This window comes from Stegostoma tigrinum, chromosome 3, assembly GCF_030684315.1.
Source record: "Stegostoma tigrinum isolate sSteTig4 chromosome 3, sSteTig4.hap1, whole genome shotgun sequence".
NCBI lineage: Eukaryota > Metazoa > Chordata > Chondrichthyes > Orectolobiformes > Stegostomatidae > Stegostoma > Stegostoma tigrinum.
Window position 1 is genome coordinate 121,166,715 of NC_081356.1, and position 121,896 is coordinate 121,288,610.

At 42.6% G+C, this 121,896-nt stretch overlaps 2 protein-coding genes across 4 annotated transcripts; one reads left to right on the forward strand and one right to left on the reverse strand.

Annotated features, from left to right (window-relative positions):
• Positions 1 to 14,576: 14,576 nt before the first annotated feature.
• Positions 14,577 to 41,627, reverse strand: spcs3 (signal peptidase complex subunit 3). The gene is made up of 5 exons (XM_059644859.1): positions 41,344 to 41,627; positions 26,929 to 27,004; positions 24,859 to 24,933; positions 21,235 to 21,350; positions 14,577 to 15,630 (listed from the first exon to the last, which is right to left on the reverse strand). Exons 1-5 carry the CDS (start codon positions 41,484 to 41,486, stop codon positions 15,498 to 15,500), a joined length of 543 nt encoding a protein of 180 aa, XP_059500842.1. The 5' UTR covers positions 41,487 to 41,627; the 3' UTR covers positions 14,577 to 15,497.
• Positions 41,628 to 64,972: 23,345 nt separating this feature from the next.
• On the forward strand, positions 64,973 to 121,051 carry asb5b (ankyrin repeat and SOCS box containing 5b). 3 transcript variants are annotated; one of them, XM_048527520.2, is made up of 7 exons: positions 64,973 to 65,260; positions 99,531 to 99,610; positions 104,077 to 104,184; positions 108,812 to 108,962; positions 110,115 to 110,249; positions 113,125 to 113,316; positions 115,761 to 121,051. In XM_048527520.2, exons 1-7 carry the CDS (start codon positions 65,068 to 65,070, stop codon positions 115,901 to 115,903), a joined length of 1,002 nt encoding a protein of 333 aa, XP_048383477.1. In that variant the 5' UTR covers positions 64,973 to 65,067; the 3' UTR covers positions 115,904 to 121,051. The 3 variants fall into 3 exon arrangements, with proteins under 3 accessions (XP_048383477.1, XP_048383479.1, XP_048383478.1); XM_048527522.2 differs by lacking the exon at positions 64,973 to 65,260 and adding an exon at positions 82,462 to 82,628; XM_048527521.2 differs by lacking the exon at positions 64,973 to 65,260 and adding an exon at positions 89,520 to 89,738.
• The last annotated feature ends 845 nt before the right edge of the window (positions 121,052 to 121,896 follow it).

Consider the following 121,896-nt stretch of genomic DNA (forward strand, 5'->3'; position numbering starts at 1 on the left):
TTTACAAAGTCTCTTTCTATGGTAGCTGAAGCATGAAAATTCTAAGCTTTTCTGGAAAATGTCTGCATCTTTTTAATCATGATCTTCTATCCTACACAAAATGGTGATTGCATCCTGTCCACCCTCCCTTCCCAATTGGTCAGGGGGCTCACAGGTGGGTTGCAGTCCGACAAAGAGCAACCACTGGGAAGATAGTGGTGTGGAGTATATGTCACAGGACTAAAAACCAAGAGACTCAGTCTAATATTCTGGGATCCCACCAAGTGCAGATGATAGAACTTAGATTCACTTGGTATGGAATTGAAAGCTAGTCTCATTAATAGATGAAACAAGGATGTACCAGTTCACTGCACTCATGATAAAAAGGATGGTGATAGCTACCTTTAAGTGTAGGAGCCTGCATGACCAAGTGTGCTACAGGAAAAATGCTTTTGGGTCTAACTAGAAGAATCTCTTGAAGTCAGCAGATATAGTTTAGTGCCTATTAGCAACCTGTTACAGATTACATTGATATGATAGGCATTGTTGCAGAGATTTTGAGGAGGATAAGTTAGGTCTCACTCTTTTCTAAGCTGCTCTGCAAACAAATTCACCTGATCTCCTTGTGGAGGGTGGAGCTTCTGGCACTCCTCAGCATCGACCATTTTAGACTCATACAACAACAGTTACCATCTCTAATAGAACTAGGGGACACAGTTTAAAAATGAGGGGACACCTATGTTACAGAAAGGAGGGGGTTTTTGTTTCTGTGGAACTCCAAGAACAGTGAAAGCAGGGTCGTTCAGCATCTTTATGGCCAAGGTAGAAAGACTCTTGGTTGATAATAGAATGAAAAGGTGTTGGGGGGGTAAGCAGCAAAGTAGAGGTCAGCTCACTGCTAGATCAACCATGATCTTATCCAATGGCAGAGCTGACTCAAGGAGCCATTGGACTACACTAACTCTTCATTCAAATGTTTGAAAATTGAGCACAGAACAGTTATAATCCTGCTAATACTCAAACTGCCAGCTAAGGTAGTAAGATTCCAGTTCCAGTTCATGAATAAATTGTATACACTTTCCCAGTTGTACACTCACGGAAGTGGCTGGGATTGTTAAAGGATCTTTATGAATTGGTCATTATTAGGCAATAGAGAGGCTAATACAACTTTGGCAGCTTGCAAAGGTGAAATCATTTAAAATAGTGACAATGCCAGACTCCGGGATTGCCTTTCACTCCATCACTGTGGCGCATCAAGCTCCTCAAATTTACCTTGTTAGCTTCTTACTGGAAAAGAGTGTCAATTCAAGCGGAAATTCATTGTGGATCTTTGTTGATGACTAAAAACAGCAATATGACGAGTTCATTGATTCAATCCTCAACCTCAAAATGGATCTGAGGGGAACTACCATGATAAACTTGGTCTGGATTTGATTTAAATGGTGATTTGGGAATTGAAAGAGGGTTCCCTTGGAACAATGCTCCACCAACGTACCCAGCTGGGAATGATCTTGTCCAGGTTTCCAACAATGAACTGCTGCACAATAAGCTAATGTAGGCACCTCTCAAAATACTCCTTTATGACATAGTGAACTGTGGGACTTTGAATCTGATCACTGCGTCTTACAGAAGGGAGTATATTAATCCAGTGAATAAACTTGGGAACAACAAATTACCTTGGCAAAGCTGCAGTCAATGTTCTCCTTCAAACTCGTTTTACTATCACAACCCACCTCCATCTCCTACCTACTAACCTCATCCCACCTCCTTGGCCTGTCCGTCTTCCCTGGACTGACCTATCCCCTCCCTACCTCCCCACCTATACTCTCCTCTCCACCTATCTTCTTTTCTCTCCATCTTCAGTCCGCCTCCCCCTCTCTCCCTATTTATTCCAAAATCCTCACCCCATCCCCCTCTCTGAAGAAGGGTCTAGGCCCGAAACGTCAGCTTTTGTGCTCCTGAGATGCTGCTGAGCCTGCTGTGTTCATCCAGCCTCACATTTCATTATCTTACTATCACAACATGTACTTTTATCAGTCTCATGGCTTGACAGAGCAGTCAAAGGCTGAACATGCTATTATTGAAACTATAACCACACCATCTGTTGTGTAAATGACAAACACTAAACAAAAGTCGCTGGTGTATTTTTAACAGGTCATCTAGGGAATGTGCCTTTTGGACCTTGAAAGGTTAAACAATGTGAAAACCAGCTGCCAGACAGCAATGGGCCTCTCCAAATGCCTGAATTAATCAAAAATAGTAAAGAGCTGTTATAAATATCATCTCGAAGTGCGTATGTTTGTGGAGTGGTTTCTCTTTCTTAGGGAAAAGGAAATTAAAGGGGCATTTTCAATCGTCAAAGACAACTTTGATCACTAAACTTTAAGATATGAACATTGAAACTTGTGCATAGCATGATCCTAAAAAAGGCAATTTGTCTATAATTATGCTAATGATTGAGAGATAAATGTAGGATGCGTAATCAGTAAGCTCACAGATGACGTGGAATTGGTGGTGTTGTAAATAACCTCAGACAATAGACCTCTCTCTCTTAGCCTTGTCCTAACAGTGAAAAATGGCATTTAACCTAAAAAATGTGAGCTGATGTATCTTGAGAGGAATAGCAAAATGTGAGAGTATTAAATTTAATTGTAACATATGCACTAGTAGGGGCTATAAACCCTACAACAAAATCAACCCCATGTTCAACACAGCCAATGGAATGGTAGGCAAAACATCTTTCTCTCTTGCCCTGAGAATCCCTGTCGAAGGGGAAGAGACCAAAGGCAATGTGGAGCGATCGCCAGACTTTTTCTGGAACTTCTAACAAATCAGGAACTTTTTATGCTGCAGTTAAAGAGGAAGGGAAAAAAAAAACTGTTATATTGCATGCAGCACACGATAAATGTTACCAGTGATGAGGGGTTTTGATTAATGGACACAAAGAGAAATGTCCACTGGCAGGAGATTCAGCAACCTGAGAACATAGATATAAAAAAGGTCATGGGCACAAAAAGGGAAGGTATAAACAGAGATAATGGGAACTGCAGATGCTGGAGAATTCCAAGATAATAAAATGTGAGGCTGGATGAACACAGCAGGCCAAGCAGCATCTCAGGAGCACAAAAGCTGACGTTTCGGGCCTAGACCCTTCATCAGAGAGGGGGATGGGGGGAGGGAACTGGAATAAATAGGGAGAGAGGGGGAGGCGGACCGAAGATGGAGAGTAAAGAAGATAGGTGGAGAGAGTGTAGGTGGGGAGGTAGGGAGGGGATAGGTCAGTCCAGGGAAGACGGACAGGTCAAGGAGGTGGGATGAGGTTAGTAGGTAGCTGGGGGTGCGGCTTGGGGTGGGAGGAAGGGATGGGTGAGAGGAAGAACCGGTTAGGGAGGCAGAGACAGGTTAGACTGGTTTTGGGATGCAGTGGGTGGGGGGGGGGGAAGAGCTGGGCTGGTTGTGTGGTGCAGTGGGGGGAGGGGACGAACTGGGCTGGTTTAGGGATGCAGTAGGAGAAGGGGAGATTTTGAAACTGGTGAAGTCCACATTGATACCATATGGCTGCAGGGTTCCCAGGCGGAATATGAGTTGCTGTTCCTGCAACCTTCGGGTGGCATCATTGTGGCACTGCAGGAGGCCCATGATGGACATGTCATCTAGAGAATGGGAGGGGGAGTGGAAATGGTTTGCGACTGGGAGGTGCAGTTGTTTGTTGCGGACTGAGCGGAGGTGTTCTGCAAAGCGGTCCCCAAGCCTCCGCTTGGTTTCCCCAATGTAGAGGAAGCCGCACCGGGTACAGTGGATGCAGTATACCATATTGGCAGATGTGCAGGTGAACCTCTGCTTAATGTGGAATGTCATCTTGGGGCCTGGGATGGGGGTGAGGGAGGAGGTGTGGGGACAAGTGTAGCATTTCCTGCGGTTGCAGGGGAAGGTGCCGGGTGTGGTGGGGTTGGAGGGCAGTGTGGAGCGAACAAGGGAGTCACGGAGAGAGTGGTCTCTCCGGAAAGCTGACAGGGGAGGGGATGGAAAAATGTCTTGGGTGGTGGGGTCGGATTGTAAATGGCGGAAGTGTCGGAGGATAATGCGTTGTATCCGGAGGTTGGTAGGGTGGTGTGTGAGAACAAGGGGGATCCTCTTGGGGCGGTTGTGGCGGGGGCGGGGTGTGAGGGATGTGTTGCGGGAAATACGGGAGACGCGGTCAAGGGCGTTCTCGATCACTGTGGGGGGAAAGTTGCGGTCCTTGAAGAACTTGGACATGTGGGATGTGCGGGAGTGGAATATCTTATCGTGGGAGCAGATGCGGCGGAGGCGGAGGAATTGGGAATAGGGGATGGAATTTTTGCAGGAGGGTGGGTGGGAGGAGGTGTATTCCAGGTAGCTGTGGGAGTCGGTGGGCTTGAAATGGACATCAGTTACAAGCTGGTTGCCTGAGATGGAGACAGAGGTCCAGGAAGGTGAGGGATGTGCTGGAGATGGCCCAGGTGAACTGAAGGTTGGGGTGGAAGGTGTTGGTGAAGTGGATGAACTGTTCGAGCTCCTCTGGGGAGCAAGAGGCGGCGCCGATACAGTCATCAATGTACCAGAGGAAGAGGTGGGGTTTGGGGCCTGTGTAGGTGCGGAAGAGGGACTGTTCCACGTAACCTACAAAGAGGCAGGCATAGCTGGGGCCCATGCATTTTTTTGACATCTGGGATGTGTGGGAGGTTGCAGGAACAGCAACTCATATTCCGCCTGGGAACCCTGCAGCCATATGGTATCAATGTGGACTTCACCAGTTTCAAAATCTCCCCTTCTCCTACTGCATCCCTAAACCAGCCCAGTTCGTCCCCTCCCCCCACTGCACCACACAACCAGCCCAGCTCTTCCCCCCCCCCACCCACTGCATCCCAAAACCAGTCTAACCTGTCTCTGCCTCCCTAACCGGTTCTTCCTCTCACCCATCCCTTCCTCCCACCCCAAGCCGCACCCCCAGCTACCTACTAACCTCATCCCACCTCCTTGACCTGTCCGTCTTCCCTGGACTGACCTATCCCCTCCCTACCTCCCCACCTCCACTCTCTCCACCTATCTTCTTTACTCTCCATCTTCAGTCCGCCTCCCCCTCTCTCCCTATTTATTCCAGTTCCCTCCCCCCATCCCCCTCTCTGATGAAGGGTCTAGGCCCGAAACGTCAGCTTTTGTGCTCCTGAGATGCTGCTTGGCCTGCTGTGTTCATCCAGCCTCACATTTTATTATCAAGGTATGAACAGAATTTGTTTTGGACAAGAGGTGTTCTGACTACACATACTTTCCTAAATGGTGATTTCAAAGAGATGGAGTAATATCTTTAGGAAGGTATTGGATGTGTAGATATATACAATATATAGATCGACCACATCCCAAGTATGGCCCCTCCATCTTACTATAGTTGCAGAGGGATAAACTAAATTGTTAAGCTTCCAGGTAAGGAGGGAATAACTAGTTCCCCTTCTTCATTCACTCACCAACCTCAGTTGGTCACAACAAGATATTCATAAAGAATCCCTCCTTTGTTTGGATACCTTTATCTTAGGCCAAACACATTTATATTTTAAAAGGAGTGAATGTAACCAAGTGCTTTTGAGTTAACAAGAGAGGGAGTTTATTTGATAATAAGTGCAAGTAAAAACTAATAATGCAATACATTCACACACAGATTGAGAAGGGACTCCAAAAAAGGCAAACTTTAAAAGATATATGGATCAGTCTGTCTGGTTTATTCATGAGGAATAAATAGTAAAACACTGATATTTGAACTGTTGATCTCAGGATTCTTAGATTTTGAAAGCTAGTTGAAAGCCTAAGTTAATGCTATTTTGCTGGCACCGCTCAGAGTGACAGAGTCCTGTTCCGTTTCCTTTAGACTGTCTTATTAGCTAGCTGGCCTCTAGCACTCAAAATTTAAGACTCCCCTTACCTGCCATGAAGGAGTTACTAATGGATGGTTTTCAAGTGTGACCTTCACCACACACTAACATCCAAACCCAGGCTAAGGCAGACCGGTGCCTCAGTTCACATCATTCCACCAAACACACACAGATCAGGTTTGCAGTTGGTTTGTAACTCCCATGTTGTACGTTCCTCAAAGGGTGAAAGAGAAAAAAGGTGCCTGAAAGACACGGCTTTCTGCTGAGACTGTGGACATTGTCAACCCCTTTTCTTATTTCTACCTCTTTCTCTGTTTTCCTGACACTCGATGGGCAATGTTTCGTAGACCCCGACACAGCTATCAAACAGCGCTGAATCAACACTCTTTTTGCATGTAGGAGCTCTCCTCATAAAAGATATTTTGGAAGTAAAAGTGAAAAGCACCCATTGTACTTTGGGGTTCTGATCAGTCATCATAACAATACTTGAAAATTAATAAATTTGTAGGACTATAGAGAAAGAACAGGGGTTTCTGACAACTTGATCTCTTTGAGAGAGTCAGCACAATGGAGTAAACTGTCTCCTTCTCTGCTGGCTAGTTGCAGGAGTCTGAAAAGCCATAAGCTGTCCCAAAAAAACTGACCAGGATGTTAAAGTTGACTCAAGGAACATTAGTTGCTGTGGTAAAATCTATTGTGTTGTCCAGAATCAATGACAGTAATGGTAGAGACGACCACATTCTTTCCATCAAACAGCTGACCTGGTAACTCTCCTGCATCAGAGATAATGGGAACTGCAGATGCTGGAGAATACAAGATAACAAAGTGTGGAGCTGGATGAACACAGCAGGCCAAGCAGCATCTTAGGAGCACAGACACTGCTTGGCCTGTTGAGTTCATCCAGCTCCACACTCTCCTGCGTCTTTGGCTTACATTGAAGGAAATGCATATTTGCAATCAACCTGTTTGGCTGTATCACAAATGCAACTTCCTTCACCATCAAATCCTACAGTCAAACTTGAACCTGGAGCTTCTATCTCAGATGCAGGATTTGAAACGCATCAATTCCATGCAGTACTGTCAGGTACACACATCAAATCAGTCACTGAAATACAGCACTGAGGCAGCAATCTGACGTTTTGAAGGTAGTCAATTACGAAACAATTCGCAAAATTTCATGACAGAAGTTGGCTTCAGTTAACTCAGAGGACGAAGGAAAAATAAAAAAAATGCCTAGCTCAATACTTCAAAATCAATAAAAACACAGGCATTCCTCTGCAAATTTCAGCATGCAGCAAATTTATGCTAACTGATTAACTTATAATGATGAAAGATCAATTTATAAAGCTGACAGATAAATGACTGCTTTCTATTGATATGTTCAACATACCTCAAACAAGTTTGTGCTTCCTGTTCAAAAATACAATGCACTGGTTGTGCTGAGGGCAGTCGTGACTTGTTGGCAAATACGCTGTATTTTTTGTGTTTACATCTTCAGGGGAATTTTCAAGTCCTTAGGCAAAACAGTGAAGATTAATGTTTTTTCTACATTAATGAAGATTTGAAATAGTCACTTTAAGGCAGAAAGATTTGACAGTGATAATGAACTGACCCCTTTTAAATACTATCAACACTTCCAGCATGAAACCTATGCATCATAATGCACATCCATGGTAGAACAAGATGGTGCATGACTGATACTGTATCAACCACTGCTCCGCACTGACAGCCACAGGGGTGAATTTCTGACTACATTTCAGAGCTAAATCTGGAATTCTTATGAAATTTTGCAAATTGGGGTGCCCCATGTGTCAGGACACTAAACAACTCAAAAACAGAAATAGAAATTGCTGAAAAGTTCAGCAGGCAGCATTTGTGGAGAGAAATCAGAGTGACCCTTCCTCAGATGCTGCCAGGCCTGCTGAGCTTTTCCAGCAGGGTCTGTTTTTGTTCACGATTTAGAGCATCCGCAGTTTTGACTCTGTCATCAGCTCACCCTTCCAGAACAATCCCCCACTTTCCATCGTAGGACTGCTCCCTCATTGGAGAGGCAACTGATGGTTGATTAACTCGGGGGGGGGGGGGGGGGGGGGGGCGGGAAGAGAGAGAGAGAGGGGGCACCACACCTCAGATGAAGTCAAGAAAGCAGCATCTTCATGGTGACATCAGCCATTGTGGGAATTGAACCCATGTTATTGGTATCACTCTACATTGTAAAGTAGCCAACCAGTCAACTTAGCTAACTTCACCCTGATAGCAGATGGCTAGAATGGTGCTGTTTAAAGCAACAGTCTGAAACAGTTAATGTAGTTGTATTGAGCTCCATCCACTCCAAATGCTGCACAGACTTTAGATGAAGACATTTAATACAATTCCCCATTGGCAAGTCATCTCCAGCTCCTGACAGGTTTTGGTTATTATGCCTAACTAGTTAATGCAACCGCCGCCTACAATCATCATACATTTGGTTATGTAAGACAAGTGCCTCCTATTGAGACTTTCTACGGGCCCATCCTGTGCCATTAATAATTAGGTAGGCTCTAAACTCGAGCAGGTGATCATTACAACCTCAACATGGGGTAACGTTCACATCCATGTCTTCTTTAAGCAGTATGCAAAAGGAGTTGGCAAACAAGTAGAAATCCAAGATCAAGGAGGAGGTGCTCAAATTGGAGACATGTCTCAGTCAAGCCAACTGGGACACTGTCCTGCAGAAGGTGAGCAAACAGAAGCACATACGGAGGAACCTGAAATTTGCCCATTCTCAAGGTGTCTACGTGCGGTCACAGGTCCAGTTCCTGCAAGGCACCCACCACCCTCACCCCTTTCTTGCTGGAGAATGGCATAGGATCTATCAACAGCTGCTGGCTGATCACATGCTTTTTCAGTAAATAGTCACAAAAGCAAATAGAATGTTACATTTTAACTTTGATGGGAAATGTCTGCAAGAGTAGGGAGGTTGTGCTTCAGTCATATAGGGCACTGGTGAGACTGTATCTGCAGGGCTGTGTACCATACTGGTCACCATGCTTACAGAGGAATGTTAATACACCGGAAGCAGTTCAGACAAGGTTTACGAGGTTAATACCTGGAATGAGTGGATTGCCTTACAAAGAAAGGCTACATAGGCTAGTCCTGCATCCTGTGGAATTTGGATGAGTTAGAGGTGACCTAATTGAAACGTGGGGTGCTTGTTGAACATGGAAAGGATGTTTTCTCTTGTGAAAGAATCTAGAACTTGGGATCATGGTTTAAAAATCAGGGTGCTCCCATTAAAGTCAGTTAGAAAAACAAATTCCGAAGGCACTCTCTCTTTGGAATTCCCCAACACAGTGATTCAGAATCTTTACATTTTTAAAGGTAGAAGTAGATGGATTCTTGACAAATCAAAAGGATGAAAGATTATGAGGGATATGTAGAAACTGAATTGAATATCAAAAAATTAGATTAGCCACAATCCTGCTGAATGGCTCAGCAGGCTCAAAAAGGGTCAAGTGGCCTACTCTTGTTTGTATGTTATCCCAGAGTCAGTGTGTATCAGGTCTCACTAGCCGATTGCATCGAGGCGACTGACCTGAAAAAAATAACCCTCTTTCTCTCTGCTGACACTTACCAGAGTTTTGTTCCTACCTTTGGACTACCGACCCAGAGATGTGACAAAAATGTTGTTGTCTCAACAGTACATATGGAGTTTTGTTGTTATCTGAACTCTTTACATACACAACAATTTCAACCACCCACAGCTCTTCACAGGCAGACAGTTTTGACCATCCGAACCAGAGGGTAGGAATTGATTACCCAAACAGCATTGGTTGGCAGGAAGGCAGGTGCAATGATATTCCAAACTGGTAGGCTTTGAGCTCTGAATGAAGAAGCTACGCAGCGAGGTGGAAAAATAAATTAATTGCTTTGCAGATGAAGCCGTCAGACCCACGGATTACAGATTATCCCCTTCTTGGTGGTGGTGGTGGTGGTGGTGGGGTGGGGGAGGGGGCTTCGGTGCATCAGCAGTTTGGGAGTCTCTGGCTTTGAAGAACCTCCAGAATGCCACAGGGAAACCACCTTCATTTAAAAAAAAGCAGCTTCTTCAGGTGATGGTCATCACGGATGGTGCAACTCAGCTACTGGCAAAAACACCAGCAAGGAAAATAGCTCCAGGATGACAGATTGCTTTATAATCACCTCTTCCAACATCAACCTTATGCTCATTGTCGTCATTTTTTTTTAAAAAAAAGAATGCCTAATGCCAAAAGGTACAACATCGATGCAAATTATTGGTGCAATGATTTGATTACTAAATCAAACATTGGTAACATCTGTTGGAAGCACATGTATAGTTTCAGTACTTGCCAATAAATTTAACTGCATAATTAAAAGGTTAATTTTATTAGGAACGGGTAGTATTAAGAGATACCAGTTTCTTGTTATAGTCCCACAGTTCAAACCTTTAGGCTGAATCATCAGAAATCTCACGTATCCCTTTCCCTTTTGGGATGTCCTTAGTAAGTACTGCAGGATGCAGGTAACACCCAGACTTCACAACACCACAGATGAGGGAAAGTCTTCATTAATAGGTATAATGTTAGTACATACCTTTGACCAGCAATTTAATGAATTAGACCTCGGAACAAAAGGATGACAAGACCCAACGAGTACAAAAATAGCACTTATGATGAAAGATTATACAAACGCACAGGAAATATATAGCTGTGATGTCAATCAACTCTTACTGTAGTTTGGCTGTTAAAACCACGTAGTGTGATTAAGGCAGAATCCCTACCCTAGTTAAGTATTTAATGAATCCCACAACGTTTGTAATTATGCTGCAAAACATCCTCCAAATTATACTACACACCAGTGATCACCAGCAACCATTCTTGACATGTTGGATATCAAAGTAATCTAAGTACTGATATATTTTGGTGCATTTGATGGTAAAATGACAACAATACACAGTAAACAAGTGATTATACTCATTGTGCATACTCGGCTCGAATGATAGAAGGTGCTGCTTACATTGATATACATAAAGTACATTTACCTGCACTGTGTATGTTCTGTTTTCAACTGAAATGGTATTGCATAGTGCTTCAAGATGAGGGATAAATTGCCTCCATTCTAGGTTAGCAGGAGATACAGACACCACCACATGCAGAACCAGTAGTGGGTGCAGGGTCAGATAGATGACTTGTTGGAAATAGTGAAGAAACTTCCCAATCTAATGACTGTGGTCTCTTGACACTTTCTCAAACAAATTCTCTCTATTTTGGTTGGGTTGCAAACCAGATACTCCCTTACAAGTTGACAGGAATATTTGATCTTTTCAGGCATGCTTTGAGGACATCTCTAACCATCCCCATTGCCCTCCTGGGGAGGATCCTGCTACATCCGAGTTCGGAGTAGATAAAGCAGTTGCTTCAGGAGTCCGATGTCAAGCAGTCAAATAACATATCACACAGAGTTTCAACAGTTTCTGCTGGACACTTTGTATCGAACTGCAGCTTTTGTAATGATTCTTGCTGAATGTGAACTAGAGCAATATCAAATGCAATGACTCAATTTTGAAAATTCTTGACAAAATTAACAATTCTCTGGCATTGCATCAAAATCAGAAAATATCACTGAACCATTTCACACTGTTGTACAGACTATTAAGATTTATTTTTGATTCTTCCTGCCCAAAATGGACAATTTCACAATTTTCATCCATACCCATGTGTCAGATTATTGTCCACTTCCCTTTTGTAATCTCCCTATGCCCTCTTAACTGCTTACTTTCCTAAATTTGTGCCATTAGCAAATTCAGCAACTAAACCCTTGGTTCCTTCATCCAAGTCTTAGAAGTGAAGTAGTTGAGGTGTTGGTTATGGCATTGCCATTTCTCTAGATTTTGGTACGGTAAATACCAACCGCAACAAGAGCAGGAACAGAAAGCCAGAAAGATAAAAGTAGTTGGTGTAACGAATGCCACTCACCTCATTACCTTTGGGACCTATTCAAATCAAAGCCAGCTGGCTATATATCAGGCACATGACATTCATGATATATCATACTTGAGGTTATCAACACCATTTGTGTCAGTTTGAGCACGCAGCACAAAATGGCACCCCTACTTGCACAGGGAAATGGAAGGAAAAAATTCCAGTTACGTGGAGGGCCCTTCCTCTTGGCCCAGGACAAGAACAAAATCACTTGTATTTAACCTATGCCAAAGACAATTGAGTTTAATTGAAGTTGATACGGCACAGTTCAAAGTGCAGATCTTAAGAAGGAAAAACATTATGCATACAAACTGACACAAATGCATCAGACAATAAAATAGAAGAAAACAAAGGTTTTAAATGTGCATTTCAGAGTATTTCCAAAGTTGCATGTGACCAACAAGCCCATTAATATTGCCGGGTGCTGAGAGACTTTGGCTTTCTGCTGAAACCTTTACAAAGTTTGTTACTTTTGGCAATGGTACCTTCAATACCTGCTCAAAAACGGTCTACCCAACATCAATAATTAAACCACAACTGACTCTCTAATATATTCATGATGAAAAAAGACATTTGTAGGAAATTTAGTATGTGCAATTACTGCATTGCTAGAGCACTGAAGCAATGAATAAAGTCAAAACATTTCCTTCTTAGCATATAATGTACAAAGCTACAGGTTCGATAACAAGTAATCTGTTAATTGAGAACATTTTCGCCAGAATATTGCATACTAAATTAATTTATATGTCAGGTCAGCATTTTAAATTAACCAGAAATAAATGAGGAAAGGGGATAGACTGACATCTTATGGTGAAGACGTGTATGTACGAGTTAATTTAATGGTTGGCACTCGCTTTTAAACCAGCCTTGCAAATAGAGATGGCAAATATTGTAATCTAGTAAAACTTATGTCAAAAAGACTACTTCAATCTCAAAATGCTGATCATACTGCAGCAACGGTTGACCAGTTACTAACAAACCTATTTCTCTGGTTTGAGTTATAAAGGAATACACACAACCTAACCCAAAAAAAGCAATTACAGTTTGATTGATGTTTAAATGGGAAGAAAGGTGGTGATCAGAAAACCAAAGCTATTACAATCAATGCAGCTTATTGTGAAACACATTTGAAGTTTTGACACACGGAAGCGCATTCCATGCTCACATCCCTTACTCAAAAAGGCAACTTTGGCAGGACTGCTAGTCACTCGTTATCAGTAAACCATTTCAGCAATTCAAATTCTCTCCCCATTATCCTACTTCTCTGCCATCTGCAAAACAAAGGTTTCTTCCTTATCCCCAAACATCAAATACTTGTAATTAGTAACAGGGTTATAAAGATTAATTGACAAGCTTCCATCGAATACTGTCCCTATGAAGTTTGCAGCATTGCTTTTCTCTTTTGCATTATGACAGATTCTGGACATGTACCTCAAATGAAAGTTGCAGAACTTTCTCTCAGAAAACATCAGACTGAAAACTCTGGGGCCAACTCCTTTCTTCTCCAGATTCTGAAATTGCATGTATGACAGCCATACAAATTTTCATGACTGTTTAAATGCATCTTCCTGAGCCCCTTTCTGAAGAATAATTACTTGAATGCTCCTTTGCTTTAAATTCTTTTAACATTCAGATGAAAAATAGTAGATGTCTTTCAAACTGCTGTGCCGCCTTCTTTGTAGCAGATTGCAATACAAACCCTCATCTTTTTTTGGCTAACATGACAATTTTTTTTCCCCTGGAGGAAATGTCCTGAAGGAACATTACAGTATAAGAATGGTGTGTAATCCGACAAAAGTTTATTACTATAGAAAAGCTGTGTAAACCATACCAAATGTGAATCTGCTCTCAAGTCAGAATCCAGTGTTCCCTTGCAAACTTTGCTTGCATATGCTTCAAGATTTCAGGTAGGAATAAACAAAGATGATTAATGCACAACAACACAGTGTAATAGATATGAAGGGCTTGAAGACCCAGGCTCAACTACCAGCCTAACATTATGATACGGGAGCTTCCATCAAATGCTAAAATGCTTATCTCAAACAAGCATGCTCAGGTGATAAGCCGCTTACCTGCAGGACAAGATGGAATTCTAGTGGTGCTCTATCACAAGTTGTCAATATCTACAAGCTACACCAAGCCACTGTCATTATCTGCTGTTTACTAGTCAAACTTTAGAGCACTAATATTCACAATGGGATTCTAACCATAAAATTATTTTGGAGAAATGTGGAAAGCATTTAATTGTATTAGGTTGCAATTAATTTTGGAACACTTCATCATATGCCCATGGAAATCCAGAAGAACAAATAGGCATGTGTACCAGGAGCAGCAAATCGCACACGATATGATACATGGTCCTGATTTCCAATGTTACAGCAGAAAAAAACCAGAAGCACTATGAACACACATGCAGTCTCAATGTCTACATTCAGTCCAGATTGCAAAGCCATTAGGTAGAACAGCAGACAGCATGGTATGTATCTGGGTTCCTTTAATTTATACATTTATTGGTGAGGGAGCGGGCAATAAGATAATAAAGGTCACGACCACTTTACTGCTCACAGGCAAAACAAAAACAAGCCCCTTTGTTCAAACACACATTTTCTTCTCTAGTACAGTCACCCTAACCTTAATCAGTTTAAAAATCTCTCAGGCTCAGGTTTCTAAATTGATAGCTGTCCATGTACAGTGTGACTAATCATCAAAAAAAAACAAAACACAAACAGGATTAAGATATTCTGTTCCACAGAATACGTACACTGATATATTTGTTGCAATTCACAGTAATTATACAATATAAAAGCTGTTGTGCTGTAGGATACAAGCAAATTTTAGACTCCAGCAATTGTCTTCAGATCACTCGATATAAATACTCATGCTTCAATTTACTGTGTGTTTTCAATATGCAAAGAAAAACATGAACAGTCCTGAAATAAAACAGCCCGTCCATATCGGAGAAATAGGATTCAATTTTGTTTTATTGTAAAAAGAAAATCCTTACCCTGTTGAATAAACAGAGACTTTTTACAGCTTTAGACTAGAGTTTGAGAAGTTAGAGGAAGAATTACGAAGTACCATAATTATTAGGAAAGGAGTCATTTTCTTCAAGGATGCAAAATGAGTCAAAGTGGCCTTTTATTTCGGTTAGGGCTGGGGAAGCAAAGAAAGCACAGTTGAGACTGAGTTCCCTCCCTTCTCAGTACACTGAATGGCTGGCAAAGTTGTAACATGAGTTCTGGCTTTGGAAAAGAAACTGAAATTCATGTTGTAAACAGTGCACTGCCAATGTCTGCTGTGCACAATTGAACACTAGAGGGAGAAGGTGTTTTCCAGACTTGGGAGGGTGGGAGAGTGGAGGAACTAAGAGATTAGTGCACGGAAATAAATGTCTCCAACACCTCTCCCTGCTTAATTTTACAATGGGAATTGAATCTGGACACAAACATTACAATGTAAAAGGATTTCTTGTGCGCCTGTTACAAAAAATACAAAACCATCACCCATTTTCTTTTCACTTGGGTGAATTTTTAGATTTATTTTCACCCCAGCCACACAAACATGATATTTGGATATAAAAATATGTTCCAAGTTATGAGCTTCAAATTACAACAATAGAAGGTAATATAACAAAAGGAAATCAGTCAAAAGTTCAATAGTTCTTTGTCATCTCATAGGAATCTGGAAAGGCAGCAGAACTGTGACCTGTACCCGTTACAAGAGGCAGAATCCCAGCATTTGGAACCACATTCCAGGACAGAGTTAAAGTGATGTTTTCATTACCCCTGTCAAAAGAAAATGCCAAGTGTACAAGTTATGTTTCAATGGGACAACACAATCATTTACACATATACATCAAGAAGTTTCTGTCCTTCCCATTCTCCACATTCTTGTCCTTCCCCAAGTGCAGCTGTATCACCCTTTAGAACAGAGTCCTACCAATTCTAAAATACAAAATAACTTCGGATGTTGTAAATCAGGAACAAAAACAGAAGTTGCTGGAAAAGCTCAGTAGGTCGGGCAGCATGTGAAGAAAAAAAAAAATCAGTTAACATTTAGGGTCTGGTGATCCTTACAGACCTGAAAAATTAACTCTGATTTCTCTTCACAGATACTGCCAAACCGGCCGAGCTTTTCCAGCAACCCTTGCTTTTGTTCCTACCAATTCTGGCCAATTGCAGATGTGCGACTTTCATCCCCTGCAAATGGCAATATGTCTTCATCTCTGGTTACTAGTGGTATGCCACAGGGATCTGTTTTGGGACCACTGCTGTTTGTCATTTTTATAAATGACTTGGAAGCAGGCATAGGTGGATGGGTTAGTAAGTTTGCAGATGACACTAAAGTCGGTGGAGTGGTGGACAGTGTGGAAGAACGTTGCAGGTTACAGGGAGACTTGGATAAACTGCAGAATTGGGCTGAAAGGTGGCAAATGGATTCAATGCGGATAAATGTGAGGTGATTCACTTTGGGAAGAATAATAGGAAGGCAGAATACTGGGTCAATGGAAAGATTCTTGGTAGTGTGGATGTGCAGAGGGATCTTGGTGTCCATGTACATAGATCCCTGAAAGTTGCCACCAGGTGGATAGTGCTGTTAAAAAGGCTTACGGTGTGTTAGGTTTTATTGGAAGAGGGATTGAGTTCCAGAGCAGTGATGTCATGCTGCATCTGTACAAAACGCTAGTGCGGCCTCATTTGGAATATTGCATGGAGTTCTGGCCGCCCCATTACAGGAAGGATGTGGAAGCATTGGAGGAGGTGCAGAGGAGATTTACCAGGATGTTGCCTGGTCTGGAGCGCAGGCCCTATGAAGAAAGGCTGAGGGACTTGGGTCTGTTCTCATTGGAGAGAAGGAAGCTAAGAGGGGATCTAATAGAGACATACAAGATGATCAGAGGATTAGATAGGGTGGACAGTGAGAGTCTTTTCCCGAGGATGATGACTTCAGCTTGTACAAGGGGGCAGAGCTACAAATTGATGGGTGATAGATTTAAGACAGATGTCAGAGGCAGGTTCTTTACTCAGAGTGGTAAGGGCATGGAATGCCCTGCCTGCCAATGTAGTTAACGCAGCCACATTAGGGGCATTTAAACAGTCCTTGGGTAAGCATATGGATAACGATGGGATAGTGTAGGGGAAGGGGCTTAGATTAGTTCACAGGTCGGCGCAACATCAAGGGCCGAAGGGCCTGTTCTGCGCTGTATTGTTCTATGTTCTATCTCTTCCCCAAATCCGAAATTCTGTTCTTAACGGCTGCTAACTCTTCCTTGAAAAATCAGTCCTTAAAGCCACCTCGTGGACTACTTTATCTGATTACACTCCTGTTAAGCACTTTAGGATGTTATGCCATATAAGTATAATTTGGTGTTATTGTAAATTGAAAAGACTAGCAAGTTTTAGGAACACTTGATACGAAAGAGCAAACAATTAGGCTGAAAGCAGAAAATAGTTTTCACTTTGAATAGCCTTTACAACAAAAAGTATTTATAAACACCTTCAGAATAACAAACACTCATGGCATTTCACTGAATAATAAATACAAAATTTGACACTGAGCTGCAAACAAATATTAGGGCAGATAACTGAAACTTGGTCAAAGTAGCCATGACATGGAGGTGCCAGTGTTAGGCTGGGGTGGACAAAGTCAGAAGTCACATGACACCAGCTTATGGCCCTTCAGGCTTATTTGAAATCTCAAGCTTTTGGAGCTCTGCTCCTTCATCAGGTGAAGTGGAGAGAAGCACTATTTAATATGATCATGCTCTTATTATCTCAGCTTCAATTACATTTTCCTGTCTGCTCTCTGCAACCCTTCAATTGTTACTAATTAAAAATCTCTCTCCTCCTTAAATTCATTCAATGTCCCATCATTCATCACACTTTGGAATTATGAAGTCCACAGATTCAAGATCCTTCGAGAGAAATAATTTCTCATCTCCATTTTACATCTGTACCTCTCATTTTAAAATCATGGCCTCCTCAATCTTTCTTCATAAGACAAATCCCGAATCTCCTCTGAAAATAAGTTTGAAGGAACTTCTTAATGGAGTAGACAGATGCAGAGGGGTTCAGGCTCTCACAGAATCCCTACGGTGAGGAAGCAGGCTATTCTGACCATCGAGTCCACAATGACCTTCCAAAAAGCATCCCACCCAAACCCACCTTCCTATCCTATCTCTGTAACCATGCATTTCTCATGGCTTAATTCACCTGATCGGCACATCTTTGAACTGTGGGAGGAAACTGGGGCACCCACGCAAACACAGGGAGAATGTGCAAACTCCACAGACACGTGCCCGAGGCTAGAATCAAACCTGGGTCCCTGGCTGTGAGGCAGCAGTGCTAACCACTGAGCCACTGGTCTTGAATGGTATTATTTACATAAAATATATTTACATAGGATAATCAACATAAACAGGGCATTCTACCTATTATTTCCATATGGTGTTAATGTTCCAATTCAGCCTTCTCTCCTCTTGTTTCATCTAAATCCGTTGTAACCCTTTACTCCTTTCTCCCTTAGATGCAGGTCTTGCTTCCCGTTAAAAAGAATTTCAATGAACACAAAATTTTTTCCAGTGCTCCCATACTGAAATCGCTTTCAATTGGTCATGAAATGTTTCATTCGTTACCAGTTCTGAAACTAGTCGTACGCATGCATTTCTACATTTAAAAAATTAAGCAAATTTATACATAAAATCGAGAATCAACAGTATTGGTACATATAGGAAAGAGCTTTTGGAAATTTTAAATTCTTCAATGTCACTGCCACAGGTCCTTGATGGCACATAAGCATTAATGACTGAACATTTGATCTATCACCATTGCCTACCTTCTCCCTGTAAAGACTCACCCAGGCATGTACTTGCACTGATGGGAAACAGCACTGATATTTCACCATGTCGTTGGTTAACACCGCAAAGATCAGTTATTTAGGGTGGAGCAATGTGGACCATCAAATCTCATTCACACATTCACTTTCCCAAAATGAATCACTGGATCAAATGTGAATTCTTGCTGCTTTAGCCTCTGCCTGACTTTCCCTAGATCAGAGTTCAGATTCAGTACCATATTCCTGGCCAACAGCAAAGTAGATAAAGGGATACAAACTAGCAGTGGCAGCGTGCATTTTGTTGGGAATTTAACCATATCACAGACTGCTTAAAAAAATACATCGGCTAAAAATTTGCACAGGCAGTTTTCATTTTATAAACTTCAAGAGTTTATTACCTGTTCAGTTCACATATCTGATTATTAAACTGAGTAAGATAATTACAACAACAGTAGAACAGGACACCAAAATCCCAAATCCTAACATATTGAAGTTCGAAAAATATAGCCCAAGTGAGAACTGCAAGCACAGGAGCACAACTGTTATAAGCTCAGTAGCTGCCTCAGAACTCAGGACCCCAAAATATCTGCTCATGACCCCACTTGAACCAACCCCTCTTATTCCAAACTCCCCTCCCCCCCCAACTTTGGGAAATGCTGTATTAAGGCTTTGACAATGCTACCAACAGCTAACCAATTTAGCCCAATTTTAGAAGGAATCTAAAATTACAATAGACATTAGCTCTAATAACTGAAGGCCCTTACAAGTGTAACAGAGATGCAGATTTCACTACACCCAATCTAAACCCTGGATGTGAAGGGCAAATGACTACATACAGCATCGTCTTGATATTAAATTTCCCACAAAGCACCAAACCTTTTTCAAGCTCTCTTAACTATACCATTACAACTCATTAAAAGATTGGTTATTTTTGCATCCCAAACTACAAAAATGACCCTCCTGAACACTTCTCACTCTAACAACACAGTCACAGTATTGCGATGATTACATTAATCGAGGGGCAGATTACTTCATTGTCTAAATAAGTAATTTATTGCAACTGATCATAAGAGTAGAACTATTATAGGTAGCCACTGCTGCAGTTACGTACACTGTGTTCTCATGTATCCATTGATGATTCACTGATGTGAATAATCCATGTCCTTAATGACTAGGCTGAAAAATGTTTTAAAGCTGGAAGGCAGCTAGGATAAAACAGGTGACTGGGCAATGTTTTGATAGCAGTCAAACCCACATTGGACTGTAATGCTGCTCAAGCGTATTTAACCCCTCAATCTTGCTCAGGAGGTATTGATCAATGAACCAAAAGCTTGAACCAACTCTCTACATCTACCTTTCATCCTTCTTCTCTTCCCTCTGTTTCATAAGTGTTGATGCTCAAACACATTTCTTTCTTTCTCTTTCTCTCAATTCTCCACCTCAGGATATTTTCTAATATTCGTCCATTTCAAATTCATAGAATGACATTTAAATAGATGTTTATTGTTTCATTTAAAATTTAATAAATCTACCGACCAGGCAATATGTCAAAAAGCTCTTGTTGGTCTCACTGTCTTCACTACTAAATCGCACACTGGGCAGATGAAGAATTGCTAAGGTTGTTGATCATTTTGGAATTCCACTTTAATCTCAAAGCTTTTGATGTAAATGAGGACGTGGGGGGGGTTCACAAAGGGCAAGAGACAGCAACAGCAAACACGGGAAACATTCGGCAAGGGAGGGAGAGCAAGATCGAGCACGCACATGCGTTTGAAAGAGAGAGTTCAGTGCGAGCAAGCATGAGATAGAAGGAATTTTGAGGAAGCCCAGCTGCAACTCCCATTTCCAACAACCCAGAGGTCAATGCTAATTTTTGCAAACAATTAGTTTATCTCTGTTCTGCGTCACACATGGGAAATCCAGAGAAAGGGCAGTGTCGATGCTTTCTTTGGTTGATTCACAGCCTTTAGAAAATTGTGCAAGAGAACAGAGTCTTTCTCCAACTCAACTCACCCAACCACTGCTGCACCACCACCAGCAAAATGATGCAAATTTAGCTCGATGCAGACTCTCAGTTGTAGTTTGTGACACTTGAATTTACTCAAGATCTTAAATGCTGTCTGTAAGAGGGCGCTGACAGTTTGGTCATACATAATCAACGATTGAGTAAAGGAAGCAAACATATTCCTTTATTCTCAGCGAATAAATACTCTGTATACATTAAATCCAGCACTCAACTGGAAAGACAAGATAATGCTACAATTTGGTTAGTTCATCAGAACAGTTTCAGCAAGTGTTCCACTGCTGCTTCAGTCTGTTTTCAGATGCTGACAGAGCTGTATTTTACCAACACGCTTATGTTTAGTTCGATATTTCTCATTACATCCCACCTCTAATGTCTGTAAATCATTTGCTTAGCTTCACTTGGGAATAACTGTCATTTGTGAATCACGGATAAGTGCATTATTTCAATTAGTTATGGCTGCTTTAAAAAAGCTGTAGCTTGGCAAAAAAAAACTGCCACGTTAAGCTATAGATGGGTAGAAATGTCTTACTTGAGGCCATTTCCATCATCAAAGAAGAAATATTTTGACTTCACATCTTTCAGATCCAATTTTGTCTTATCGCCACGAAGAACAATCTTGTCCCAGAGAACAACTTGGTTCAGTGCCTGCATTTTCAAACAGAATTCAAAAAAACTTGTAGAGATAGCATGTGACTGGTGTCAGTACATATCACAATGAAACCAAAAAATCTCAGGTGCTGAGAATCCACAAACAGAATTCTGTAAGAACTCAGCTTGTCAGTCTGCATCTATGTGGAGGCAGTTCTAATGAAGGGTACACACCAGAGACATCTTCACCCATCTGCTCTCCATAGACTGGGACTGACCTACTGTGTTTCTCTTTCATTTGCAGAGTTTAATCAGTTTCAATATGCCATGTTTCATTCCCCCTCAGCCTAGTCAAGGCCACCCACACTGAAGTCCATCCTTACAGTAATATCTGCTTCAACTCATGACTCCAAATTAGCATCAAGAATCTGAAAATTAAGAACACAAGAAATAGGAGCACGTATTTCAACCTACGTTCTGCTTCATATTCCCCGTTATCTCTCAATTTCTTTACTTTCCAAGCATAGATTATTTTTCTCTAGCATACGGTCTACGATTGGGCACCCACAACTCTTTGGCATACAGAATTTCAGAGATTCACAGCCCTGAGTGTGACAATTACATCAAGACTTCCTATGCTGCAGAAACATCCTCCCAGCAGTAATCCTGTCAAGCTACTTAAGAACTTTACGTGTTTTGATTAGAACGGCAAATGGAATGTTGATGTGTTCCGTTCCCATTGTAATAAACACGCCCATAAGATACAAATGTCCAAATGTCTAAAAGTCTGCTCCACAATTCAAAAAGATCATGGCTGATCTGATAACACAATTCCACATTTCTGCCTTTCTCTTTAAACTCCTGATTTCTTTCCTGATTAAATATTTCTCCAGCCTTGAATATTTCAAGTGGCCCAGCTTCGACAAAACTATGCAATAAAGAATTCTAAAGATTCATTGCCCTCAGAAGAAAATCCTCCTTCTGTGTCCTACATGGGCAAGTCCTTACTGTGAAATTATGCCCTCTGGTCCCAGACTCTCCCACAAGGGGAAAACAACCTCTTCACATCCATCCTGTCAAGTCCCCTAAGAATGTTACATGTTTCAACAAGGTTACTGCTCATTCCTCTAAATTTCAATGATTACAGGCCCAACCCACTCAACTACTTCTCATAAAATAGTCCCACCATAACCAGTATCAACTTAGAAAACTGCTTCTGAACTGCCTCCAATGCTAATATATCCTTCCTTAGGTTAGGGTCTCAAACCTGTGGTCTGACTAGTATCTTGTACAGCTTCAGTAAAACTTCCCTATTTTTATGCTGAATTCTTCCTGAAATAAAGGCAAGCATTCCATGTGACTTCACCATTACCTGCTGGACTTGGATGCTAGATTTTTGTCATACATGCACAAGAATTCCCAAATCCCTCCTGCTCTGTAGCTTTCTGCTGTCTTTTTCCACATGCAAAATATTCTACTCCTCTATTCTTCCTGCCACTATCGTTCCACTATTGCTGGAAGATTTTAGGTTTCCTGCCGTGAAGACAGATAGAAAGTATTCACTTTATATTTTTGCAATTTCCTTATTCCTCAGCATAAAATTCTTCTGTCTATGCCTCTACGACACTCAAGGTTACATTTACAGATTGTTTTGATATTTTCTTACCAACAAGCATTTTTACAACCTATAAGTCTCTCGTCATTTATCTTCACTTTTACCCCTTTTAGTCCATCAATTCCTTTTACATCCTTTGATAAATTATAAAATTCTCAGGCTAACTTCTCTTTTCAGCATCATTCAAGGCCTCTTCTTTTAATCTAACATTATCTTTAGCTTCACTTATGAAATATAGTTAGACCATTTTATCACTGTCATCTTTAAGAAAATGTGCATTTGCTGTCAATAATGAATATTTCTTTAAATATATGCCATTGCTTAGTCTGTAACCCACTTGTCCAATGCATTTCGGCCAACCCAGCATTCATGCACAAGTAGTTTGTTTTGTTGTAGATCACTCTTCCTCATAGCCCCTTTTACAGGGTTAATTAACTCCACCTAACTGCAAAATAGTCATCTAAAATACCAGGTCTGCACGGTTCATTGACAAACTGATCTACAAGATGATCTTGAATGCATTCCATGAACTTGTACCACACAATAGTACTGGACCCTTACTTTGTTCTGTTCATAAGATTACAGCCCTTATGATTACCACATCCCACTACATGCACCTTAAATTCCAGATTTATACACTGCCCAGTACTATAAGAGAACCTAGAGATTACGCCTATTAATGCTCCTGTTCCTAATCTTATTTTTAGGTTCTATCCAAACCAATTCTAATTCTTGAGTTACTGAGCTAAGATCCTTTTCCTTTACTGCCCTTTGTTATCAGGCAGGCACCGTTTATACAAGATAATAAAATGTGAGGCTGGACGAACACAGCAGGCCAAGCAGCATCTCAGGAGCACAAAAGCTGACGTTTTGGGCCACCGTTTATACAAATCTCTTTTCTACTTTCCTATTAAGAAAAATGTCAAGTATCCTGTCATTTCAAATTTTGATGTCAAATCTTGACCACTCACAACCATGTGACGAGATCAAATCAATTTATTTCTTTCAATTCATGTACTTTGCTGAAAATTCATATTTGTACAAGCAGTTTTTCTATGTTTCCCTTGTTGTGACCTTAGCCATGAAATCTCTTTATCAAAGTTTGTCAATTACTGTAATTTTCACAAATCACTTTGTTGCTCCAAAGTCTAATTTTTTCTTGTGCTGCTTTAAAAGGGACTGTCATGAATCCAACCATCATCCATTTCCTTTTGTTAATGTAAAGCACACCTGGGCACCATTCACCAGGCCTAGAACCAGGGATTTATTATCCCCCAGTTGGTGGAATATCTTTTTAACTCTCTACCTCAAAAGGCAATGCAAGCAGAGTCTTTGAAGAATTCTAAGATGGGGTAGTTAGATTAGCATTGGAGTAAAAGAGCTTCTCGCATTAATAAAATTCAAAGATTATGGGGGCCACAGAAATAGAGTAACCAGATCGACCATTATCTTATTGGATCAGACAGCAGCCTAGAAGGGTTGAGTAGCCTACTTCTGCTCCCAATTCATATGTTCAAATGGAACTGGTTTCAGTCAAATTTAAGTAGAGTCCGTTCCAGCGAAGCGGTTCCCAATTTCCCCAGAAGAATCAAAAGTCCACCAACCAGATCATCTCTCAACCACAGATCTAACCTTCTAAGTTTCTGAACTTTTGCCAATTTGAATATGGATGAGACAATGATCTAGAGGGCATTCATTTGTGACTTAGCTTCTCAAACATGACCAACAGAATATCATTCCCAGTTCTTCCTAAGCTGATACTTACGTGGGCCATGACAGGTTGAATTCTACCTCTTGCACTCCAATCTCTACATTATTGCAAAGCACTGATCTTTAATCCTGGCACTGGACAGGGCAAGACGACCTTCAAATTTTCACGTTGCTGCCACAACAAATAGCCAGATATTCTCTAAATTTCTATTGAACAGGATTTCATGAAAACATACTCACATTATTCTTAGTTTTGTACTCTGCTGACAAATACAAGAACAGTTGCTTGACATTCCAGTCAAATATTGGCTTCAAATGTACAATGCCGTTAAAGAAAAAGAACAAGCAGTGAAAAAGATTAACTGGTGGCAAATTCACACTGCTCAATCATTCATATCAACCACAAAGTGAGTTGACAGATTGTGCTCTTGCTTCAGTCCAATTCAAGGCTCTGAAGTGGACTAACTATAATTAGGAGCATTTAACTCTGTTTCTGCAAGGAAAATAAACCTCAAGAAAAATAATGTCTGTGATTTACAAAATATAAGCTCATGAGGTGTGGACGTTGCTGAAGAGGCCAGCATTTACTTCCCATCCATAACTGTTAAAGAGTTGAACATATTGCTGTGATCTGAAGTCGTACGTAGGCTACATTAGGTAAAGGTGGAAGATTTCCTACCTTAAAGGAAATTAGATACTCACAACAAACCGACAGTGGTTATGTAGTTTCCACCAAGATGGATCTTTATCGCAGAATTTTGTTAAATTCACATTTCACCAATGGAGGATTCAAACCCATGTCTCGAGACCATCAGCCTCGGGTTCGGAGCTATTGACCAGTGAGATTACCATTACACCATTGCCTCTTTACAGAAATAATATAGGCATTTGGGACTTTTACATGTAATTGGCAAACTTAGTATGGATAGTATATAGTTGAGAAATTGAGCAGAAATGCACTTAACCAAGATATCTGCTTGATTGACTCTTTACTTTTCACTTAAAGCGATGACGTTAAACTGTCATGCTCTTGACCAGGACAAATAAGATTATAGAATTTATCAAAATGTCATACCTCATTCACTGTCTTTGGCAATTTAGTCTTTTTTGATGAAGATTGCTTCAAATTAAACTCCATGCCTACCTTTCTTACTGACTGTAAATATTTCAGCCTGTCCCATCTCTACTGTTTCTATCCAAAGGGCACGGCATTCTCAACCCCACCTGATAGAGCTTCGCTGCATATGCTGTGATCCAAACCTGGAAACTCCAGCAGCATCTTTATAGGAAATCTACTAATGTTCTTATTGAACAGGAAAAAAAAAAGTCTAACTTTAAAGATACTCAGTAATAATGCTGTGTTTCTTCAGTCTGATTTTGTATTTATTTATTCATTCACAGGCTGTAAATATAAGTGCATTTGTTCTTCATCCTAAATTCCCTCGAAGTGGTGGTGGCTGGCTTCTTGAACTGCTGTGGTACACAGTGGTGTCAGAAAGGCAATTTCAGGAATCTGACCCAATGAGTGTGAAGGAGTGGTGATTCGAATCAGGATGGAGAATGTCCTGGAGGGGAACATACAAGCAAAAGTGCTCTTTCCTCCTGTTGTCCTTGCCCTTCTAGGTAATAGAGATCGCAAGTGTGGATGTTTGTCAATTAAAAAAAAAGTTGGCGAGCTCCTTCCTGACAACCATGATTCCATGGTAGTATTACATTTCTTTGTGGCATCAACAATTCTCAGAAAGGCAAGTTCAGTTTATGTTAAAACACAGATTCAGCTTCGAACAATCAGCATTCAAATAAGCATCCAGACAGATATACTAATGAACTGTCACATTATTTCACATGCATTTTTAAAGAAAAAAACTGGCTTTTATCAAACATTTTGCACTGGGAGACAATGCCTAAAGCTTATATTCAAACGTGACAGGATTGCCTATTCTCAGTTCTATTCACTGGCATTTAAACAGGGTTGACAGCAGACATTCCAAATTATATCAGAATTAAAATGCTCTTTTTGATATCAGTTTTGAAACATTCTCTGATCAAGGTCTGTGGGAACAAAGGGAAGAAATCTTTACCAGTTTGGACAGGGTCATGGCTCTTCTCATTACTTAAACTTCCAGTGTAATTCTCAAACCCCTCAGTTTATGGGCTTTAGATATAGCAACATGTAGCTATGTTTTGGATCATTTATGCAGCTTTTTAATCCAAATTAGTGTAAAGGTATTTCACTGGACACCATCATATGGCAGAGATGTTCCAATGTTTTAGGCAGCATTCCCTTTATGCAAATTATATTCAAAGGATATCTGCAGATAAGTCAAATGTGATCAATCCCAAGTCACTTCTTTCTCTGGGTCCCGTAAAATCTTCCACATTTTTCCTGGAATAAAAATATTTGAATCCTTATTATGCAAACCACATTCAAGGTACTTTATATAGAACGGAGGAAAAAGTTAGTCTTCGAGGTTCAAGGTAACACAGTGTGGAGATGAAGGAGCACAGCAGTCCAGGCAGCATCAGAGGAGCAAGAAAGTTGGCGTTTTGGGTCAGGACCCTTCTTTAGAAATAGCACCCATTTCTGAAGAAGCAACCCAATGAGAAACATCACCTGTGGTGCTCCTCTGATGCTGCCTAGCCTGTTGTGCTCCTCCAGCTCCAGACTGTTATCTCTGACTACAGCATCGGCAGTTCTTACTATCTCTTCAAGGCTCAAGTTCCACTCTGAAGATGCATGGCAGTTTGAGACATGCTGGCTCTGCCCCAGATATCGATGATATTTCAGAATTACTGTTCATTTACATACAAGGTATAAAAACTGAGCCCATTTTGAGGGATTTTCAGAAGCTTCAGAGCTTAGTTTTTATGCCAACATCTTCGATAGATCAGATGATCAAAATCACAATTAAAGAGGGAGGTTTAAGGAGAGTCTTAAAAGACCTAATCAAGGTAGAGAGGGCAGGCAATATTAGGGAGTCCTACAATTTAGGGCTGAGACAATGCAGTCATGGCACTAGTGTTGATGAGGGATAGACAAGAGGCCAGAACTAGATGAGCGCAAAATCTCAAACAAGTAGTGGACATGGAGGCGTTTACAGAATTAGGCAGGAGCATGGAGGAGTTCAAAGACAAGGAGAACTTTTGAATTGAGAAGGTGCTTTACCAAGAGGCAACGTGGGTCAGCAAGCAAAGAGGTAAATCAGTAAAGAGGGACTTCATATGATTTAAAAAACAAACAGAAGACTTTAGATATCCTTCAGCTTATGCGACAGATACCAGCCAGGTATGCAAGGAGAACAGTCAGGTGGAGAGGTAATGAAAGCATGAATTTAGGGATGGTGCAGATGAAGGGTCAACTGAGGCAAAGTTCAGTGTCATTGCAGAGGTGAAAATAGGTGGTCTTAGTAATGGAGCAAATCTCTGATTTGGACGTCAATTTTAGGGCCAAATACAACACAAATATTTGCAAACAGACTGACTTAGTTGCTAAGAGTGACCGAGGTTGTAATTAGGGCACAGAGTTTGAAGCAGAGGCCAAAAAAAGCTATTTCAATCCTTTCAATATTTAATCGTTGAAAATTTCTGCTCATCAAGTACAGAATACTGACGATGGGGGAAATTGAGATTGGTGGTGAGCTACAGTAGGGTGTCATCAGCATGCAGGTAAAAATTAATGCTTTTTTTTGCCAGATGATGTTCCCATGGGGCAGCATGTAGAAAATAGGAGGGGCCAAGGATAGATCAAGGCACGCACCAAATGTAACAGAGCAGCACCTTTCCTGGTGGAAACAGTACAAGCATTGCATTGTGGTTATATCACAGAAAGACAGGGTATTTTGCTCAACAAATCCACACTGTGCATACATGTGCCTCTTTCCCATTTAATCTCAACAACACAAGATAAATGCAATCAAGACTATATCACAAAGACTAATTTCAGATTAAATGATGTCAGTGAGACTCTCTCAATTGGAGCAGCACTTTCATTGCCAAATTAAGTGGATGCAATATGTGAAGTCAGAGAATCTGACAGCACTGATAGTGGCCATTCAATCCACAACACGTTTACTGGCTTTTGTAAAGCATCATTCAGTTGTTCCCACCTGCCAGACTTTTTCCCCATAATCCTGATAATTTTGCTTTTTCTGATCTTAATGCCCATGTTAGAATCCAATGTGTGCCCAGTGTAAAATATATACAAATTGTTCAGACCCCCATGTGATTCCAAAAGGTACAATTTGAAATCTACCAGCACAATCTAATCAACTCTTGCCTGAATTTCACCAAGGGCTGCTGCAATGAATAATCAATTCTAAGTGGGCAATCAAAAGACCAAGCTCTGCTTTCAATACACAAGGTCAATGTAAATCGTAACCTTGTCAAAGTAAACAAGTTGGAATTTTCTTTTACAAGCTAATTACAGACTCATGGCTTATTACACAACCAGAGTACAAGAATTCCTGGCCTTTTAGGTTGTGCTGCTTCTTAGTAAGAGGTCACAACTGGTTTTCACTTACCAGTGTATTCCCAATTCCTGTAACTACTGGACAGCACAAGCATTCAAACATTAGATAACCCAGAAACATAGAAAATAGGTGGGGGAGAAGGACATTCGGCTCTTTGAGCATTCACCACCATTCCATATGATCATAGCTGAACCTGCAATCTCATTCCCGCTCTCTCCCCATACCCCTTGATCCCTTTAGCCACAAGGAGCATGTCCAGCTCCCTCTTGAACTGAACTATCTAATGAACTGGACCCAACAGCTTCCTGTGGTAGAGACTTCCACAGGTTCACAACTCCGAGGTGAACATCTCAGCATTCACAGTTCGCAGCCTTAGCTCGAGGGGCATGGAGAGAGTGACTGCACTTTACTAGGCCACATTTGATGGAGAGCAACATTGAGCAGCCCAGGCGATAGTTTATTAAAGAGGATGGGGGATAACTGGAGAAGCCTTTTCAGCTGCAGGTTAGCTTAATGCAATAATGAAATACATCCTTTCAACCTGATAGCATCCCAGGAACTAGTGAATAGCAGCACAAAACAAATTTGAATCTGGTTTCAATCCACAGAATATGCCTGACCTGCTGAGCATTTCCAATATTGTCTGTTATTGTTTACTTTTTAGAAGTGTGATACAACATAAAGGGAACATGCTCGGAATGACCAACTGAAATAAGTGGTACCTCTCCAGGAATCTATACTGGAATCGTAACGTTTGATCCTACACATCAATGAGAGCGTCTAAAATCTGTCTTCCTAATGTGGTAATATAGTTGGATTGTAGATTGTTATGGGTCTGCATTGTACCACTCCTCTTCAGCCTTCCTCCTTTTCCCACTGCCAGAGGCTCTGGCAGATGTGGGACGACTGTTCACCTTTGCTCAGGTGTGGCTGCACAAGCGCACAAGACAATTTAAATTTAACAATGGCAGATGATCCTGCCCCAAATTTCTCATGAGCTGATGTACGGTTTGTCAAGAAGAAACCATTTAACTGTTTATTTTCCATCCTGATCAGTCTCCCAACCAGTTTATGTATTCCTGTATTTTGCTACAGCTCTCCATATTTTTAGCTCTATTTAACTGATTGCTATCACCTAAGGTTGTGACAACCGACTTTCATGTTAATTTTAGTTATGAGGATAGGTTGGATAAGTTGCATCTGGTTCCCCTAGAAAAGAGAAGACAAAGAGGAGATTTCATACAAGTTTACAAAATCATGAGAGTATTTAGGGAGACACTGTCCCCACTTAAACTGATGAGAAACAAGGGGCATAATTTTAAAGTATTTTGCAAACAAATCAAATGAGAGGGGAGGAAAAAGATTTGTCATTCAGCAGGCACTGCTGGAAGTCCCCGGCGGAGACAGGTCCAATGGAGGTACTCAAGAGGAGTGGATTTTTTTTAAACAGAAGTGATGTGCACAATTTTAATGAAAAGGCAGGTGATCGACTGAGTATTGGTGCCAAAGTAGACCTGATGGGCTGAACGGCCTTTATCAGCACTCTGCTTATTCTGTGAAACAGTACAGTTGTACATTCCACATACTGTATTCAAAGGTACAGTCATATCATATCGACGGGAACCGAATCACAAAGCAAATGGAGTCAATGTTAAGATTAGCCATGATCAAACAGGTTTGAGGGGCTGATTATTCTATCCTATTCCTTTATTCCCTATTAGGATATAGGGCACCAGAGGCCACCATAGGCACAAACTACATACAGCCGAAATGTAGGGATGATGTCTTCTCTGACTGGGGAGTCCAGAACCAAAGATCACAGTTTCAGGATATGAGGTAGGCCATTTAGGATTGAAATGAGGAAAAGTTTCTTCACTCAAAAGGCTACTGAACCTCTGGAATTGTTTACCACATAAGGCAACGAAAGCTAAACCACTGGATGTCTTCAAGGAAGAGGGGGATTAATGTCTAGATTTTGAAGGTCAAGGGTAAAGTGGGGAAGTAAGAACGTAGCATTGAGTTAGAGGATCAGCCACAATCCTAAATGCTAGAGCAGACTTGAAGGGTCAAATGGCCTACTCCCTGCTCCTAGCTTTTATGCTTTAGCAATACTCTATTCATTCACTGAAGACTTTATTGGGTCAGTGTGTGTCATTGCACAGTTAACCATATGCTTGGTACAGACAGCTAAATCTTTCAATATTTCATCTACTATATCTATTACCTACAGAATGAACATGGCTGACAGTGATTCTGTCTGGTACTTTTGTTAACTTTTCTCCAAAACATCCAGCAACATCCTACCCATTATATACTTCACTGTTGTCATTTCAAAATAAGTCAGAAGCGCAGCGGAATTTGAACTTCCCATGGTTGACTTAAAATCGAGTCTTTAAGGCCACCAGAGACTCTGTCACTCTGAGCTCTAGCATGATAAAACAGCTGAACTATGCAAATAGTACCTGATATTTTCGACTAAGCTACTTCCGGCTGCACAGGCAATCTTTACAGCACCGATCAGTACCAGGTTTTCCAAAATATATTCTGATATTTCTTCCACTGACTCAAAAGACTTTCAACCACTTATACTTGGAATCAAAACAAAACCAGCAACAGCTGCAACCTTTAAATAAAAAAGGCCATCAGCACAGCTCCCAAGACAAACCTGTCTGGCATTTTCAGATGACCTAGAGAACTGGCCATATGAAATAAGAATTCTATACACAGGACAACCTTGATCTCTGGATCAACGCCAATAAATGAGTGTTTCAGGCATCATGTAACAGATAGATATTCCACCAATCATTAGAAGCTGTGATAGTGTAACAAAAACTACTCTCAGCCACGCTGTACTTTGAAAAGGTTGGGCATATGACATGTGGGCAGTTGGAGATCATCTGCACTCAGGGAAGGACACCCTAAACTTCTAAATTTCAAAACTGCATGGTCAAAATGTAGAATTGCCACTTTCCAAACTACATTAAATAAAGATGTTAACAGCATTGGAGGACTGGAGTGCTCTGACACAGAAACACATGCATTTAAGGGACTCTACTTTTAACACGTCATGGTTAGAAGTACACTTCCTTCGACATGCCTCAAGCATAATTTCAGCATTAGTGTAACATTGCCAATTCCCAAACTACCTATTTCAATAGCTGTTCTCAGCAAGCTTCATTTAGTCCTAAATTAACTGCTGTTTTGGTGCCTTCAGCCAGATGGAATATGGCCAGGAATAGCAAACTCAATGTGGAGAAAGACTGCAGAGTGCAGACAGAGCAGAGGTTCATCCCATGGCTGAAAATAAGGAGGAAGCTTCAAAATAAACTTCAAACTTTAGTTTAAACTTGGTATATTGTAGCCTGTGTTTCTCTCAAGCTGGTTCAGCCATTTACAATCAACAGTGACAGGAGAGAAATTAAAAAAAAACAAAATTCACAAGAGATTAGGATCTGGAATGTATGACCTGAGAGAGTGGCAGAGACATATACAATCAGAGCTTTCAAACGGAATCAGGTAGAGACCTCCAGAGAAAGTAAGTGCAGGGTTGCTCAATAAGCCCAGGGGAACGGATTCAGCAGTATTGCTTGTCAAAAACCAGCACAGAGGCTGATCAGTCTTCTTCTGGGTTATAATAATTCTGTAGAAGGTATTCACCACAACCCTATTTGCCTGCCTGTGCTCCACATTCTCATATACCCTGGCCTCCTAACAAATGTATCTACCTCTTGAAAACATTTGCTTCATCCAGCAGATGGATGAAGAGATTTTAATTGCCTTTTGGTTTACAATGGTGTGCAGTTTTCCAGATTAATGCTCTGCGTTCTGGATGTTCTCCAGAGAACATAGCTTATCTACGTACCATTCAAATTCTTTGACCTTTTAAGCCCTAGGTTAAAACGATCGCACAACTTTCTACACCCAAAGATATACTGATCAAATGTAAGTAACTGTTGCCCTTGAGTGGGCTCTTATTTCTTGTGTATTGGCACTGTGATTCAATGGCGGGAGCCTAGATCAACTCCAATTGCCTGCTCTATTCCCATACTCCTTGATTCCCTTTACACTCAAGCATCTGCTCATCTCATTGAATGTAATTCAATGACTCAGGATCCTTGAGCCCCTGGGATGGAGAATTCGCAGGATTTATAATTCTTTGAAGAACTTTCCTCATCTTATTCTCAGGATAAGGGATCAACCATTTGGACGACGTCCCCTTGTTTTAACTATGCCAGCCAGCGTACACTGCTTCCAAGTGCTCTGTCAAAACGCTTTAGGATTTAAACAGTCCGACGAAATGGGCCATCATTTTTCTAAATTCCAGAGATTGTAACAAAAACAAATTGTGGGAAAAATTCAGATCTGGTAGCATTTGTGGAGAGAAATCAGAGACAACTAGTCCAGTGACTTTTTTTTCCAGAATGGGAGAGTAGGTCCAGAGAAAACAGATTCACATTAGTAATCAATACAACCTTTTAGTCCATTTTTCCCTGAATTATTATAATACTTAGTGACAATGCTACAATAATGGTGTTGGGTGGGTAATTCCAAAAACAAAATAAATACAGTAATAACAAACTAAGAATAGACAGTTAAATTTAAAAAGGTGTGAGTGTTGAAGGGATGCATAGAAGATAACAATTGGCATTAAATACAGTGCCACAAGCAAACAGTCTGCTCAGTCCTAGAAGGAGTCACATTTTCCAATGGGAAAAACATTCAAAACAAGTGGTGAGTATATGATCACATTCTGAACTTGAGTCCTGCAGCTGTTGGAAAAATATTGAGATGTCAGTAAATGAGCCATTTTTAAACAGCACATCCGGTTCTTGTCTTGCTTCAGTTTCCACTGTACCCCTATGAATTGTTCAACTAACTGTTCAGGTAGATGGTGAACCCTAAGATATCAGGGGACACAGTGAATGCTGAGCTAACAAAAGCTGAGGGAACGTTGTTGGACTTCTTGTTTCAGATGACAGTCCCCAACCAAAGTTGCACTGTGTCACTGCAATGAATAATTACATACATAACACTACCGTACCTTCAACAAGAAATCTTATGTACCCACAGATGCTCACTCCATACAGATGCATACTCTATTACAGACTTGTAAAACGCTCAAATCAGAGGCATAAAGCACAGAAAGTGTCAAAGATACCTGAATCAGTACAGATGTGTCAGATGGATATTCCCACTCGCAGGAACTTTAAAAGGCAAATTAGCGAATTAACGGTTTTAAGCACTGGAGAATGTGTGTCAAATTGAATTCTCTTTCAGCTCATATGCCCCACATCTCCAACTCACTTTTTTGGATTTAGCCTTTTTGACACTTGTTCACCAAAACACTAGTTAATTAATAGGAAGCTTCCTTTGATGCGTACAACCTGTACGACAACAGAAAAAAAAGTTTCTTGAATTCCCTTTCTACATCCACTTGACTCTCAACTACTCCATTTGCATGACAGTACAACAAAACTGAAATTAAAAGATTTGAATATAGTCAAAGGGAAACAGTATCAGAAAAATGAAAACTGTACATGCTTATAATACAACAGAGCCATTAAAATCTCAAAGCAGTCTCCACTCTGAACACAGCAGGCCAAGCAGCATCATAGGGGCAGGAAGGCTGACATTTCGGGCCTAGACCCTTCATCAGAAATGGGGGAGGGGGAGGGCTTTCTGAAATAAATAGGGAAAGGCGGACAGAAGACGGAGAGAGGAGAAGATCGGTGGAGAGGAGACAGACCAGTCAAAGAGGCAGGGATGGAGCCAGTAAAGGTGAGCGTAGTTGGGAAGGTAGGCAGGAGATAGGTCAGTCCAGGGCAAACGGACAGGTCAAGGGGGCGGGATGAGGTGAGTAGGTAGGAGATGGGGGTGTAGCTGGAGGTGGGAGGAGGGGATAGGTGAGAGGAAGAACAGGTTAGGGAGGCGGGGACAAGCTGGGCTGGTTTTGGGATGCGGGAGGGGGATGGGAGATTTTGAAGCTTGTGAAATCCACATTGATACCATTGGGCTGCGGAGTTCTCAAGCGGAATATGAGTTGCATTATTTCAGGCCAGGTTACCTGATAAAACAATTTTTCCAGTAGCAAGATGGAGTGGGAACAACGGAAATGAATTGTCAACCTCAGATCGATTGTCACCCAAATTTTTGTGGGCTCTGCAATTTACCTGCACAACCCACTTATGTATAGAGAGAGCTTCTGTCGGTATGAGTTGCTTGTTGTTATGCAAGTAACGTATTTGGAATTATGTTGGGCTCTAATAGCACCATAGGTACAATCCAGCATGCAACCTTCGGGTGGCATCGTTGTGGCACTGCAGGAGACCCAGGATGGACATGTCGTCTCAGGAATGGGAGGGGGAGTTGAAACGGTTCGCACCTGGGAAGTCCAGTTGTTTATTGCAAATTGAGCGTAAGTGTTCTGCAAAGCGGTCCCCAAGCCTCCACTTGGTTTCCCTGATGTAGAGGAGGCCACAACGGGTACAGCAGATGCAGTATACCACATTGGCAGATGTGCAGGTGAACACCTGCTTGAAGTGGAAAGTCTTCTTGGGGCCCGGGATGGGGTGAAGGAGGTGGTGTAGGGGCAGGTGTAGCACTTCCTGCGGTGGCAGCGAAAAGTGCCAGGTGTGGTGGGGTTGGAGGGGAGCAGGGAGCAGTCAAGGTGCACCTGGCACTTTCCTGTTCTTCCTCTCACCTATCGTCTCCTCCCACCTCAAGCCGCAGCCCCATTTCCTGCCTACTCACCACATCCCGCCCCCTTGACCTGTCCGTCCGCTCTTGACTGACCTATCTCCTGCCTACCTCCCCACCTACACTTACCTTTACTGGCTCCATCCCCGCCTCTTTGACTTGTCTGTCTCGTCTCTACCTATGTTCTCCTCTATCTGTCTTCATTCTGCCTCCCCCTCTCGCCCTATTTATTTCAGAACTCCCTTCTCCACCTCCATTTCTGATGAAGAGTCTCGGCCCAAAACATCAGCCTTCCTGCTCGGCCTGCTGTGTTCATCCAGCTCTACACCTTGTTATTTCGGATTCTCGAGCATCTGCCGTTCCTTTTAGCTCTGATACCACTCTGAACAGATTGGGGTACGGGGTAATGAGGCCTTGATAAAAACAGAGCTAAGGTGGAGGTTCTTTTGGAGGCTTTTGAGAGCAAGAACAAAGTGAAAAGAAAGATGACTGAAGCATGGGGCACAACAGAGAAAGGCAATGGGCCACCAACAAGTGAGTTAAGACCAAGAAGAAAAATGGTGACTGAGCAGCAGTGGCTCATTTTGGAAAGCAGTGATCCTGTGGGGAGATTAGAAAGTGAAGTGAGAGCTGTGGAAAGCCAGCACAGCTTTTACGTGATGGGATGATAGAAGGGCAAACCTTAAGGCTAGTGAAAATAAATATTGATATTCTGGTTAGACCATTGTTTATAAAAGAATGAAAAAGGTAGGCTGGCAAAAAGAACAGAGAAATCACACCTTATAGTGATAAAAGATGCACCGGATCTCTTCCCTACAACCATTACAGCTTTACTCACCTTTTGTTCTGTGACATCACTGATTTCTGATCTCTAACCTCTGACTCGTGGCCTTATTTTCCACTTCACACCACCTTTTTTGACAGGATCTCTTCAGTTTAGAAAAGTAGTCATCTCGGACTCAAAACATTAACTGTTTCTCTCTTCACAGATGTTACCAGACCTGCTGAGTTTCTCTATCACTTTTTTTGTTTTAAATGTCCAGTACAATATTTTACTCTTGTTCTATACAAGTTAAGAACTTACATAGTGAGCATCAACCAAACACTGTGCACCATAAATACCAGTGTAGTCGTTCATAAATATTTAAAAACTTCTGAACTGAATATAGCCATGTAATTCTCCCATTTTGTGTTTTTGGCACAGACATGGTGGGCTAACGGGTCTATTCTTGTGCTACACTGTTCCATGTACTAACATGTGAAGAGATTTTGTACCACACACAACTCAGTAGCTTCGTAAATAGAGTTTTCATATTTTCCAACTGAAAGCAATGACATCTCAAGAGCCACAGGACAAAGCATGTGTTATAGCCTTGTATTTAAAGTTTATATCATGTATTCTCGTACACCCTGTTCTATAGCTCAAACCTTTGTAAAACACCTTCAGGTTATTTCACGTACAGATCAAGTGGCCACACGAACGTTCTAGTTGCTAAATTAGGGCAGAATGCAAGCTATACAGAACACATTCTATTTTTATTTTTAAATTCTATTTTTATTTCAAATTTGCAATATGTGAAAAAGCAAAGCATGACCATTTGAAAAATAACACAGCAAGTAAACCCGTCATGCATCATGTATTTATGACTTCGATTTGTGAACAGGAGCGACAATTATGGACAGTGTTCAGTTTGAACAAAATAAGTGTGGGCGTTAAGAGACTGAACGGTATACTACATTTGTGTTCTGATAAAGTCATGAAATGCTACTCCACAGATGCTGTCTGATCTGCTGTTTTCTGTCTCCTATTTTATATTTGCATGGCTACATTTGATTTTCATCCAATCGTGTTTAACAACCGCCAATGTGGGTCAGACAGCAGCAGTCTTGTGGGTACGTGGACTAAAGCAATTGGCAGCCGTTACAACGGAAATGAAACCGCATTTATCTTTTGACGGCGAAAAATCGACATATTAAAAATGTAAGTGCTTTCTGGTTAACACACGTCAAACACATTCCTGTGAGCAGGTGGTGTTTACGCTTCCTCCCTCCCTTCACTCACACATACAAACATTAAGTCGCTCCCACAGCGGCAGTACCCCATTATAGAAAGGTCAAAGCTACCATAAGGCAGAATCGAAAGGCAAACACTGTACTATCAGTTCTGGGGATGCCGATGTAATTGTTGCAGGCGCTATTTATAAATACATAAATTTGAGGGGACAATGTGCATACAGCTACCTACGTAGTCCTCATAACATGCGGCAGCTAACAGAAAACGTTCGGGTGAAGGAGATACATAATGAAGGTGGGGTGGAGGGAAGGGCACTTAACGGAGCCCAGTTGTATACAAACTCAAAACGTGAACGTACGTTAGAAGAAAAACATACAGGAAGTACAGAGCCTATGAAAAGCTTAAACTCCGTGTTAAATAAAAAACAGTCCAGTGAAACATTGTAGAGAAAAAAAAGTGCAGGACGTTCAACACTAAGAACTGCATGTTACAAAGAAAACAGGAAGAAAAAGGGGGATAGCAGAGGCGGATGTGGAGAGAGACAGACAGACAAAAGGGGAAACAGGGGATAGTGGAGGGGGGAAGAGAGAAAGAGAGAAAAAGGGAGATGGTGATGGTGGCAGGGAGAGAGAGAGAGAGAGAGAAAGGGGGATACCGAAGGGGAGAGAGAGAGAGAGAAAGAAAGAAAGAGACTGAAGGGGGTTGGAAGAGGGAAAGACAGAAAGGAGGGGACAGCAGACAGAGAAGGGAGTGGGGGGGGTGAGAGGGTAGGGGGGGGTGAGAGGGTAGGGGGGGGGGTGAGAGGGTAGGGGGGGGGTGAGAGGGTAGGGGGGGGGTGAGAGGGTAGGGGGGGGGTGAGAGGGTAGGGGGGGGGTGAGAGGGTAGGGGGGGGGTGAGAGGGTAGGGGGGGGTGAGAGGGTAGGGGGGGGGTGAGAGGGTAGGGGGGGGGTGAGAGGGTAGGGGGGGGGTGAGAGGGTAGGGGGGGGGTGAGAGGGTAGGGGGGGGTGAGAGGGTAGGGGGGGGTGAGAGGGTAGGGGGGGGGTGAGAGGGTAGGGGGGGGGTGAGAGGGTAGGGGGGGGGTGAGAGGGTAGGGGGGGGTGAGAGGGTAGGGGGGGGGTGAGAGGGTAGGGGGGGGTGAGAGGGTAGGGGGGGGTGAGAGGGTAGGGGGGGGTGAGAGGGTAGGGGGGGGTGAGAGGGTAGGGGGGGGTGAGAGGGTAGGGGGGGTGAGAGGGTAGGGGGGGGTGAGAGGGTAGGGGGGGGTGAGAGGGTAGGGGGGGGTGAGAGGGTAGGGGGGGGTGAGAGGGTAGGGGGGGGTGAGAGGGTAGGGGGGGGTGAGAGGGTAGGGGGGGGTGAGAGGGTAGGGGGGGGTGAGAGGGTAGGGGGGGGTGAGAGGGTAGGGGGGGGTGAGAGGGTAGGGGGGGTGAGAGGGTAGGGGGGGGTGAGAGGGTAGGGGGGGGTGAGAGGGTAGGGGGGGGTGAGAGGGTAGGGGGGGGTGAGAGGGTAGGGGGGGGTGAGAGGGTGAGGGAGGGGGGGGAGAGGGAGAGGGAGGGGGGGGAGAGGGAGAGGGAGGGGGGGGAGAGGGAGAGGGAGGGGGGGGAGAGGGGGGAGAGGGAGAGGGGGGAGAGGGAGAGGGGGAGAGGGAGAGGGGGGAGAGGGAGAGGGGGGAGAGGGAGAGGGGGGAGAGGGAGAGGGAGGGGGGGGAGAGGGAGAGGGAGGGGGGGGAGAGGGAGAGGGAGGGGGGGGGAGAGGGAGAGGGAGGGGGGGGGAGAGGGAGAGGGAGGGGGGGGAGGGAGGGGGGGGAGGAGAGGGAGGGGGGGAGGAGAGGGAGGGGGGGAGAGGGGGGGGGGGGGAGAGGGAGGGGGGGGGGAGAGGGAGGGGGGGGGGAGAGGGAGGGGGGGGGAGAGGGGGGGGTGAGAGGGAGGGGGGGAGAGGGGGGGGTGAGAGGGAGGGGGGGTGAGAGGGAGGGGGGGTGAGAGGGAGGGGGGTGAGAGGGAGGGGGAGGGGGGGTGAGAGGGTGGGGGAGGGGGGGTGAGAGGGTGGGGGAGGGGGGGTGAGAGGGAGAGGGAGGGGGGGTGAGAGGGAGAGGGAGGGGGGGTGAGAGGGAGAGGGAGGGGGGGTGAGAGGGAGAGGGAGGGGGGGTGAGAGGGAGAGGGGGGGGGGTGGGAGGGAGGGGGAGGGGGGGTGGGGGGGAGGGGGGGTGGGAGGGAGGGGGAGGGGGGGTGGGAGGGAGGGGGAGGGGGGGTGGGAGGGGGGGGGGGTGGGAGGGGGGGGGGAGGGAGGGAGGGGGGGAGGGAGAGGGAGGGGGGGTGGGAGGGAGAGGGAGGGGGGGTGGGAGGGGGGGGGGTGGGAGGGAGAGGGAGGGGGGGTGGGAGGGAGGGGGGGTGTGAGGGAGGGGGAGGGGGGGTGAGAGGGAGGGGGGGTGGGGGGGGGTGAGAGGGGGGGAGGGGGGGTGAGGGGGAGGGGAGTGAGAGGGGGGGAGGGGGGGTGAGGGGAGGGGGGGTGAGGGGGTGGGGGGGGTGAGGGGGAGGGGGGTGAGGGGGAGGGGGTGGGGGGGGTGAGGGGGAGGGGGGGTGAGGGGGAGGGGGGGTGAGGGGGAGGGGGGGGTGAGGGGGAGGGGGAGGGGGGGTGAGGGGGGGGGGGGTGAGAGGGGGGGGGGGGGTGTGAGGGGGGGGGGTGAGGGGGGGGGAGGGGGAGGGGGGTGGGGGGTGGGGGTGGGGGGGTGAGAGGGGGGGGAGGGGGGGGGTGTGAGGGGTGGGGGGGGGGGGTGAGAGGGAGGGGGGGTGTGAGGGAGAGGGAGGGGGGGTGAGGGGAGAGGGAGGGGGGGTGGAGGGAGTGGGAGTGGGAGGGGGGGTGTGAGGGTGAGGGAGGGGGGGTGAGAGGGAGAGGGAGGGGGGTGTGAGGGAGGGAGGGGGGTGAGAGGGTGAGGGAGGGGGGGTGAGAGGGAGAGGGAGGGGGGGTGAGAGGGAGAGGGAGGGGGGGTGAGAGGGAGAGGGAGGGGGGGGAGTGGGAGAGGGAGGGGGGGGAGAGGGAGGGGGAGGGGGGGTGAGAGGGTGGGGGAGGGGGGGTGAGGGAGGGGGAGGGGGGGTGAGAGGGAGGGGTAGGGGGGTGAGAGGGAGGGGTAGGGGGGGTGAGAGGGAGGGGGAGGGGGGGTGAGAGGGTGAGGGGGGGTGAGAGGGAGGGGGAGGGGGGGTGAGAGGGAGAGGGGGGGGTGAGAGGGAGGGGGGTGAGAGGGTGGGGGAGGGAGGGAGGGGGAGGGGGAGGGAGGGAGGGGGAGGGGGAGGGAGGGAGGGGGAGGGGGAGGGAGGGAGGGGGAGGGGGTGGGAGGGAGGGGGAGAGAGGGAGGGGGGAGGGGGAGAGAGGGAGGGGGGAGGGGGAGAGAGGGAGGGGGGGTGAGAGGGAGGGGGGATGAGAGGGAGGGGGGATGAGGGGGGAGGGAGGGGACAGTAGACAGAGAAGGGAGTGGTGGGGGGTGAGAGGGAGGGAGGACGTTAAGGACCAGCGCCCCGGTGCCGGTTTGTTTTGGTGAGTGAGAGAGTTGTTACTCACAGCATGACTTTGGAGACCTGAATGTGAACCGGGACAGTCCGGTCCTTGAAGGCTGTGGTGAGGAAACAGCCGAGAGTCAGCACCGCCATCACACTCAGCGAGAAAGCGAAGAGCGAGTTAGCCCGGGACAGCGCCGTGTTCATCGTGGGCACCGAACGGGGTGGAGGACACCGACACCGAGAGAAAGAACCGAACAGCCGCGACCCGCGACCGACTGCAGCACAGCCGTGGGGGAAGGAGAAAGAGACCGGACAGGGCCGCACTTCCGGTCCGGAGTCCCCGCCGCTAATGGGGACCCCGCGAAACAAGGAGCCGAGGACAGGTTCCGGGATTCAGACACTGTCACTGTTGTCAGCGCCACCCCAAAATAAAATACCGTCTGTACTACTAACCACCCAATAAACCACCCCCCCCAAAAAAAATACCCTGCCTGTTAGACATCTCCCCTGTGCCCCACCTCATAGAACCCTTTCTGCTGGATCTCCCAAAACATCAATTTGTTAGAACTGACCCCCTCCCCAAAGAGCTCTGTCTGTTAGACACCCTCTCAGTAAAACCCTGTCTGTTCAATTCCACCAAAAATACCCACTACCCCCAAATAATGCCCAATCTAGACCCTGCCCAGCACTCCCAAAAATGTCTGTACTAACCCACGCCCCCCAAATAATTTCTGCCAGACCCATAAAAAATCGGTACTGAACCCTCCCCCCTCAAATAAAACCCTATCTGTAGCTGCTCAGCCCCCGAAAGACACAGTCTGCATTGACAGCCTACAAAATAAAACCCTCTCTGTACTGAAACTCCCAAAACCTGCATGTACTGACTCCCTCTCTGTATTGACTCACCCCCAAAACAAAATCTGCAACCAACCCACCCCACAAAAAAGATCCATACTGATCTTCATCCCATCCCGCAAAAGGAGCTGATCCATATTGATCCCACCCAAAAGAAACTCTCGTCGATCAGGATTTTTCCATTACCCTCCAAAATCCCTGTCTGCACTGGACCAGGATGCTTCCCAAATCAGTTTCTTAACAGGTTGGTGAATCAAATTATACATCCCCAATCTGTCTTCATCAGGACTCCCCAACCCACCTCACTCTCTCTCTCACACACACACACACACACACACACAGACAGAGATATTCATCTGTACTAACTAGGGACTCTGCCTGAACATTGATTGGAGAATGATAGCAGAAAGCAATGCTCATGAGAATTGGGTGTGCGTAGAAATATACAAATTAGTAGCAGTTGTATGCTACTTAGCCCTTCAAACCTGCTCTGACATTGAACAAGATCAGGGCTGGTCTAATTTTAACCTCAAATTCACATTTCAACCGACCTCTGCTAACATTTCAATCCCTGGCTTAACATGAATCTCACTCATTCTGCTTTCCTTCAGTGGCAATGAACAGTATAATCCCAATGGTGACAAGGTGACCAATGTTAAAAAATAAACAGACCTCATGACCTATGGCTCTGAAAGACATAGCTGTAGAAATAGCGAATTCTCTCACTGAATTTCTGAAATCCTCTGGATTTAGTAGTGGTCCCTATAGGATAGAAGTAATCAAATGATTGGAAGGATATTATTAGATTAGAGAGGGATCAGAAAATATCTATAAGAATATTGCCGGACTGGAGGGCTTGACTCATAAGTAGAGGCTGGGGATGGGAATGGGGATTTCTTCAATGGAGTGTAGGAGGTTCGGGGTGTCTTTTTCAGTGGATGGATGAGTTCAAAACTGCAGAGCATATTTTTAAGGTGAGCGTGGAAAGATCTGAAAGAGACCTGGGGCAATTTTTCACACAGAGGGTGGTTCGTGTGTGGAATGAGCTTTCAGAGGAAGTAGTGGATGTGAATACAATTACATCATTTAAAAGACATTTGTATAAGTCGACAAATAAGAAATGTTTGGAGGAATATGGGCCAAGTGCAGGCAGGCGTGACTAGGTTTGGAGGAAACTTGTTCAGCGTGGATGAATTGGACCGAAGCTCTATGATTCTAAGACTCTTTAAAATTGGGAGGAGAGAAGAAATCACTGGCCTATTAGACTGACATTTGTCTCCAAGAAAGTGCTGGGATTGTTTACTTAGAAAGGTTTAACATTGTTTTTAGAAAAATAGATGATCAGATAGCCAGAAAGGATTTATGAAAGGGAACTACCTCTGACAAATTTGTTAGAATGTTTTGAGATTGTAACTTATGAAATTGATACAGGCGATATAGTAGATGTAATATACATAGTCACTTGGGTATATAGAATTTAAGTATTACTGAGAAAGGTTTCACTGCACGTTTCTCGCTTAGCAATAACTGAGATATAGTATATTTACATCTCCAAAACACATTTAATGAGGAACTATACCCTGTAATCCTACATTTCCTATGGCTAACTCACCGAGCCTGCACATCCCTGGACAACTTAGAGTAACCAATCCACCTAACCTGCAAATCTTTGCGCTGTGGGAGGAAACTGGAGCACCCGGAGGAAACGCACGCAGACACAGGGAGAATGTGCAAACTCCACACAGGCAGTTCCCCAAAGCTGGAATCAAGCCCAGGCCCCTGGCATTGAGGCAGTAGTGCTAACCACTGGGCCATTGTGCAGCTCCAAATTGCCGATTGGTTCCAGGACAGCAGGCAGAAAGTAGAGAAAAATGGAGCATTTTCAAGTTGGTAGTCTGTTACTAGTGAAGTACTATAAAGATTAGTTCTATCTCCTCAGCTATTTGCAATCCGATGTATATTAATGACTTAGACAAAAGAGAGTAATGTATTTAAAGTTGCTGATGATACAAACCCTAGTTGAGAATGCAAGCTGTTAGGAAGACATAAAGAGTTTGCAAAATGTTAGAGACATGTTACTTAATTTGGCAAAGATATAACAAATGAATTATAATGTAAAGAAATGTGAGCTTATTTAGGTTAGTTATAAGAGTAGAAAAGTGTTTTTTTTCACAAAAGATGCACATCTTGTAACTTTCAAAGTTCAGAGTTGCACACAAGGAACACGAAAAGTTGGCATTACAATCCAGCAAGGAATGAGAAAGATAATTGGCATGTTGGCGTTTATTGCATGAGGTTTGGAGTTCAGGAACGAAAATGTACTCCTCAAATGTGCAGAAGAGTGGAGTCTATACAAACAGATTAATTCACTTTTAAAGAAAGGGAACAAACTAAACATCAGTCATGATAAACTGAAATGCTGAAAAACAACACTGGGGCCAACAATGTGAACTAATGCATTTTTGAGACTCCAAGTAATATCTCCTAAGAATTTACTGGTTTTGATTCAGACAGGAATGAACATTGCTCAATGATAACACACTCCTCTCTGACCCAGAGGTTGGGTGAAGTTGTGCTCCACCTCTGAGCCTTGAAGTACACTCAGTGGGAAGGTAAGCTGTAAGGAGGACACAGAGACACTGCAAAGAGACACAGGGAGTCTAAGCGAGTGAACAACAAGGTGGCAGATAAGGTATAAGGTGGAGAAGTGTGTGGTAATTTACTTTAGTAGTAAGAACAAAAGAAAAGTTTTTTTTAAAGCATGAAATTTGTAAAAGACCTTCAGAGGGACATGAGTGTATTTGTGCAATGAACACAGAAAGTGAGCATGTAGGTGCATCAAGCCAGTAGGAAGAGAAGTGACAAGTTGTCCTTTATTATAAAGAAAATTGAATACATGGAGAGGAAGGTCTTGCTACACTTGTAGAGAGTTTTGGTGAAAGCACCCTTGGAATATTGAATGCACTTTTAGAATCCATGTTTAGATTTGATTAGATTAGATTCCCTACAGTGTGGGAACAGGCCCTTCGGCCCAACAAGTCCACACTGCCCCTTGAAGCATCCCACTCAGAGCCATCCCCCTATAACCCACACACCCCTGAACACTACGGGAAATTTAGCATGGCCAATCCACCTAGTCTGCACATTTTTGGACTGTGGGAGGAAACTGGAGCACCCGGAGGAAACCCACAAGACACGGGGAGAATGTGCAAACTCCACACAGACAGTCGCCCGAGGTTGGAATTGAACCCAGGTCCCTGGTGCCGTGAGGCTGCAGTGCTAACCACTGAGCCACTGTGCCACCCTAAAGGAAGGATTTAAGGTTTAAGGAAGGATATACCTGCATTGGAGGCAGCACAGTGAAGTTCACTAGATTAGACCTGAGATAACAGAGTTGTCCTTTAATGAGAAGATGAATTAATTTGGTCTATATTCTCTGGAGTATTGAAGAACTTAGAGGAGATGTTATTGAAATATACAAGATTATGAATGGGCATGCCAGGGCAAATGCTGAGATCTTTTTGATAGCCTTCTGTAAATCGAAATATACCACAATGACCAAATCCCCTTCATCAATTTTGTTAGTAACATCCTCAAAAGACTCCTCCAAATTTGTCAAACATGACTTTCCATAAGAACCCATGCTGACTATGTCCAATCATATCACTTTTATCCCTGTCAATCTATCACATTCTTTATGATAGATTCTAGTATTTTCTACTCCTACCGAGGTAGGGCTGTAGATCCCTGTGTTTTTTTCCATTGCTCCTTTCTTTAACCATTTAGCTTATATTTACAATTCCAAAATTCAGGAATCATTCCAGTACTTTTGAAATTTTGGAAAATGATTTCTGAAGCTAGACTATATTTCTAGCCACCTTCTTCAAACCATCAAGGTCTGAGGATTATTTGGAATAGCACAGTTTGATTAGAAATAGTCAACATGGCTTTGTGAGGGGCAGGTCATGCCTCACAAGCCTAATTGAATTCTTTGATGATATGACAAACAGATCGATACAGGCAGAACAGTGGATGCGGTGTATCTGGATTTTAGCAAGGAATTTGATAAGGTTGCACATGGTATGCTCATTCAGAAAGTAAGGAAGCATGGGATTTGGGGATACTTGGCTGTGTAGATCCAAACTAGCTGTCCAATAGAAGCCAGAGGGTAGCAGTAGATGAAAAGTATTCAACCTGGAGCTCGGTAACCAGTGATTGGCCGCAGGGATCTGTCCTGGGGCCTCTGCTCTTTGTGATCTTTTTAAATGACTTGGATGAAGAAGTGGAAGGGTGGGTTAGTAAGTTTGCTGATGACACGAAGGTTGGTGGAGTTGTGGACAGCGTGGAGGGCAGTTGTAGGTTGCAACAGGACATTGACAGGATGCAGAGCTAGGCAAAGGAGTGGCACATGGAATTCAAACCAGAAAAGTGTGAAATGATTCATTTTGAAAGGTCAAATTTGAATGCAGAATACAGGGTGAATGGCAAGATTCTTGGCAGTGTGGAGAAACAGAGGGATCTTAGGGTCCACATCCATAGATCCCTCAAAGTTGCTACTCAAGTTGCGAGGGTTGTTAAGAAGGCGTATGGTGTGTTGGCTTTCATTGGCAGGGGAATTGAGTTTAAGAGCCACGAGGTTATCCTGCAGCTCTATAAAACCTTGGTTAGACCTCACTTGGAATATTGTCTTCAGTTCTGGTTGCCTCATTATAGGAATGATGTGGAAGTTTTAGAGAGGGCAAGCAGAGGACATTTACCAGGATGCTGCCTGGACTGGAAGGCAGGTCTTAGGAGGAAAGATGGAGGGAGCTAGGTCATTTTTCATTGGAGCTAGGAAGGATGAGAGGTGATGTGATCAAAGTGTACAAGATGATGAAAATCATAGATAGAGTGGATACCCAGAGACTTTTTCCTAGGGCGGAAATGACTATTATAAGGTGGCATAATTTTAAGGTAATAAGGTGTAGAGCTGGATGGACCAGTGGGCCATGCAACATCAGAGGAGCAGGAAAGCTGACATTTCAGGTCTGGACCCTTCTTCAGAAATGGAGGAGGGGAAGTGGGCTCTGAAATAAATAGAGAGGGGGGAGGCAATGACAGAAGGTGGACAGAAGTGCAGATAGGTGGAGAGAAGATGGACAAGTCAAGGAGGTGGGGATGAAGCCATAAAGATGAGCGTAGGTTGGGAGTTGGGATGGGGCTTGGTCAGTGAGGAGGGAGAGGCGGGTAGGTGGGAGGGAGGACGGACAAGTCAAAGAGGCTGAGATGAGGCCAGTGGGTATGAAGTGAGGGCGGGGGTTGGTCAGTGAGGTGGGAGGAGCGGATAAGTGGGAGAAAAGACGGACAGATTAAAGAGGCAGGGACGAGCAGGGCTGGTCTTGAGATGAGGTGGTGTTGGGGAGAGTTTGAAGCTGTAAAGACCACATGACCTTCCACATTAAACAGATGTTCACCTGCACATCTGCTAATGTGGTATATTGTGTCCGTTGTTCCCAATGTGGCCTCCTCTACATCAGGGAAACCAAGCAGAGGCTTGGAGATCGCTTTGTGGAACACCTACGCTCGGTTTGTGTCAAAAGACTACACCCCCCTGTCGCCAACCACTTCAACTGCCCCTCCCACTCCTTGGACGACATGTCCATCCTGAGCCTTCTCCAGTGCCACAATGATACCATCCGAAGGCTGGAGGAACAGCAACTCATATTCCGCTTGGGAACCCTGCAGCCCAATGGTCTCAATGTGGACTTCACAAGCTTCAAAATCTCCCCTTCCCGCACCGCATCCCAAAACCAGCCCAGTTGGCCCCCTCTCCCCACTGCATCCCAAAACCAGCCCTGCTCGTCCCCGCCTCCTTGGCCTGTCTGTCTTTTCTCCCACCTATCCGCTCTTCCCACCTCACTGACCAACCCCCATCCTCACTTCATACATAGTCGCCTCATCCTGACCTCCATGACCTGTCTGCGTTCCCTCCCACTTACTTGTGCCTCCCTCCTCACTGACCAACCTCCATCCCAACTCCCTACCTACACTCACTTTTACTAGCTTCATCCCCGCCTCCTCGACCTGTCCGTCTTCTCTCCCACCCTATATGCTCCTCTATCCACCTTCCATCACTGCCCCCTCTTTGTTTATTTCAGAGCCCCCTTTCCCTCCCCCATTTCTGAAGAAGGATCCAGACCCAAAACATCAGCCTTCCTGCTCCCCTGATGCTGCCTGGCCTGCTGTGTTCATCCAGCCCCACACCTTGTTATCTCAGACTCTAGCATCGGCAGTTCCTACTATCTCTGAGATAACTTTAAGGTGATGAGAGAAAGGTATAGGGAAGACGTCTTTGGTAGGTTCTTTACGCAGAGAGTGGTGGGCGTGTGGAATGAGCTGCCGGCAGGGGGAGTGGTGTCAGATGCTATAGAGACTTTTAAGCAAGTTTTGAACAGGCACATGGAGGATAGTGAATGTAGAGTATGCAGGGTACTTTGATCCCAGGAGGAGACTAGGTTGTCACAACATCGTAGGCCAAATGGACTGTACTGTGCTGTACTGTTCTATGTTCTATGACTGATCAACTTTCAGTTCCATTAATTTCCCCAGTACAATCTTCTTCCAAAAACGAGTTGCCATTGATTTCTTATTCTCCATTGTCACTCGACTTTCAAATTCTGGGAGATTTCCTGTATTGTCCTCAGTGAAGACACACATGAAGTAATCTTCTCTTCATCTCTGTACCATTTCTCGATTCTCCACGATAAGTTTTCCCAACTGTATTTTTAACAGGCCCACATTTGTCTTTGCCAGATGTGTCCTTTTGTTTACAAAAACATTCATCACTTCTCAGATCGATTCTTGTTAGACAGAGGAATCAAGATTTATCGGAGGCGTTGGGAACGTGAAATTCAAAACACAAACATATTAGCCATGATCTTATTGAATGGTGGAATAGGCTCAAGGGAAGAGTAGAATGGTCCACTCTGTTCCTGTAAGTCATATGTCACATGTTCTTACAAACTTTTTATGCCTTTGTCTTACCAGATCGCTGTAACATCCTTCAATATCTCTCACCCCTCCGTATTTATCTCTCTTCCCCGTTCCCACCTTTGCGGTTATTTACAATTTCACCTTCAGATCATCTGTCTGTTTACTTTCAATCTTGTGGGCCATCATTTCTGCTTTTGTGGAATGGCTTGGATGTTTTTTAAATCAGCAACTCTGTGAAAATAGCACGAACAACAGATGCTGGATTCAGTGTAGAGCTGGAAGAACACAGCAGGCCAGGCAGCATCACAGGAGCAGGAAAGTTGACGTTTTGGGTTGGGACCCTTCTTCAGAAATGGGGGAGGGGTAAGGGAGCTGAGAAATAAATAGAGAGAGGAGCAGAGGGGCTGGGGAAGGTGGGATGTGAGGTGTTGTTGCAGCATCCTCCTTTGTATGCTCATCAACATTCCCATCTGCCTTGATTCTGTACTATCTTCCATATATCTATCACACTCTGCACTCTTAACGCTCTTCATCACCCTGCAAACTTCTCAGCTTCACATTGCACTAATATCTGTGACCTTGGTTTTACACCTGCCACACATTATTGGGCAAACCTTTTTTTGAACGTGAAATAGCATCATCGTTTACATTCCGAAAAATATTGGTTTCACTTCTCAAAATGTTACCATTGTACTCCATTGGCTGTTGACTGCTTTTAGACTTCCTGAGGATGTGAATAATACTCTATAAATACAAGTTACTTTTCATCATTTATTTGACTGCAGAATGCTGATTAGTTATTAATAAAGCGTGTGTTTTGTACCAACTTTGCAGATTTAATGGCACTACAAATAACACTAACATGTGCAGCTTCCCTTAGCACTGTTTCTGGCCTTGCTGCTATATTCTGCATTGAATTATATTGTAACACCTGATTTAACCATTTGATGGAGCTGTGTCCACCTGAACTATGATCATATATTCCTGCACAGCATCACGGAGAAGGTGTTTAAAATGATGACCCAAGATGACCTGTTGGAAGTTGAGTGGCACTATCACTGGACTGTTAATCTCGAGACCCAGCTAATGGTCCAGGGAACCAGGTTTGAAACCCATCATGGCAGATGGTAGAATTTAAATTCAACAAAAATCTGGAATTTAGGATCTAATGATGACCACCAATCTACTTCCAATAGCCAGGAAAAACTCATCTGGCTCAGTAACGTCTAGTCCGGCCTACATGTGACTTCAGACGTACAGCAACGTAGTTGACTCTTAAACCCCCACTCTGGGCAATTTGGGATGGACAATGAATATATGCCAATTAACACCCCCTCATCCTGTGAATAAGTTAAAAAAAATTAGGCCATTTGACCCATCGAACCTGTCCTATCATTCAACAGGATTGATCCTACACCTCATCACTGTGCTTGATGTCTTTTGTTTTGAGAAATCTGTTTCTTTCTTAAATATATTCACTGACTTCTCTTCCACAGCCTTCCACGATGGAGAAGCCACTGAGTTCACCAGCCACTGAGTGAAGAAATTTTCTCCTCATCTCAGTCCAAAATGGCCTAGTGTGCATCCTGAGACATGTGACTTCCCTCTTCAAACAAGGGGATCCAACTTGTTCAGCCCTGTCATAAACCCTAACGAATATAGTCTCTCCTCATAGGATAAATCTGCCTTGAAAGGAATTGGTCTGGTGAACTTTTGCTGCACTCCCTCTATGGCAAGTTTATCTTCTTCTAGGTAAAGAGATCAAAATTGCACAAAATACTCCAAGTGTGGTCTCACCAATGCCCCTGCAGGAAGCCTTCCTTGCTTCTGACTCAATATTAAAATTCTAATCCCTGTTTTCAAATGGCTCCTTGTCATTGCAGCTACATACATCTATATTCTATACCAGTGCGCAACTCTCTGAGTTGTCTCCCCTTCCCCCAAATTTTGATCTCTAATCTATTTCTGATTTCTTTCACTGCACTATTGATGGTTCTATATTTAATAGCCTAGGTTCCACATTCTGAAATTCCTTCATCAAATCATCCTCTGTCCCTCACTCACTCCTTAAATGCGCCTCTTAAATCAAGCTTCTATTACATTGTCTTCACAGATCTTTCTGTTGTTCATTGTCAAATTTTGCATCATACAATATGAAGTGCCGAGGGTTGCTTGACTGTGTTAAATATGCCACATAAGTGTGAGTTGTTGTTGTGATAAGCCATTGGTCAAGAAGTAAATAAAATATTACTTTTGAAAATAAAAACAAAGAACTATAGATGCTGGAAATCTGAAGCACAGTCAGAAAGTGCTGCAGAAACTCAGCAGGTCTGGCAGCATCTGTCAAGAGAGAATCCGACTTTAAGGGTTCAAGAACAGTGACCCTTCAAAGGATCTCTCCAGCATTTTTCTGTTCGTGTTAAAAAATTGCTTTGATTGTTTGGGTATTCAACATGATTAAATGCTAATGTATACAATCATTGGCATTTTTTTCGCCTTTATTCATTGACAGCATGAGGCTGTCACTGTCCAGGCAGCATTTATTGCCCAGAGGGCAGTTGAGAGTCAACCACATCGCTGTGGGTTTGGAGTCACATGTAGCTCAGACCAGGTAAGGATGGCAGTTTCCTTCCCTAAAGGAGATTAGTGAACCAGAGGGGTTTTTCCTGACATTTGACAATGGATTCATACTCATCATTAGATTGTTCACTCCAGATATTTATTAAATTCAAATTGTACCATTATGGGATTTGAACTCAGGTCCCCAGAATATCATCTGAGTCTCTGGATTAACAGTCCAGCAATAGTACCACTAGGCCATTGCCTTCCCCTATATATGAACATTCCTACTCAAAGAAACCCAAGCTTTTCATTTTTGGTAACATCAATTAGTTAATTGATTTCAAAGGTAACCAGCTCAGAACAGAGCAATGCAGTTTTGTATCCTGGCACAGTTAATGATTTGTTGTGAGATTTGTTATTTTGAGAACAGATGGAGATATTACATGTGCAGTCTAATAGGTCATAAGCAGACTAACATATGGTTAGTAAACTCACCAATGCCAGATTTGACTTGGCATTAAATGTCACCTGCAAAACCCAGCAAGAATCTCTTCTGAAAAGTCATTAAGGAAACCGTAATAAATTAAACTGACATTTTTTGTCTGACATTTTTTCAAGAAATTTTATCCATTTCTTGGAATGTTTAGTGTTGCTCATTTCATGGTAAACTAGCTTTGGATCTGCCCCTATTTCTCTGGCACGCGTGTGATAATATGGAAACCGTACCTGCTCCTGTTCTAGAGTAATCTGTGTCTCAGTTTCTGAGCTCCAACTGACCACCGACAACAGTAATACTACAGCTCCTCGGAACATGTCGGTCTTAGAGGAGCCTTCCCAAAACTCAAATGGGCTGAATTTCTTTTTAAAATAAATCTTCAGTTCTCATGGCATTCACTACGTTGAATCCTTTATTCCAGCATAAGTCTTGAGGCCTATAAAAGGAGTAAAAGGAAATTGTTGCAAGCCAAGATAACAAGGAGTGGAGCTGGATGAACACACCATGCTAAGCAGCATCTTAGGAGCAGGAAAGCTGATGTTTCGGGCCTAGACCCTTAAGACGTCAGCTTTCCTGCTCGTAAAATGCTGCTTGGCCTGCTGTGTTCATCCAGCTCCACACCTTGTTATCTCGGATTCTCCAGCATCTGCAGTTCCCATTATCTTTGTTGCAAGCCAGGATTGTGAGTCACATGAATGACATTCAATGGCTTAAGGCAAGAGTTGTCTGGGAACTCACCCCAATATTCTCTCTTGAGATAAGGTATGCATATGGAACATATCCTCAAGCACCACGAATGGAATCTCAAGATCCAGTCAAAATGTGATCACATTTCAGCGAAGCCATCATTTGGTTCCCATTCATGAGTAATTTTCCGAACTAATAGACAAAACCATAACTGATGCCTTCTAAGAGTTTCAGGACCATAACATTTTTGCACTTTGACTTAATATCCTGTCATTTCTTTCCTCATTTCCACTTAACACATAATCATGCAAACAATGTCCAAGTAACAACCTCGATTTATTTAATAAATAGGGAGAGAGGGGGAGGTGGATAGAAGATGGATAGAGGAGAAGATAGGTGGAGAGGAGACAGACAAGTCAAAGGATGGGGCCTGTAGAGGTGAGTGTAGGTGGGGAGGTAGGGAGGAGATAGGTCGGTCCAAGGAGGACGGACAGGTCAAGGGGGCGGGCTGAGTTTAGTAGGTAGGAGATGGGGGTGCAGCTTGAGGTGGGAGGAGGGACTAGGTGAGACGAAGAACAGGTTAGGGAGGTGGGGGACAAGCTCTGATGAAGGGTCTAGGCCCGAAACGTCAGCTTTTGTGCTCCTGAGATGCTGCTTGGCCTGCTGTGTTCATCCAGCCTCACATTTTATTATCTGGGGGACAAGCTGGGCTAGTTTTGAGATGCGGTAGGGGGAAGGGTGGATTTTGAAACTTGTGAAATCCACATCGACACCATTGGGCTGCAGGGTTCTCAAGCGGAATATGAGTTGCTGTTCCTGCAACCTTTGGGTGGCATCATTGTGGCACTGCAGGAGGCCCAGGATGGATGTGACCTTAAGGACCGTAACATACCCCGCAGTGGTGACTCCCGCATTTCCAACAACTCATCCCCCATACCCCATACCCACAATAACAACCAAAAGAGAATCCCCCTCATCCTCACACGCCACCCCCCCAACCTCCACATCCAACGCATCATTCTCCGACACTCCCACCATCTGCAATCCGACCCCACCACCAAAGATATTTTTCCATCCCCACCCTTGTCTGCTTTCCGGAGGGACCACTCTATCCATGACTCCCATGTCTGCTCCACACTCCCCTCCAACCCCACCACACCCGGCACCTTCCCCTGCAACCGCAGGAAGTGCTACACCTGCCCCCACACCTCCTCCCGCACTCCCATCCCAGATCCACATCAAGCAAATGTTCACCTGCACATCCGCCAATGTAGTATACTGCATCCGCTGTCGTGCCACCCCCCCCCCACCTCCGTTGTGGCCTCCTTGACATTGGGGAAACCAAGCAGAGGCTTGGGGACCGTTTTGCAGAACACCTACGCTCTGTTCGCAATAAACAACTGCACCTCCCAGTCGCGAACCATTTCAACGCCCCCTCCCATTCTTTAGATGACATGTCCATCCTGGGCCTCCTGCAGTCCCACAATGATGCCACCCGAAGGTTGCAGGAACAGCAACTCATATTCCACTTGGGAACCCTGCAGCCCAATGGTATCAATGTGGATTTCACCAGCTTCAAAATCTCCCCTGCCCCCACCGCACCCCAAAACCAGCCAAACCTGTCTCCGCCTCCCTAACCTGTTCTTCTCACCTATCCCCTCCTCCCACCTCAAGCCGCACACCCATTTCCTACCTACTAACCTCATCCTGCCCCCTTGACCTGTCCGTCCTCCCTGGCCTGACCTATTTCCTCCGTACCTCCACACCTACACTCACCTTTGCTGGCTCCAACCCCGCATCTTTAACTTGTCTGTCTTCTCTCCACCTATCTTCTCCTCATTCCATCTTCAATCAGCTTCCCTCTCTCTCCCTATTTATTTCAGGACCCTCTTCCCCTCCCCCATTTGTGATGAAGGGTCTAGGACTGAAACGTCAGCTTTCCTGCTCCTAAGATACTGCTTGGCCTGCTGTGTTCATCCAGCTCCACACCTTGTTATCTTGGATTCTCCAGCATCTGCAGTTCCTATTACCTCTATTTATTTACTGCCTTTCACCTTTAAAATGTATTGTAAGGAGCTTCATTGAGATTGATTGTGACGCGATTAGATGCTGAGCCATTACACAGAGTTGCCAGAAAGCTTTGTCGAACATAGGGAGGTCAATAATGTTACAAAACTTTTCTCTGTTAAAGAGAATTTCACATGAGAAGGTAAAAGATTTGATGTGGACCTCACATCTGGTCATCAATGGTGAGGTTAAAGGAGAGAAATGCACAAAAGACTATAGTTGGTGATGGCGCTGTAGGGATAGAGCAGATTATAGAGCAAGGAAGAGGCAATGCTATAACGGATTTAAACATAAAGATGAGAATTATGGAATTGGAGATGTTGAAGAACTGAAAGCCTTCACAGAACAGCAAGGAGATGAGTGACATTTGAGCTGGATTTGGTGCAGGATGAAACATGGAAATTTTTTTGCGATGCAATGTAAAAGTACAGCAGAATGGGAGACCAGCAAGATATTCATGGTCATAGCCAAGTAAAGATGTAACCATGGCACAGATGAGGGTTTCAGCAGAAAATGGGAACAGGCAGGGACAGAGCTGGTGAAGAGGTACATGTAGATGAAGTTTGTGACAGAGAGGATGTAAGATAATGAGGCTTAGCTTTGGGTCAGCCAGGTCATCAACGTTAATAACTTCATCTTCCCATAATTTAGTTGTTTGCAACTGAACTTTATCCACACTTAGATATCTGATATTCAGAGGAATTACAAACTTATTGGTGCCCCTACAGAATGATGTAAAACATGAAAAATATGTAAGTTCCCAATAAATTCTCAGTATTTTAGTCTAGGAATTGAAACTTTATCACGTAATGACATCCCAGAAATAAAAATGTTGTTTGGGTCCATGTGAAGGGTAAGTTTCTCAACTCATACTCCAGGTGTAGATTTTGACTGACAAATTAGAATTTGGTTTATCATCACATGTACTCACAAGAATACAGTGAAAAGTTTACACAGTTGCCACTTACGGCACCATCTTAGGTACAAAGATACTTAGGTACAAAATCTTACGGATAAATTAGAAAATTTTTGTAATAAAATGTGCAGAGTTACAGTCCTACAAGCAGACTGTGGCAACCTCTCCTCCAGTCCGCAGTGGGACTCACTTTCAAATGGTACTGGTCGTCCCCTCCAGACTGCGTCGTGCATGTAGCGAATGCAGTCATTTTGGACAATAGTTAGGATTTTGTTGCCGTCGGGTTCTGCATTCCATGTATCCATTCGTCCTGTACGTGTCAAATTTGACGTCAGGCAGCATTAATGAGCAGTGCAAGCCAGTCCAGTGAGAGCAAAACAAGACCAGCGAGGGATAAAGTGTGAAGGAGAGCAAGCTCCAAACAGGCAGCAGCAGTGATAACTCAGCAAGATCGAAGGTTGGATAATGAGCTGATGTGGTTCAGTGTGATGAAATACATTGTCTTTTCTATTTTTCATTATTTTTGACTGTGGACTGAAAAGAGTGAGGATGTTTTTCAGATGGGAAGCCTGCGATCAGAAGTGTTTCATAGGGATTGGTGCTGGTCCACTTTTGTTTGCCATTTAAATAAATGATTTAGATGAGAATACAGAAGGCAGGGTTAGTAATTTTGCGGATGATACCAAGGATAGTGATATAGTGGACGGTGAAGAAGGTTATCTAAGATTACAAAGAGATCTTGATCAATTATAAGAGCATCAGAATATAAGAAATAGGAGCAGACATAATCCATCTGGCCCCTTGAGACTACTCTGCCATTCAATAAGATTATGGCTGATTTTTTTTGTGGACTCAGCTCTATTTACTAGCCTGCTCACCATAACCATTAATTCCTTTTATTGTTCAAAAGTCTATCTATCTTTCTAATTGGGTCAATGGACTGTAGAGTAGCACATGGAGTTTTATTTGGATAAAGGGAAGGTATTTCATTTTAGTAAAGCAAACAAGGGCAATAATTATACAATTAAAAGTTAGGGCCTTGCGTCAAGGTGTAGAACAGAGAGACATAGGGGTTCAGGTGCATAATGCTTTGAAGTTTGCATCACAGATAGATAGGGTGGTTAAGAAAGTATTTAGCACGGTAGCCTTCATTGCTCAGACCTTTCAGTGTAGGAGTAGGGATGGTATGTTGAGGTTGGTGAGGCCTCTTCTGGAGAACTGTGTCCAGTTATGGCCAGCCTGTTACAGGAATGATGTCAGAAAGCTGGAGAGGGTTCAGAAGAGATTGATGAGGATGTTACTGGGATCGGAGTGTTTAAGCTTTAGGTAGAGGCTGAATAGGCTGAGGCTTTTATCTCTGGAGCATCAGAGATTGAGAGATGACCTTAGAGAAGTTTATAAAATCATGAAAGTGATGGATAAGTTGAATAGTCAAGATATTTTATTGAGGGCATAAGTTTAAAGTGAGAGGGGGAAAATTTAAAAGGGACCTGAGGGGATACTTTTTCACATAGGAGGTTGTCATGTATGGAACGAGCTGCCAGAGGAAGTGGTGGAGGTGGGTTCAGTTACAACATTTAAAAGGAATCTGGATGTGTACATGAATAAGAAAGGTTTAGAGAGATATGGGCCAAATGCTAGCAAATAGGACTGGGTCAGATTGGGATATGTGGTTGGCATGGATGAGTTGGACTATGATATGTAAGTCTATGACTCTATGTCTTTATGACTCTAAGACTCTGTAGATAAAGAATATTTAGTCTATATTATATTTAGATTTCTGAAGATATTTAATAAGGTGCCATACCAAAGGTCTGTGCTGAAAATAGAATTTTATGGTATGGGGGTAACATATTGGCATGGATAGAAGATTGCCTGGCTATCAGGAAGCAGAAAGCAGGACTAAATGGGTCATTTTCAGTCTGGCAGGATATCATGAGTGGCATGCCACAGGTTTGGTGCTGAGGCCTTAATTCTTCTCATTTTACAACGATTTAGACGAAGGGACCAATGATCTGGTAACTAAATTTGCTGATTGAAACAAAGATAGGTGGGAAAGTGAGTTGAGATTAGGATGTAAGGAGCCTACAAAGGATATAAGTAGCTTAAGTGTATGGACAAAGGTTTGGCAAACGGAGTAGAATACGGTAAAGTTTAAAATTGTACATTTTGGCAGACAGCAAAAAAAAACAGTGACATGCTGCAGAACTCTAAGGCACAGAGAGATCTGGGTGTCCTCATGAATGCAGCTTATAAAAGTATCGCATGTAATTGGGAAAGCTAATTGAAATGTTATGTTTTATTGCAAGGGGAACTAAATGCAAGAGTAAGGAGGTTATACAGGCCATTGGTGAGAGTGCATCTGTAGCTCTGGGCTGAATGCTACTGTAGTATTGGTTACGTACTTACAGGAATGAGTGTTGTTCAACAGAGGATTGCACTTTTGGAATAATTTTCCTCAGAAAACAGTGGATGCAGAATTCCTAAATATTTTTAAAACAGAAATAAACAGGCTGTTGATCAACCAAGAATATTAACGGGGATGTGTAGGAATGCAAAGTTGAGGTTAAAATCAGATCAGCTGTGATCCTTTTGAATGATAGAGCTGGTCTGAAGGGCCAAGTGGCCCTCTCCTTTCTTTGTTTCTATGTTGATAAGTAACCAGGTAGTCATTGTAAGTGCAATTTACACAGGTGCTTTTGCAAGTGGTAGTGTAGGTTTGTTTATAAATGAGCTGGAATGCCAGGGTTGGGGGAAGTGGCTGATGTCTGATTAGAGCTCCAACTAACAGCAAGCAACAGAGTAGCCTGTGAACTAATGCCTAGTTATTGATCATAAAGACCTTCTGCCTGCCATGAGATTAGCTCCCAGGCAGCTGGACAGGTTGAATGTGTGATTGTTGGAGCGATCTTTGCCATCAGTTATCTGCAAGCCCAGGAGTTGTAACCTCTCTTTAGTAAAAGAAAACACACCTTAGGGATGAAAAAAGCCAGTTCATTTCCCTTTCAGTAGTTCCCATCAGCTGGCTATCTTAAACAACAAGTCCGAGACTTTGTAAGTGCAAAGCAGCCACCCTGTACCTTCTGCAAGCTCGTGAAAGTACATAATGAAGAGGAATTAAGGAACGGCATGTCCTGATAAATCAAGAGATGAAACAGGCCAAAAACAGAAGTCGCTGGAAAAGCTCAGCAGGTCTGGCAACATCTGTGAAGAGAAAATCAGAGTTAACGTTTTGGGCCTGGTGATCCACCCTCAGAACTGGGTATTCATAAGCAGGTTAGAGTTTCAGCAACTGGAAATATATGCCAATAATTTGTTGTTGTTTATCTATCGTTACAATTTATTTATTTGTAATAAATGGTCATTCTTGTTTAATTCAGAAACCTAGTTTATGCTTTCGGTCAACCTAAAAAGATCATAAAGACAGCTAAATTAGTGAATTTTGCAAAATTTTATAAAAGATTAAACCTTTGTGATGACTGCAATGGCAGAACTTGCTTTCCAGCATGCTGCCCAGCCCAGCAGATTGACTGCGTTGAAAGAAAGAGAGATCAAGTGAGAAGCGATTTGACGAAAGTAGACATGATTATGAAAGATATTTTATGGCACTGCGGTTTTGTCTCTCCCTCTCTCAAATCCCAAGCACATCCTCAGAAGGTTGGCATGCCACATCAAAATCAGATCGATTAAGATAACTAGAAGCAATGTTTTTGCTTATTTTTTTTGGCGGGGTGGCATAGTGGTGATGTCACTGGACCAATAGTGTAAAACCCCAGCCTATTGCCCTGGGGGCATGCGTTCAAAATTCCACTGTGGCAGAAGGCCCTGGTTCAAGTCCCACCTGCCCCAGATACATCTAACCATTAACAACTATTCACCTTCCCAACCTGGTCGTTAGCAACTCCTTTGTCCATCCAACTGTCTTCCTCTCTCTTCAGGCTCTATCCTGTCATTTACTCCATACCCCAACCACCTCCCTATTTCCTGCATATATGTTTTCCCAGCCACCGTCAGTTCTGAGGAAAGGTCACCAGACCCGAAACGTTGTCTCTATTTTCTCCTTCACAGATGCTGCCAGACCTGCTGAGCTTTTCCAGCAACTTTGTTTTTGCTCCTGATGCATCTAAACAGGTTGATTAAAAATATCTGTATGATTGTAACCAGCTTTAATAAGGTTGACAAAAAAACTGCTCATATGGTTCAACTGCTGAGAAAAACAGGTTAAAGGGTCCTGAGGAAGGAGCCCAAATGTTAATCTGATTTCTCTCCACAGATACTGCCAGACCTGCTGAGCTTCTCTGTTTTTATTACAGGTTAAAGGCTTTTAGGCAAGAGGTGCAGGGTGGAATTAACATTTCTACCATGTGAAGCAATGACCTGAGAGTCATGTCAGAAGTGGAAACACATTATTTCAAAATGAATTTGAATGGACACTTGAATTAACTTTACACAGCTCTGAGGATGCAGCAGGGGAATAGGCCTGACTGGGTTGTTTGAAAGAGGGTGGAATGACGTCCCCTGTGTTTTAATTATTACACTGGTCTTCAACCCTTTTATTACATGCTTGGTAAGGAATGCCCGTAGCATGTAACCTGCTGTGAGTCACAGACCTGGCCTTCTATTTGTACCCTGGTCATTTTGGGAGAGAGTTTCACTTTATTCCAACAGTATCCACACAGCCAAAATGCATCTTTGGTGTGAGCAGGTTGTGTTTCCTCTGGATTTTAGCAAATTGTTATAGACAACAAGATCCATTATTTTAGATAACACCAGATACAGGTAAGAACTCTGAAAACTTATAATATTACATATGAACATGCTCATATCTAATAAGACTGCATTGCCTCACAAAATGTCAGAGGAAAGCTAAAAACGGCAGGACCAAATTTAGGTTGGCTGATTTAGTCTGGAATCATTTTATTGCAGTAGAAAATATATTTTAATTTTAATAAGTTCTCAACAGGCAATTGGACTGAAATTTAATTTATCACCAGTGCACATACCAATTAGCAAAGATGTGCTGAGAGGCTGATCCCCATTGACAAATCATAATACTTTTATTGCCAGCCAATTCCTATGACTTTAAAACATTCAGTAGATGCTTAGGCAAACTGTTGGTCTGATCTTTTCATGCATGGATGTGCCTTTCTCAAAGAAATGAACATTAAAGAGTAAAGCTCATCTTTCAATGGAATGAAAAGCAAAGGGAAATGTTCCAGTTATGGACCCCTAGAGATGTACAGCAGGTCTAACTCATCCATGCAGGCCAGACACCCAAACTTAATTTAATCCCAGTTGCCAGCATTTGGCCCATATCCCTCAAAACCATTCCTATTCATTTACCCATCCAGATGGCTTTGAAATATTATAATTGTCCCAGTCTCCACCACCCCCTCTGGCAGTTCATTCCATGCACGCACTATCCTCTGCATGAAAAAATTGCCCCTTAGGTCCCTTTTAAAACTTTCTCCTCTCACTTTAAGCCTACACTCTCCCGTTTTGGACTCCCTCACCCTGGGGGAAAGATCTGGGCTCCTAACCCAATTAATATCCCTCAAGGTTTTAGGCATTAAGAGATTAAAACACAGGGGGAAGTCATTCCACCCTCTTTCAAACAGCCTAGTCAGGCCTATTCCCCTGCTGTACCATCAGAGCTCTGCAAAGTTAATTCAAGTGTCCATTCAAATTCATTTTGAAATAATGTAGTAAAATGTATGAGTTTTAAGAAATGCATGCTTGCTTACAATTGTTAATTGCAGCAGAAAACTAAATTAACAGGGGTGGCATGGTGGCTCAGTGGTTAGCATTGCAGCCTCACAGTGCCAGGGACCCAGGTTCAATTCGACCCTCAGGCAACTGTCTGCGTGGAGTTTGCACATTCTCCCTGCGTCTGTGTGGGTTTCCTGCAGGTACTCCAGTTTCCTCCCACAATCCAAAGATGTACAGGCTAGATGGATTGCCCATGCCAAATTGTCTGTACTGCTTAGGGATGTGTCGGGTAGGTAGGTTATCAGGGGATGCGCCAATGGTAGGTGTGGACTTGTTGGGCTGAAGGGCCTGTTTCCACACTTTAGGGCTTCTATGATAAGTTTCCATAGGCCCAAGGGAACATAGAACCTATGTTCTCACATTAGACAGGGAGACAAAAACCTGTGGTTAATCTCAGAATTGCCAGACCTCAAGCAAAAGATGAGATTGAGAATGATCACTGGGGTTTCATGGTAATTTCAGCCAGAAGGGGTATTAAACTGTTAATCTCACACCATGTTACAAAACAGTCATTGAGCAAATTAAGCTAATCAACCTCCAAGGAAGCATGCTTTCACCAACACTTTTCCCATTGTTGCATAGCTCGTAATAATGTACTTTGTAGCTCACTTATTAAAGTGGATATATTTTTAACACAGACCAGTTCAAGTCGGGTGAGAGGTCTCTGAATGTGCATCCATGTATTTGTGCAAAATTCCACAGAGTTTTAACATTGCTTCTGATTTAATTGGATTCCGTTTCCGAACTATTTCTGGCTTAATTAGCTTGACACAAGAATTGTCGAGCTATTCGTCTAAACCAACAGGATGATATTAATCCGGAACAGGTTTTGGGAGGATAGTTTTACTTCAGCATGTCAGAACAGAATGAGTGTAATTTTTCATTTTTATTAGTCTTCATTTAGCAACCTCGTTGTAAGGCCTAGAAAATGGATTGCACAGCAGCCCAATTTGCCTCGAACATTTGCTAGCAGAATAGCAGGCTCTGTTGTAATGAGGTCTGAGACCCAAAAATTAGGAAGCATTATATCTCACCATGCTGCCACAGGGACTATATCCTTACAAGATGTGCGTGCAAACTTTAGCCTTAGACTACAAAATCTACACACAGCAAACAGTACAGTAATACTGACCAAGCCAATTGTTTTTAGGCACTGTTTGAGGAATGGATAATTAGTTTGGGACACTCAGGGGAGAAATCGAAGAAAATACTATTTAGGACATTTGTAAGCCTTATATCTTTGTGAATGCTTTTCCAAGAATTATATAGCATCATCATAACTTTCAGCAAAATCTCAAAATATAAGAGTTTAGTTGGTAAGATTCTGCTGTTCATTAATAAGGATGAGATTATGGAGTGCTTGCAAGTACGTTATAAAACAGGGCTGTCTCAGCACGGCTTTGTCAAAGGGAGGTTATGCCTGCCAAATCTGTTAGAATCTTTGAGGAGGTAGCAAGAAAGTTAGACAAAGGTGACCTAGTGCATGTGATTTATTTAGATTTCCAGAATGCCTTTGACAAGGTGCCACACACAAGCTGCTAAATAAGATAAGAGGCTATGGTGTTAAGTGGCTAGGTGCTGGCATGGATTGAGGATTGGCTGACTGGCAGAAGGTGGAGTGTGAGGGCAAAGGGGTCTTTTTCAGGATGACAGTGGATGATTAGGAGAGTTCCACAGGGGTCAGTGTCGGGACCACAACTATCCACATTATGCATTAATGATCTGGACAAAAAAATTGACGGCATTGTTGTACATTTTGTAGATGACACAAAGATAGATAGAGCATCAGGCAGTGATGAGATGGGGAGGCTGCAGTGGGTTTTGGACAGGGTAGGAGATTGGGCAAAGAAGTGGCAGATGGAATTCAATGGGGGAAAGTGTGAAGCTACGCACTCTGATGAAGAGTAGAGGCATAAACTATTTTATAAAAAGGGAAAGGCTTTGGAAATCTGCAGTACAAAGGGATTTAGGAGTCATTATTCAGGATTATGTTAAGGTTAGTGTCTAGGTTCAATTGGCAGTTAGGAAAGCAAATGCAATGTTGGCATTCATTGCAAAAGGGTTAGAATACAAGAGCAGAGATGTCCTGCTGAGGCTGTAGAAGGCTCTAACCAGACCACATTTGGAATATGGTGAACAGTTATGTGCACCATATTGAAGGAAGGATGTGCTGGCAGTGGATAGTGTCCACAGGAGCTTTACAAGAATGATCCTGGGAATGAATGGTTTATCATATGAGCAGCAGTTGAGGACTCTGGCTCTTAACTTGCTGGAGCTTAGAAGGATGAAGAGGGATGTCACTGAAATTTACAGAATACTGAGAGGCCCACGTAGATTGGATGTGAAGAAAATTCTTTCTGCTATTGGAGAGATTATGATCCAAAGGCACAGCTTCAGAGTAAAGAGACAACTGTTTAGAACTGAGATGAGGAAGAATTTCAGCAAGTGTTTAATCTGTGGAAGCCATTGCTACAGAAGGCTGTGGAGGCTGTGTCATTCACAGAGTTTAAGACAGACATAGATAGCTTCTTGATGATTAAGGAGATCAAGAGTTCTGAGAAGAAAGCAGGAGAACTGGGGTGAGAAACACATCAGCCATGATGGAATGGCAGAGCAAACCCAGTGTGCCAAATGACCTAATTGTGCTCCTATATCTTCTGGCCTTATGGTGTAACTTAAGAATAGGAGTAGGCTATTCAGCCCCATGAGCCTGTTTTTCCACTCAACGCAATCATGGCTAATCTGGGGCCAGCCTTTATATATCTGCCTGTGGGCCAAATCCTTTGTTCAACAAAAACGTATCTAACTCAGATTTAAAGTGAACAATGCATCCAGCGTTATCTTCTGTATGTGGAAAAGAGTTCCAAACATCTACCACCCTTCGTGTGTAGAAGTGCTTCCCTGACAATTGAATACATAGTTATTGACTTTATGTTAATGTGCGAGGTTCATAGTCAGACCCAGAGACTTTTGCAACAAGATCTATACCTGCAGTTCATTGCCATGTTGACATTCTATCGTCGACATGTTATGTTGGAACAATGATAATGGTTTCCTTATTTACACCTACAAGTTGCAAAACCCCGTGGCTAGATGAAGACTTCAATGCCATGAGCGATTTATTTGGATAATGTTAACACCATTCTTACATCTTAACTTATGAAGATGACTCAGTTCATTCTTGATTTTGTAGCTATGAATAGTACACTAAGGGCAGTAAAAATAGTCATGTCTGCAATATAAATTGTTTTATCAGATGAGTAACCCAATACCTATGAGCGCGATTAGTACCGTACATTGACCACAAAAAAACTCTCCATGACAAATATACCTCAAATAGATTTTAAGCAGGCACGGTCATGACCACCTGATACTTAACTTGTCAGGACCCAACTATTGAGTGAGCTTTTGGAGCAAGTTAACATTCATATGAAAACAGTTACAGCAACAGGCTGGAAACAATGACTGGTGTGGAAAGCTACCGCTTTTCCCAGGACTTAGCCCATGTCTATTTGACAATATTTTCACTTTTCTGCTTCAAACTATTTGTGAAAATCAGCCTCGCCATCCTCAGCCACTTCTACATAGTCAAGGGGAACCGCAAGGAAGCAGCGCGGATAGCAGCAGAGTTTTACGGAGCTACCCAAGGTCAAGGTGAGTTTGGTTCGGGCTGCTGTGCTGAGTCTGTTTTCATTAGGCATCATTTTACCCACTTCCACTTGTGTTCTGGGAAAGACACGGTGACAGAAAGCAAAGAAAGATCGCCCAAGGTGCACCATTGTCTTCCACTCCACTGTTACCGTAACAAAACTTTTTCCTATGTTTCCACATGAAAGAAAAGCTTCTCACTTGGCTCAAAGTTTTGACTGAGGTCTAGCATTTGTTTCTGACATTCAACTTTACTACAATGCCTGCCAAGTGTTGATCATGCCGTCCACTGCAGAGCCGACCATATTTGATATTATGGTTGCTATCCCCTCCCTCTCTGCTGTTTATAAATGACCTGCTATATTATGTGCACAATCTTTACGTCCATTTACTCATTAGTCCTGAGGCTACCATGTGGAGAATAGTGATGAAGTATGTAGAGAAGTTTTATTTAACTTCCATTAAGTTAATAAACATTAAAGCTGTAAATACCAAGAGCCATCATTACTGTTTAAATAACACATTGAAAATACCCGAGATATTTACATAACTTAATTAAAAGGTGAATACTATCCATAGGCTATCTCCAGTCCAAGTGTTTATTTCAGTTTTGTCTATTGGTTACCAGTATTAATTTACAGTCAACTTACTGTGTAACACTAAAACAACCTGAAAATAGAGGTTAAAATTACATCAGAATATTCACACAACATGCTTCTAATAGAACTTTGACCAATTTAAAATTAGCCACTCCATTAAAATAGCAGGCAGAAAGCCATGTGAATGGGTAAAGCATTTGTATGTTTATGCCTTAACCATTCAATACTGAGCTTAGATAATATGAAATACCTCAGGGTTGTTTCGATCTATTCAGTAATACTACGCAAGAGAGACAAAAGACAATCCAAGTTAATCCAGATTTAGCCGGTCATTTTAAAAATAATGACTTATTCTAGAATAGTACACAGCACTGAAGGTTATCTATCTCACTAACCCTACAGCAGCTCTTCCAAAGTGCAAACTATTTAGTCCACTTCCTTATTCATTCCCAATATGCTTATAATTTGTTTCTCATTCAATTATTTATCCATCTTACTTTTGAGTGTTGAGAGTAAATCTGTTTGAATGATATCTGAGTGAAAAAAGCATCATTCCTCATGTCACCCTTTGTTCTGCTGGCGGTCGCCATAAATCTAAATCGTCTGGTTATTGGCTCTTCAAGTGCTGGAAACTGTTTCTATATATTTACTGTGTCTAAATCTTTCATGATTTTGAGCACATCTACCTAAACTTCTCCTAGCCTTTTTTTGCTCTAAGGAGAAGGCTCCAACTTTTCAAGCCTGCCCCCGCATCTGTGATCTCTCATCCCCAGAATCATTTTGTAATGCACCGTCTCTGAAACCTTTCTGTTCTTCTTAAAGTGTGGTGTCTGGAATTGAACACAATTGCTCCAGCAGGTGAAATACCAGTTGTAAATGTGTGGCATAACTTTCTGAGCTTCTATATACTTACATTCATAAAGCTGGGATCCCATATCATTTATTGACTAGACAATTAATCTCTCCTGCCACCTTTAAATATTTGTTCTCAAATACTCCTAGGTAGCTTTGGTCTTGCCGCTCCCCCTGTTCTAATACTGAACAATTCACCTTCAGTTGTGTCTCATCAATAATTTTCCACAAATGTAACATCTAAAATGTTACTGTGTTGAAATTTATCTACTGTGTGTCTGTCCATACCACCAACCTATCAGTGTCCTCTTGAAGTCTGTTACTACTTTTCTTATAGTTTACAATGATTCCCAGTTTCATGGCAGGTGCATTCCCAATCCCAACTCATTAATGCACATCAGAATTGCAGTGCTCCTAGTACTGAATTTTGGTAAACTCGCCTATACAGGATGAAAATAACACATTTACACCACATGACATTATTTTCTGTCCCTTAGTCAATTTATCCTATATTCTTCTATGTTCATTTTATCCCATACCCTTCAGCTTTACTAAGCAGCCTAGTATATGTAGCACTTTATCAAATGTTTTATGAGGTTCTATATACAGAAAATGAACTGCACAGCCCTTGTTATCACATCAAAAAACACAAACAAGTTCAGCAAACCACATCCACCCTCAACAAATCTCTGGCACTCTTTATTAGTGTATGCTTCAACAAGTAGCTATTCAGTTTTCCCAGTTAATAGTTTGCAAAGGCTTCCTCATGACCATGGGAGAATTTTGGAAAATAAAATTGAATGATATTGTGCATGTAATATCTTCAATGTTTGTTGAAAGTTAAGTTGCAAGGTTTTTGAGTTGGTCCAATGACTTTATCAACAGCATAGCTGAAACAAATAAACCAGGAAAGCCTTAAGTTTATCTTTGTTGAGCTTTTTCACCTCAAGTAAGTTTCATTAAAAATGCTGCAATTGGCCTTATTGACTCTGAGTCAGAAGAAAGACAGGAGAAAGGTGGCATCTAATTGAAATTTACAGAATACTGAATGGCCTGGACAGGGTAGATGTTGGCAAGATGTTTCCATTGGTAGGAGAGACAAGGACCTGAGGACAGGACCTGAGCCTTAGAACAAAAGAAAGACAATTTAGAACGGAGATAAGGAGAAACATCTTCAGCCAGAGATTGGTGAATCTATGGAATTCACTGCTACAGAAGGCTGTGGAGGCCAGGTCATTGAGTACATTTAAGACTGAGATAGATAGGCTCTTGATTGTCAAAGGGATCAGGGATTACGGGGAGAAAGCGGGAGAATGGGGTTGAGGAGCTTATCAGCCATGATTGAATCATAGAGCAGACTCGATGGCCCGGATGGTCTAGTTTCTGCTCCTATGTCTTGTGGTCTTATGGTCTAAAAGTCAACCAAGGTTCCCAATCCTAATTTCTATTTAGTTGGAAGCAAGTGTACAGATATGTGTGGCACACAAGTGGTCCTTGTTAATGATAGCTCCCTGCAGTTCATGTTCAATGCTTGCTTTCCATGATTTTCATGTTATATTCATGGGATGTGGACGTCATTGGCCAGGCCAATATATTTTTATAATTAATAATTACCCTTAAGAACGTAGTGGTGAACTGTCCTCTTAAAATGCTGCCGTTCAAGTAGTGGATTTTAGGATGGGAATTCCAGGATTTTGACCCAGTGATAGTGAAGGAGCTACAACATGTTTTCAGTCTAGGAATTGTGTATGGCTCAGATGAGAACTTGCAGATGTCGATGTTCCCTTGCATCTCCTGCCTTCACCATTCTGTGTGGAAGATGTGACAGATTTAGAAGTTGCTTTTGAAGGACCCTTGCTGAGTTGCTACACTGTTTCTTACATGTGACAGTTTGCCGCCTCTGTGCATCAATGCTGGAGGGTCAATTTTTAAATTAGTAGGGGGAATGTCACTCACATCTCACCTTGTATTTCTGAAATAGAGTGTGCTGCAGGGTAGCTACAGAACTGAAAGAACTGTCAATGCTGTAAATCAGGAACAAAATCAAAGTAAGATGCTGCCAGATCTGCTGAGCTTTTCCATAACTTTGTTTTTGTAGCTACAGAGCTGAATTGGCGTGAAGTCAACACACTGAGAACAATCTGGAGGCTGCGCAGAATCTGTGGAGGGGAGGACGGAGTTAACGGAGAAAGGGTTCTGAGGAAGGGCCAGCGGACCCGAAACATTAATTCTGTTTCTTCCTTCAAGCAATTTTTGTTTTTGTTCCTGATTTACAGAGTCTGCAGTTCTTTCGGTTTTTACAGATTTAATGAGACTGGGCATTGTGTCCCTCTTCTGTGTGTGCTTTCTCCATAGGTGGGCTCGGGGGATTTGAAAGAGGGTTAGGGACTCTATCTTGCGTTCACATTTCCAGCACCCGCAGTGTGCAGCTTTTGTTAGAAAATGCCTAAAGGGGTTATGGTAACGTTCAATACCACATGTTGTTCCAAACAGGCTCTCCACCCGTTGAGATCATGGGCTAAGTCAGGCAGTGAAATGAAAAGTAAATGAGTAACCACATGAATCCATGTTGATGTCATTCACATATTGCCAGCTAGTCAGATGTGCCATTGTGATGGCATGTTTAAAATTATCATTCATGATGTGGATTTTGCAGGAAAAGCCAGTGATTTTAATGGTAAAATATAAGCCACCATTACAAAGCATTGTGTAGTTAAGAACTGTAGAGAAACAAGACTTGTTTCTCTACAGTTAGAATATAGAACATAGAAAAGCACAGCACAGTACAGGCCCTTTGGCCCACGATGTTGTGCCATGGAATATTCCTAATCCAAAAATAAAATAACCTAACCTGCATTCCCCTCAATTCACTGCTGTTCATGTGCATGTCCAACAGTTGCTTAAATGTCACTATGACTCCGCTTCCACAACTATTCCGTACGCTCACAACTCTCTGGGTGAAGAACCTCCCTCTGACGTCTCCTCTATACTTTCCTCCTAACACCTTAAAACTATGACCCCTCGTGTCAATCCTGCCCTGGGGAAAAGTCTCTGGCTATCGACTCTATCCATGCCTCTCACTACCTTGTACACCTCGATCAGGTCACCTCTCTTCCTCCTTCCCTCCAGAGAGAAAAGTCCGAGCTCAGCCAACCTCTCCTCGTAAGACAAGCCCTCCAGTCCAGGCAGCATCCTGGTAAACCTCCTTTGCACCCTCTCCAAAGCCTCCACATCTTTCCTATAATAGGGCGACCAGAACTGGACACAATATTCCAAGTGTGATCTCACCAGGGTTTTGTAGAGCTGCAGCATAACCTCGCAGCTCTTAAACTCAATCCCCCTGTTAATGAAAGCCAAAACACCATATGCTTTCTTAACAACCTTATCCACCTGAGTGGCAACTTTGAGGGAGCTATGCACTTGAACACCAAGATCCTGATGTTCCTCCACACTACCGAGAATCTTGCCTTTAATCCTATATTCAGCATTTAAGTTTGACCTTCCAAAATGCATCACTTCGCATTTATCCAGGTTGAACTCCATCTGCCATTTCTCAGCCCAGCTCTGCATTCTGTCAATGTCTTGCTGAAGCCTGCAATAGCCCTTGATACTATCAACGGCACCTCCAACCTTTGTGTCATCAGCAAACATACTAACCCACCCCTCAACCTCCTCATCCAAGTCATTTATAAAAACTACAAAGAGCAGAGGCCCAAGAACAGAGCCCTGTGGGACACCACTCAGCACTGAGCTCCAGGCAGAATATTTACCATCTACAACCACTCTCTGCCTCCTGTCAGCCAACCAATTCTGAATCCAGACAGCCAAATCACCCTGTATCCCATACCTCCTGACTTTATGAATGAGCCTGCCGTGGGGAACCTTATCAAATGCCTTGCTGAAGTCCATGCACACCACATCCACTCCTCGACCCTCGTCAACCTGTCTCGTGACTTCCTCAAAGAACTCAATAAGATTTGTAAGGCATGACCTGCCCCTCACAAAGCCATGCTGACTCCCTTTAATCACGCTATGCTTTTCCAAATAGTCATAAATCCTATCCCTCAGAATTCTTTCCAAAAGTTCTTAACTACACAATGCTTTGTAACGGTGGCTTATATTTTACCATTAAAATCACTGGCCTTTCCTGCAAAATCCACATCATGAATGATAATTTAAAGGTCTAAGTACTGAAAACTTTAAAAGGTACGGACAAGTACAAAATAAAATTGAATACACTAACGGAAGGCTGGCCTTCATCTCAAGCAATCTGTCATACAAATTTATATAAAAATCTCATCACACCCCATTGAGAGCATTGTGAACAATTTTGCGCACCAGAAAAGATGTATTTGTTGTAGAGAGAGCCCAACACAGATTCACAAGAATAAAAGGTTTAAACTATTAAGATGGATAATATGGATGTAACTTAAAGACACAAGGTTCAGGAATGGTTTAATTTACATGTTTAAAATGATTGAAGATATTGACAGGGTTGATAGACAGTAACTTTTCCTTCCGGTTATTATCTCAGAGGTATAACTTCAAGGTTCGACCAAGATCTTATAGGAGTGATTTCAGGAAGCCTTTCTGCACAGTATTGACACATCATTTATCACATTGACTTACTGTATCCTGATGTATGCAAAAAGCTGTGCCTTGTTTCTTTCATAAAGACAATCACCATTTATCAAATTAATTCATTGTATGTGCAATGTTATAAGATACCTCTGAATGTTGAAATGAGGCGATATATGAATACAAGCATTTTTCTTTTGATGTCAAGAACTGAACATCTACTGAATAAGTAGTCAAATTAATCACTGAATGACATTTCAGTGGCTTAGGTAAATTATACTGTTCTATACTGACAATTAACTTCTCTTACTGATATATACACGATTCATATGCCTGTGCTTTACCTTTTTAATGATTGAATAAACCATCATGTGGTGCAATGAGTCAGAATTTATTTAGCAATACTTTTATTGTCAGTCACCATGAATCTTTAAACTCCACTTCCCTCTGCAAACTGACCAGTTGCTGGGCTCTTAATGTCACTAGATATTCTCCTGTTGCCTCACATTCCAAGTAGATCATCATTCTATTAATACGGTTAGCGAGGACTTGACTCACTTCCAGGCAAGAAGCAAAAAACAAAATCCATCTGGAATTCAGAGAATCTTTGTTGGAACACTTTCATGATCTGACAGCTACATGATCACCAGTTGGAGGTATTTAAAGTCCACATTAAAATGGCTCCTTAGGGCTTTGGGCTATTTCATTCCCTTAAATCCGATACATACCAAAGCCCAGCACTGACACTGAGATGACTGTTGGTATTTAGACCATTCAAGTATTTTCCAAAATGTTGAGCTGATATTCAGATTTAGTTTTCTCTCAACTTATAGCGATTGCTCCTGGATCGGTTTATTTTGCTCAAAGTAATTTTAGAGCATTAGAGGGGTAAATTAAGCTGATAACAAATGTTAGCCTAGCCAGTAATGCCCATATCCCATCAGTGAATAAAAAAAATTTCTAGGAATGTACATTGACAGTGTTTAGTAATGTTAATGGAAGGAAATATATTCAGGAGAGTCAGAGGAAACATAAGCCCTTGTATTATCTCGTACCAAATAAATCAATGCGTATCAAATTCATCTTTCCCACAATTAAAACAAAGTATTGTAGATGCTAAGAGTCTGAATTATAAACAGAAAGTGCTAGAGAAACTCAATAGGTCTGGCAGCATCTGTGGAAAGAGAAACAGAGTAAACGTTTTGCGTCTGATATGACTGCTTCAAAATAGGATTCTTTTTCCACCCAAACTATATTACCCACTCACATTTCATCATGGCCCTTTTATATGTCTGAGTCTTCAACTTTCTCTTCAAATTCCTAACTTCACTCAGCCGAAGGTGCTGGTGCAATTCCAGATAGAAAACCTTGTTTATTGATAATTTCCTTCACAATCTCAGGTTGCGCCGAAATACTTTACAGGCAATATGTACTTTTGACAGGTAGCCTCTGTTGCAATGCAGGAAGTGTAGCAGCCAAATAGTAAACTCCCACAAACAGGAAAGTGAGACAGGAACATAAATTTTGTTTTTAATATGTCTTTGAACACCTTAAATCAATTCAAGCTGCCTTAATGAGTTTAATTTGATCTTAGATTTTGGATTTAAATTTTTGCCAAGTGCAAATGTGTAGATAAGGTGAATGGTAGGTGTTGTTTTCCCTAGGGTGGGGGATTTCAAGACTAGGAGTCATATAAATTGTTTGGGTTCCTCTTTCTTCTGCTTGGCTTCATTCAGAAGAACATTATTTCTGGCATTAATTTCTGAAATGATTATCTAATGAGTGATTCACTGCTCTTTGTTGCGTGTGCTATGCATCACCAGCTGTTTCCAGCTGTTAATTGCTTCATATTGCTTTGAGTTCTTGTCAATGTTTCTCTAGCTGCTCTTGTGAGGAATGATCTGTTTTACATCAATAAATGTTTTATTAGATTGATAACACAGAGCTTGTCATTCACTCTGCTTCCTTTTTCCTTCTTCTAGCTGTTCATTCATCTTAGTATTTTGACCTGCTGTATTTTTATTCAGTCAAGGCATGTTGGCTTCACTGGACAGGCTAACATCTACTGCCAGACCCTATATGCCATTGAGAAAGTAGTGGTGAGCTGCTAACTGAACCGTTGCAGTCCATGAGTTATAAGTAGATCCATAATGTCATTGGGAAGGGAGTTTAAAGATTTTTACCCAGCGATTGTGAAAGAACAGCAATGTATTTCCGAGTCAGGTTGGTGACTGGCTTAGAGGGGAATTTTCAGTTGGTGATGTTCATATGTATTTGTTGGCCATGTCCGCCTAGATGATGGTGGTTATTGATTTGGAAGGTAATGTCTGGCAGCCTTGGTGATTATCCGCAATGCATCCTGGAGGTGGTATTAATTGCTGGTACATATTGTACATACTGGTGTAACCGAGCATCAGTGATGAAACGAGTGAATATCCATGGACTGAGTGCCAATCGTTGTTGACATGGTAATCTCAAGTTTGAATTTATCCTGAGCTAATTATCCAACTTTTCTCTCCAAACTTTCAGTGTTGTCTCCACAGTAGAGAGCTGAGATTTTTGACTCCACCAAGTCAGAAGATATTGAAGTGTTAGGTTTTTCCTTTATATTTAGTTTTGCAAGTATTTGTCAAATCTACATCCTCTGTTGTGTCTCTGATGTTTGTCTGGTTCTATGAGTTGTGACTAGTCCGGGGCCACAGTGTGTTAGCCTGCAATCGCTGGTCCAACATTTTTTACAATGTAGAACTTCTGCAACGTTCAAGTGGATTGATTTGTGCTTGCACTCCAGCACTATAGTTCCTGTACATGAAACTGAAGAACCATTGTGGGCTAAATATTTCATATTTTTTGGTTTTATTTTTGCTTCAGAGACGATGGGTAAAGTCCTTAACAAACACTTCGTATCGGTATTCACAAAAGAGTTGTCCATGGAGGATGGTGCGTCTAGAGAAGGGTATGTTGATATTATAGGGCATATCAATATAAAAATAGGCATTCACTTTTTTGAGAAGCATTAAGGTAGACAAGTCCCCAGGAATCAGGAATGAATGGGATGCATCTGAGAATGCTGAAGGGGGCAATAGAAGAAATTGCTGGGGCCTTTTATGACATCTTTTGCCACAGGAGAGGATCCAGAGGACTGAAGAATACAAAATGCTTTTCCTTTGTTTAAATAAGGCAACAAGAGATAATCTGGCAAATTACAGGCTGGTGAGCCTTTGATATGACAGGAAGATTCTTAGGGACTGGATTACTCACATTTGGAAAAGTATGGATTTATTGGTGATAGGTGACATGGCTTTGTGTGGGCGAGTCGTGTCTCACAAACTTGATTGAATTTTTTGAAGAAATGACAAAGATGATTGTTAAGGGTAGGGCTGTGGATGTTGTCCACATAGACTTTAGCAAGGCCTTTGACAAGGTCTTTATGACAGATTGACACAGAAGGTGAAGTCACATGGGATCATGATCACATGGGACCACTTGGTGAGCTGGTAAAATGGACCAGAACTGGCTTTGTCATGGAAGACAGAGTAGCGATGGAAGGGTACTGTACCTTTGATTGTAGTTCTCTGCCAAATGATGCTCCGCATGGATCAGTGCTGGGACCCCTGTTATCTGTAATATAGATATAAATGATTTGGAGGAGAATGTAAGTGTTTAGGTTAGTAAGTTTGCTGGTGACACAAAGATTGGGGAAACTACAGATAGTAAAGAGGATTGCCAGAGAATATAGTAGGATAGGTGGGCTGTAGATTTGGACGGAGAAATGACGGATGGTATTTAATCCAGACAAATGCAAAGTGATGCATTTTGGAAGGTTTAATGCAAAACAGAAGTATACAGTCAATGGCAGAACCCATAGAAGCATTGACAAACAGATGGAACTGTAAACAGTTCCTGAAAGTGACAACACAAGTGGATAAGGTGATCAACAAGGCACATGGCATGTTTGTCTTCATCAGTCAGGGCACAGAGTAGAAAAATTGAAAATCATGTTGCAGTATTATACAATTTTAGTTAGGCCACATTTGAAATATTGCACATAGTTCTGGTTGCCACATTACCTGAACAATACAGAGGCTTTGGGGAGAGTACAGAAAAGGTTTATCAGGATGTCGGCTGTTTTAGAGGACATTTGCTATGAGGAAAGATTGGAAAAACTTGGTTTGTTTCCACTTGAACATCACAGGATGAGGGGAGATCTGATAGAAGTTTACAGAACGATGAGAGGCAAGGCTAGGATGAATTATTGGAGTCTTTTTCTCAGGGTAGAAATAGCAGTTATTAGGGAACATAGGTTTAAGGTAAAAGGGAGCAAGTTTTAAGGAGATGTGAAAAACAAGTTTTTAACACAGAGGGTGGTAAGTGCCAGGAATGCATTGCCATAAGAAGTGGCAGAAGCAGATACATTAGCAACGTTTAAGAGGCATCTTGTCAGATAAAATAACAGGCAGGGAATAGAGGGATTAGAACAACGTAGAGGCAAAAAAGAGTCATTTGTTGGCACAGGCTTGGTGGGCTTCTGGCTCTGTTCCTGTGTTGTACTGTTCTTTAGATTCTTTCTCATCTGTGGGTATACGCACAGGGATAGTGTATTGGCACTTGCCTTTGTGTCAATCCTAAGCAATGAGGCTGGCTTTTTTGACATTGTTGTTTTCCATGAGACTGATGGTGTGAATTGTGTGTTCACCTGATTTTATGTCATTGTGTACAGCTTCAGATTCTGATGCATCAATCATGTCATATATGGGCCTCTAGTAGGATAGTAAATGGTCTTTATTATAGCTTGAAAGTGCCCTTGTTTGTGGTCTGTTTGGGTCAGCGCTTTCAGCTAGATCAACCTCTGCTCTGGTGCACTGCCTTTGCCAATAGCCAATTGTAACGCTTGCCTTGAAAAATTGTTTGAAAGCTGGGTACTTCCTCAGTGCCTGAAGAAGACCACACTATCCACATGTCGTAATCTGTTTGAGAGTTGTAGTGATTGTGTTAACTGTGGAGTTCATAGTCGAGAACTGTAAGCTTCATCCACACATGAGGATTGCTTCCTTTTGACCTAAGGCACCTCTGCAATGCTGTAAATGTTCAATTTGTCTAGTACACCTTTCTGGACACCCCCCACTCAACTCAATAATTCTGTTTCCTAGCTCCCAATCTGAAAAGTCACAAATTGAGCCCCTTTCTCTGCATCTGCCCAACAAGTGGCCTATGAATTCTGCCTGAATGTTTTGCATTCTGATCAGTGAATACTTTGTAAAATGTTTACAATGAGGAAATTTAATGTGATTCTGAATTAGTCTTCAAATGTAGTTTATATATTTTGTAGATGTTTTAGCTGTTTGCCTGTTTATCTTAATGTGTCAAACCTCCAAAGACCTCTGCTCCCAGCTGCAAAGCAAACTCTCAAGGCCTGCTTTTCTGCATTGAACGTGTGTTAATCTAGATACCATAGCTCTGAATGCTGTTTAAACAATTTAAATTCTGTTCAGACATCTATCATGTCCGGATTTAAACTTAGAAAAATTGCAAAACATTCTGGCAATATACTTTTGACATTCCCTTGCTTATTATCAATCAACCACACACCCTGATTGGTTGCCTTTCTCAAACTTGCTGATCTGGACAGACAGCAGGGTTTTGTTTGGTTTCCAACAAACTGCGTCTCTTTCAAGAGTCTCTGATGCAGTAACAAACAAAGCCATCAAGCATGTTTCATGTACTTTGACACAGTTAATACTACGTCGCTCATATGTTTTCTCCTCTCGATGAACTTGCTTGGTGAATGTTCAATGACAATCGACCTCATTATCGTGATGTTCTTCCACTCCTGTTGACCATGTCGTGTCAATGATAATAACCTATCGCTCACCAGAGATTGATTAACTTTCATTTGTTAGTTTACTTAAAACATAACAGTACAGTACCAATGACAAAGCAGGAATTGTAGCAACCAACTGGTTTCTGTAGGAGTCCAGCTTTCAAACACAAAGCAAGCAATCTACCAGGGAAGAGTCACAACATTGTGTGCCTCCAAGTGAGGATGGTGGGTGGCTTGGAGGGGAATTGGCTGGTGGGGGAGCTCCCATGTATCCCTTGCCCTTGGCATTCTGGATGGAAATGGTGATGGATTTGAAAGGTGCTACCTGAGGATCATTGGTGGATTTCTACAGTTGACCTTGTTGATAGTATGCACTGCTGCTACTGATGGTGGGTGCTAAACAGAGCAGATGTAGTACCAATCAAGCAGGCTGCTTTGTTTTGGATGGTGGAAAACTTCTTGTACAATGCTGAAGAATACTTTCCTCTGTGGGAGTATCTTTGTGACAATCTAATAGTTTCACAATCATTGTTGATGACTAACATTTTATTACTGATTTATTAATTGATTGAATTTAAATTCCCCCAGCTATCGTGGTGGGATTTGAACTCATGTTTCCGAGGCCTCTGGATTACTAGTCCAATAACATTACCACTATGCTACCAAACCCCTTTTTCTGGAGTAAGTAAAGCCAAACTCATGTCTATTCTGCTGTTTTTAAAGTTTCTCAAAATCTAATAGTCAGTCCCGCGCAGAGCAACAGGAAACTATCTTAGACTATCTGAGAGTTTACAACAGTTTGTTCGTCAATGTACACCCAGCCCCATTTAAAATTTTTGAATGAGCTTAATGAGATTCCTTGATTTTCAAGGGATTAAAAGAGAACAACATAAAATAAGAAGGTGATTTTTGACCTATATGGTTTTAAATAAAATGCTACAGTCATCTAAATTGTTACATCTGTCAAAATTTACAATGCCAATTTTAAATAATCCCAAACGTGTAAGTCAACATTTAAAATTGTACAAAGGTAAACCAGGATGGGTTTCATGCCATTGGAGGTGGTTCAGGAGCTTGGTACAGAATGGAAGGGAATGTCCAGGATTGGGTAGCTGACCAGGTAGATGGCCTATTGTGAAACAAAGGCAAAGGAAGTGGTAATGCTTGTGGAAAGAAGCAGAGTAAGCGTGAAGAGCAGAATAATGAAAAGCTCTGTACCAAAGCAAAAAAAAAATACATGAAGAATAACTTTTAGGTTGGTATGTGGAAAATTAACACAGCAAAATGAGGTGAAGAGTTGAAGTCAATGTTGGGCAGAGGAGGGTGTGAAGTACCAACTTTGTCCATTGTTTAATCACCCCTCAATGCCTTGCCCTTTCCTCAGCACTTTCACAATGCAGTGGAGGGTCGATGCAGAGTCGGTGGATCGAATGGCCCTGTTCTGCACTTCAGAGATTTTATGATTCTATAATTTTATAATCAGCCCGTTTACCTTTCCTCTTTTCGCAGTCTAAGGTCCCATGTACTCCAGCAGTGATATGCTCCTCCTTCTTTCAAGTTAATCTACTGTAGTCACTGCTCTTAATTTAGTCTGCCTCTGCACTGAGGAGATCAAATGCAGACGAATTGATCGCCTTGCCCAAAACCTCCATTCAGTCTCCTACAGTGGCCCCTGAGCTTCCGTTCACTGGTCTGTTTATTCAGCACCTTGTTGTCATGCTGTCCCCAGCCTGCTGTAGTGTTCCATTGAGGGCCACATATGTTTCAGGAGCAGTAATGGGAATCTTCTGTCAGGCACACAGCATGGCACCTGTGTGTGTATAAATCTCTTTTCTCCCTATTTCACCCCCCCAACCCCATCCTTTCAAAATTTCCCCCTTTGTACTTGATCCCCCTTCTCTTTCAAAGCATAAGTCTTTCACGTTTCTACTTTTCTTCAGTTCTGATGAGCCATATTCACCTGAAAACTTTAGAATGAAAGCAAAATACTGCAGATGCTGGAAATCTGAAACAAATCCGAGGAATGCTGGAGAAACTCAGCAGGTCTGGCAGCACCTGTGGGGAGAAAAACAGAGTGAGTGTTTCAAATCTGAAATGACTCTTCTCAGAGCTGACATTAACTCTGTTTCTCAGTCCACAGATTCTGGCTGACTAGCTGAGTATTTCCAGCATGTCCTGTTGTTGTCTCAGGTTTCCAGAATCCACGGTATTTTGATTGTTTCACAATTGTAAACTTTGTTCCGTCTTTCCTATCCTTCAAAACCCAAAGTTGGAAAAGGAAAAGCTTGGGAATGAGGTGAGTGGTTGATATTTCTTGTAGGCAGCTTTGAATTTTTCACAAAAAACATCACACATTCTCTTTTGCCTTAAGCATTTTTAAGAGAAAAATCACAATTAACAAATATTAATTTAACAAAATTTCTTTCGGGAAGTAGGTAACATCCACTTGTATCTGGTCCCAGCTGCTTGTGACCTATTGTAGTTGTTAAATTCCAAAATGGGACAGCCAGTTGTAGAGGAGAAATTTGGGATTTGTCCTGTCATTCCTAATCACTGAAGAGAGTGAACAATAGCTAGTGAGGAGATTAACCATGGATTGCAGTACAGATGGGTTGGTCAGATAAACTGATAAATGGCAGATGGAAAAACAAGGCAAGGGAATACAGGATGGCCAATAAGATCCTGGCTCATGGGAACTTGATGTGCATGTCCATTGGTGCCTTAAAATAATGGGACAGATAAAGTGATTAAGAAGGCTTACGGGATACTTTACGTTATTAGCCAAGACATAAAATTTGAGAGCAGAGAGATTATGCTGGAATTTCAATGAGATATTGTCAGACAAAGTGAATAGGCTCAACTATGGCAAAATGTAAACAAGTGTCAGGTTATCCATTTTGGAACAAGAAAGGATAGATCAGGGTTGTTTCTAGATAGTATGTAGTTAAGTTTAGTTAGTAGTTAGTTAAGTAGTTAGTTTAGTATGCCTAAAGAATCTTGGGGGTTCAGATGTGTAGACACCCCCACCCACCCCAGTAGTCAGTGGGAAATTGAGGAGCAGATTTGTAAGGTGATTTCAGACATCTGTAAGAATGATACGGTTACAATGGTAGGGGATTTTTTAGCTTTACGAACATAGACTGGAACTTCCATAGTGTTAAGGGCTTGGATGGAGAGTAATTTGTTAAGTATGTACAAGAAAATGCTCTTATTCAGTATGTAGATCATCTTTCTACAGGAAGGAACAGAAGTTCAGCTTTTCTTGGGAAATAAGACAGGAAAAGTGACTGAGGTGCCAATGATGGGGAACGGGGAGGAGGGGAGCACTTTGAGTCCCGTGATTATAATTTTGTTAGTTTTGAAATACTTACGGAAAAGGGTGACCTGATCTAAAAGTTAGAGTTCTAAATTGGAGTGAGGCCAATTTTGACAGTATTAGGTAAGAACTTTCAAAAGTTGATTGGGTGAGGCTATTCACGACTAAAGAGGCAGGTGGAAAGTGTGAGGCCATGAAAAATGAGACAACAAGAGTCCAGAGGCATGTGATGATAACGAGCACTGTGGGTTCAGCACAACCAGGCCAAAGAATTGCGGGAATACAATTGGAAGCTGTACAAATAGGATTGTACAGTTAAATTGCTCAAGGAGGTGAAAGTAAAGGGGTTTATCTGAGGTCAGTGCTATGGGAGGGAGACTGGGGATTGGACTCAGAATGCTGCAATACTGTGCGGATTACAGGGGCCAACTCAAAATGCAAGCTTGGGGGGAGGGGCAGAGGAGATGATCTACCATGAGGGGAAGGTGTCTTTTGGAAGGGAGATCATTGACAGTAAGCAGTATCCTGGCTTCCACTGGAGTAAATGGGAAGAGGATGCAGTTCATCACTAGACCTGGCATGTTTAATGTTATACCTGCGGCTGGGGATGCTGTAAACATGGTAAAGTCACCATAATCATTGGCGAGATCTGATTGGTGGTGGTTTAACCTGACTATCACCATGCCACAGGCAAAAGGAGAAGTTGAGGATAGTCCTTCATGGTAACCTCACCAACTGTGAGAATAAAACTTATGCTTTAAGCATCACTCTATATCGTAAACCAGCAGTGCATCCAACTGAACTAACTGATGCCTATTTGTAATTGACAAGGGAGATAAAAATACCTAAGGCCACTGCTGGATTGCTCAAGATAACAGCTTCATTCTGTGGACAAGGGGCAGTTCCATTTTGAGCAATAAAAGGTCCTTCAAAGAAGGAAGAATGGAATTTGAATGTACGTTTCTCCTCCAGTTAGAATCAGGCAGATTTAAATAAGAGTGGCACATGTGTTTTTCTTCCCTGCACTACCCCAAGGATGATATGGTGGCCTAGTGGTTAACACTGCTGTCTCATAGCACCAGAAACCTGGGTTTGGTCCCAGCTTTGGGTGACTACGTGGAGTTTGCGTGTTCTCCCTGTGCCTGTGTGGGTTTCATCCAGGTGCTCCGGTTTCCTCCCACACTCAAAAGGTGTGCAGGTTAGCAGGTTTGGCTATGCTAAATTGCCCATAATGTCCAGGGATGTGTGGGTTAGGTAGATTATCCAAGGGAATTGCAGAGTTACAGGGATAGGGTAGGGAATGGGTCTGGCTAGGATGCTCTTCAGCGGATTGGTGTGGACTTGATGGACTGAATAGCTTATTTCTACACTGTCGGGATTCTATGAAGGCAATTTCTTCATTCTTTCAAGTTGCTGTCAGTCTCCTCAGGAATGTAAAGTATGCCTGCTAAAAAAAACCTTGAAGTAGTGGCAGCGCATGTGTTAACAAACCTTGCCTTAGCTGCATAATTTGTGTGTGTGTGTGTGTGTGTGTGTGTGTGTGTGTGTGTGTGTGTGTGTGTGTGTGTGTGTGTGTTTAACAGGATTTTCACTGTGTTTTTGTGCAATTTAATCTGCTTCTGCCCACTAATCCCTTTAGTTCAGAATGTTTGTTTCCTTCAAACTTTTGCTGTGTACCACTCTGTCCTGATTTTAAAAAATGTCAACCCATCTCACATGACGTGCAGGAATAGTCAAGCTGTGAACTGGTCACAGGAAGAGATGTGCAATCCCTAATTTGAGTGAGGCACAGAAATGCCAATTAAAAACCAGCCAACCCTGGCCTTTTAACAGAAGAACCTGTATTTTTTTTCTCACATGTCATGTGAGATAGAATGGGTTGACTGTGCTGTGACTCGGAGCCAAAAATGCTCCTTTGAACCACCCTGGGATAAAAATACTCAAGCATCCAATTGGAGTTACAAAACAGTGTACTAACCACTCCCTCCCCCTTAAGCACAAACACACACATTCACACACACACACACACACACACACACCCCTCACTGCTGTCTCGGGATGCTACAGGCACTGCTGATGTAAACATGTCCAAGAGCACCACAGTTCAGAGCCATTGTACTAATCAGTTTATAAACAAGAGACCTTTAGAAATTCCCGAGGAATCTTCCAGCAAAAGAAAGGCAGTCTGGGGAATCCTCACCAGCCAAGGTCAGTACAAACTCCACGTGAAAATACACTACTTAAAGTGACTGTGCTGCTGATCAACTCTTGGAATAATTTGACTTTGAAAGTCAGGTATATTATCTCCCTCTCTATACAGAAGGAAACTGACCTGGTCTATTCTAGTGTGCGTATGGAACTCTGTAGTGAGATGCGAATCCTCTGTGCACTCAAGATATTGTGGGAATGTATAAAAGATCAGACTCCCCCTCCCCCACCCCTTCAACACAATGACCTTACAGTGATCTGAATGTGTACTTGATTTGGTCCCGTGCCAGCTGTAAAGTCAACGCAACAGGGATGGTGTATTTTTTCATTACTCTCTTCAGACGTGTTATGGCTCACGTCTAGAGTGAGTGCGGCATAAATTCAGGCCTCCTGCCCCAGAGGTAGAGACACTATCAGCATGCCATAAGAGATGAAAAGGATTAGGATTCCTTCAAGCTGGGATCAAATCATCAACCTGAGGACGTGTACTTGTTGATCATAGAAAATAGTACAAATCAATCCTTCTGAATCATTTTGTCATTTCAAGAACTCTTTCTCATAATTTTGCCCCTACAACCCTGACATAATTTTGGCAGATTTAATGACCATCTGATATCTCTAGCCTGCCCTCCATCACTAGACAATAGTCAGGAGTGCGATGGAATACGCTCCACATCGTCTGGATAAGTGTAGCTCCAACAATACTCATGAAACTTGACACCATGGTGCCCACTTGTCAATCTACCCATCACGTTAAACACTCACTTGAACACCACTGATGCCCTGTGACAGCAGTGAGTACAATCAACAAGTTGCACTGCTGAAGCTAAAGAGATTGGCGCCGAATGAAGGAGCTCATTTAGCTTGGGAAACCTGGTTGGACAAATTGGACTGAATGGCCTGTTTCCGTGCTATATAACTCTATGATCCAATACAGTCGCCCACTCTAGCTGATGAACTGTCAAAGGGACCAGTATACACCATAGTATACAATTGTTTATCAGTGGGGGGAATTGGTGGACTTATGAAATGTTCTTCCCAAAACTCCAGCAAAAGTCTGGGAATACCACGTACTGTGATCCAGATATCTACAGGAAGGTCGAAAAAAATCCAAGTCCAAGAATGCAGAGATCTTGACACCCCTCATAGCCAAGGCCTTCGTTAAAGCTTTTAAGCGTATTCAAGACAGTAAACCGGACTATGACAACAAAATGTGAGGCTGGATGAACACAGCAGGCCAAGCAGCATCTCAGGAGCACAAAAGCTAAACCGACTATGATCCTTGTTGGCAAACAAAAGGCAGCACCAGCAGCATGGGGCCTCATTCGGGGCTCCTTGACAATGGTCACTGAGACTCAGGAGCTTAGAGAGGCCCACGAGAAGAGGGAGAGGCCTGCAGCCAGCACCAGAGTAGGTGACCACTCTGCAGGGCTGAGGAAGGCCAAACGATTCCCCGGGAGTTCAGAGAGTGGACCACTCGTGCTCTGGCTGGCCTTCAAAAGAATCTGACACCTTCTCCTTTTCACTGCCGGGCTTCCCATTCTGATCCATTATAAATTCAGCTCTCAATTAGTTTAGAATCCCTACAGTACAGATAGATTCCATTCGGCCCATTGAGCCTGCACCAATCCCCCAAAGAGCATCTCACCTGGGCCTACATCCCTGTAGACCTACATTTCCCATGGCTAATCTACCTGACCTGCATGCCCGTGGTCACTACGGGAGCAATTTAGCATGGCCAATGTACATAGGCTGCACATCTTTGGATTCTGGGAGGAAACTAGAGCACCTGGAGGAAACCCAGGCAGACACTGAAAGAATGTGCAAAGTCCACACAGTTGTCAGAGGTTAGAAATTGAGCCCAGGCCCCTAACAGTCTGAGGCAGCTGTGTTAACTACTGACTCACCATGCCTTTATACTTTGTGGCAAGTCACTTTAAATAAACGAAGTGTCCTACCTCTGAAGAGTGAGAAACTCTGGAGTTCCACTATATGGCACCATAAGGATTGGAAAAGCAAGTGTGACAATCTTGGGCCAATTCCCTGGGTTTAAAACTTCCCTGCCAAACCACTCCACTGTTTGTGTTATACTACCGAAGCTCATGGGCTGAATTTTCGCCACAGAGGCAGGAAATGGAATTGGGTGTGTTTTGGGTTCAGAAGCCCAGCTCTGATTTGAGCTGATTATCAAATCCCTTCCAGGTGGAAGCAGGCCATCCGGCTCATCAAGTTCTCACTGTCCCTCTGAAGAGAATCCCACCCAGTCCCACCCCATCCCTGTAACCCTACACTTCCCATGGCTAATCCCCCTAACCTGCACATCTTTGTACTATGTGAAGAAACCAGAGTACCCAGAGGAAACCCACATAGACAGAGGGAGAACATGCAAATTCCAAACAGACAGTTGCCCAAGGTTAGAATCGAACCCAAGTCCCTGGTGCAATGAGATAATGGGAACTGCAAATGCTGGAGAATCTGATGTAACAAAGTGTGGAGCTGGATGAACACAGCAAGCCAAGCAGCATCTTGGGTACTCCCAAGATGCTGCTTGGCCTGCTGTGTTCATCCAGGTCCAGACTTTGTTATCCCTGGTGCAATGAGGCAGCAGTGCTAACCACTGAAGAACCATGCTGCCCTTAAAATTAAGATTTTCCATACGTGGTCACTGAGTGTAAAGCACTGAGGAAAAAAAAAACTGAGATACATCAGCATAGAATTGCTAGGAAAGCAAATCTGAGAAAGATTAACAGTTTATACTGCATGAGGAATCAACAGGGATTAGTTTGCAAGTGCGATCTGCCTAGTCACAGTATTGCCATGGAGAGTGTACAAGGAACATGCAACCCTTTATCTTTTGTTTTAATTTATACAAATGAAGTCCATTCTTATTTGTCAAGGATTTGCCATGGGGAATGCACCAGGGATCAATTCATCCCCATGCTCCTGTTTAATTGAGAAAAAGGTCTTGGGCATATTCTTCTTCTTTGTGGAGAAGAGGACTCAGACTATAAATATGTGTAGCTTTTATCAAGTACATGTGCGGTACACCATGATCCCCACTAATAGTCTTAACTAACATATAATTCTTTGCATAAATGGGATTATTGGGTAAGTGTTGTCCAACTGTGGAATTACAGCTAATGTTGGATGCTATGAGACTTGCAAGCACAAGCTTGTTGAGTAAAAATTCATTTGTTGGAATTGCCAAAGCAGTGTTCTTTTGACACAGGCCACCAATTGTTGGAATACAGGACAGCTTACCTGACGTTGCACCAGTATTGGTATTTCTGTACCATACTACTCCTTTGTGTAGTATGCAGAAAGTCTTAAAAATGTTCAAACGCTCTGCATTCCACTATGTTATGAGGAAGGCACTGCCTCATCTCTGTCTTAAACTGGTGGCATTTTATTTTTAATCACCAATTCTCAGTTATAGTTTCGACAAGAGGAAACTTGGTCAGATATTTCTCTGTTGAAATGGGTAACTTGAGTTGGGAAATCTCCTAGTTTGCTGGGCCTGCCTCAATTGAAATGCCTCTCAATGACTCAAACTTCTTACACGTTGGGGCAGGGGAGGAGTATAGATGAACAGGGTTGAGTCTGCCCTTCCCAGGAGCAGATCAGAGGTGGTCACAGACTTGGCCATGTGTAGATTAATAGATCGACTTTACCCAAGTTGTTTAGGGCTGCATGCCCTCACCTATGGTACTACATCACGACACAACTGCGCAGTCACATGCCGCCTGCATGTCCCCATACAAATACAATGCCAATTCATGTGCCCACTTGCCTGTTAAGCCCATTTTAGCTCTATTATCAATTTGTTGCTGATTTTTGCCCCCAACCACCCTTTCGAGCCTAATTCCAATTCAGCATTGAATAATGCCTTATCCTCCAACTCAATTGACCCCTTAAACACTCCTTGCATTTTTTCTACTCACTTACAGGATGTGGATAGCTCTGATTAGGCCAGCATTTATTGCCCACAACTAATTGCTAGAGTGCAATTACGAGTCACCCACATTGCTGGAGTCACACGTAGGCCAGACCAGGGTAAGGATGGCAGTTTCCTTCCCTAACGGGCATTTGTGAACCAGATGGGTTTTTCCAACAATTAACAACATTAGACCTTTAATTCCAGGTTCTTTATTAAATTCAAATGCCGCCATCTACCCTGGCAGGATTTGAACCCGGGACCCAAAATACTAGATAACAAGGTGTGGAGCTGGATGAACGCAGCAGGCCAAGCAAATTTTCTGAAGACTGGCCTAGGCCCGAAACATCAGCCTTCCGTGCTCCTCTGGTACTGCTTGGCCTGCTGTGTTCATCCAGCTCTACACCTTGTTATCGCAGATACTCCAGCATCTGCAGTTCCTACTACCCCAGAATGTTAGCTGAGTTTCTGGATTAATAGTCCAGCAATAACACCACTAAGCCATTGTCTTCCCTTTATAACCTTTCCCTACTTCTGCCCACTTTCATGGCCCTTCCATGCTCATTCACCCAATTTACTCCAGTGGCCCAATTATAACAAAGCTTATGTGAAAATGTTTTGGAAGGAAACACCTTTTCATGTGTTTTTTTTTGAAAGAAATCTGGAGTTTCAACAACACAATAAAAAGATTTAATCAAACAATCAGTAAAATATCAATGACAGAATATGTAACTATTTCATACCTCTCAAACGTGTGCAAAGAAACATGAAGGCTCAGAAAATGGTGCACAGAAAAAAGAATTCACTACGATTGCAGAAAGCTGTCAGTCAAGTAAATCTAAAAAGGAGGGGCCACAAGACTCCAAACCTTAGCTGGGTTTCTGTCTTCACAGCTAGTGCCAGGCCTGCTGAGTTTCTCCAACAATTTCTGCTTTTGTTTGAAGCAGTTCATTCCTGCAGGTGTAAATAAGCTCTCACTCAGATAATCTAATTTCTCCTTGAGGTCATGCATTATCGGCTCTTTAATTGCATTTGCTTGGAGCCATGAATATGCAATCATTATTCATGTATATCCTCATCTCAGTCCTAATGGCCTACTCTGTATCATTAGGTCAAGATCCTGGTTCTGGACTCCCCGGTCATCAGGACACCCTCCCACCCATTTAGCCTGCCTAGTCCTGTTAGAATTTTATATGTTTATATGAAATCGCCTCTCATTCTTCTTTACTCTAATGAATGTAGTCCTAACCAGTTCAGTCTGCGTTCATATGACAGTCCAACCATCCCAAAAACCAGTCCAGTAAACATTTGTTGCATTCTCTCCAGAGTCTTTCTTTCGGTAAGACGATTAAAATAGCCTTTTGGTCATATTGGCTGATTTTCATTTTGTGTCTCTATGTTGAAGTAGAGGTATTTATTCTGAGGCTTTCATAGAATCCGTACAGTGTGGAAACTGGCCCTTCAGCCCCAACAAGTCCACACCAACCCTCAGAGTATCCCACCCAAACCCATCCACCTTTAATCCACCTAAGCTACAAATCCCTGAACACTACAGAATGACCAATCCACTTAACCTGCACATCTTTGGACTGTGGGAGGAGACCAGAGCACCTGGAGGAAACCCATGCAGGCAGGGGGAGAATGTGCAAACTCCACACAGACAATCACCTGAGAGTGCAAATGAACCCAGGTCCCAAACGCCACGAGGCAGGAATGCTAACCACTGAGCCACCGTGATGAGAGGTGGTTTCTAAGGCAACACGACCCCCTCTCATGGGTATGGTATGGAGGGTTAGGGTGTGATATGCACTGCTTGGAAATGTGGTGGAGGCATTTAAGAGGAACTGGATGTTGTTTTGGACAGTAGTCTGTATAATGATATGTGGATAAGGCAGGAGACTAGCACTCGATTATAAGGTCAGACAAAGGAGGAAATGGCCAAGTGGTATTGTCGCTGGATTATTAATCTAGGAACTCATCTAATGATCTCAGGACCTGGGTTTAAATCTTCCCACGACATTTGATGGAATTTGAATTCGGTAAAGAATCTGGAATTAACAGTGTAATAATGACCATAAAAACATTGTGAATTTGTTTGAAAATCCCATCTGGTTCAGTAATGCCCTTCACAGAAGGAGGTGTGTCATGCTTACCTGGTCGGTCTATATGTGACTCCAGACCCACAGCAATGTGGTTGACTCTCAACCGCCATCTGGTCCATTAAGGATGGGCAGTCAATGCTGGCCTATTCAGAGATGCCCACATCCCATAAGTGAATAAAAAACATAGAACAGGTGCAGGCATGATGGGACGAATGCCCTCCTACCTTACTGTAATAGTTTTGCAATCCTGCAATGTCACTGAGAGTATGGTTAGCGAGAGGTTTTGAAGGGGCCTTCAATATGGGTTGTTCATGGGCTGCACAGTTAATGATGTGGATGGTTTTGGAAAGAGGGAATTCAAGACTGTGAGGAGTAAAAGAATAACCAGGCGGTGTGTTAATGGCGTCATTCATCTGCTACTTTTATGTATTTTTATATTTAATTTTAGAAGACCACTGACACATAAAGTATTTGTACAATGTGCAACATGCTGGACATTTGTTTTGAGTCACTTCCCAGGGTAGAGTGGTTTCTCAGCTGTCCTAAGCAGCTCTATTTTTTTTTCCTAGATAGGCTGTAACCATGGCTAAAAAGCCAAGCTCCCCTGTCCTAACTTCCAATGCCACATCCACCTTCCCAGTTGTTCAGAGTCACCCCTCACCAGGACAAAGCACCACACTCGAATCTAGTAAGTCTGGCTCAGGGATGGGAAGGCATCGCTGAATCAGTTATGATTCTATTCAGGTCTGAGCACAGTACCAAAAGTAAGACCCAGTTCCCAGAGACCAACACTCAAATATTACCAGCCCTGAAAGAGTTAATCATCCGCAAACAATTTGACTTTCAGATGGCGCACACTGTGTTTCATTCACTCTGATATAATTACAAGTAACGGCAATATGGTTTCATAAGTAAAGTTCTGAGGGATCAAATTTCAGATGAATTGGAGAATGCTGATGACAGCTTGCGAAGGAAGCAAGCTGTACTGGTACTGGGAGAGAATCGATGTGGATATGAATCCTAACTTCAATTCCTACTCCTGGACCGAGGTGCCGTGGGGAGATGGAGATTTAGGTAGCAAGCTCTGGTCTCGACGGAGGTGACATCGGGGTAGAACACAAGCAACTCTTGTCTTATTGCACAATATATGTTTTTTTTTATCATCACTGCTTACAAAGGCAGTGGCTTGTTTGTCTGTAAACCAAATGCCACGAAAGTGATCTGTTAGATTGAGCTATATGAGTTCAGTGTTTAAATATAACGCAAGCAGCTGACTTGAAAGCCAATAAGGCCCTGCTGCAACAGCGGCCTGTCGCCTTGTGGGTAGTTGTGAACATCACAAGCACTGTTTGTGTCAGGCCAGGGAACTGATTCGAATCACAGCTCTGGACTGTTTATGTTGTAATTGTGCTAGTAAGAAGTGGGAATAATTTTGGAGTTGCTCTGTCTACGAAATATCAAATAAAAGGGTTTGCTTGGCAAATAAAATGGTGTAACTAGGCTGTTAAAATCATTACTCACAGTTTCAGTCCATGAAATGAGTTTTTGTTCAGCTTCCATGTATGTTCACTAAATTTATCATTTTACTATTACTGAATCAGAATCTTATTATCACTTGAAGTGCAAAAGCAATGAGGTGCATTATCTGAGAGAAAATAAATTATTCTTGCTCAAATTTAGAATTAAGTCTTATCCAAATCCACATTGCTCTTAATTAGGAATATACTTAGATTAAGGTTGGGTATTCAAAATTATCCATGCATCCCCTTTAGATCAATGGTATTCTCTTTTAATTTTTGAAGGGCTAACTTTCAACTCCAGACATTGGAGCTGAGAATTAAATTGAGATCAATGATTAATTTTTTTGTCAATGTTTGATTTGGGACAATGAATAGAGCTTGCTTCTGCTGAGTTGTTTCTACTGCACACAAGGGAAAATAGTTCAGTAGAAACGAATTATTTCAGCAGCATTTTTTTCAATTTAATAGTATAACCTTTTGAGTCAGTTTGCATCTCAGTTGAAGTCAGACCTGACACAATAATGCCCATTTTACTGTGATTCATTCTGTTTCTGTAAGGAAATGTATAAATTTAAAAGAAAAACAGAATGAACATCCAAACATATCTCACTTGAGATGGTGAATTTGTTTTTCTCTTTCAAATGTTTCCTGAGCTGCTTTGTATTTGTCATATGTTATTTTCTCTTGGTAACATTGCAACTTTTTAAAAAAAGTTCATTTTGATTTTTGTTATCATGTTCAATAATTTTAGGGCCTAAGCTCCCCCATGTCCCAGCCCCCCACCCCACATACCAGGCCTTGTTACCACATAGCCTGCCACTACACACCCCCAGTTGTTAGTCACTAACAGTCCCCATTAACAACTATTCACCCTCCCAGCCTGATCGTTAGCAACTCCTTTGTCCATCCAACTGTTTTGCTCTCTGTTTCGGCTCTATCCTATCGTTTACTCCCTACCCCACCCACCTCCCTATTTTCTGTGTATAAACTGACATTTTTCCGGCCACCATCAGTTCTGAGGAAGGGTTACCGGACCCGAAACGTTAACTCTGTTTTCTCCTCCACAGATGCTGCCAGACTTGCTGAGCTTTTCCAGCAACTTTGTTTTTGTTCCTGATTTACAGCATCCGCAGTTCTTTTGGTTCTTATTCTCGATTTTTGACGTGTTTGATTTCTAGTTTATTTATTGAATACCTCCCATTTGATCTTGAATCTAGGGATCCACAGCTAATGAGCTGAAATTTAGCCATTTCTCCCCTTGTATTGAAGAGAAACCTTTGCGGTGAATTCTCCCACTGGTTACTCCATTGCTGGTCAGAGGGATATGGACAGTCTTTACCCAGCTGTCTGCCAATGTTTCTATGCAACACCTGATAGACATTGTCCAAGAATGCCCATAGGGATGGCGTTGTTATCCAGCTTCTCTGGCTGTCTTGGGCACGAACAGCCTTCTGTTGAATGTCTTCACCTGGCAGGTAGTGAGAAACATCACATAAGTGTTAGTGACAGAAGTCTGTGGATCACCATCATTTAGGTATGCAAATTTGTTGCAGGATTCACCTTCAGTGCAACTGCATAGACTAAGTGGCTCATGCAACAAGGAACATTTGAACAATGTTGACTTTACAAATTTGGCAACGGTTGTAAGTCGTAAAAGTGATATTATTGTCGTGGCTTGATTGATTGTTCTGTTGTCTATGTGTCAGAAGATTGTAGTTCTCGCTCCTGGTTTGAATGAATCATAGAATCAGTCATGGAAACCCTACAGCTTGGAAGCAGGCATTTTGGCCCATCAAGTCCACACCAACCCTCTGAAGAGCAGTCCACCCAGACCCAGCTGCCCTACCTTATGACTGCATTTCCCATGGTTAATCCACCTAGCCTGCACACTATGGGCAATTTAGCACGGCCAATCCACCTAACCTGCATACCTTTGGACTGTAGGAGGAAACCCGAGCACCCGGAGGAAACCCAAGCAGACACAGGGAGAATGTGCAAACTCCACGCTGCAGGTCTCTGGTACTTTGAGGCAGCAGTGCTAACCACTGAGCCAGAGTTTGATGTACCACTGCCACACCAATACACTACTGAGGCACTGCTGTGCTTTTGGAGGTGTTATCTTTCATAGGCGATGTCAAAAAGATGCTCCATGGCACAACTGTGAAGAAGAATTCTACACAGTCTCCAGAGCAACACATTATTCTATTGACACCATAAAAGCAGATTATTTGGGTCATCAACACTTTACTGTTTGTTGGAGTTTGCTGTGGACAAATTGGTCATCATATTTCTGACAGCAGTGACTGCGCAGCAATGGTGCTTCAATAGATACAAAGCACTTAAGGGTTGTAAAAGATGCTGCAAATGATCAAGATTTTTCTGTTTGTATCTAAAAGACCAGTGAAAATAATCTCACTGCCTATGTTTCAGAATTTATCATTCTTTGAAGAAATGTCTTCAGGCAGCCAGTGTTATAGCTTAGGGAACAGTATTATTGGCTAAAGTTGGAGTGTCTAGCTATTGTCTCTTCTCTTATTAACAGGAAGAAAGGCAGCAAAATATCTGATTGAACAAAGCTCTTGGGGTAAACCATCATTGGAAAGAACGCTGTGCAGTGATAATTGGGTTTCTGCTTCCTTTCAAGGTGTGAATACAGACTCATGAGAATAGCTTTTGACATTGTTAAATAGGCTAGAACAGGAAACAATCTGATTTCCACAGACCTCAATTGAAATACATAAGAACTTTTGCAAGGTTTTAAAATGAATGTTTCTGTAAACCCCAATTTAGTCAGTTGCACAAAGGTCAAACGCATGTCAAGTACTTTTATCAGTAGAAGTAACAGCTGTAGGACAGAAAATTTATATTTAGGTTCCAGTCACTGTCCCAATGCCTCATTGTCTCAATCATCTACTTGGAAGTGCACTTTGGTACAAGTGCAATGTGTTAATGCTTGTCATTACAAATCCTAGTAGCAAACTCAAAATAATTTCTCATAGAAGTAACATTATGGGTTGCATAGATTCACTGCGTTTTGCTATAATCATGATATGGAAGATCAGAATCCTCAAATATAGACAACAAACTCATATTTTTTGGGGATTGTATATGTAATATTTTAATAACACAAGCATAGCATGGGACCAATGGCACAGTGTGGAGGAATTCCAAAATCTTAACATATTCCTTTGTGAATAATCTCATAGATGCTTCAACTAGACATGGATCATGCTATGGTCTGGAATGCAGCTGGGGTTATCTTGGATATTGATTCAGGTTTGTTTTGTGTGCTCAGTTGTTTGCTATTATTCCTGGTTCTTCAATAAGAAAAAAACAAAGAATGTGCCACATAAATGCACCATGCACAGAATGTGGGGAAAGTGGACGTGTCGAATTTATAATCGAGTTTTGTTAGTCCTTTCCCTAACTTCCTATGACACAAAATATAACACCTGAATTGTGACCTGTTGGCATTTAAATGTCCCCAACTTTCAGTGAGGAACCGTCGAATTCTGTTGATTTCAGCCTGATGCATAAGATGAGGGATTGCATTTCACAGAAAAGGAGAGGATCTCCGACTTGTCTGAAATATCATGAGAGCCCAGGTTCTAGAAGGCCCAAATCTAAAAGGCCTAACCTGAACCCGACATCCAATATTTTCACTGAGGTTTTGTGATGGGGCCGGGGGCATGGTTTCATGGTAATACATAGGCAGAATGTTATCTGCGTACCTGTCAATCATATCTAAAAGAGGAGCTGCCTTCCAGCCAATCCACTTTTTGATAGGGGGTTGCCCAAAGATACCTTGTGTGTTTTACACTTTTCAAGAGAAGGTCTAAAGATTCTGGAATTATTTGATGATGTAATACAGACTTTCAGATAGGTTCCTTCAAAACCTTTGAGTGAGGTAAGGTACAATTGAGACAGATCATGTGTCCTATGGAATTGTTAAAAGTGAACATGAATGTGTGTAAAAGACATATAAACTAATTGCCCTAATACAAACAAGGAACAAGAGTAATCCACTCAGCCCTTTGAGCCTGCTCCACCTTTCCATAAAATCATGGCTGATCTGATTTTAACTCTATGTTCCTGCCTATCTCCAATAATCTTTCATTCCCCTGGAAACCAAGAATCTATTTAATTTCGCCTTAAAAATATTAAAGTTACTAAATCTTTTTGAAGAAGGGACTTTCAAAGACTCACAGCAGTCTGAGAGAAAAAAAACACAATGTTGTTGTAAGCTTCTTGGAACTGTCAATCTGTCAAGGTCGTAAATCACCAAGTGTTGAAATTTTAAAAAAATTTCAGTTTTCTGAAAGCTTAGAATTGAGGTTGCAGGGCTTATTTTACAACCTATCATTATCTCTATGGGATTGTGTAATTTGATTGACAACTCAAAGTGCTTATGAAGCCTTTGATGTGGCATTATGAATATAACTACCTGCTTTGTTCAAGAGTTAAGCAATTTAATTAACTTATTTGTTTTCGTAAAGGATTAAGCAATGAAGGACTTTAAATGTCGTGATTTTTTTGACTCTCTTTTTAACAAATGAAATCTGCAACAGATTTCTTTTATTGCATCTTAGCATGGGTCTTGAGATCTGCCCGTGTCGATTGTGGTTGCATTGTCATGGAGGGTGTAAGGGCCAAGGGGCTAGAAAGTGGGTGGTATGAATTGATACTACCTTTAAATTTTATTTATTTGTTCATGGAATGTGGATTCATTGGCTAGGCCAACATCTACTGCCTATCCCTAATTGACCTGAAGCAATTAAAGAGTGAAACACATTGCTTTGGGTCTGGAGTCACAATTAGGGTAAACCAGGTATGGTTGATGGGTTTCCTTCCCAAATGGACATTAATGATAGACTTTCATTTTATGACATTCATTATGACAGTCATTCATTTGCTAATTTTTTAATTACAACTTTTAATTGAATTTAAGTTTAACCACCTCCCACGGTGGAATTGAATCCATGTTCCATGAATATTAGTCCAGATTTCTGGTTTACTTATCATTACATTATCATTATCCCATTGCCTACCCCAGAATAGGGGCTAGAAAATGCCATGAGCATGGATAGGCTGACATGGAGTGTATGAGGGACCATGGGGGTGTGGTGGATGGGGTGATGAAGTGGCACGAAGTGGAATCAATTGGTCATGGGGAGTTGTGGGATGTGACTGATATGGGCATCTTTCTGTTTTTAAGAGATAAAAAAGTGGATGGACACAGCAGGCCAAGCAGCATTTTAGGAGCACAAAAGCTGACGTTTCGGGCGTAGACCCTTTCTGTTTTTATTTTATTTTGCATTCACATTAAATTCCCCAATCAGCAAGGCAGGTCTTTCACACAGCTTGACTTGCCAGCTGGCAGTGCCTTTAGCTGCCTTGAAAATGCCTTGTGGGGAGACAGTGGACTCTTATTAACATGCAGCCCTCCAGGACAGAAATTCAAACATCCAGGGCACTTTCTCCTGAATCAGGTTAACGGACTGGGGATTTTTCCACTCCCAACTCGGGAGGGGGCAATTCTGTCCTAAGCATGACTTCGACCTCTAGAATGGACACCTTTATGGCATTCTATTACCAAGAAGAACCTTCTCACATAAACGTTAGAGCGAATTGGGAGCTCTACACCATCCCACTCTCTGCCACCATCACCCCAAAAAATAAGTTGACCATCAGCAACAAAAAATATCAAAACTGAGATCATACATTTATTTAAAAAGATGGTATGGAACCGAGCTTGGAACTGAAGCGGAGATGTAAATTGGCCATAATCTGATTGAATGGTGGGAAAGACTAAAGGGACTGAATGGCTTCGTTCCATTCCTACTTACCAATCTCTTTCTTTTTGCATTCAATTGAACAGAGAAGCATAGGCTAAAAGTTGCAGATCTCTGAGGCCACTGTTATTGACTATAATACACCAGAGCAGAAGGATACTATTGACTCATCCAATGTGATCTTGCCATTCAGTTAAGTCATGGCTGACTTAGTAATCCTTATCTCCATTTTCCTATCCTTTCCCCATCACTCTATCAATCAAACTATCAGTCTCAATCCTGGATGTACTTTGAGTCCCTATCTCAACAATACTCCGAGATAAAGAGTTCCTCAATTTCACTACCTGCTCAGATGATATAGTTAAATCTCGTGAACTAATGTAGATTAGGAGGATACTGAGCTTGAGCTAACCCTCCAGGCTCATTGAGCTCACCACAGACAGTAAATCAAAGCTAATTTCAATGTATCAGAGATAATGGGAACTGCAGATGCTGGAGAATCCAAGATAATAAAATGTGAGGCTGGATGAACACAGCAGGCCAAGCAGCATCTCAGGAGCACAAAAGCTGACGTTTCGGGCCTAGACCCTTCATCAGAGAGGGGGATGGGGGGAGGGAACTGGAATAAATAGGGAGAGAGGGGGAGGCGGACCGAAGATGGAGAGCAAAGAAGATAGGTGGAGAGGGTGTAGGTGGGGAGGTAGGGAGGGGATAGGTCAGTCCAGGGAAGACGGACAGGTCAAGGAGGTGGGATGAGGTTAGTAGGTAGCTGGGGGTGCGGCTGGGGGTGGGAGGAAGGGATGGGTGAGAGGAAGAACCGGTTAGGGAGGCAGAGACAGGTTGGACTGGTTTTGGGATGCAGTGGGTGGGGGGGAAGAGCTGGGCTGGTTGTGTGGTGCAGTGGGGGGAGGGGATGAACTGGGCTGGTTTAGGGATGCAGTGGGGGAAGGGGAGATTTTGAAACTGGTAAAGTCCACATTGATACCATATGGCTGCTTTGCTCTCCATCTTCGGTCCGCCTCCCCCTCTCTCCCTATTTATTCCAGTTCCCTCCCCCCATCCCCCTCTCTGATGAAGGGTCTAGGCCCGAAACGTCAGCTTTTGTGCTCCTGAGATGCTGCTTGGCCTGCTGTGTTCATCCAGCCTCACATTTTATTATCTCTAATTTCAATGTACCTGAATTAATGCATATAAAACTGTCCTGCAGTTTCTGCATCTGACAATTGGTAAGGAGAGAATTGGTCACAGATCTGATGATCATTTTTTCCCTTTCCTTTATTATTGAATGGGAATTAGGCATCACTGGCAGGGTCAGTGTTTGTTTTCCAAACATACTTGCCCCTGAACTGAATAGCTTGCTAAAGCCATTTCACTGGAAACACAAGTGAGCTGGCTATTTTTGACTAGCACAGACTTACTGGGCTGAATGGTATTTTTTTCTGTGCTGTAGACCTCTGTGACATTGCCTTGGGTCTGGAGTCATGTGTAAATTTAACAAAGTAAGGACGATGGATTCTCTCCTCTAAAGGGCATTAATGAACCAGATGGGCTTTTAATGACAATGGTTATCATTAGACTAGATTATAATTCCAGATTTTCATTGAATACATTTTCCATGGTCTGCTATGGTGAGATTCAAACACATGTCTCCAGAGCATTGCCATAATGCCATTATCTCCCCAGGTTGCCTGAATAACATTCACTAGCTAGGCACTTAACAGGAAGAATGCCTCCTTATGCAAGGTATCAAAAGCTTTCCAGTACATAATACAGGTCTCAAAAGTGAGAAAATTAAGGATTCAGATGATCTCTCAAATGAAGAAACACAGAAATTATTCTGTCATATTAACTCCAATTTTGCCAACATCCAACAAAGCAATAATTCTGTGATCCTACATTCCCAGGACAGAGCAGCACTCAGAGGGAGGTTGGAGAATGAGGCTGATAATACCACTGATTTACATGCAAACTGTGCACACACTCTCCCTACTGAAAGTATGGAATTGCGGACTCAATCCTATACTTTTCAAGTCATTCTTATCACTTTGTTAGAGACAATTACCTGCACTTAATATTGTTCAGGAAATAATTGCAGGAAAAATTCCAAAATAGTGGAAATTACCAAATCATCTTACAAATAACATATCACTTTAATATTCCCAATGATAGCAACATCTTTCTTTTAGCTGCATATAAATAAATAAGCGCCAAATATTTTCATTTATTGGACGTTTAATGTAAGTGAACATTCAATAGTTATGCAGTGAATGGACAATTTGTTGATGAATGTTGCAATAATATTGATATCGGGTTATTGATTTTATGGGTTTTGATTTAGCTCATCTGTAAATAATGTAATTATTTGCAGTTGCTGCATTGTGGGAAATTTTAAACTCAGTTATTTGACAGAAATAATGAATATTTGTGGGCTCAAGCTTACACACCTAACTAAAGCCCCACCCTCCAGCAAAAAAATTATGTATTATAAAATTAAAACAAATAACTCCGTATTGTGGATATCTGAAACAAAACCAGAAAATGCTGGAGAAACCTAGCAGGCCTGGTAGCAACTGTGAAGAGAGCAGTTTCAAATCCAGTGATCATTGTTCAGAACCGAAAGCAGCCGGGAAATGGTGGCATTTATGCCGATGACAAAAGGCAGGCAGGATCTTCACTTTACAAAAAACCTCTTGTCTACCCTTAACAATGACACCAAGCTTTCAGTTGCCTGCCACTTCAACATATCATCATGTTACCGTGCCAACATTTCTACCTCAGGCCTGCTATAGTGCTTGAAATTAACTATTTCAGAATGTGAACATATTCTTCCACGTTTTTTACTGCTTCCCCAAGCTCCCAGGTTCTGTTCTATTTGGGCTTGCTACAGCAGAGCCACCTATTTTAAATGATTAAGATTCCCGTTATTACTCATTCAGCATTTATCTCTCTCCTGGCTTATCATCAGCAATCCCTTTATCTGCTTCCCCTCTCTTCTCTCTCTCGCTCTCTGTCTCTGTCTCTGTCTCTCTCTCTCTCTCTCACACACACACACAGACACACACAGGCACACACAGACACACACACACACACACACACACACACACACACAGAAACACATATATATTCTATTTCTCTCTCTCTCTCGCTGTTTGTTGATGCTGTTTCCATCTGTTTGGCATTCCTTTCCCTCTCACCAAACCCTGCACTCCACCAACAGAATAAATACCCCAATTTTCCTTTACATTTTTGTAATATATGAATATAAAGCTTATTTCATTGCTATGATCTTCCCTAGTGTATCCCTCATCCTCACATGTTGTTGTAGGAAAAATTGATTATGGTTGCTTTTACAAATTATTTACTCATTTTGTTAACTCAGTAAGCTATCTTGAAGTACAATGAATGTTCACAAATGTTTTGTTCTTTCTACTGAATGAGGTGTGTTATTGACATTGCAAGTGACATGTAAATAGGAACATGTAATGTAAATGTAAATGAGACCTTCCTTCAAGTCTGATCACCTTTTTTTATTGTTTTATTTTCTTGTTGGAAAGGTTCCTGGGCTGACCGTTCGCCTTTACATGAGGCAGCCAGTCAGGGACGCCTCCTATCCCTCAAAACCTTGCTTGCACAGGTAGGCAATTATGTACCCTGTGGTTTATGTATCTGCACTGTTTTAGCCATCATACTTTTACATTCACTGTGTACCCAGTGCCTCTAGTTTTAATATATTAGCTGTTTTGGGGGATTTAAAATCACCTTGGGTATCTATTGGAACATAGGGTTTTTGTGAATGCAGTCTCCCCAGCCTTTCTTTCTCCACTTCAGTTGGCTGATTTGGAGCATTCTTTTCAGAAGGTTGTAAGTTCAAGTCCCGCTCCAGGCTCTTCAGTATCCAATTCAGGCAATCACTTCACTGATGTACTGAGACAGTGCTACTCTGACAGTTGTGTTGTTGGAGATGAAAGGTCTGGGTTCCTATCTGGTTCACCTGGATGTGAATAAATGATTCTATGTAATATTTCCAAGAAGGACTGGGGCATTCTCCCTTACAATCTCCTGGCCAAATGGTTTCATAAGAAGATAAGAACATAGGATCAGGAGCAGGCCATCCGGCCCCTCGAGTCTGCCCCGCCATTTAATAAGATCAGGGCTGATTTGTTTGAGACTCAGTTCCACTTACCCCCAACTCACTGTTTTCCTCAACTAACTAAAAGAGATTATCAACTATTACCTAAAAGATGTTTGTGGGGCCTTGCATACAAATTGGCTGTTACAGTGTCCACTTTACAGCAATGACTGCACTTCTAATGCGTTCCATTGATTGTAAGGTGTTTTGTGGACCACTTAATCATTTGGAAAGCTCGATTAACTAAGGCTGTAAGATGAAGGAGAAAAAGTAGGCCATTTAACCCAGTCTGGATAGCTCTGAGCAGGAAAGAATTCCACAGATTATCTATTCTTTAAAGCAAAAAGAAAATCCTCTTCATTTGTCTTACATTGGCAACTCCTTATTCTAAGATTATGCATTCCAATTCTAGACTTTCCCACAATATCAAATCTAATGTTGATCTCGCTCTTGTACATCTCCTGCGCAGCCATAACTTTGTATACCTCACTCTTTTCCACCACCTTATGCTCTGTATCTCCTTGTATGTTTTGGCCTGCCTGTACTGCTCGCAAAGCAAAACTTTTCACTGTACTTAGGTACAAGTGACAACAATAAGTCAAATCAAACCAAAATCAAACAAGGGGAAGCAACCTCTACATCTACCTTGTCAAACTTCCGAAGAATGTTATACGTGTCAATATAGTCTCTTCTCATTCTTCCTTACTGTAATGAATACATTCCAACCCATTCAGTCTCTCTTCAAACGTAATCCCTCATTTCTGCAATCAGACTAGTGAACCTCCTCTGGATTTCCTCCAATGCCAATCTATTATTAGTTGATAAAGGGACTAAAGCCGTTCACTGAATCACAGCTATAGTCTGGCTAGTGTGTCCCTAATGACATGACCTTTCTACTTTTATACTCCATTCCCTTTGGAATAAAAGCTATGGCCATATTACCTGCTGAACTTGTATGCCAAGTATTTTATAATCTATGCATGTGGACTTTCAAATCCCTCATAGTGCAGCTTTTTGCATCCTTTTCTCATTTAAATAATAGACAATTCTTCTGTTCCTCCAGCCAAAGTGTAAAACAACATATTTTTCAACATTGTATTCCACCTGCCAAGTTTTTGCTCACTTGTTTAACTTTTATCCTTCTGCGGGCTCTTCCTGTCATTTTTAATGCTTGCCTTCCCAATCCATTTCTCTCCAATCCACAAATATGATAACAGTCCATTCAATTCCAACATCTGAAGTCTTTATTGTATATAGTAAATTACTGTGCCCACAGCACTGATCTCTGTGACATTTCATTCATTTCAGGCTTCAATCTTGAAAATGCCACCTTTACCCCAAATCAGTTTTCTATCAGTTAACCAATCCTCTGTCCATGCTAAAATATTACCTCCAACACCATAGACTCTTATTTTGTCATGTAGCCTTAACTTTTTTTATTCACTCATGGCATGTGGACATCTCTGGCCAGGCCAGAATTTATTGTCCATCCCTAATTGCCCAGAGGGCAGTTAAGAGTCAACCACATTGCTGTGGGTCTGGAGTCACATGTAGGCCAGACCAGATAGGGATAACAGTTTCCTTCCCTAAAGGACATTAGTGAACCAGATGTTTGCAACCCCAACTCCCCCAACCTTAACAAACAACAACGATTTCATGGTTCTCATTAGACCATTAATTTCAGAGTTTTTTTTGTTGAATTCAAATTCCATCATTTGCTATGGCAGGATTTGAACCAGGTCCCCAGAACATTAGCTGAGTCCTGGTTTAATAGTCTAGCGATAATGCCAGAATGCCATTGCCTCCCCCATTGGTTCCCGTTTATCTAACCTCCTTGTTATCTCTTCAAGGAACTTTAATAAATTTGTCAGGCATAACTTTTAATTCAGGAAGCCATATTGACTCTACTTGATCATGTTATATATTTCTAAATGCTGCTGTGTTTGGTTCACCCACCGAGCTGGTTCCTTAGTTCTCAGATGTTTCTTTACCCTGCTGGGTGACATTGTCAATGCAGCCTCCGATGAAGCATCGGTGTGTTTTCCCACCTGTTATTTAAACTCTGGGGCCTGTTGGAATTGGTTACCGCAGTGATGTATATATAGGATCTAATTCTATGTGTTTTTGTTAATGGCCTTCTTGGTGGAGAACCAGTCCTCTAGAAATTCCTGTGCTTGTCTCAGTTTGGCCTGTCTTAGGATCTTGATGTTGTACCAATTGAGAGGATCCTAGGACAGGCCAAACAGAGACAAGCACAGGAATTTCTAGAGGCCTGGTTCTCCACCAAGAAGGCCATCAACAAATACAAAGAACTAGACCCTATAAATACACCACTGCAAAGGAAAGCCAGAAATGAGATAACCAATTCCAACTGACCCCAGAGTTTAAATAACAGGCGGGAAAACACATCAGCGCTTCATTGGAGGCTGCACTGATGATATTACCCAGCAGGGTAATGAAACATCTGTGAATTAACGAACCAGCTTGACAAGCTAATCGACCACAACATTCGTAACCTGAGCTACTAATTTATTCAAGAACCTTAAATTTCTAAATGCTCTATTATTCCATCCCCTTGGCAGCATTTCCTTATGAACAGATATTCAGCTAAGTGCCTTGTAGTTACCATATTGTTATCTCCCTTTCTGAATAAGGGTGTTGAGTCAGTTTTTCCATCCTTTGGAACTTTTCCAAATGTAAGGATTCTTGGAAGATTACTACCAGTTCACCCATTATCTCACTAGCTACTTCCTTTAAAACCCTTGGATGAAACGTGTCAGGTTCAGGGGATTTATCAGACTTTAGGCTCATTAATTTCACTGTTACATTTTCTCCACTGAGGGTTAGTGCTGTTATTTCTTCCCTCACTTTAGCCCTTTATTATTTACGAGGTTTAGAATGGTCTGTCATGAAAATTGATTGAATTCTTGCGCTATTTCCTGGCTCTCCGTTATTATTTACTCAACTTCATTCTGTAAGGGGCTGTGTTCACTTTTACCTCTCATTTCCTTTTACTATATTTAGATAAGTTCTCACTGTTTGTTTTTATGTTATTTGTTGATTGTTTTCAGTTTATTTTCTCACTCTCTGTTTTTTTGGTCATCTATTGTTGATTTTAAAACTTCCCCAGCATTCTATTTTACCGCTAATCCTAATCACACGACATGTTTCTTTCTTTCTTTTTGATATACATTGAACTTCTTTACCACGTTCAGTTAAATTCCATCTCGGAATCTCGAGGTGTTGACATCTAATACTTTATTAGATGCACTTTTCCACTCCTAGCCCTACAATTCCTCACATCATTCCTTCCTACGTTACTACTGACATTTATGTACATTTTATTTACATTCACATGCCCCCTCCCATCCACCACACACATAGGACACCAGACACTTCCCATTTCTCTTCTCCATTGTCCATGACATTGCTCCCTGCCCTCTCTTGGATTCCTCTTGCAAGACCCATAAAACCACAGAAAAGGTATGGCACTGAAAGAGGCCATTCACTCCATCGCATCTGTGCCAACTGAATAACTAGCCATCCATCCTAATCAAACTTTCCAACTGTGGCTTTACAGATTACACTGCTTCAGGTGCAGAACTGCATTCTTTTTTAATGAGTTGTGGGTTTTCACCTAAATCACTCAACTGGGCAATGAATTCCAGGAGCTCACCACCCTCTGTGTGAGAAACTTCCTTCTCATGACCCCTTTAATTCCTCTGTCAATCATCTTCAGTCTGTGCCCCTGGCAATTGGCCTGCCAATGGCAGAAAGCTTCCTTGTCTTCCATGTCCATTTTATCCTAGCCCCTCACTACTTCTCAATTAAATCACCAACCTGCTGGGTGAGATTTGGGAGGAAGAACGAAATCCATTCGCAATTAAAGCAGCATAGGAAGTTTGGGGATTTTTTTTTGGCTGACTCATCCGAACAATTTGATCTGTTATAATTTTTGCTATGTTCCACAGGGTCACAGTGCCAACACGTTGACAATAGATCATGTTTCTCCCCTGCACGATGCCTGTCTGGGGAACCATGTAGCCTGTGCAAAAGCCCTCATAGAAGCAGGTGCCAATGTAAGTACCCTGTGGTGATTGGTATGAATTGTACTGTTAGTGTCTTCTCTCCTTTCCTTTAATGGCAGTTGCTGGCAAGACCAGTATTTGTTTTCTACCTTCATCATCCTTGAACTGTGTGGTTTTTCAGAGCCATTTCATACACTATTTAACACTAACATATTGTTGTGGGCCTGGACTCACGTCACCTCAGCCAAAGAAAACAGATTTTCTTCCCTAAAAGGCATCAGGGAAGCATTGATTTGCAACCATAAATGAGAGGTTTATGGGTCATCATTACTGAGACTAGCTTACTATTCCAGATTTTATCAATTGAATTTACATTCTGCCAGCTGCCGTGATAGCTACTGATCCACGAAATGTCTAAATATTAGGCTGTGTCTTTTGTGGACATTTGAATCCCTGCAGTGTGGAAAGAGGCACTAAACCTCTGAAGAGCACTCCACCCAGACCCAGCCCCCTAATCCTACCCTCACAACCCCGCATTTCCCATGGCTAATCCACCTAGCCTCACATCCTTAGATATAATGGGACAATTTAGCATGATCAATCCGCCTAACCTGCACATCCCTGGATTACTACGTCCATGGATTTTGGTAAGGTAAAGTTCTGTGTGAAGGTGAAATAGAGTGGACTTCTTAATCTGCTCTGTCCAATTTCTTTATATGCTCCTCTACATTTGTGATTTAGCCCCCTATTCTGTAGATGACCAAGCTCTTCTTCAATAGAATCTTCCTCAGCAGCAGCTCCTTTGCTGTTTCGCAGACTAAACCATTCTAATGCAAGCCCTTGCCCTCATCTCAGACGTTTCTCATTCTCTTCAAATTACAGAAAAGTTTTCAGGATGATTCACGCCTCTTGAAGAACACAGCCGGCATGAGATAACCTGCCATTCGATAAGGAAACCATCACTTTGTACTCCCGGCAATATTCTAAAGAGCATGTTGGGGAGGCAATGGCCTAGTGGCATTATCACTGGACTGTTAATCCAGAGACCCAGATAATGTTTGGGGGAACCAAGTTCGAATCCCACCATGGCAGTTGGTGGAATAAGAATTCAATAAATATCTGGAATTAATAGCCTAATGATGACTGTGAACCCATTGTTGATTGTCAGGAAAAACCCATCTGGTTCACTAATGTCCTTTAGGGAAGGAAACTGCTATCCTTACCTGGTCTGGCCTACATGTGACTCCAGAACCCACAGCAATATGGTTGACTCTGAACTGCCCTCTGGGTAATTAGGGATGGGCAGTAAATGCTGCCTATTCAGTGATTCTCCTCATCCCATGAATGAATAAAGGAAAAAAAGTAAAGCATTAGACTGCAAGTTCATCCCCCTTTGTGACACAAGTGCACACAGGGCATGTGGAGCAGTAATCTTCCACGCCTCTGGACAATAGCTACAGTTCTCCTTGATGTCAGCAGAAGCTGCAATGACATTGGGAGTGGGATCACATTTACTTTATAAACATTCTATGCCAGCCAATCTGATTTTCAATCACAGCCCAATCATGTGGCTTGGCAATTTTGTAACCTTAGGAGCAACAACAGGCACTGAGAGAAGTGGGTGTCACTGAGGGACATGGGTGACCCTGAGCTTACAGCAAATGGGGGAAGAAAATGCACTTAGATCCTACATAGGTCCAAGGGTCTGAGGAGAAATCACTCCAGGGAGATGGATTCTGGCCATGGGTGCTGCCTTCGCTTTAATTGGCCTCGTGGCATTATCACCGGACTGTTAATCCAGAGACCCAAGTAATGTTCTGGGGACCTAGGTTTGAAGTCTGTATGCAATAAAAATCTGGAATTTATTGTTGGGAAAAACACATCAGTTTCACTAATATCTTTTAGGGAAGGAAACTACCAGCCTTACCTGGTCTGGTCTTCATGTGACTCCGGATGCATAACAATGTGGTTGACTCTTAACTTCCCTCTGGGCAATAAGGGATTGATAGTAAATGCTGGCCCAGCCAGCAAGGCCTGCAGCCTGTGAATGAAGAGAAAAAAACTGGTGACCTCCTCACATGGTGGAAAAACATTGTGACATTAGAAAAATGCCGTTACTAAGGTAAACTATCCCATAATAGGGGCCTTGATGTTGGTAAATTGACTTCCTGCTTTCTTAAGGCTGCAGCCTACCCCTATCCATAATAAAATGCCAAGACACATTCCCGTGTCAGGGAGCTACTGCAATGCAACTCTTCGTGATGTTTTTCAGTGCGTCCCAGGGCCAGTTGGATTCGGCCCAATGCATTTTATTCAAATTGATGCATAGACACAGATTGTCTCTCCAACGGTAGATCTCACTTGGGTAATTGTGTACAGTTGTGCCCCCCATATTCTGTGCAAGATGCGAGGGCTTTGGAGAGAGAACACTGAAGTGAATTACAGGAATGGTTCCAAGCATGAGAAACTTCTGCTATGAGGATAGACTGAAGAAGTTGGGACAGTTGTCCCTGGAGAAAAGAAGGCTGAGAGGAGATCCGATCGTGGGTTTCAAAATCATGCGTGGGCTGAACAGAGTAGATATGGAGAAGCTGTCGGCACCTGTAAAAGAAACAAGAAGTATAGTGTCAGAGAGCTGTACAGCACAGAAATAGACCCTTCGGTCCAACTCGTCCATGCCGACCAGATATCCCAGATAAATCTACTCCGTTTAGAACATAGAACATTACAGCACAGTACAGGCCCTTCGGCCCTCGATATTGTGCCGACCTGTCATACCGATCTCAAGCCCATCTAACCTACACTATTCCATGTACGTCCATATGCTTATCCAATGATGACTTAAATGTACCTAAAGTTGGCGAATCTACTATGATTGCAGGCAAAGCGTTCCATTCCCTTACTACTCTCTGAGTAAAGAAACTACCTCTGACATCTGTCCTATATCTTTCACACCTCAATTTAAAGCTATGCCCCTCGTGCTCGCCATCACCATCCTAGGAAAAAGGCTCTCCCTATCCACCCTATCTAACCCTCTGATTATTTTATATGTTTCAATTAAGTCACCTCTCAACCTTCTTCTCTCGAATGAAAACAGCCTCAAGTCCCTCAGCCTTTCCTCATGAGATCTTCCCTCCATACCAGGCAACATCCTTGTAAATCTCCTCTGCACCCTTTCCAAAGCTTCCACATCCTTCTTATAATGCGGTGACCAGAACAGTACACAATACTCCAAGTGCGGCTGCACCAGCGTTTTGTACAGCTTCACCATAACCTCTTGGTTCTGGAACTCGATCCCTCAATTAATAAAAGCTAAAACACTGTATGCCTTCTTAACAGCCATGTCAACCTGGGTGGCAACTTTCAAGGATCTGTGTACATGGACACCGAGATCTCTCTGCTCATCTACACTACTAAGAATCTTACCATTAGCCCTGTATGTTGCCTTCTGGTTACTCCTACCAAAGTGCATCACCTCACACTTGTCTGCATTAAACTCCATTTGCCACCTCTCAGCCCAGCTCTGCAGCTTATCTATGTCTCTCTGCAACCTACAGCATCCTTCGTCACTATCCACAACTCCACCGACCTTAGTGTCGTCTGCAAATTTACTAACCCATCCTTCTACGCCCTCATCCAGGTCATTTATAAAAATGACAAACAGCAGTGGATCCAACACCGACCCTTATGGTACACCACTAGTAACTGGTCTCCAGGATGAACATTTCCCATCAACCGCCACCCTCTGTCTTCTTTCAGCAAGCCAATTCCCAATCCAAACTGCTATATCTCCCACAATTCCATTCCTCTGCATTTTGTACAATAGCCTACTGTGGGGAACCTTATCGAACGCCTTTCTGAAATCCATATACACCACATCAACCGGTTTACTCTCATCATTTGCCAGCATTTGGCTCATATCCCTTTAAACCCTTCCTATCATACACCTATCCAGGTGCCTTTTAAATGTTGTAATTGTACCAGGCTCTACTACTTCCTCTGGCAGCTCATTCCATACACACAACACTCTCTGCATGAAAAAGTTGCCCCTTAGGTCCCTTTTAAATCTTCCCCTCTCACCTTAAACCTATGATGTCTAGTTTTTGATACTCCACACCATGGAAAATACCTTGTCTATTTAGCCTGTCCATGCCCCTCATGATTTTATAAACCTCTATTAGGTCACCCCTCAGCCTTCATGCTCCAGGGAAAATAGCCCCAGCCTATTCAGCCTCGCCTTATAGCTCAAACCCTCTGGCCCCAGCAACATCCTTGTAAATCTTTTCTGAACCCTTTAACGTTTCACAGCATCCTTCCTACAACAAAGACATAGATCTAAAGTGAAACACAATGAAGCAAAGATGATTTTAGAAAAAAACATTTCCACACAAGCAGTAGTTAGGGTATGGAATGCATTCCCTTGGAATGCTTTGGGTGAGTGTTTAATTGAGGTATTCAAGAGGGTACTGGATGATTTATTTGGACAGTAAGAATACGGTGCGTGAGAATACGGTGAAAAGACAGGAGATTGGCGTTAGATGATAGAGCCTAACTAGATAATACAGCCAGTCAGCAGGCAAGATGGACCAAATGGCCTCCTCCTGCACTATAATAATGCTATGATTCTGTGATCTTTTGTAACATTTAGTTCATACTTTTGTCCCAAATTTGTTCAAAGGTCAATGCCACTACTATTGATGGAATCACTCCCCTGTTCAATGCGTGTTCCAGTGGTAGTGCAAGTTGTGCAGAGCTGGTATTGCAGAATGGTGCCAAACTACAAGGGCAGGACTGTTGGGCTTCAGCCATTCATGAAGCATCAAGCAAAGGTCAGTTGCTCATCCACACCAAGACCATTTCATTTTTCAAGCTAATACAAAACAGCATGCATGATGGGAATCAGAAATAGAGACATTAAAACCTGGGAAATATTTGGAAATGAGGAAATACTAAATATGAGGAAGGGTCACCAGACCCGAAACATTAAATCTGTCTTTTCCTAAACAGGTGCTGCCAGACCTGCTGAGCTTTTCTAGCAACTTTGTTTTTGTTCCTGAAAATATTTAGTGGGTCTGAGGAGAGTGAGAAAAAGCTCAGGCAACCCTTCACACATCCACCTTTTGGCATATTCACACTTTTCATTATGTTTCACCGAACATAATCCAAACATTTATGGAAGTATAGCCTACACATGTAAAGATGAAGTTGTCCTCATCCCATACAGACAGACAACTGGTGGTGGTTTAACCTAAGGGCCACCATGTCTCTCATGCCAAGGGAATAGGTTGAGTAGGAGAGTCCTTCATGGTAACATCAGCTGGTGCAGGAATTGAACCTACAATCGTGGCACTCATCTACATTTCAAGCCAGCTGGACAACTATCTAAGCTGACCAGGTCATAAACAGGCAGAATCATAAATACACATATATAGTTGTAATGCATGTTTATGAACAACGAAAGGACAAAAGTCTTTCTGTTGTAAATCAGCAGCCTACATTCTTGTAACAACACCAGTCTCCATCTAATCCTGCCATTAGTAAAGTACCACAAAAACTCACATGTTAGGGAATCAGTGTAATCAACTCTTCATGTGTTTTTCCCTGGGTTGGCCAGATCCCAACCTGCCTCCCCGGGGCCAGTTTAGTTTAGCCTATTGCATTTCATTTAATTTTATGAAAACACACAGATAGTCTCTCCAATGGTCAACATCAGCTGGCATGTTGTGTAACATTATGACCCCCACATTCTGGGAAAGATGTGAATGCATTGGAGAGAAGCACCAAAGTGATTTGCAAGGGTGGTTCCAGGTATGAGAATCTTCAGCTATGAGGATAGATTGTCAGTAGTTGAGACAGTTTTTGCTGGATCGAAGGAGAGGCGATCTGATTGACTCATAGCAGCTTATGTTTCTTAAGAATGTACACTCTTCTTAATTTCTCAACCATGGTTATCATTGCAAAATCTTTGATTTTGTAACTAGGTCGCAGCGAATGTATGCAAGTGTTGATCTCCTGGGGTGTGGACATTGACTTGGATATCTCTCATCAGGGAACACCACTTTATGTAGCTTGTGTCCATCAACAGTTGTTTTGCATTAAAAAGCTTCTTCATGCAGGTGAGACCCTTTAATTACAATGGCAGTTTGGATTTAGTTACATTGTGGGGAGATGTTCGTGAATCTGTAAAATTATTTACCGGGGTGGGCAGTTGAGGCTGGGTTGTTAATTATATTTCAGGTTAAGGTGGGTAGATTTTTAATCAGTAAGCGGAATGAGGGCTGTGGGGAAAAACAGGAAAGTACACTTGAGGATTATCAGATCAGCCATGATCCCATTGAATAGCAGAACATATTCAATGGCTTGAGTTACATACTTCTTCTCCTATGACTTATGGTCTTATGGTGGCAAAATTTAATAATTAATTATATTCAGGTTTTACAAACAAGTAATGAAGATTTGAATTGGCTTACTGAGCTCTGTCTGGCTTAGACCATTCCATTCTTCTTCCCTTGCAACAATTGTTCTCAGTGAGGATTTGTTTCAATTTAAAATGAAATGGCATTGCAATCCCAAAGACGTTACAAATAATTAGCAATGCTTACTAACTGTCAATTTGTAGTTTTGGAGTACAATATATTCTTCGATCACATGGAATGACACAGCAACTGGTTCCAGCCCACATTCACGCTTTGGGCAAGTCTCTTCCCATCCATTTTAATTTGATCCTGACAGAATATCTTCCAGATTGTCTCTTCTTTTTGAATTTAGCAAGCTTCCTCTGAAATGTGACTTATGTTATTCTGCTCAATAACCTCTCGCGATAAAGAAGACAGAGACAGGACTGAGAACAAAACCAGAAGATAGCACAATATGCCTCTCTGATATATTGGCTTGCTAATTATTCAAATAGGGAAGGGTGCCCAACAACCCATACTCTGAGAAACCAGTTGATCGAATGGAATATCCTGTGCCTATACTTGAGCATGTTTTTAAAAGTGATCTCACATTGCAAGATTATCTGTCCATTTTGATAATAAACAAAATGTTATTGTGGTGAACTCTGTGCTCCAGAATGTAGAAATCTGATATGTTGCAGGAATAGGGTAAACTTCTTAAAAAATCATTCATAATGGGATGAAGGTGGAACTGAGCAAAGCCAGCATTTATTGCCCAGATCCCTAATTGCGCAGAGTTGATGGTCGATCACATTGCTGTGGCTCTGGAATGACAAATAACTTCCTTCCCTAAAGGGCATTTGTGAACCGTGTGTTTTTTTAAAATGACAATCAGCATTGGCTGTATGGTCACCCTTAGACTTTTTTTTTAAATTGCAAGATTTTTACCATGGTCCCTTGTGTGCTTCTGGGAGTTCTGGTGCCATTCTCTAAAAGCCACTGCACAATGTCTTGGCAAAGTACACTCCCATTCATAATTGTCAAGTTCCATCATAGAGACCACAACAGAAAAACTCAGATGATCCTTGCATACAAATCTCAGGGAGTGCTGCATTGTCTGATCAATTAGGCAAAACCTTAAGTCAAGGCCCTATTTCCCCTCATGGGCAACATTAAAAAAATTGTCTATGGGATATGGGCATCACTGGCTGGGCCACCGTTTGTTGCCCATACCCAAGTACATTTGAGCAGATGGTTTTAAGGTGCCATCTTGAACTGCTACAATAGGTTGTGAATGGTTATGCCCACAGTGTTGTTAGGAAGAGAATTCCAGGAGATTGACTGAGTGCCACTAAATGAATGGCAAGATATTTCCAAATCAGGATGGTACGTGGTTTGGAGGTAAACTTACAAGTGATATTGTCCTCAAGCGTCTGCTGCCCCTATCCTTCTAGATGGTAGAAGTCATGAATTTAGAAGGCGCTATCAAAGGAAGGCTTCCGTAGCATTTCCTCTGGTGTACTGACACAGTGGTAGTGTCTTTATTCTTAAGTCAGGAGGCCTGGATGCAAGTCCCACCTCCTCCAGAGCTGTGCCATAACAGGTTGATTAGAGAGTTGGGATGTGCACATCATTATCAGAAGTCACATGATATCAGGTTATCATCCAGCAGGTTTACTTAAAATAAAAAGCTTTTGGAGCACTGCTCCTTCATCAGGACTTCACCTAATGAAGAAGCAGTGCTCTGAAAGCTTGTGATTTCAATTAACCTGTTGGACTATAACCTGGCGTTGTCTGACTTCTGACATTGTCCACCCCAGCCCAACGCCAGCGTCTCCACATCATGTACAAGACAATGGTGTATTATTAAACTCAAAAAGCTGAAAAAAAGATTTACCAGCATGTTATTGAAACTGGAAGGCTTGAGTCAAAAGGAGAGGCTAGATAGTCTGGGATTCTTTTTCTATGGAGTGTAGGAGACTGAAGGGTGACCTTATAGCAGTTTCTAAAATCATGAAGACCATGGATAGGGTGAATAGCCAACGTCTTTTTCCCAGGGTAGGGGAGTTCAAAAGTGGAGGGCACGGGTTTAAGGTGAGAGGGGAAAGATTTTAAAGGGGCCTGAGGGGCAATATCTTCACACAAAGGGTGGTGAGTGTATGGAACGAGTTGCCGGAGGAAGCAGTAGAGGTGCGTAAAGTTACAACACTGAAAAAACATCGGGACAGGTGTATGGATAGGAAAGTTTTAGTTGGATATGAGCCAAATGCAGGCAAGTGGGACTAGTTCAGTTCAGGAAATCTGATCAACATGGACTAGTTGGGCAAAAGGGCATGTTTCCCTGCTGTATACCTCTATGGCCTGTTGGCTTTATCAATATTACATTGCAGTCTGGGTGTGCGTGCTATAAGCGAATTGGCTGCCCTTTTCGTACTTTATAATAATGACCACACCTGTACTTCATTAGATTTAAAGCACTTTGGGATGCCCTTAGGCTTTGAAAAGTAAAATATAAATTCACTTGCTTTTTCTTTACTTCACCTGAAAGAAGTGAATTCATTCTTGTGTCATGTGTTGCTTCGTATCTGTACTGCAGGTGCCAATGTCCAGAAAGGCAAACATTTGGAGACTCCCTTACATGCTGCTGCCCGCCAGTCCAATCCAGAAATCGTTAAGATGCTGCTTGAGTTTGGAGCAGACATTAGTGCCAGAAATGCAGAAGCAGAGAGGCCTATTGATGTCGCTGTCACCAGTAGCCCAGTGGACAGGTTGCTTCTGCATTATGAAGGTAAAATGCTTTTCTTTTTATTCTTTGATGATATGAGGGCATCGCTGGCTAGACTATTGTCTATCCCTAATTTCCCAGAGGGCAATTGGGAGTCAACCACATCGCTGTGGGCCTGGAGTCACATGTCAGCCAGACCAGGTAAGGATGGCAGTTTCCTTTATTAAGGGACATTAGTGAACCAGGTAAGTTTTTCCAACGATTGACAATAGTCTTCATTAGACTCTTAATTCCACATCCGTACAAATTTCAAATTCCACCCATCAGCTGTGGCAAGATTCATACGGCGTCAGGTTATAGCCCAACGGGTTTATTTGAAATCACAAGTTTTCAGAGCAGTGCTCTTTCATCAGTGTCATGTGGCCTCTAGAAATGACAGGTCCTAGAACATAGGAAGTCGGAGCAGGAGTAGGCCATCTGGCCCATCAAGCCTGCTCTCCCATTCAGTCAGATTATAGCGAATCTTTACGTGACTCAGCTCCGCTTATCCACATGCTCACCATAACGCTGAGTTCCTTTACTGTTCAAAATATTTATTTGTCTTTACCTTAAAAAAATTGGAGAGTTAGCCTCAAGTGCTTCATTGGGCAGTGAATTCCATAGATTCACAACCCTTTGGGTGATGATGTTCCTCCTCACCTCAGTCCTAAATCTGCTCCCGCTTACTTTAAGACTAACCCCATGTTCTATTTTCACCCACCAGTGGAAACAACCTCCCTGCCTCTACCTTATCTAATCCCATAGAATAAAGGAAGATAAATCTATCAAGTAGCGAAGGATGTAGACTGCAGGAAGGCCAGTCAGCTTAACATCCACCACAAGGAAGGTTCAAGAATCCATTATTAAGTAATTTATAGCAGGATGCTTTAAAAACAGTGATGTGATCAAACAGATCCAACATGGCTTTTTGATAGGAAACTCATGTTGCAATAAGTTTGTGAGAAGATAACATTCATAGTGGATAGAGATGAGCACATATTTGGATTTCGAAAGATATTTGATAATGTGCCTCATCAAAGGTTGTTTCACAGGATAACAGCATGGAGGGTAACATGTCAGCATGGATAAAGGATTAGTTAGCCATCAGGAGTAGAGTCTAGAGATAAGTTGTCCCTTTTTTTGGTTTGCCATGCAGTAACTCATGGACTATCGCAGGATCAGTGCTGGTGCCTCCAACTACTTACAATCTGTTATTAGTGACTTGGATCAAGGGACTGGATATATGGTAGCTAAGTTTACCACGGAAACCAAGATACTGAGGAAACTGAGTTGTCAATACGAGGGAGAGAGTCTGTAAATGGATATTGGCAGATGAAGTGAGTGAGCAAAAATTGGGTATTAGATCTGTAAAGTGAATGTTTCTGTTTTGCAGGAAGATTTAAAAAACAGTAGACTATTTGAACAGAGGGAGATTTCAGGGCCCAGTGGTACCGAGAGGTCATCATAGAATCCCTCTGCCGTGGAAACAGGCCATTTGACCGAACAAGTTCACACTGACTCTCCAACAAGCATCCCACCCACCAACTGCATGGCCGATCTACCTAACCTCCACATCTTTGGATTTGGAGAAACCACAGCACCCAGAGGAAATCCACACAAACACAGGGAGAAAGTGCGCACTCCACTCAGGCAGTCACCCAAGACTGTGGATTGAACCCAGGCCCCTTATGCTCTGAGGAAGCAGTGTTAACCATTGTACCACCCCATCTGAGTTCCAGTTACAGAAATCCCATAAAGTTAGTTTGCAGGTGTCGCAAGTGATTAGGGCAGGCAAATAAAATGTTATTTATTGCAAAGGGAATGCCACATAACAGCAAGAAAGTTTTCCAATAGTGGTGCTGAATATTGGTAAAGCAATTTAGGCCTCAATCCTGTTCTGTCAATCAATGAGATCATACCTGATTTGCAGCAGAAGCCCAGATTCTTAAATTTCTACCTGACCACATTTGGTTAATAAAAATCTATTAGATTTAGCATTCACAGATTTAAAATTCGTAACTGATCCAGCTTGTAAACAGTGCTTCTGATGGAGTGTAACATCTTTAAATTTAAACCTGAACACATTTGGGTTAATAAAACTTGATTAAATCTATTGATGACAGATGTAAAATTAACGTTTGATCCAGCTTTTAAATATTGGTTTTAATGTAGTGTAACATCTGAGGGTGATTCACAGGAGTGTTGTCATATGAAGTTTGATATTGAATGATGTAAGTACATATGAAAACAACAGGATAGTGTTAAGGAGAGTTTTAAATGAGAGGACAAAGTCTGAGAAATCAAATGAGAGAATTCCATTCTTTATGAATATCAGGGATGACACATTTTAAACTGACATTGTCGGAGTTTCAGTGTTCCAATATACCAGTAATGTGATCATGAGCAATGACAAATGTATATGCCATTATTTTCTGGCAGCTACTTACCTCGGGATGTTTTAATTACAGCAACACCGAGCTCCCTGTGCCAGTTGTGTCGCCTGTGTGTTCGAGGTTGTCTCGGAAGAGCCCGCTTACAGTTCATTCCACAGCTGGAATTACCCAAGCTACTGAAGGACTTCTTGCAACATAAGGAACCTACTTCCCTTTGAACCCACCAGTCTGTATGGGAAGCTGGTTTCAGATCTTGGCTCTGCTCTTTTCTGTATATAGAGCATGTTTTAAACCTGTTTCAATGTAGTGCAATGGCAATCCATTGTAACCCCAGTTTCTGTAGGCTGTTTGTCTTTGTCTGGGCAGCTAAGAATGTAGTACTGTACCATGAAACAAACTGGATCAGTGTCAGTCCACAGTGAGATCACTGAATTTCTCCCTTGCTCCCCTGTAAGCAGAGGGAGAGGAATTCTTCCCGATCTTGCCTGTTGCTTTGGTGCAAAATTCAAGTTAGGTGTAAGAGGCAGCACCAATTCCTGGGCATAACCTCCTGGAAATGAGTCTTACCCTGCTGGAGGCTTCTAAGTGCTTGGATAGCTACTCAGTTTAAGTAAAGTCAATGTGCTGCCTTTTCTGGAGATCTGGAATATAAACAGAAAGTACTCAGCAGGTCTGAATGCACCTGGGGAGACAGAAACAGAGTTAATGTCTGAGTTCAATGAGAGTCTTCTTTGAAATTGAATGGAATGTATTTATTCACTATGAATTCTTTCTTCTACTTTGATTAGACCTCCTACCCAATCCCTTCATTCCCAGTGCCTTGTTCGTATGGGTTTGCTCTCAGCAGGTAGAATTGAAGAATCCCTAAAGAGTGGAAGCAGGCCATTCAGCTCATTGAGTCCACACTGAACCTTCAAAGAGAAGCCCACCCAGTGCCACGCTCCCAACTTTATTCTGTGACCCTGCATTTCCCATGGTTATTCAACATAACCTGCACACCCCCGGACACTATGGACAATTTAGTATGGCCAATCTACCTAACCTGCGCACCTTTGGACTGTAGGAGGAAACCAGAGCACCTAGAGGAAGCCCACACAGGCACGGGAGCATGTACAAACTCCACACAGACAGTTGCCCAAGGCTGGAAGCTGGCTCCTAGTGTTGTGAGGCAGCAGTGCTAACCACTAAGCCATCGTGCCACCCTTGACCTATTTTTGGCTATCAGCTATCACCAGTAATACCTGCTCTTCATCTATGTCTTTTCTCTGCTTCCACTGGCACTCCCCTTTCTCTTTGCTCCAAGGCACGCTTACCAACTGTTCTTCATATTCCACTGCCCCTTCTTCTAAGCAGCATAAAACCCATCACCCGCTTCCATTTCTGAAAGTGTATCATATTCAACCTGAAACATTAACATTGTTTCTGTCTTCACAGATGCTCCCTGACCTGTTGAGTTTCTCCAGCACTTTCAGCAGTTTTGTATTTCATCTCATTCAACCGTTAGTCCTTCCAGGTATGCTCATCAAGCACCATGTTTTGTGGTGCCAGTGCTAAATATGTCAAAAACTGCTGAAAGATTCAGTGTAGGTTGTATGTGCCCTGCAACCTTAAGGTCCATTCAAGGTCAAACTGGTGGTCCGCAAAATTATACTTGTTCTCTTTTCACTCACCTTAATGTGGACCCAACAGAAGCAAGACCAGCCCTCCCAGCTCTGTGGAATTGCTGTAAGCTGTTATCAGTCTACAATCACGATTGTTTTTCACTCCCAGCCAGCCATGCCCTTCCTTGTGGCCATACATGTGAAATGTCTGACTTCGGTAAGCTCACTTTGGAAGACTGATTCAAGATGCCTGCTGGTAAAATTAAATACATTAGTTTCTCCCCAAGTTGAGTAGCTCCTCACTAAATGAAAGGAAAATGACTGCAAATGTTAAATTTGTGGAATAAAAATGGAAGGTTGTGGAAAATCTCAGCAGGTCTGGCACACATCAGTGGCGATAGAAGCAAAGTTAATGTTTCAAAATCAAAATGGCTGCTCTTCAGAGTTCTGAAGAAGACTCATATTGGGCTTGCTCTTGCTCTGACCACAGATGCAGCCATACTTGCTGAGTTTGTCCTGCACTTTTCTCTATTTTGGCTTTGGTCATTCCTCATGCCATGCCTTATTCCCTTGGGGCACAGTTTAATACCAGCCCACTTCCTTCACAATGTAACTTCAGTTCTGAGCTTCCTCACTTTGAACCACCTATGCCAACACAGCTATTTTGCCATCTCTAAAGGGCATGCACAAAGTAAAGCAATTGTCACTGTTGAAAGATCTGGAACCAATTTAACCCAATGAATGTTCCACCCAATCATTGGTCTGCGTGTTAGGTTAAAATTATCTGTCATGTGACAAATGTACTGCTACAGCATGATTGCCTTGACATAAGATTAAAACTACATTAAATCACAATCATCAAAACACTGAAAATACCAGTACATCTCCTATATTTTAAAAATGTGCTTTATATTTCTCAGGTCCATTCGTATTGCCGAATATTACTGGCTTGTCGGTTTGATAGTAATAGACAAAATGTTCTGAAATGACTGAGTATCTGCTGTTTTTATTGTCTGTGAAGCATCATTTTACCTCTGTTAATGCGCATTCATCTTAATCCATTTTGTGCCTTCACTTAATTTGTGAAACACTTTATATATGTAAAACTATATTCCAGGATTTATGATGCAGCTCTGTTGGCTGCATGGCTTGTGAGTGATGTAGGCTCAATTCCTACTGAGGCCACTGTCCTTCTCAATCTCTCCTTTTGCCTGAGGCACCGTAACTCTCAAGTTAAACCATCACCAATCGTCTCTCTCTCTCTCTCGCTCTCTCTTTTTCTGTCTCTCGAATGAAAGAGCAGACCTCTGGTCTAGTAGGACAGTGATGGCTTTACCTTTTATACATAAATAGGTTGCCTCTTTTTAGCTCATTTACTGAAAATATTTTTAGGCAACTTTTTAAACCAAATGACCTGACTGTTGAGGATAAAACAATAATGGAGACCTAAAAGAAATTCATGCTTTTTTTTTCTGGTTAAGGCTGCGTTGCATTGAATTATTTGGAGGTTTCTCACTGCGAGGGTTTTCTCATCCTACTTTACCAAACCTGCTTCATTGATGAGCTACCCTGCCCCACCTGGTGCCTCTCAAGTTTGGCTTTGCCTCCACTTTGTCACAGGCTGTTCCCAGAAACATTCACTGCTTAGTATCCCAGAATTCACCAGCATCCCTTCTGCCAGTGCCATCTACAAAAGCCTATGTTTTCACCTGGACAAACACCATCAGTCCAGAGCTGGCCTTTCAAGGTTCCTGATACCAGCCTGGAACATAGCAGGCATGGAGAAGTCAGTGCCTCACTTCATGGGCAAAGACCGAGATTATCCTTTTCAGTGGGTTGGTGCACAGGTGGGACTTCCTCTTATTCCAAAACCACTAGCAGAGGCCATGGCAGCAGACTGTGCCAGCCTGGTCTGAGGCTGCCACCTGGATTAGAGCAATCTCAGCCTGGACAAAGGACCAGCAGCGTAGGAAGATGGTCAATACTCTTCTCCACTTTGCCAGCGTAAGGTGCCACTGTCTCCTCCTTTACCTTTGATCCCCTTCCCCTTTTCCTCTTGCTAGGTTCCTTTTCATATGATGTCTGTCTGCAATAAGCTTCAGCTCTAAGAAAGGCTCTAAGATAACAAATATTTGCAGGTTTTCTTCTGTCTCCCCAATCGTTGCCTGAACTGCTGAATATTTCAAAAGTTAATATGAAGTAATTGATCCTTTTTTGCACCAGGGATATATCGTCCAAATTTTTGTGGCTTCCCTTCACCTAATAGCACAAAGAATAACTTTCCTCTGTAATCTGTATGATACCTGTCGGTCACTTGATATTGACCACATTGAATGTGAGTTTAATCCCTACTCCAAGAACTTGAGAGTATAAAATGAGAATTACATTTCTCAGCAGCACTGCAGGGGTGTTGGATTGTTGAATGCACTGTCTTTCCCATGAAATATCAAGTCCTTTCTGCCTCTTGGCTGGATACGAAAGAGGCCGTGGCCTATTTCGAAGAAGAGCATGGAAATTACCATTGGTGGCCCGGCCAATATTTATCCCTCAACTATCATCAACTATAAAAAACTTTATTTGGTCATTATCACATTACAGTTGTGCAGCCTTACTAATTGGCTGCTCACTTCCTGGATTACAACAGGAGCTGCTCCTCAAGTAAGTGTTTAACTGGGTGTAAAATCCTTTGGGAAATCCTGCAGTTATGAAGAGCACTCTTGTTTATTGCTACAGCTGAGCCGATAGAGATGCTGTTAGTTTCTCAGCTCCCTGGCTCCCAAGGAACACACTCACTATATAAACTTGTGTGTGCCATAAACCTTAGCTCAAACCTGTGAATCTCATTAACCAAGGCCTACAGAGTAATAGGCACATAGACCCCCTCCTTCATGATAGGGCCTTGCACCAAGAGAGAGAAAAAGAAATCCAACAGGAACACTGACTTTGGGGCCTACAGGCTACTATCCAAAAACAGGATTCAGTAGAAGATTCACTACCTTCAGTGACCTACAGTGGAGGGCCATGTGCAGATGGATGTTTGAGAAGTGAAAGATAAGTTTGTTCCCTTTCCAGAATTTACCTTCTGACCCCTTAGTTCCTCAAATCGAGTCAAAGAGGTGAGGCAGGTTCAAGACTTAAAAAATACTTGGGGCTCCTGTCTTCAAGGGCCCGGGAGGAATCTAGGCCTCAAGCCTCACTGATGCTTTCTTCTCTCCTTCATGCAGTTTCTATGCTTTGCTTGTCTGATGCAAAAGTCTCCTGTCCAACCCAAACTCACTCATTTCCAAAGGGAGGTCATTCCGGGTCTGCACAGAATCACATAGGTGCAGCAAACACTGGGTCGGCTGAAGACCATGCATGCAAAATTGCCCACTAAATTTCAGATACCTTAAAGCGTCCCAAAGCATCAGGACTAAGAAAACTCCCCAGTTATCATCAGAATTTAAGAGTATCAGGACTGACAAAGTGTCTCTTGGTACTGACGCACAAATGTGTAGTACATGAACAAATACTGAAAATCATTAATTTAATCAGTAATAAACATAAATGCAAAAGAAATGTAATATATTAAGGCTGGATTATTTTAATGTAGGCTTAAAGCTATCGGGCATCTACTGTGAACAACCAATCCTGTGAGAAGGCTTTCATTTTTTAGGTTATCAATTCCTAAATCTATGCATCAAGTTCATGTGCGTTTATTGCTTAAAGTGACTCATGTATTATTGTTCTGGCACAATGCATTTGAATTAAAAAAAAATTAAAAGATGTAGCTGATGCAATTTTTTTTGATGTTTACAAATAGAGGCACCAGTCCTGGTAAAGCAGGAGAAGTGGGATGGGAAAGGTCAGAGAGGGTGGGATTCCAGGATAGGGAGGTGGACAGACCTTGGGACAGCTCAAAATGAGAAACAGAAAATGCAGTGAAGCCACCCCCATTCTTCCTGAGCAGACATAATTAACCCATCACTCATATTCCTCTCCATCCCATTCCCTTCCAGAAGTGCTGAGGGCCAAGGGGAAAAATCTCAAAATATTGGGTGGCCCATTTAAGGCGAGAATGAGGAGAAATTTCTTCTCACAGGGTTATGAATTTTTTTTGGATTAAGATTTATACGTCACATGTAAGAAGTATAGGAATATATAAATACAGTGAAAAGTGCACAAAGCCTCCATTCGCTGGCACCAACTCAGTTACAAAAGCGAAGATTAAAAGATTTAACAGAGCCAAAAGTTAAGAAGGGAAAAAAAGTCTGGATCTCAGAATCCCAAGTCCCACCTCCATAGTAATGCGGGCGCCACTCCGATCACTACGATCTCCAGGAGGCTACCACCTCCACCACCATGCAAAAGAACTAGTCTCAAAGCCCACTGCTGCCCCTCACCGGCCCTGCTCTCACCGCCCACTGCCCCCCCTCTCATCGGCCCCACTCTCACTGCCCCCTCTCACCCGTCCTGCTCTCACCGGCCACTGCCCCCTCCCATCGGCCCCACTCTCACTGTCCACTGCTGCCCCTTCTCACCCTCCGCACTCTCACCACCCACTGCTGCCCCCTCACCATCCCCATTCTCACTGCCCACTGCCCCCTCACCGGCCCCGCTCTCACCACCCA

Bases quoted from the DNA above. Each gene is read 5' to 3' on its own strand.
- spcs3 (XM_059644859.1), bottom strand. From the start codon at position 41,486: ATGAACACGGCGCTGTCCCGGGCTAACTCGCTCTTCGCTTTCTCGCTG. The intron at 21,351-24,858 runs GTGAGTATGTTT...TTGAAAATGCAG, and splicing joins AGTACAAAACTAAGAATAAT to GCACTGAACCAAGTTGTTCT. The intron at 15,631-21,234 runs GTAAGACATTTC...TTCTTTTGACAG, and splicing joins GATGATGGAAATGGCCTCAA to GGGTAATGAAAACATCACTT.
- asb5b (XM_048527520.2), top strand. From the start codon at position 65,068: ATGACTGGTGTGGAAAGCTACCGCTTTTCCCAGGACTTAGCCCATGTC. The intron at 99,611-104,076 runs GTAGGCAATTAT...TATGTTCCACAG, and splicing joins TCAAAACCTTGCTTGCACAG to GGTCACAGTGCCAACACGTT. The intron at 108,963-110,114 runs GTCAGTTGCTCA...TTTTGTAACTAG, and splicing joins TCATGAAGCATCAAGCAAAG to GTCGCAGCGAATGTATGCAA.